The 144,179-nt window shown below is 41.9% G+C and overlaps 1 protein-coding gene across 1 annotated transcript; it reads right to left on the bottom strand.

Annotated features, from left to right (window-relative positions):
• Positions 1 to 45,367: 45,367 nt before the first annotated feature.
• On the bottom strand, positions 45,368 to 136,917 carry LOC126195019 (uncharacterized). Its single transcript, XM_049933451.1, has 8 exons — positions 136,771 to 136,917; positions 129,215 to 129,422; positions 117,664 to 117,949; positions 100,028 to 100,196; positions 82,593 to 82,871; positions 70,352 to 70,549; positions 51,873 to 52,038; positions 45,368 to 45,653 (listed from the first exon to the last, which is right to left on the bottom strand). Exons 1-8 carry the CDS (start codon positions 136,915 to 136,917, stop codon positions 45,514 to 45,516), a joined length of 1,593 nt encoding a protein of 530 aa, XP_049789408.1. The 3' UTR covers positions 45,368 to 45,513.
• Positions 136,918 to 144,179: the final 7,262 nt, after the last annotated feature.

The following is a 144,179-nucleotide window of genomic DNA, read 5'->3' as shown; positions in this document are numbered from 1 at the left end:
GGACTATTAGACATTTGATTCAGTTGCTTGTTTTAATAGTTTCATCATCTGGATGTAAGCATCTGTATTGTACTGTATGAACGGTCAATCAATAATGTATAGCTGCTACGCGATGTGAAAAGGCTGCTTTCGTAATCCATCATATTCCTTGACACGGAATGATGAAGTTGATGTTTCGTCTATGTCCTCTTCCCCTAAATCTTGAGAACATATCTTGCTATGTCTGGACGGTTTGCAATATTTCCTTTTCGTAAGGTGCAACTAGAGCGTTCAGCTAGAACGGGTCCACTTAAAAACGAAATGTAATTCCTTTACAATCTGAACCATAATCAGGATAAGTAGTACACCTACAAATTATTCAAACTGGCATTTCTTTATCAAAACACTTCCAACGGATTCTAGTGTTTGGGACTACTAAAATGGGGGACGGCGGCTTCAGGTTTGTGACTTTATAACAACTACTCTTATTATACCTCCACGGCTTGTAGCCGTTCAAACTACCTCAGAATTTGCGTTTGTTACAATTTAACAAAGTTTGTGTGGATGATGCACGGTAGGGCTATGGCCACCAAGCACCACCTAAGTGTTGTAGGTAGACAGTATAGTAAACCGGTCTCTGCCACGACCCACGTGAGAACCATGACAGACGCTCGGTCAGAGATGTAAATGCGCTGGACAGCAAACGTTACTGACTTCAACTAGAAGTGAGCTCAACTCAGGTGAACAGATTCGTCTTAACTAAAAGAAATACATATGCAACAAAAGGTTCAAGTCCAGAAGGTGACGTAATAGTTGTGTTCCACATTCAGTATTTCTACAGCTTCAGTAATGAACTATGACCTGATGGAGCCAAGAGCCGTGCATGGTACTTATTTATGGTAGACGGCAAACGGCCACGTCGACATGTCGCATTTGCCGTGACAGCTGCACTTGTGGTTCATGGAAGCTGAACCAGGACCCACAGAAATAATGTCACCGTCACTGATTTCTACTCCAAGTCGCTTTATTTGCGGGAATTTAAAAGACTCTTGCTGAAAAGTGCTTGCACCTGAAGATGAAGTCACGGAAACTGAAAATTTATTGTGTATTGGAATATACGTTTGCCTAGAAGCAGTTCATAGGATTTCTTTCATTTGACGTGGTTACGGAAAATTGTCATTGGATGGGTTTACGTTATGATCCAGTATCGCGAGTTTTCATGGAGAATACAGAGTTATTCAGAATGATCTAGGCACTTTCAAGTATTTGTAAAAAATATTTTTACTGATCTAGGCCTCAAGACTTTGTGACTAAAATTCTAAGAAGCCGACTTTGCCTAGGATATAGGACGGGTCACAGGTGGTGGATAGTGAACGTTCCACTAGATATGGCGGACGGCTCCGAATACAGAATAATCAGTCCTGGACGAAACCAAAACAAAACCATATTAACTTTGCGCCCGTCTTGCAGCAAGCGGAAAGGTGGTCAGTGTCTGTTCACCAGTGGTGCGGCTATAATTTATATTTTGAAACTAGCTCTTCGAGTCTTAACACTTAGTGAGTCTACACAACCCCACCTGATTCCAGGTACAACCATCATGAAGCATTTTGATGATCACATATCACCACTGGAGGTCAGTTCACCGCCAGTATTACTGGGGCAACTGGTCTTTCGGAATCTGGTGGTGCCACGTTAAAAGGCAGTGTGATTCAACAGAGGAAGTCGGAGACCTCTGGCCAACTTAAGACCAAAACAAAGACAATTTTTTCAAATACGTAATGTACAATACTTTTGCAACAAGGTGAACTTCATAAGTTACGAGATACATTAAAAGAACAGAAGATTCAAATTTTGTACTTCAAGAAACACAAATGACGGACAGCAATACAATAGATTTCGATAAATATCGTCTTTTTAATAGTAAATCTGCTGAAAGAATACTTAATAATTCACCACATTTGGGAATTGCTTTTGCAGTCCCCTAAAATATTTTAAATTCAATAACGGAGGTAAAACCCATTAATAATAGACTAAGCACAATTTCTCTTATATGCGCAAATAAGCCATACACTTTAATTAATGTCCATATGACAATCAATGAAGATAACCGTAAAAAACCTGAAGAAGTTAATGAAACTTTGGAACCGTTAGATAGCATCATCTCGAAAATTCCCTCAAACCATGATAAAATTTTAATTGGTGATTTTCATGCTCAATTAGGTAAAGAGAAAAAATATAAGAAAACGGTGGGTGAATTTCCTGCGCATAAATGGACAAACCAAAATGGCCAAAGACTGGTCGAAATGTGCAAATATTTTAAACTAAAAATCATGTCAACGCTTTTTTTAAGAAGGAGCCTTCTAAACAAAAGACTTGGCGGGTACCCAATCTATTTATTGGGGATTTTTAAACCGATAACCGATCACGTAGTAATATCATGCTCTAACTACAAAGAAATTTTAACGTCCAAGTTAGGAAAGGGATTAATATAGATTTTGACCGTTATTTAATGTGAATAAAAGTAAAACTTTAACCTAAAAACTACAAAGAAATTTGAACGCCAAAGTTAGGAAAGGGGCTAAATAGATTCTAAGCATTATTTAATGCAAAGAAAAGTAAAATTTCTACCTCAAAAAGTCCTAAAAACAAACAAAATTATCCAGAAATTGGACACTGTTAAAATAACTCCACCTCTAACAAGTGAACTTGACAAAGAACAATCCAACAATTGGCAAAGTCTCAAAGAAAAGATTAGCACAACGGGAAAAAATTCCATCCCGCTTCTAAAGAAACAAAAACACGCTTGGTGGAAAGAGGATTGTGAAATAGCAGTCTATGCATGAGGCATTCAAAAATTGGAATAGCAACAAAACTGAAAATACATACAACACCTTTCTAACTATAAGAAAAGAAGGATGTAAATTAATACGACAGACTGAAAGAAATTACGAAAGTGCCTGACTTTTAGAAGTCGAAAAACTTTTATAAAACATTCAAAATAAAACTAACTGGTTACCAACCTCAAAGTCTGTGCTTTAAAACTGAGAATGGCTGTTTCGCTCTTAACAGTCAGGAAAACTTTACGGTACTTGCTACTTATTTTGAGAAACTATTAAAACTGTCCAGAACCAGCAAATAAATTCCAACCACACCAAACTATTAACACCAAACCTAGCTCTAAATAAACTTGATGAAATCGGAATAATTAAGCAAATTAAGAGAATTAAAAACAATAAAGCATCTGGAAAAGAGGGTATAACTGCAGAACTACTAAAATCAGCTGGCCCTAACACTATAAAAGAGATGACTGAAGTAATAGGACATATCTCGCATACTGAGAAAATACATGAGGACTGGTAAGCTACCCTAATTTATCCAATGCATAAAAGAGGGGATAGAACAGATGTTAGTAATTATCAAGGAATCTCTCTTCTCACGGTCACATATAAGATTCTCTCTCACTGATTACTTGATCGAGATTAAGAACAGTTAGTACCTGAAATTGGTGAATAACAAGCAGGCTTTAGACCAAGCAGATCCGGTCCGGAAAAAAATTCTTGGTTTAAAACTAATCTTTAGCACCAAAGGATTTCTGGTATCAATACTGTATGTACGTTCTTGGATTTTAAGAGGGCCTACGACTTAGTTGATCGTTACTCTCATTTCCAGATTTTAAAGGAGCAACGGCCAGATAACTAAACTAACACTGATTAAGAAAACATTAACTGACACTAGCTCTAAATATTTAAATTCGTGGGAGAAATTTCTGAACAATTACTCTCCCCATTACTGTTTTTAGAAAAGGTGACTATAGAATGACGAGATCAAAATTCGAGTAAAAATTTAGATCAATCCAAGTTAGGCAGAAATAATATTAGAGTAGATTGCCTCAGCTTTGTAGATGATCTGGCATTTTAACTGGGGATATTACCGCAGCTCAGTAACAAATTGAAATTCTTACAGAAGTTGCGGAAAAAGTAGCACTACAAATATCAATCGAAGAAATGGAATATATGACATACAACAAACAAGCACCAAAATTTTTGAAAGGAAGATATGGAAAAATGAAAACGGTTTCTCAGTTTAAATCATACAAGAAATCAGTGTGGAAAGAGCTGCAAACGAAGCTCGCTGTCAAAAAACGGCAACTGCATTCAGATTAACTCAAAATATTTATAACAAAAAAAATCACTTTCTAAATTCAGTAAACTTAGGCATCACAGAACTGTAATCAAACCTCAATGTCTTTATGGAACAGAAACTTTAATTTTAAATCAAAAGAGTCATTTTTAAGATACTGAAAAGAAAGAAAGATAACTATGAAAATAACGTATTACACCCCAAAAGCCGGCCAGAGTGGCTGAGCGGTTCTAGGCGCTACAGTCTGGAAACGCGCGACCGCTACGGTCGCAGGTTCGAATCCTGCCTCGGGCAGGGATGTTTGTGATGTCCCTAGTTTAGTTAGGTTTAAGTAGTTTTGGGTCCTAGGGGACTGATGACCTTAAAAGTTAAGTCCCATACTGCTCAGGGCCACTTGAACCATTTTTGAACGCTCCAAAATTACTGATGAAGAAACTTATAGCCTGAGAAATAATAAATAAATAGAAGAATACATAGACATATATAGTGACATGAGAAAACAGATACTTAAATTTTGTGGGCACATTAAAGGAATGGCACCCATTAAGTTGACAAAACAAATAGTAGAATTCTACGAAATCAGAAGTAAGACCAAAACTGAACCAATTAAGTGGTTCGGCAAGATTAAGGAGAATCTTAAAGTAACGAGTAGAGCTCAGGCAGACGTTGCAGACAGAAAAACATTCAAGCAATAGATATTTGCATGGAAATTTGGTCAGAGGGAAATTAGAAAATGTACTGGAATACCTTGTTCTGAAAAGAAAGTGACTTCATTCTGAATAGATGAAATAAATTTGGACACAAAGGAAGGCCAACCATGAAAAGTGATAATGACGAATTGTACGTCGCATGCTTCTATTGGGCCCATGCGCGAATAATAAAAATAATAATTGTGCTACGTTAGGTACTACGTGAAGTACATATGGAAACCGCTATTTACTATACGCAACACGTATGGAAACCACAACTTAAGAAGTTTGTTGTGCCATGTTAACAAGTGTTTAGTGTGTGAACCGTTAGTCACACGGCCCACCTTCATTCTATAGGCTAGTCCGGCCGATACCCGTCTTGCAGTGCTCGCATCGATGTCAGTGACAGCGTGTCTGACATCTCCGCTGTAAGTCAGCTATGTTGTGGGAAAGTTGAGACGTGAAAACAGTGTCTTTCATGAGCCCTGCATGTAAAAATCAAATGGTGCCAGTTTCAGAGAACGTGGTAGCCATGCCGGCAACTTCAGTTTGCCAGCTCATTCACAGCCATCGTCGTACTAGCTAAGATTCCAATAACTCACAAAAATCGTTGTGCAATTACAGAGGAGCACCATTATGTTGACAAATGGAATTTTCACTGCCGTCTTGCAACTGCGGCACAAACTACACACACTGACCGCTCCGTTGGTCGGGCAACCACGATGCTGAAGGCCATTGTAAGGCAACAGACGTGTTGAGTTGCTGTTTCCAGACAAATAATCGTACAATACTTTATCTCAAAAGAATCATTTTTTTTCAGTTACTTCGAAGTGTCTGTATAATTTTGAAGGCTCATGTATCGCTGTTACTACCAGAAAGCTGATGCAGTTGCATTTGAAAGACAAGTGTTCGTCCAACCATAAAACATTAAGTAATATTATTTCATTCATCTAATTCATATAATTTTCATCGAGATGGGTCAGAAAAAGATACGTTAATGAGATGAATCCCAACCCTTTTACACTGTTGAATGTAACACTATTCCGTAACAAAATCTTAACAACATAAATTGAAAATAACTATGATCAGAAATACGTCTACAGGTTGTAAGCTGAATATCCAGTTTTAAAAACGGATTATCTACGAAAGTAAGTCTGAACTATGCCAGGAACTGAAATGCCCTCTCATATACGAAGTTAAAACCAGGGACTTTATACAGCAATGGGATCTCACTATAACATTTTAGAATGTACTACGTAGAGCAGGAGGGACTTATATTGAGTGCTCTATTATAATGGACAGAGAAAATAGTTAATTGATTAGCATTACCGTGGTTAATGATAGGGAACATCCGAATTTCCATCAAACACGTATGAATAATAGCGCTTATTTCACCTTTGGGTGCAGTGGTCATGATGTACCTACAATGTTGTAGTAGATTACAAGTACATAGCTGCATCCGACAGTGATTCGGAATTTTCGCAGGTATTGGAGATCGATCGTCAGTCGCGGCCATCACCTGTGTAGTGGCGCATTCAACGATACTTCATCGCAAGTGGCACTCTCAGCCTACAGCATACCTCTACACCTAATGTCACATCACGTGGTGTCACTTTGTGATCAATGGCTGTGGTTAACTGAGCACGCGAGCCGGGAGAGACCACTCTCTCTTGGCGTCGCGCTCAGGGAACAGTCACTACATTGGTCTGTAATCTTGCTGCTAACCTTGGCTACAATATTAGACTTTGTTTCAGCCGGCTGTATTCGCTTTGTGTCACGCCGGTCTTATATGCACTTAGATTAACAGAAAGTCTATACTTCGTATGCGTGTTCATGTTAGTAAATTCCGCTCATAATTGCAGACTACATCAGTGGTAACGAGGATCTCTGAAATTATAGTGAATCAGGGAACATGGACGTCGAATATAAGATTTAGTGGCTTCTCGATCAACAGGAACGATGGCTGCCTGGTCGACAACTATTGTAACAACAGCATCAGCAATTAACCTCATTACAGTTTCAACTAACACCATGGCCTGTCAGCAACGAGACATTTTCGCAGTTCCACTGTTTCCATGAAACATAGATTGCTATGACGACTAGGAAACGTATTTATGACGTCTCAACCATTACTTCACTGCTTAGAAGGTAAGATTCAGATCAAAAACGATCACTTCACGGTCACTACATGTGCGTTGCTGTTGCTCCATAAGTTCTTCCACACGAAAATCCTTACGCTTTGTCTTTTGTTGATTTTCATAAAATGTTGTGTGTTTTAGATTAGACTTTTACCGGCGTTGTAAACGGAAGTTTGACTCCCACGAGGACTGAGAGATCGTCAGGGTCGCAAACTGTACGCCCAATTAGAGACTATGTACCCGTTTCCTAGATAATCACCGACTGAGGAAGAGTGCTCACATGTTTCGTGGCATTCCTGCCCTGCTTCAGAAAAAGTGCGTAGTATAGTCAAGACTTTCTAATTTACGTGGGAAACAGAAAGCCTGTGGAAGGTCCAATCGGTCGTATCGCCCATCACCACAGCCACGACGGCAAATACGCCCCGTAACTGCACAGAGAAAACCAAGGTGCGCGCAAACCGTTCTGTGAACAGGCCAGTCCGTGGCAACGTCCTTTTCTAAGTACATACAGCTACAGGCATATTGACAGAGCAACAAATCTTGAAGTGCGTCCAACCGTACGTTCCTTAGTCATCGGTCCTCTTCAGAGAACTTTCAAAGCTCTCCTCCCGTCAGGTCATTAATGATCGTCATTTATTCTCTCCTTCACGGTGTTTACCCCCACCTCCTAACATCTGCTGCCCACTTCAGTCAGCTACCTAGTTTACTTGTGGCATTAAAGGTCACTTTAGTAGTACATGCCAATAACAATCACATGACCCTACAGACACATTCATGGTACGATTTTCAGCTCTGAGCATCTGTGTCATACTAGTTTCCTACGAAGGAGAGGTCCGATGTTCGTCAGCACAGCTTCTGCCTGTTTATCTAGATATGTGTCAAGTCTACTCGCACTTTTACGACATAATCTTTATTTAGACACGTGAAATTCTCGTGATTTCTAGTCTACCCTTTCTTTCATCTCCTTTTCGCTACTCATTATCCTTAATAACGAAGTATTCTACGTCACACGCCGTAAGATAGATTGCAGAGAGCAGATGTAAATGTAGACGTAGAAGTAGAAGTAGAAAACTCTTTCCCATTGTCTGTAAGCCGGTTCTCCATTTTCTCGTGGTTCAATCACACAAGAACTACACTGGATTGTTAGTTATTTGATTGTTCCGTGGATCGTATATGTAACATGGCTATATGGTCTTTTTCAAGACATGCTGACCATTTGGACAGAAAATTACGTAAATTAACGTAAATTACTGAAACTCATCCATGTACTAGACTCTACACCTTACTTATCGTTTCGTTATGTCTGTTTAGGTGGACATGCTTAGGTCATTTTGTAAGGTGTCAGGCAAATCCAACTCCTTCCATGAAAACCCTGACATGATAAGCAAATCCAGTAGTATGTCACATAGCTCCGAATAAATCGTGACATTTAATTAACCAAAGTAATACGAGTAACGAGTGAGCAAATGGAATACCACAGACTAACACAAGAATGCCTAAATGCATGTCATACCTTCCCACCGTGGGACAGACGCAGTTCCGAGGGGAGAAACGAGAACAGAAGCCGAGAGCAGAATCGTGTTAAGCTGGAAGGCCCTACGATAAGGGACGGACGGACACCCACGTCGCCAGCTAACCGCTAGGACCACACCACCCGCAAGTTTTAGCGTGAGACTTTTTCGCGTCTCTGTTACGTCAAGACCACTCCCCAGCCAATGTTAAAAGCTAGAGCCCTCCAGAAGAACAGTATAGATCTTACGATAACACAAAAAGGGCAACACCACCCGCAAGTTTTAGCGTGAGACTTTTTCGCGTCTCTGTTACGTTAGGACCACCCCCCAGACCATGTTAAAAGATAGAGCCCTTCAAAACAACAGTATAGATGTTACGATAACACTATAGGACCACACCAGCTTCAAGTTTTAGCGTGAGAATTTTTCGCGTCTCTGTTACGTTGCAAACCTTAATAACATTGCCCCACCACGAAAAGTATAACGTTTCTCATTGGATAGACAGAATTTTTGTAGGCGGAGCTTAAGGTTAACATTGAGACCCTGATTGGTCAGATGAAAACACAGCCAGATAATTGTTTTAAACCAACTTCGGTAAGTTGTAGTAAGGAGAAGTTGGGAGAGAGTTACTTCCGAGAAGGCGAGGTGAGCGGAGCTGAGCTGCGGCGTCCCCTGACGAACACCGACAAGGTAATGAACGCACGCGATGCCGCATTCTTGAGCGCATAAAGCTTCACTCAGAACTGCAGAAGTCTCATCTGTTACATCCCCTTTTTGCTTAATACTAGTGTCGATCGTCAATTAAAGCTCATGGTGTTCACATTTGCCACTTGAAGTAAAAATCTGAAACGCGATGATTTTTCTGTTATATAGTTATTGAGAAGCCACATCAGCCACTGTAATTTACGAAGGGTTAGATAAGTAATTAAAGATAATTGAGGGTCACTGTAGACCATTTTGATAGTTTTGTCTTTTGTGAAACTTAATTTAAACCTAGATTATAGATGTGATGTGGCATAGGTCATCCTTCGATCAATTGTAGAACTTGGAAACCCATTAAGGGAATATTCGTTCACAATTTATAAACTATGTTTTGTGAGTAGAATAAAATTTCCAATGGTAAACTTAACTGCTTTTTCGACGTTATTTTACCAGCTAACTAAAAATAGGAAATCCTTGAACCCCTTCCACTAAATTTAGTTAGTATTAAGATTCTTTTACAGGGAGTGCGTTGGAGCTGACGCTGAAATCATTAAGTATTTTGTTATATCATCGCTTGTCTCACTGAACTCTTCTGAATTCTACATGTCATGTGTGGTCTGACGTCTCCTTACCAGCAACAGGTCCCAGGTTCAAACTAGTCAATTCCCTAAAAAACACGCTCAGAGCGTCGTTGCGCGAAAGTGGTAGGGAGACACGATATAGAACAAACAGACACCACGCAGAATGTTTAGAATTTCTAGTCTTATTGTAATTAATTTTGTAATATCTTAATTTATGTTCTAAATATGGTTTCCTACTAACCGTATTAACTTCCACATATTTTTGTAGAAATATTTCGTCAGTTAGATCAAATATATAACAAAGATATATAGACCACGGAAAGAGCTTCTCAAATGCAAAGGAGCGAAACGTATATGGCAAAAATCAGTTTTTCTTTTACCTGCGTAGATGAACCACCACCACAGTACATAAAAGCAAGTAAGGAACCAAGGAAAACATATGAATCGACATAAAAGAACTTTATTTGCAAATGGAAGCCAATCAAATGATTGCTGGTAGTTAGTCAAATTATTTACAGTTCCTCGTGATGAAATAAATCCAATTCTACGAACAGCAAAAAAATGTAAGGAAATGTATTGAAACTAAAACGAAAGAGGAATTAAAGAAAGGAAATTAACAAATAAAGCATCTTCATGCAATAGCTTAGAAAAGACTGAATAAGTAGTTGCAAAGTAGGCAAAATAATATAACTGGAGCATTTTTAGAATTTCTTTAATGACTGAAAATACTATAGTATAATGTTTGTACTGCACATTATAAATTTCTACGTTTGCTTTCTCGCCTACCTCAGCTTCTTGTGTATTGTGTAACGTGTAACTTGCGTTGCATGTGTTTTGTATGCTCTTAATTGACATTGAATGTTATTGTTTTAATGATACCATGCAATTTCAGAAAGCTTATGACTGTGAAGGGTGCAATTCTGACACGTTTAAAACAAAAGACAGAATTCCTGTAGCTGGCAGTCGTTGTATTCTCGTTGACCTTTGACCTTTCAAACTTCCATTCGCTGTGAAATGAAATCAGATCAGTTCAGCAGCGCTTACATTCGCACAAAACTTAATATATAATAAATGCCGCAGTAATTGACGAATGATTCATACATTCTGCGTTTTCAAACAAGCTGGGTGAATGAAATAATTGAATGATTAAATGAGTTAAAATAATTTAATTAAAAGCAAATGTGTTTCAAACAACGGGCTGAAAACTTTTGCGTGTCTCTTTAACGAGCTGTGCCATGCAGCTTATATGTGAGCGTTGCACTCTGGAAGGCTTTGTGTATTTAGTTCCTATGTTTACTTAGCTCTGTAGAAGTTTTACAAAGTTTTTTCTGCTTCGCGGGCATGCAGTCACAATATCAGTGTTATCTAATGCTACTGAAAGAAAAAATATTAATTTTCTTCACGAACTCATTATCATGTTAACTGGTTCTTTTGCCAATTAAAAACGTGAAATGTGGTTGTTCTATACAAATAAAATATTTAATGAAGCAGTTTTCATCATAAAGACCATCAACGGAAATGCATATCTATTATTCTTCTTTCTACACACAAATATAGCTATTTTAAGACCGACGTAATTCTTCGACACGTACGCATTTAACATGATTATTTACATCTCATACTTGCTGTAGCTGTCAGACTGAGGAAACACTCCGATTATAGCAGTAATGATTCAGACAAAAAGTAATAAACAGCATTAGTATCATGAAAATGGTTTCTGCTATTCGGTCGGGACCGAGCACTCGCTATCGAAGAGGAAATCCTCAGATCTCTCTCCGGTTCCTTTGCTTCCGTCCTCTTACAAATCACTTACGAGCGGTTACAGGATTGTTGCGTCAACAAAGTACGGTCTATTTGCTTCTCATAGTTGAGTTCTGGTGAGATACTGCCTTAACCCAAACGTTATAGTATAACCTCTTCACTAACCTACTGGGACTACAGCGTTTCGTCTCACGAAATGAGAACAGCACCATTATTACAAAACACGTTTTTACAATGCGGACTGATGCCTCTTGGCGGTGAAATAATTATCTGAACGGTCAACAACAGAAATATAAACCCAGGTAAAGAATTTTCTTTCATCTGCAGTCAGCTGTAGGCCGTAGACTATATGAATATCGAAACTAAAAGTGACGATGACTGAATACATATAACGAGTCCCTATGTCAAAACAGTGTATTGTATGTTTGAGTGCATGCACTATATGATCAAAAGTATCCGGACACGCCACGTTTTTCATATTAGGTGCATTGTGCTGCCACCTACTGCCTGGTACTCCACATCAGCGATCTCAGTAGTCATTAGACATCGGGAGAGAGCAGAATGGGGCGCTCCGCAGGCCTCACGGACTTCGAACGTGTCAGGCGATTGGGCGTCACTTGGTCATACGTCTGTACGCGAGATTTCTGCACTCCTAAACATCCCTAGGTCCACTGTTTTCGATGTAGTAGTGAAGTGGAAACGTGAAGAGACACGTACAGCACAAAAGCGTACAGGCCGACCTCGTCTGTTGACTGGCAGAGACCGCCGACAGTTGAAGAGGGTCGTAATGTGTAATAAGCAGACATGTATCCAGACCATCACACAGGAATTCCAAACTTCATCAGGATCCACTGCAAGTACTATGACAGTTAGGTGGGAGGTGAGAAAACTTGGATTTAATGGTCGAGCGGCTGCTCATTAGCCACACATCACGGAGATAAATGCCAAACGACGCCTCGCTTCGTATAAGGAGCATAAACATTGGACGATTGAACATTGGAAAAATGTTATGTGAAGGACGAATCAGGGTACACAATGTGGCGATAGGATGGCAGGGTGTGGGTACGGCGAATGCCCGGTGAACGTCATCTGCCAGCGTGTATAGTGCCAACAGTAAAATTCGGAAGCGGTGGTGTTATTGTGTGGTCGTGTTTTTCATGGAGGGGGCTTGCTCCCCTTGTTGTTTTGTGTGGCACTATCACAGCACAGGCCTACAATGGTGTTTTAAGAACCTTCTTGCTTCCCACTGTTGAAGAGCAATTTGGGGATGTCGATTGCATCTTTCAACACGATCGAGCACCTGTTCATAGAGCACGACCTGTAGCGGAGTGGTTACACAAGTACCATCCCTGTAATGAACTGGCCTCCACAGAGTCCTGACCTTAATCCTATAGAACACCTTTGGGATGTTTTGGAACGCCGACTTCGTGGCCGGCCTCACCGACCGACATCGATACCTCTTCTCAGTGCAGCACTCCGTGACGAATGGGCTGCCATTCCCCAAGAAACCTTCCAGCACCTAATTAAACATACACCTAAGAGATAGTAACGTGCCATCAAGACTACGAGTTTGCCCACACCATATTGAATTCCAGCATTACCGATGGAGGACGCGAAGAACTTGTAAGTCATTTTCAGCCAGCTGTCCGTATACTTTTGATCACATAGTGTACATGTAAAGACTAGGTATTCCGCTCATTCCATAGCGCTCATTGCATCTACATGTTCTTTTTGAAGCGGTCAGAGACGTCTTGCCACGGCCTGCGCGGCTTCCCCTATCGCAGGTTCGAGTCCTCGCTTGGGCATGGGTGTGTGTGTTGTCCTTAGCATAAGTTAGTTAATGTCCCATATGATCTTACACACAAATTTCCACTTTCTTCTAGAAGGCAGAGAGATTATCTGAGGACCTAGGTTTCGAAAAGCTTCCTCAACATTTCTGAGCTCTTCTGGATTACTCTAGTATCGACGTTGAACCACATGGTACATGATCATCCCCCTTTCCTGGACACATAACATATGGACTTCGGGACGGCCACTTCAGTGCTGATGGAAATTCTGCTATACCATACTCAGTCCTCTAGGCCTCTATAACTTTAAGTAAGGAAGTCGCGCACACCAATAGAAGTATGCTGGACCTCTGTTGTGCTAAAATCAGTTTTCCTCTGTCGTCGAAGTGCGGTATTAACCTCGTTTGCAAAAGTCCCAGTAGGTATCGCGGTGATATCCCATCCAGCATCAAAACATGAAGAGGGCTGCTTTCCAACTCTTATACATAGAGAGGATTTTCTTTTGACTAGAAAATCGCATTCCTCCTGTGTGAATATTGAGATAACACTCTGGAGCGAGACACGACTTTTGGAAGTTGTGCTGAAAAAGCACGGTAGCCTACAATTAGCGGCGCCTTATGACTGCTAAGTTATTATTTCATAAACGACAGACTATTATTTTTTCATTTCCAACTTTTTAAGAAATGAGATCACGCTTTGACATCAGTATTGAAGTTCAGCTGTTTTTCCAGTTTTTCTTTCCGTATACTGCTCGGATTTTCGTTGCCTGAAACAAAAACACGTTTGTCCCATTCAGGTGTTTGATTAGGATATAGTGCCTTGCGAAAGCGATCTCTAAATGTGTTTGTTGACTCTGTCACTGTATGCAACTCTTTGGTCGTTTAAACACCCACACAAACGCTTCTAATCGCTCGTCAACAGCTTATTCTCGTTTGCTCCCATCAATCATGGCTATGCAATTCATCAATGCAGAACGAACAACCATGCTTTCAATCAACTTCAGAGCAGACACATAGGTAAAACACACTTTATTTTTTAGGGCGGAATATTTCAACCATATTGCAACTTAATTTCAGTTGTTGCCTTCCTGAGACACTCATTGAAGTTCTTCTGTATCTCTATATGTAACTAAATAAAAGATAATATGAAAGTGTACAATGATTTTAATTGCTAATAAATGCCTTTAGATTCGTTTAGAATGACGCTATAACCTTGATTATCTTCATGATCATTTCAAATTTTAGTGAACTGACATATACTAATAACATTGAACTCTACAGGAGTTTGGTTAACAGACGATTTCAGTTGTCAAATCAGCATCAGTATGTATGTTGGCGGATCAGTGTCAGTTTCATTATGGGACGTGTGCTATTCACTGCAGGCCAATGGCGTTTGTGCGTGGGAATAGCTTTAAGTCTCGCATTGTACTCTATGGCGTTTTGGTCGCGGTTGTTGGAAGTGAGTGGTTGTGGGTGGCAAAAATTGTAATGCTAACGTAATTAAGACTCGGCAGTGCCAACAAAGGTATAAAATATATAATAATGAAAGGTTGTTACAAACAGGAAAATCGAATTTACGACTTACCGGATTATGATTAGAATACCACTAGGGCATCTGAATTTGCGATATGAATAAACGAAGCTCAGGTTCATGGAGTGGGGGGGGGGGGAGAACAAGAGGAGATGGACAGAAGGATGGGAGGAAAATGAAATACAAAGTGAAAAGGAGGAGCTGAACAGGGAGAGGAGACAGGAGGAGACGAAGGGAAGATGGACAGAGAGTGGGCGAGGAGGTGATGGAGGAAAGGAGGAGGAGATGGACAAAGAGAGGTGGAGGAGTATGAGTTTACCGTACTCTCCTAGCTACCAAAGTCCTCGGACAAACAACCTCGATCGGGCTTTTCGAGCCAGTGATCGTCAACCGATAAACCTAGAGCAACTGATCACACTACTGGCGTGAGCTTGGTGAATGCTGGAACCTGTTTTTTTACCCTCTGCCTGAACCTCCCTCAGTGGCTATTCAGGCTTTTGACAAGAGGTCACATTAAAGTGACTGGACTGTTTAGAGGCCTACGTCCTTTCAGTGCCTGTGGATCACGTGATTCTAATTATTAGGGCTAAGACAATAAACTTGTGTAAATTCTACTGTTTTCTGTAAAGAGCAAATCTAGGTACGAATTAAATAAAATTATTCCATTTTTGTTTGGTAAATTGTTTTTTAACTGGCCGTTTGCACTCCCAGCTCCTACGTCTCTGTCTACCTACAAAATGGAAGGAGAATGTCGTTGCGTGGATGTTGCAACAAAAACCTGTTACGAAAGCTCGATTCTGCGTGTATTGCAAGAAAAAATTAATTTCTTTGGGCTTATTATATGTAGAGTCTACCTCTAAGGTTATATAACAGTTGCCTTTGTCACCAATTATGGAGGTAAGAGGGGTATTGGGGAATTCGAGTGTTGAATGAGAAGAGATCCAGTATGAGTTGAAGATTCGTTACTAGTTGGTGGATATTAGTGTCTTCGAGCTGTGTGGGTGGATTCGTGGCATGTTGCGTTGCCCGCTAGAAGCCACCATGGCCACTGTGAGGAACGAAGAAACCGCTGTGTATGTTTGCCCCATCATAATCACCGGTGAACAGAGAAAAACTGAGCAGTAGCCGTTGTCGAGACCACATTTACTGGTTGCAAGTTCAGATCAACAAATTTTACAATCGAGTCCTTGGCACAAAGTCAGTAAAGACAGATCCGATAAAGTTATGGTAATTGATGAATTACTACATATGTTTAAGCAGCTGCAGGTTTGATGTAAAGTGCTAAAATTATAAGGTATATCGTATGGTAGTAATGATGGATCCTTAGCCGGTGGTAACGTCAGTCATAGGTAGGCTGATGGTTTGTTGATTGTTATTTATACAGAAATGTCTAAACAATTTAATTCAATGCCTAAGCCTATTTTGATCATTATTCAGCGCATTGGTAGTTTATCTATTGAAACGTACCAATAAATTGTTAAAGTCTCGTGGTTCACCATTAGCTTAGTAGACCATTCTAGTATACTTCAAATTTACTATTCATTTATTATTCAGGTAATAGAATACAGCTGTTTCTGAAGTTTTGCACAATGGTCGTACCTTCAAATATTAATGTGAAAAGATAGTTTACGAGAATTTATCCACCTAGTTAGCAGCGAGCTTTCGAACCACTATTTCTTCTTGATACAGAATCATGATGAGACGCTTGCACAACATACCGAACAAACTGTAAGTGCTATCTTCGCCTTGTGCTTAAGCGTCACCGAAGCAGAAGCAGTCAGTAGCCTTTTGTAGCGAATGAGAAGCTAAAAACCACACACACATTCTGTTCACTGATAAACCGGGTACGTCTGCTGATCTCAAAGTGTTGGTGCAGATACAGAGATCATTCGCTTCACTGATGAAAAACATGTCGCCAGTGATCAACTAATTGATTCAGCTATTATAACTCATTTTGTTCGCAAACAAGAGGGAAGCGACACTCGATACAATAGAAAACGTTATCGTTGTAATGAGCCCTGACATTTAGTCCCCAATTGCACAATCCGACGATGGAGGCTTCAACACAGCTGATACGACTGGAACATTGGCCAACGCGGGAAGGAGTTGCCGCTGAAAGAATGTAATATATTTAGAGCTATATTTAAGCAGTCTCTTCTGTCTGTGTGCAGGGTCATTAAACATGAATCCATGTACTCCTTACTGGACTTTGGGGCATTTTGGATTAGCAGTGGTACCTTTTGTATTGGGATATATCCAAATTCTCTTTGTTGCAACAGTTAGTATTTGTCGTACAGTGAATGTACAATTGTGGCCGTCGGTCGGCCATGTATTCAGTAACGTAAACATTCCAGATTTGACACGGCTACTAAATTCTGTTGTTGCAGAATGTTTGTTCAGTAGTGTCTTTATAGGTGGTGGCTATTGTGATTACTATCTTGATGCTTTCTTATTCGTGCAAGAAGTTTCTCTTTTAAATTTCGACCTTATACGATTCATAGATTGTGCAACCATAAGTACTCCAAAGGCTTTGATAACGTTGAAGGAATTCTATTGAATTTAATGTCCCTCATTCGAAAGAAGCGAATGAATTTTAAGGACTCTGAATATATTTTCGGATATATTTACTGATAAGTAGGGGATTACTGCTGAAGCGGAATATCACATCCAGTTGAACGAGATTATACACGTTCACCAAGCACCATAATGTTTGTCACCTCCGAAAATAAACGAGTGACCAGGCGATATGCACGTCGAGACCGTGGGTGACAGAGGCTACCTGGTTACTGGAAATTGGGTACATTTATAAACGTTTATTGTGCACGAAAAATCCGATCGGTCGCATACTGGAAACCATAGTTAAATCAAAAATGTTTCACTTGCAACAATTTGCTACACCTTCCAGAAACTTCTCTAGATAGTCGGCTCTCCGATTTGATATTTGGTGTAGCGTTGCACAGACATTAGAATACCTCTGTCATACAAAGCAATCGCCTGTGCCTGCCGCCACTTCCCTACTCTGCTCTGCAGTTCGTTTTCTTTTCCAACATGCTGTCTTCATAGCCAACCGTTCACGTGAGCAGAGATGAACGTCAGAGTGATCCAAGCCCGTGCTGTATGATGGGTGATCGAACACTTCCCATAAAAAATGCTGTGCAGGCGCCTTCGTTGCTCTTGCAGTGTACGACCGAGAATTGTTTTCAAATGGTTAAAATGGCTCTGAACACTATGGGACAACATCTATGGTCATCGGTCCCCTAGAACTTAGAACTACTTAAACCTAACTAACCTAAGGACATCACACAACACCCAGTCATCACGAGAATTGTTTTGAAGAAGGAAATGCATGACAGGTACTTTATGAAATCATGCGAAACTTCGCAGTGGGCACCCTTACTTGGTGGGAGACACTATTGTTCTGGACATCTTTACGTGGACATTGTGCTCTCAGAGCTGAAAATAGCGTCGTCACGCCATCAACAGGCATACTAAAGACACTTCCCGACGCATCTGTGCAACACTTCATCCAAATTTCACTGTCGTTTCCATTTCACGACCTATCGGACCTAACTTTCCGTTTCGTATCGGATACAAGCTGGTAATAAGATGTCGACAATTCACCTGATTACAAGAAGGTGTTAAACTAGGTCGCATAACGTGTTCACGAACACTGATATTGACCTTGCTATCAATGAAATTATTCACTGGCAATCAGGTGTACAACATTCGAAATCAGCTTTCAGTGCAGTGTACACCAGAAGAGTTTCTGACCTTGTAGTCTAATAGGGATCGTGCCTCGAAAGGGAGGGCCATGATTTCGAATCCCAGCTGGACCACGGAACATTTTTCAGTCTTTTCCCTAATTTTGTCAGAAACGTGGAGACAGGAGCGACACATGATTCAGATTGCTCCCTTAAATCATGCGTCTGCTTTATCCTGCGAGATTACCGTATGTAATAGGACTCCCTCAAATCGACAAGTTGGCATCCAATTGAAACATGACGAAAAGGACGTTATTGTTATTAGTAATGTCACATTAGCAATACAAAATAAAATAAAGGGAATAGAGTTTAACACAGTCGTTGATCTCAATACTTACAATGTTGATGGTATTAACTAAAGATTCAGGAAAGCTGAAGCAATGGAGATTGGAGCAGACAGGTGCAGGTAAATAAAACTATAAACTGGGAAAAATATGGTTGTGAGGAAATGGATATTAGACTACAATAAACTAGAAATATTTGACAGTTGAAAGTGTAATATGCATCTTAATCTAGAAAAGAAGGCAAGAACCTAGCATCGATAAAGACCCGTATGAGCAGGAGATTTGGACGATAAGAAATACAGCTTCGTCATCTGAAACACATGTAAAAGGATGAGAGATTATGAAAGACTGGCTCCACGAATGAGATGCAGTGATGCATATTTCACGTCACGGAGGGCTGGCCGATGGATGTCATGGGCCTTGCGATCCGTTTCTGACCACACATATTTTATCCGTGGGCTTACCGTCGTCAAAGGAAGCCGCTACACTGGTAAGAGTAATAAGGACTCCCTATTACATTTTATCCAAGCTTATGAATATCTATGCACCTAGTGCACAGTCGTATTACTTCATTTTATAATTTCTTCTTCTTAGTTTCTTATTTTGTTAATTTTTCTCTTTTTATTTCTACAGCATTACTACATTTTACTTATTTTGTGAATTATAATTTCTCCTCATTTTTGTAAAGAAGCCAGAGATCTTTAGCAATTTTTAAATCCCAAATCCCTCTAGGTGTTATACATTCCATGCCTAAAACACAACGAAGGAATTATCCAAATTGGACGGTAGTCGGTGAGTGTGGTGTGTATGAACAGACAAGCTAATGATTAAATTTTCAGAGAAATTGGATAATTTATTCAAGAGAAAGAGCTTCACCAATTGAACAAGTCAACAATGCATTGGTCCACCTATGGCTCTTATGCAAGCAGTTACTCGGCTTGGCACTGACTGAAAGAATTGTTGGATATTCTCAAGAGCTATACCGTGCCAAATTGTGTCTAGCTGGAGCGTTAGATCGCTAAAATACTGACATGCACTTAGGGTCACGCCCATAATGCTCCCAACGTACTCCATTTGGGAGGGATCCGGCGACCTTGCTGGCCAAAGTAGGATCTGGCAAACATGAAGACAAGCGGTAGAAACTCTCGCCTTGTACTGGGGGGCACTTGTATTTGAGCTACGCGCCGAGATCGATGGCTCACGCCTGGCAAGTTGTGCACCATCTTTGCCGGTTGAAGCGTCTTTGGTTTTCTCTCTGATGAGTGTGAGGATGTGGCTTGTGTGAAAAGGGAGTAGGACAGCAGGAACTGGACAGAGATGGCAAATGGTGTGCTCAGTGGGGCATACAGCATTTCTGGACAGCATTTGACCAACATTGCCGGCTCATCATTTATCTGGTTTGAGAGTTAGTGGTCGATGTTCTTCATGCAAGGCGGTGCGGTTGTTGACATGCCATGCTGGGGCAGCCTAGTCCTGTGCTGGCTGTGCTTGTTCACGCAGTACCTGTGATGCTCGAAGAATTCGGTGCGCTTTGGCAAAGCCCACCGGTTGTGCACGATCAGAACGTCTTCACCACAGGATTTTGCTGGACACCGAGTCAACGCCTTTTTCGGGTTCCCTGGTCTACAAAGAGCTCAGTTCCGCTACCCTACGTTCATAGTGATTATATTGGTTCTTCATTTAAAATAGTAGTAATTTTCATCTGTGGCAGATAGCAATTCCGGCTTTAAGTGTGTCTCGCCTCAAACTTTTAACTGTAACTAACATCATGAGGCGAGTTAACATACAAGTCATTGGATATCTTTTACAGCCCAGGCAATTGCTTTGGTTTTAGTTAAACTATTCACTTCTCAAGATAACTTTAATCTATATGTTGTAGAGTATTTCGTAACCTCTCTAGGTTTGTTGCGCTGTGGGGCTGGGTAACGACGTCTACATCTAGAGTCTACGTTGTGCCCTGACCTCAGATGGTACCCCTCTGTTACTTCGTTGCAATTTTCTTATTATGATGTGCCTCCACATGTATTTCAATATAAATTATAAAAGTTTAATGTTTTGGTTGATTGTAGTTTTTGGGAAAAATCTTAAAACATCATCCAAATTATACGTCTTTTTTCAAAAGGGTGAAAGCTCAACTTTAATAATTAATAAGGTTTTCTTAGATGAGCCTTGTATTGTTCGTTAATGAACTGTTTTAAAGCGTGTTTGGTAACAAATGATGGTTGGTGTCATCGTAAGATACAAGCTCTTGTTGCCTGTGTCAGTGTTGGTAGCAGAGCGTAGCTAGTTCTTTTGTCGCCCTTCTTTCATGGAGGGTTGCTTGTTTTTCTTCCAATTTTTTTTTATTTCCTGTTTATTCTATTACATTTGGTATTGCTTGGAATGTAAATGTTCAAATGTGTATGAAATCTTATGGGACTTAACTGCTAAGGTCATCAGTCCCTAAGCTTACACACTACTTAACCTAAATTATCCTAAGGACAAACACACACACACATGCCCGAGGAAGGACTCGAACCTCCGCCCGGGCCAGGCGCACAGTCCATGACTGCAGCGCCTAAGACCGCTCGGCTAATCACGCGCGGCGCTTGGAATGTGTTCGCTTCTGATTATTGTTTCATGTAAACTATGCCATGATCAGAGTGGGGACCCTCAAGAAGGAGCATATCAGGTATGATTTGCGACTATGAGGGCCAAAGCTAACGACAGTCAGCTACGCTCTCGATTCCGTGCAGTGATACGCTTTATGTGTTCGTCACGGTGGAGCCTACACTAGTGAGTTACTCCGCTTTTCCGGTAGACTTACACATGAATGTCGAATTCTTATTCGGTACTACTCCCTCTCGTGCACACGTTTATCGCTTGCCAACTATCCTGGAAGAAATACACAAGAGTGTCGAATTCTTGTTCGATATTACTCCCTTTCATTTTCCCTATCATTTGCAAGCGCAAGTTGTGCATTTGTTCAACTGAGAGGATAACTTGTGATCTGTAGTTTTTGATGTTCCCGCTAAGGCTAAATAAGGTAAATGTACATGCAAGGAAAGCTGAGCGCCTTAGAATGGGATGAAAGGTCCCGAGAGAGTACAGCGATTGGCCCAGCCAGAAGTGTCCGCAGGAAATTCACAGCCCCATTGAACAAAATATGCCTAATTAGATGGCGTGTTATGCCAAACTTCACAACCCGTTTATTAACACGATTAATGACTCAGTTTATCTTGCCAGGGATACTGTTAACCAACTGGTGAAACCTTGTGAGCCTCTATAAGCTTAGAGAGGCAAGTCACTGTAGCTGAGGTTACTTGGAATTTGGTGTTTCAAATCATCTACCCCATATGTAAGGGATCATCGCTTGAAGCGGTGATTAGCGCCCTGGCCCGTAAAGGTTATTTGCGTTTCGACAAAGACTTCCCGCTCGGTTCAGGAACGAGTTAATTAATAAATATTTGTTTTACTTACAACTGATTGGGAAACCTCTTCCTTATTACATATGGGAAGTGCGTACTGCCGCCCTTGCTTTCGATGTGCAACTTTCGGAGGCAGAGGTAGTAGCTACCATTGTGCAGGGCATCAGTCCGGTGGATCACGCCCAGGTTTTGTTTCTGAAAAGGCCTGACACACACGAAGTTTTAGAGCGCCTGGTTTCTGATTTCACTGGGTTCGCTCAATCTGATGCTAGACGTGAGCATATTAGGGAAGCTGGGCATCCTCTGGGTCATACGACTACTGTCAGTAATAACACCCACAGTTTCGGGAAGATGTTCCCATAGTGACGGGCCTGGGGATTTTGTCCATTCACGTCACTGAAAATTTTATTCGGCACAAAACTGCTGACACCAGAGGACAGACGGGCGCTGAGACCCAGCTTCTATTTCCTGCGCATGTAACAGCTAAATGCACCTAGTCTGGATCCCCTCCCTTGTACTTGTGTGAATCTTAATCACGACCCTGTGTGTGGGTTTCTTGACACTAGTAGTCTGGTATTTTTATTGAGCTACAGCTGGTACCTCAGATATCAGGCTATTTGTGAATTTACACTGTTCCGACCAGTGATTACCGCATGTTGTACAGTTAGCGGGTAACAGTTCGCCAGCCGTGGCTCATTACACATTTATTCTGGAGTGGGTGATGTTTCTGAACCCTTCAGGTCTTGATAAGTAAAGTTATTGATTTCGTGAAAATTTGAGATTTTATTACTAAGACTGTGTGGTCATCGGGGGTGGAGTCACGCAAACCTTGACATGGCGCCTGGACTTGTCTTGGATTATAGTCAAGGGCACTTTTATTTCAACTCTTCTCCCTCCATAAGATTTGCTTTTTAGTAATGTGCTGACAAGTCAGCTGTTCATTCGGCCGTGGCCCTGTGTGGGAATTCCGATTTGCAGCATATTTCGTTTGAGGAGTCACAGCAAGCGTGAGCGGTGTTGCGACAATTTCCTCAGATACTTATAAACTGGTATGACGAATTGGATCAAATATCACGTCCAATTGATGGATCAAGTTCTCGACAGGCAAGTTCCCTACCTTCTGGAAGCACCGAAAATCGATGTATTGCGCCAGAAAGTACAGAAAATGTTGGCGCAAGGTGTTGTTCGACCATCAACTTCTCCTTACACTTACTTTATTTTTTTTTTGGTGAAAAAGGCTAATGGAGGACGCGTTGTTGATTATCGTCTTATGAATAGCAAAGTGTTACTTGAATCAGTCACTCCATATAATCTGCATCATTGTTTAAAGTGGTTTGCTCCAGCAAAGTATTTCAATGCCCTCGACGTCTACTTATTATGAAAATCTGTCTGGTGGAAAAGTCAAAGGTTGTGACATCATTTGTTACAGAATGGAATCTGTATGAATTTAAAACTATCCCTATCGGGTTTTCCATTGGAGCACCGGTCCTTTCACGTTTTCTTGGTTGTATTTTAGGTATTATCCAGTTCCAATTTGTCTATAATAGCTTGGATAATGCCAAACTTTTCCCTGACATCTGGAGCTCATCCACCGCGGGAAGGCAAGATTGGGGAGGGCGGGCCTAACTGATCAATCCTATAAGGTTAATTTAGTGCTATCCGAGATCTCTTTCTTGGATAATGTAGCTTCGGCTTATGAGACTCCTGTAGACCATTCATGGACTCAAGCTATTGACAATTTTCATCCTCCTAAAACCAGAAGAGGAACAGCTCAGATAATCAGAATGATAAAATTTTTCACAAGTTCATTCCTAGCTTGGCTGAGTTGGGGGCTCCATTGAACTTGTTGCATGGGGAAGAGAAAGAGTTCAAATGGACTAAAAGTTAGCAAGCTGCTTTGACACCCCGAAGAGCACCCTCAGTAACGCCCCTGTATTTTCCGACCCGAATTTTGGTTTATCCTTTATTTAATCAACCGGTTCTTCAATTTCGGGAATAACAACAGTGTTACTACTTGAACAGGACGGAAAGCGGCACCTTATCGCTTATATATCACAGCCTTTAACGACTCCTCACGCCAAGTGTTCGACCTAAGAGCTTGAGACCCTCGTTGTGCTATTCGGTGCTGACAAAATTAAGTTCTACTTTGAGCACCGTCAGTTTAGTTTGGAAACTGTCAACAAGGCTCTTTCAGGGGTCCTGTCACTTTCTCATGCAGGGCATATAGCGAAGTGACCGGCACGCATTTCTGTATTTCAGTTCAAGTAAAGCATATAAAAGCATATAAGGAACAGTGAAAACCACATTACTGATTTGCTGAGACGTATGTTTGAGTCTGACGAGGAGGAAACAGGTTCTGCGGGTGTCCGACCGAGGAGCTGCTATTAGTGCAGTCTTGGTTGAGGTGCCCAAGTTGTTGGTTGATCATGTACAACGACAACATTCTGACCTGCAATATATTAAGCAGTGGCTTCCACCTATGGAGGAAGTGTCCTGTTACCAGCTTAAAACGGGAGTTTTGTATTTGCAGTCCAAAGGCAATGATGGGTGGAAAATTTGTGTCCCTCGGTATCTCTTTCTCTCCATTTTTAAATATTACCATCAGTCTCTTCAGGTGGACACTTACGTACTTATAAAACCGTACGCAAGATTATAGGTTGCATAGCTGAATTCCACCCCTACCAAACGTACCAGGGAATGTATTTTCATTGATTTTGTTTAGTTCCCTTTCCGAGACTCAGGCAGGTTACTGCTATACTTTCGTAGCGGTGGACGCTTCCTCTCTTTTTATATCGTTGATGCCAAGTAGGGGCGTAGCGTCAGGGACTAGCAATAAACATCTTAGTAAAATTATTTCTCTTTTTGGTCCTCCCTTCAGTCTCTCCCAGCGGTAATGCCCTAGGTTTTGTGTCCCAAGAAATTTTCAGGTTTGATTTTGGAATAGCATCCATCCTGTTACCTTCAACCACCTTTTGCAGAAAGGGTTAACGTTAACAGGAACTTGAAAGCACATCTTGTTATTTACTACTCGAAGGCGCCGTTGAAATAGGACAGTCGCCCCCTCCCCCACCATAAAGGTTGAATTTTGCCTTCAATATGGCAAGGCACGAAGCTCATTAAGCTGTACTGGCATGCTTAATGTTCGTCCATCCTGTGTATTCACCACTGTACAACTTGTGAGAGATAGTGGACTTGCTTCCCGATGAGGTATCTACTAAGATTCTAAGGGATAATTGACGGAGAGTGGAAGCAAACATTGTCAGGCAACATCAAAAGGAAACGACATTTTATGACCGTGACACCAGCTTGCTAGGTTTAATGTAGGCTATATCTTCTACGGTGGCAACCTTGGAGGTCGTGACAAAGGAGGCAAGATACCCAGGAAGTTTATGCCACGTATTGAACATCCCTCCCAGGGAGTTCAGTACACATTAGGAAAGCTGAGCCATGGGCCGCTTTCAATAGCTCACGCCCGACGAGTTGAGCACCGTCTTTGTCGGTTAGGGGGTCTTTCGTTTTCTCTCTCCTGGAAATGAGGAAGCGGTTTGTGCGGAAAGGGAGTGAAGAAGCCAGAACCTGGCGGTTACGGTCGGTGGTATGTCTGGTGCAACGTTGAGGAGTCTTGGGGTCAGCGGTAGCAGTCGACCTTTTTCGTGCATGGCGGTGCTGTTGTTGATGTTCCACACTGGAACAGCCTAGTCCTGACTGGTTGTACTTGCTCGTGTGCAGTATCTTGCTTGTTCCCGGATAATTTGGCGCGGTTTAGTGAAGTCCACCGCTTGTGTCCCCTTCTACACTAGACGACCAGGACGCCTTCATCACTGGATTTTGCCGTACATCGAGTCAACTTCTACGATTTTCTTGGTCAAGGAAAGAGCCCCGTTCCGCTTCCTCATGCTTACCACGGGCATCATTTGTCTTTCGTCCAGAGACTTGTTTGTATTGCCTGCTTTTGGTTGCGTCTGAAGCAGCTTTGCCCTGGCGTTCCGCTTGGTTTTTCAGTTTTTGTTTCGCTGCACTCCCCTATTTCCCTTTAATGTGATTTTGAAAGGGCTTTCGGCTCATGCTCAACTCTCTCTTCCATGGCGAAATTGCCTTATGTTTAGAATAAACGTTTTCAAATAATTGTATGTCCCCAGCTTTTAGTTTGTTTACGGTAAGATCCTATGGGACCAAACCGGTAAGGTCATCGGTCCCTACGCTTACACACTACTTAACCTAACTTAAAATAACTTACGCTAAGGACAACGCACACATCCATGCCAGAGGGAGGACTCGAATTTCTTAAGGGCCGAGCCGCTCAAACCGTGTTCAGGCGCCTCAGATCGCGCGGCCAGCTTTTAGTGAAGTGGAGACTGTTGTTTTGGAGATTTAGTTTTAAGGCTTGGATGCCTGAACCTAACTCTAAGTCACATCTTGCCACGTTATCCATCACAAAAGAAATTCGCTACATTTAGTGGCACTAACATTTTGTTGCGATTTTCTTTCTGTTCTCTCAGATACTACAACAACCATTAAAAAAATAAGTGTAATGTTTTATGTGACGCTTAAGTTATGCTTGCATCTGTTAAATAATGTGTAATCTGTGCTATAGACTGTTCCATGTGGACCATTGAATTTGTCAAGAACCTCTGATTTGATCATTAAGCTAGTAATTGGCCATTATGTATCTTGGGTTGTGGATGCTAGTTTGAGGACTGATTCTCCGTTTATTGAGATTGTGATGATATTGGTTCTACATTTAATACGTTAGTAATTTTGATTCTTGGCCGATGGCAATTCCGGCTTTAAGTGTGTGTCTCACTCGAACCTGTTAACATTCGCTGGCGTCACTATGCGAGTTAACATTCAGTGGCCATTTAATCTTAATTTTAGTTATTGGTTTTCTTTTAGGACCGGAGGAAAGCTGTTGGTTTTATTCAAACCCGTTCACTGCTAAAGAGAGCGTTGGTGTTGTGTGTAGTGCAACATTCATCCTCTCTTTGTTCATTGACGCCAGGGGTACGGGCCACGGCGTATACGTCTACAGAGGTTGAAATCTCTAATGTGTTCTTTTCAGGTAATCCTTGAATTATTTGTTAATAAATTGTTTCAAAGAGTACTTTGTAAATAATTATGTTAAATAGTTTCCCCAACCCTCCCTTAGCACCATTTGGTTAGTTTCACCCTACAATATAAGTTGTTTTACCTGTTATTAAAGGCTATATCGGCCATATATTTCCGCAAGACATGCCCCCCGCACACGGTGAGAGTGTCTACTGCTTGCCTTCGGGCTTGCCAAGCACTGTCTTGTTCACCTATGTCACAGGATGTCTCTAAAAATTGATAATGTTTGGAGCATTACATGCAGGGCCTTCCAATCATCTCGGGTATTTTAACTGTCTAACGCGCCACGCCAATTGGACAGAATAAGGCCCAATATACTTCATGAGGACGTCCAACAACTATGATAATCAGTGATGCGTCGAGTAAGTGCTTTCATGGGGGCCAGAAGTGTACCAACGTTTGGTTAACTTGCTCGATTTTTATGCTGTCTCTCTTGAATAAATTATCGAATTCGTCTGAATTGTAATCATTTGTTTATCTGTACATATACATTACTTCTACCGGTTTCCGTGCCACTGAGATAATTCCATCCTGTTTTATGTTCAAAATGGTTCAAATGGCTCTGAGCACTATGGGACTTAACATCTGAGGTCATCAGTCCCCTAGGACTTAGAACTACTTAAACCTAACTAACCTAAGGACATCACACAGCCGGCCGAAGTGGCCGTGCGGTTAAAGGCGCTGCAGTCTGGAACCGCAAGACCGCTACGGTCGCAGGTTCGAATCCTGCCTCGGGCATGGATGTTTGTGATGTCCTTAGGTTAGTTAGGTTTAACTAGTTCTAAGTTCTAGGGGACTAATGACCTCGGCAGTTGAGTCCCATAGTGCTCAGAGCTATTTTGACATCACACACATCCATGCCCGAGGCAGGATTCGAACCTGCGACCGTAGCAGTCGCGCGGTTCCGGACTGAAGCGCCTAGAACCGCTCGGCCACCGCGGCCGGCCCTGTTTTATGTCTTTTAATTTTCCGTATTCTCTACTTCTTTTTTGAAGAAGCAGAGTGTTGCAATCTTTAATAATTACAAATATAGCAGTGAGTATACATTCGCATCATTTCGATTTATCGAAGAGTTTGGTTTCGTATGTCAACACGGACAGCAATCGTAGTCCCGTTCCGCTGGTTAAAGGGATTCCATCATTTCAGTAGGTATATCAGGAATTTTCACCCATTGATTAACCATATAGTTGGGAACTTCAAAATGTTTTCTGCACTGGTCATTTGCTCTCTAATACCACGAACGTTGCATCAACGGTGTTTGGTGGAAGATGTGCCACTGCAGTACATATGTGGCAAAACAGTCGGACTTCTTCTCCGTATTTTTATTCCTCCATTAATCCAGATTTCGTATTTTCATCCACGAACACTAATTGAGGTGAAAACTCCAGCCGGAAAGGGATGTTTCGGGGAGTTGTTTTCATAGCTTTAATTATGGCTGTTTCGTAGCGTAGCACTGTACTTTCCGGTGACCACTCTGATCTTATATTTCAATCCAGAAAAAAATCCTTTAATAAGTATGAGTTTTGTTAGGAAGAAAAGCAAATAAAGCAGAAAATACCTTCGTTTCTTCTTCTGTGTTTCCAATGTCGAGGTGTATGGTATTCAGTTGTTTGAACTGTTTCAAACAACTATCAAATGTCCTGACAAAAAGAACACTTCTAGCGTCACAAAACTTTTTCTTCGCTACTTCACAATTAATGAGGAAGAGGTTCATCGTTTGCTTTCTAAAAAACCTTCAGTCAGTTTTAAAACATATTCGTCTAGCCCAATTTTCGAGATAATGCTAGGTCTCTGGGCCGTAGCTTCATGTCTTGCTTTACACAACTGTATTTGAGTTCACACAATTTAGAGTATTTACGACGAAATATAAACATGCATCTATCAAATATTAAAATTCCTCTTTAAAAATTTGAAATACAAGCGATGAATTTTCTTCGTGAACTCTTTTTGCTGCAGTCATGCATTCGTCTTTTAATGTGCACGTTTGCTTCATCAGGCATACCAGAATGTCACAAGCTCTATCATCTGAAATTTTTAAACGTCATCAATAATTAATGCTTTTGGAATTCATGCGCAACCAGTTCGTATATTCATCAATTTTCTGTGAGCTCTGTAGCGATGATCAACTTTGAGAACACACGGTTTTCCTTTCGTTCTTGTAATAATTTCCTTTACTCAAAACGCATGGAACTGAAATGGCTTAGGACTGTCAAGTTATAAGAAAATGAAGGGTGACGCCAACTTCACTGCATGACATACGGTCACAACACATTCGTTGCGGGTGAACAATAACTTAATGAACAATGGGGAAGGCTCTGGTCGGACACACACGGTGATTAACTGGTTTGTCGGAAGCTCGAGAATACGTGCGGAATCTAAAAGAGGATCGGAAACATCTTGGTCAGAGAGCTCACGTAGTCGACTTATGTGGAAGGTTGCAGGAAGGTTGCAGTCGAGGCAGAAGAGTGAGTCTAGGGCAGGGTTGGATAGTGCAAGGTGCAACCATGCAAGTGGCAGATGGCCATTAAATTAAAGCGTATTTACTACGTGGTGGGTATTACAAGCGTAGCGGTGGAATGAAGTCACATGCCCATCATTCTGAACAATAAAATCCCTTTATCTGTCAAACGCATAATAGAGAAGAACTGTAATTTTCTCAAATCAGAATCCTTCGACATACCGACACAGAACAGGGAACTGGATATACCATGTTGTCTAGACCCAGCATGAATAGCGAAAGTACTAGCAGCCCCAAAGGTATCATCGCGAAGAGTCCTTACACACGAAGATAATTTTCAGATAAAAAGAACTTCAGTAACAACGATTACAATAAAACCATAAATAATATTTGTACAAGAGAATGTACTGGTATGATCACTAAAACCACAAGCAGCAACTACCAGAATCATTTACATTTTTTTTCAGTTAATGTTATTGGCACGTCACAATGTAGCATCTGTTTAATATGCGTTATACGCCAAAAATGTAAATTGTGAAATTGTGATAATATATATAAATGACACTTTTGTTTTAAGTATAATTTAAAGGTTTTTATTACAATTTACATTTTTGGCGTGTAATATATATATATATATATATATATATATATATATATATATATATATATATATATATATATATATATAATTATTGAGTACAATATACAATACAGTGGATCACATATCCCAAAAGATACAGTGTTAGGACCAAATGATTAAGATTTGTATTATCAGTTATTACTGAGAAGCTACATCATTATGGATGTAAGGAAAAACTAATGAGATTTAAACAATACAAGATACACAGTGGTAAAACGCAACAGCTTTAATAAAGTGTACCTTAATGATATTATGCAGAAAATCAGTCAATGAAAGCTCTATTCCATGTCCGTACGATCAAAATAATGTAGCACATGATATCTAATTTAAGGTCAGGAGAGATCTATATACCATGTCAAAATATGTTAGATCAATATGGAACACTGTAGAAATAGCAAATGAGCTTATAATAGTTATATAAAAATAAGGGAGAATCAGGGTCATGCGATGAACATTGGGCAGAATGGGACGAAGCGTGTGACGAACAACTGGTTAACGTAAATAGTTTCCTGAAACATATATTCACGGCCTGAAGAACACATCTGAATAAATTTTAACTCTCTTACACTCAAGATCCGCCAGAATACTTACATTCGATATTACTGACTCTAGCAGATATCAGATGAAATTCAAAATTTGCACCGGCGTTTCTGTACAAGTTTTTGAGGTTCTGTACCCACGAGCTGAGCTGGGTCCACATGGAGCTCTTGTGCCGCTGTTTGTGATCGCGGAGAAACCCTCACCACGGGTCTGGCATCTACTTCCGCTTGTGAATGCGCCTCCCCCTCTCCAACCGCTGACACGCACATTAATTCTCTCATTATGTGTGACTGAAGGCCTGCTCCGGCGCCATCGAGATTTATTAAGCTCGAGGTTTCAGCAAAGACCGGGGAGCAATCAGGCGGGCCCTGAATCAGTACGTGGCTGTGAGTGATTCATGACGCCACCCGGAAGCTGGCTGTCCACGGCGCAGCGTTACGCATAGTCACTACCTATTGGCATAGCGCCCTGGTGGTCTTCAGAATACTTTACGGATTTAACCTCCATTTTACAAAATGTTTTATCTAGCATAAAAATGAAATAGATTACATTCTCCTAGGGAATAGTAATCAATAAAACTGTCCAACGTATTACGTATTTCTAAGTGTACAATGCGTTACGGGGTGGTAAATATTCGTGCCAGTGAATCGGAAGCACAAAATTATACATAGTAATTTCATTGGTAAGTTTGAAAACATAACGGGAAAATATCAACGTCAACATCCCTTAGTAAATACACTCCTGGAAATTGAAATAAGAACACCGTGAATTCATTGTCCCAGGAAGGGGAAACTTTATTGACACATTCCTGGTGTCAGATACATCACATGATCACACTGACAGAACCACAGGCACATAGACACAGGCAACAGAGCAAGCACAATGTCGACACTAGTACAGTGTATATCCACCTTTCGCAGCAATGCAGGCTCCTATTCTCCCATGGAGACGATCGTAGAGATGCTGGATGTAGTCCTGTGGAACGGCTTGCCATGCCATTTCCACCTGGCGCCTCAGTTGGACCAGCGTTCGTGCTGGATGTGCAGACCGCGTGAGACGACGCTTCATCCAGTCCCAAACATGCTCAATGGGGGACAGATCCGGAGATCTTGCTGACCAGGGTAGTTGACTTACACCTTCTAGAGCACGTTGGGTGGCACGGGATACATGCGGAAGTGCATTGTCCTGTTGGAACAGCAAGTTCCCTTGCCGGTTTAGGAATGGTAGAACGATGGGTTCGATGACGGTTTGGATGTACCGTGCACTATTCAGTGTCCTCTCGACGATCACCAGTGGTGTACTACCAGTGTAGGAGATCGCTCACCACACCATGATGCCGGGTGTTGGCCCTGTGTGCCTCGGTCGTATGCAGTCCTGATTGTGGCGCTCACCTGCACGGCGCCAAACACGCATACGACCATCATTGGCACCAAGGCAGAAGCGACTCTCATCGCTGAAGAAGACACGTCTCCATTCGTCCCTCCATTCACGCCTGTCGCGACACCACTGGAGGCGGGCTGCACGATGTTGGGGCGTGAGCGGAAGACGGCCTAACGGTGTGCGGGACCGTAGCCCAGCTTCATGGAGATGGTTGCGAATGGTCCTCGCCGATACCCCAGGAGCAACAGTGTCCCCAATTTGCTGGGAAGTGGCGGTGCGGTCCCCTACGGCACTGCGTAGGATCCTACGGTCTTGGCATGCATCCGTGCGTCGCTGCGGTCCGGTCCCAGGTCGACGGGCACGTGCACCTTCCGCCGACCACTGGCGACAACATCGATGTACTGTGGAGACCACACGCCCCACGTGTTGAGCAATTCGGCGGTACGTCCACCCGGCCTCCCGCATGCCCACTATACGCCCTCGCTCAAAGTCCGTCAACTGCACATACGGTTCACGTCCACGCTGTCGCGGCATGCTACCAGTGTTAAAGACTGCGATGGAGGTCCGTATGCCACGGAAAACTGGCTGACACTGACGGCGGCGGTGCACAAATGCTGCGCAGCTAGCGCCATTCGACGGCCAACACCGCGGTTCCTGGTGTGTCCGCTGTGCCGTGCGTTTGATCATTGCTTGTACAGCCCTCTCGCAGTGTCCGGAGCAAGTATGGTGGGTCTGACACACCGGTGTCAATGTGTTCTTTTTTCCATTTCCAGGAGTGTATATGCCTTAATGAGGAAGACTTTCTCAAACGGACTAGGGTTCACAACCAACTTTATCCATGCACATAAATTCACATCTGCAGCTACTTCAATTTTACGATTTCCATGCTGTGATTCTTGAAACATAGAAAAACAGTCCACCCTAACTGTTGTATCTGTACTAGACATTTCACCCAGAGGCCCTCTTGATACTTTGTTTCCCTGACACCACTGGACACTGTAGAAATAACTACATCACCTGCATTGGAGTCTCCAAATTCTGAATCTTTTGCATGCTATTCTGTAGCCTCTTCTCTCCAGCTGTCTCAATAATGTCGTTCTTGCAACCCTAAAAGAAATATTCACCAGCGACAGTATGATACCTTTAGCTATAAAACTGAACCTATGATGTGTGAATAACTTGCCTATTACTATCAAGTCCGTCGTAAATTGGTTGCACCACACGGAATTTTTCAGTATTCATTATAAATGTGCATGTCAGTGCAAACAATTTGTATTCTCTCATTGCTTAACATTTGCGAGATACTCTGTGAAACAGCATTTCACAGCGTATACTAAGTAAAATGGGATATAACCAGGACACTCTACATACTCACATATATGGCGCGGAATAATACTTACTGTAAAAATGCTTTGAAACGACTCTTGTACTGATGTTATGTTTCAGAGTGTGTAAATGTCACTGTTATTTGAAATTACTTTTGTTTATGTCCTCAGGAGAGTAAGGCCATTGGTGACAAATGCTAGCTGAACAAAAAACCAGTTCTGAAGACTAGTGCCGCAAAACCATCAGTAAATATTCATACCATTATTCACTTGTTCGCTGTTTCTTTAAGTCTACGAACATTTTGTTGCTGTTGCTGTTGTTGTTATGGTCTTCAGTTCAGAGAGTGGTTTGATGCAACTCTCCATGTTACTATATCCTGTGCAAGCTTCTTCATCTCTAAGTGCCTACTGCAACCTACATCCTTCTGTATCTGCTCAGTGTATTCATCTCTTGGTCTCCCTCTACATTTTTGCCCTTCACGCTGCACTCCAATACTAAATTGGTGGTCCCTTGGTGCCTCGTAACGTGTCCCATCAAACGATCCCTTCTTCTAGTCACATTGTGTTACAAATTCCTGTTCTCCCGAATTCTATGCAATAACTCCTCATTAGTTACGTGATCAACCCATCTAATCTTCAGCATTCCTTTGTAGCACCACATTTCGAAAGCTTCTATTCTTTTCTGGGATACACTATTTACTGTCCATGTTTCACTTCCATACATGGCTACTCTCATACAAATACTTTCAGAAAAGACTTCCTAACACTTATATCTATACTCGATGTTAACAAATTTCTCTTCTTCAGATACGCTTTCCTTGCAATAGCCAGTCTACATTTTATATCTCCTCTACTTCGACCATCATCAGTTATTTTTATCCCCAAATAGCAAAACTTCACTACTACTTGAAGTGTATCATCTCCTTATCTGATCCCCTCGGCAAAACATGACTTCATTCGACTACATTCCGTTATCCTCGTTTTGCTTTTCTTGATGTTCATCTTATATCCTCCTTTCAAGACACTGCCCATTCCGTTCAACTGCTCTTCCACGTCCTTTGCTGTCTCTGCCAGAATTACAATGTCGTCAGCAAACGTCAAAATTTTTATTTCTTCTCTATCGATTTTAATTCCTACTCCAAATTTTTCTTTTGTTTCCTTTACTGCGTGCTCAATATATAGATTAAGTTACATCGGGAATGGGCTACAACCCTGTCACTCCCTTCCCAACCACTGCTTCCCTTTCATACCTTTCATAACTGCCATCTGGTTTCTGTACAAATTGAAAACAGCCTTTTCGTCTCTGTATTTGACCCCTGCCACCTTCAGAGTTTGAAAGAGAGTATTCCAGTGAACATTGTCAAAAGCTTTCTCTAAGTCTACAAGTGTTAGAAACGTAAGTTTGCCTTTCCTTAATCTGTCTTCTAAGATAAGTCGTAGCGTCAGTATTGCCTCACGTATTCCAACATTTCTACGGAGTCAAAACTGATCTTCCTTGAGGTCAGCTTCTACCAGGTTTTCTATTAGTCTGTTAAGAATTTCTGTTAGTATTTTACAGTCGTGACTTATTAAAGTGATAGTACAGTATTTTTCACACCAATCAACACCTGCTTTCTTTGGGATTGGAATTATTATATTTTTTAGAAGTCTGAGGGTATTTCACGTGTCTCATACATCTTGCTCACCAGGTGATAGAGTTTAGTCAGGGCTGGTTCTCGCAAGGCTATCAGTAGTTCCAATACAATGATGTCTACTCCCGGGGCCTTGTGTCAACTTAGATCTGTCTGTGCGCTATCAAACTCTTCACGCAGTATCATTTCTCCCATTTCATCTTCATCTACATCCTCTTTCATCTCCATAAAATTACCTTCAAGTAAATCGCCCTTGTATAGACCCTCTATATACTCCTTCTACCTTTCTGTCATCCCTTCTTTGCTTAGAATTACTTTTCCTACGATCTTAGAAACAAGAAAAGGTAACACTACGCATTGTCAGAGAACAGAAACTCGTAAAAAATATATTAATACGACTACTGTACTGCAAGCTTTACGTGATTTTTGTATCGATGACGTATCTATCAGTTACGGTAAAGAACCTTTTGCAGAAATCTCCTCCTTAATTTTCGTCTTTCATAATCACCAATAAAAAATTGATTGGATATTCTCACGTTGAGAAATGGGAAGGAGCGAGCTGTTTTAGTTGGTTAATCAAATGGAATGAATACTTCTTCATTTTCTATATCAGGTTTCGACAAACTCTAGTGTGACACAGGGCGTATAGATGGAATATTTCTTTGTATCATGACATGGCGTAATTTTGGACAAAAAGTTTTTGGTTTGACTCTGCAAGAAACGGAAATGGAAACATTACCTTATAACATTAGAAGGGATGTGAATGTGCAGTTTCCATTTCCGTTTCTTGTAATGTCAAACAAAAAACTTTTTTTCTCAAATATTATATCATGGATCATGATAGGAGATATGTTTCACGTACAAGCACAGAGTTACAAAATAGAGGATGATAGCGAAGTCTGACGAACCCGTTTGTCGAAAATATAAAAAATATTTATGCGAACTGGGCTATAAGAAGGTTTTACAATAACAATCTTTTATTAGATCATATTGGAGGGCTGTCACTGGATACATGATTGAAGAATAGTTTCACTACTCATCTTAATTATTAGAGGACACTCCGGAAACTGTAATTATACTGGCAGTATTGGAATGTTGACTCTGTCATTTCAATTAGCAATTCGGACATTTATCTCGCCATTTAGTTCCAGCGCTTCTACAGTTATAGCATAAATGATTTTCGACGAGCGTGCTCTTGCCGTTTTGAAAGTCAAAAGTGTTCTTTAACATTAACGTATCTGAGCTTTTATGTAAGAGCTACCAGTTTACATTAACTGCATAAAAAACATTGTTTTTTCCCTAGAATAGATTATAAAATGCATTTTACTTTCATGTTCCATTTGTAATTACTCCCGTTGCATTGTTCCGAATAACACTACCATTTAGAGAAACAATGTCAAATGTGCGCTAGTTAATTAACACTAACACAGCCAACGGTATCTGATATGGGATAAAGTACTACGGGAACAATATTTCTCAGCCGAAAGTAATGTGTTTTAGTGATGACACATGCCCTTAATTTAGTGGTACACATACGCTTCTGTGTCATTTTCAATTAAGGCTCTTCTGTTCATCTGCTTCAAATGAAATGTAAATAAGAGTTAAAATGTTAATGATGACGCACTAAATGTGATGGATATCTACTACATTAGTTCTCTGCATATAAATCAGTTTTAGCAGCTGCTTCAATCAACGGAATAGGGCCGTGAAATTAATTACTCATGACGAAGATTGAATGAAACCCACCTGCATTATTCAATTTTACAGTAATCGGTTCGCAGAAACAAAATCGTAGACCGGTTCTGTGTCTATCACGCCGGGTACCTGCATGTGTGGTTTCCTTGACGGGCATAGTTTGCTCTTTTACTTGGGCGTCATCAGTTTTGTAAAGGGGTTTATTGAAATTTGAATCTTACGTTAATAATATTACGACTGTAGAATAATTGACGGTAATCCGGTCAACAACTCACTTGTGTTTGCTATTAACTTTGATCAGTTTATTTCGTCGAAGCACTAAAGTCATAAACTCAAATTATCCACCACTGGTCTTAGGGTAGAGTCCTTGATTAGTAATTAAAACATGCTCGGGGCAGAATTCGATACTCGCCATAGTTTAAATTTGGATTAATAATCAGCATTGCCGGCCGAAGCCTTCCCGTATAAGAAGTCACCCCCGTTCTGCCAACAGACTTGCTAATTAGAGCGGAGGTGTGGACAGAGGTTCAGGGCACTCTCTTGTTCCTGGGGTCATAAACTGCTCCTTAAGGCCGAATAATCAGAAAAACCGCTGCATAAAGACACATAACGTTTATCCACAGGACATTTGGCCCGTAACTGTAAAAGTGTCATGATGATCTCTCCGTTGGCCAAAGATTTCGGATCAGTTCCCCATTTTCATCTCCGTGAGCGGACCGCTACAGGGGAGGTGCTCGTGAGAAAAAGATTGAATAACCAACGAAAGGATAATATTCTACAAGAAGCTTTAATGTGAAAGGGAATTGCAAAGGCTGAATCTAGATATAGATGTGGTCAGTGAAGTTAAATGGAAAGAAGACAAGGATCTCTGGTCACATAAGTATAGGGTAATTTCAACAGCAGCAGAAAATGTTGTAACTGGAGTAGGATTAGTTATGAATAAGAAGGTAAGACAGAGAGCGTCTTACTGTGAACAGTTCAGTAATACGGTTGTTCTTATCAGAATCGACAACAAACCACCACCGTCAACGATAGTTCAGGAATATATGCCAATTTCGCAAGCTGAAGATGAAGAGATAGAGAAAGGATCTGAGGATATAGCAAGGGTTATGCAGCACGCGAAGGGAGATGAAAATCAAATCTTCATGGGGGACTGGAATGCAATTGTAGGCTTACAGTAGAATATGGGCTTGGGACAAGGAATAGGAGAGGAGAAAGAACAATTGAGTTTTGTAGCAAATTGACTGGAATACTCTCTTTCAAATTCTAAAGGTGGCAGGGGTAAAATACAGGGAGCCATGGGCTATTTACAATTTGCACAGAAACCGGATGGCAGTTATAAGAATCGAGGGGCATGATAGGGAAGCAGCGGTTGGGAAGGGAGTGAGACAGCGTTGTAGCCTCTCCCCGATGTTATTCAATCTGTATATTGAGCAAGCAGTAAAGGAAACAAAAGAAATATTCGGAGTAGGTATTAAAGTCCATGGAGAAGAAATAAAAATGTTGAGGTTCACCGATGACATTGTAATTCTGTCAGAGACAGCAAAGGACTCGGAAGAGCTGTTGAACGGAATGGACAGTGTGTTGAAAGGAGGATATAAGATGGACATCAACAAAAGCAAAACGAGGATAATGGAATGTTGTCGAATTAAGTCGGGTGATGCTGAGGGAATTAGATTAGGAAATGAGACACTTAATGTAGTAAAGAAGTTTTGCTATTTGGGGAGCAAAATAACTGATGGTCGAAGTACAGAGGATATAAAATGTAGAATGGCAATGGCAAGAAAAGCGTTTCTGAAGAAGAGAAATTTGTTAATATCTAGTATAGATTTAAGTGTGAGGAAGTCGTTTCTGAAAGTATTTGTATGGAGTGTAGCCATGTATGGAAGTGAAACGTGGACGATAAATAGCTTAGACAAAAAGAGAATAGAAGCTTTCGAAATGTGGTGCTACAGAAGAATGCTGAAGATTAGATGGGTAGATCACATAACTAATGAGGAAGTATTGAATAGGATTGGGGAGAAGAGGAGTTTGTGGCACAACTTGACAAGAAGAAGGGACCGGTTGGTAGGACATGTTCTGAGGCATCAAGAGATCACAAATTTAGCATTGGAGGGCAGCTTGGAGGGTAAAAATCGTAGAGGGAGACCAAGAGATGAATACACTAAGCAAATTCAGAAGGATGTAGGTTGCAGTAAGTACTAGGAGATGAAGAAGCTTGCACAGGAAAGAGTAGTATGGAGAGCTGCATCAAACCAGTCTCAGGACTGAAGACAACGACAACAACAGCAAATTTCAGCTGCTAGTAGCTAATACTCTATTCAAGAATCACAAGAAGAGGTGGTACTCTTGGAAAAGACCGGGTTATAGGAGAAGAGTTTGGTTAGATTACATCATGGTCACAAAGAGACTCCGAAATCAGATGCTGGGTTGTAAGACGTACCCATGAGCAGATACAGATGACATTCGCTTGAAGTTCTCTAAGTCTATAGATACAGCAGTAAAGAATAGCTCAGTAGGCAGTAAAGTTAAAGAGGAATGGCCATCTCTAGAATGACCAATCACAGAGGATGAAATAAAACATAGGTACCAAGAAGGTAACTGCTAAGGAACCTTTGGTAACAGAAGAAATACTTCAGTAGATCGATGAAAGAAACAGTACAAAAACATTCCGGGAAATTCAGGACTACAGAAGTCGCTGAGGAAAGAAATTAACAGGAAGTACAAGGAAGCTAAGACGAAATGGCAGCATGGAAAGTGTGAAGAAAACGAAAAAGAAATGATTGTTTAAACGGCTGACTCTGCTTAAAGGAAAATCTAACCACCCTTTGGTGACAAAAACAAGGGTGGTAACATTAATAATACAACGGTACTTACGATCAAATACGGCAGAAGGGATAGATAACATTCCATCAGAAATTCTTAATCTTTCGGGGAAGTTGCAAAAAAAAAAAAAAACGACTATTTATGTTGGTGTGCAGAATGCATGAGTCCAGCGACACACCGTCTGACTTTCGGAAAAATATCATCCATGCAATTTTGAAGACTGCAAGAACTGACAATTACGAGAATTATTGTACAATCAGTTTAACAGCTCATTCAGCGAAGCTGCTGGAAACAATAATGTACAGAAGAATAGAAAAATGGAAAAACAAACTGAGGATCTGTTAGATGACGATCAGTTTGGCTTTACGAAAGGCAAAGACACCAGTGTCGCAATTCTGATGAAGCCGTTGATTATGAAAGGAAGACTAAGGAAAATTCAAGGGACATTCATAGGATCTGTTCACCTGGAAAAAGCGTTTGGCAATCTAAAATCATGCAAGATGTTCGAAATTATGAGAATAGTACGGGTGAGATATAAGGATAGGAAGGTAATATACGATACAATACAATATAATAAGTACTAAGAAGGAATAATAAGAGTGGACGATCTAGAAAGAAGTGCTCGGATTAAAAACTGTGTAAAACTGCTATGTAGTCTTTCGTCCTACTGTTCAATATGTACATTGAAACAGCAATGATAGAAATAAAAGAATGTTTCAGAAGTGGAATTAAAATTCTAGGTGAAACGATGTCAACAATATGATCCGCTGAGGGCATTGCTATCCTGAGTTAATATGAAGAAGGACTGCATGATCAGTTAAATGGAATGAATAAACTAAAAGGCACAGAATATGGACTGAGGGCAAATGGAAGGAATACGAAAGTAATGAGAAGTAGTTGGTATGAGAACAGCGTCAGGACTGACGATCATGAAGTAGATGAAGTCAATGAGTGCTGCATATCGTAGCACAGACTGTAGCTTTTGGAGAATACAGTTTTTCTTCAAACAAATGTTGATTTTCGAAACTTGAAAACTACCAGTCTTACTAGACACGGTTCCACTAAGATGGAAGTCAGCTTCTTTATTGAAGCAGATGCATCTAACAAAATATACTTCATTATCATTCATTGTGACCGTCTGGTTCGCGAAGTCAGCCCTCTGTTATGCTCCTAGTATAGGTAACTCAATTCTGAATGGGAATGTGTATTGGCTCTATCTCAGTACCTCTACTAAGCTGGAATGCTTCAAACCAGTCTCTGCTGCTATTCCTCGGACGAATTCCTTTAGAGTTTGCTGAAAACTTACAAAAACAGTGGTGGCTTGTTCATGAGTACATACATTATGCTTGTGGTCAACAGTCACCGTCGGATCATCACGCACGCTGCCAGCCCTTTGAATTTGGCGAAGAGCTTTCGAAGGGCTTTAGCATCGGGTCATTTAGGAACATCACATCGTGTTCTCAAACTACGCCTTGTTGCCGTAGAATCGTGTTATAACTTGTGGTATTCCAGTACCAGAAAAACAAGTGGTTCAGTGGAATACGTGATCTCAATCCCTTTCTTCCGGACGCTAACATCCTTTCACATTTCAACGTTGGAACTGGTCGCTCCATTGCTGACACTACTTGTATCGATTACAGCACCACATCCGAGCAGCTTTTCGAACTGTTTAGAATTTTCTGTTTAACATTTTTACAGCTTTCATAACAACATTTGTATGTTGCACTCGCCCATCGATCTTTGTTTTCGAGACACGATACTTAATTTTGGTATCAGATCCTCCTTCGGCGGACACTCTGTACGTTCCCACGAGAAAGTTTGATATTAGCACACACAGCGACGCAGAATAAAAATTTGATTCTGGAAACATCCTCCCCAGTTTGTAGCTAAGCCATGTCTACGCACTATCATTTCTTCTAGGAGTCGTTGCATTAGACGTTTCACAAGAGAGCTGCTGTGAAGTTTGTAAGGTAGGAGATGAGGTACTGGGAGAGATAATGCTGAGGACGGGTTGTGACGCCGGCACGGTAGCTCAGCGTGTTCGGTCAGAGGGTTAGCTGCCCTCTGTAATAAAAAAAACTGAGTGACTGGATCAATAATGAACTTCAACGGCCGTCAGGGGACGTCCGCCACGAACAATTGAAACGAACTATAACGAACAAAATGAGATTAAAAAAAAAAAAAAAGGTTGTTAGATGTGCCGGGGTAGTTCTGTCCGCAGAGCACTTGCCAGGGGAAGGCAAAGGTCCCGTGTTCCAATGTAGGGTCGGCACACAGCTTCAGTGTGCCAGGAAGTTCCACACAATATGTTTATGCAGACTACTATATTCAGACTCCTGCCACTTCCACAGTAAATTGTCGAAATAAGTTTTCTTGAAGTTAAAAAAAGACACTACAGTTCGTTTTCTGGGAAGTCGCACCACCTACATGAAAACGACAAACGTCTTACGGTACACTTGCTGACCATTATGTATCACTTTCACTGTATGGGCCTCAGTAAACATCAGAGGATGCAGACGGCAAGAAAATGAACCATGGTTGAATTTCTACACAACATGTAATCTCCGCAAGCCATTTCACTCTATGTTACGGAGGGTAGTTTTGTTTGTTTGTTTCATTCTTTTATTTGGCATCTAAAGTTTTTCCTCTCTTTAGCCATATAGCTCACATGTTTACACAGAATACATATTTGCATAAAAAACATAAATGCGTATTTTCAGAATTGAAAGCTCAGACTGTCAATTTTTTTTCACAACAAGAGTTTAACAAACACAATGGTAAGCAAACGTCAGCTACTACTATCGTTTCTCCACTTAATGTTCTGTTCACCAGTATTTCGTGGAAACAATGTTGGTCGGAGAACCTCTGTATTATACCTCTAATGTCCCTGATTTTATCGTTGTGATCGTTTCGCGACACGTTTTTGAGAGAAAGTGATTGGTTTCCCGACTATTCTTGGAAAGTGTGCCGTCAGTATTTCAACAGTAAGCCTCTCCGCGATGCACAACTCATCTGTTGTAAGATCTGGCACTGGAATGTTTTGAACATTTCGTAAGGCTTTCACGCCAGTTAAACGATACCATCAAGGGATGTGCCACTCTTCGTTAAATCTTCTCTGCATTTTGTATATCCAAAAAAATTTCGAAGTTTATAAGCCTTTTCCTTGAAATTCTGCTTAAGAATCTCAATGTGACGTCTGCTGTAAGCATAGTTTCTTTTAAGCCGTCATTCCACTTTTGTGCCACTCCGGACGATTACTTCTACCTATTCTAAGGTACCGTGTCCAGAGATATGTCGTAAATAGTGTTACCTAACTGTAACAAACTTATTAAAAGGTGGATTCAGTGTTTTTTATGGTGGGTTACCTCTTAAGGAGTAACTTCTGGTGCTCCGTTTACTACCGACGATTCTCTGCAAAGTAATAGTAAAAAATGCAAGTTTTACTGACTGCTGTGGATAAAGTTCAGATTTTCCATTTTTTTTCTTTCCATCTATCGTCTGCTAATGCGCCATTTAAGAGCAAAACAAATTGATGACTGCTACCGAGATTCTCAATATCATCTTGTGTAGATTATCACATGCCTACATTATACAGGGTTTAAGCGATTTCGTTGGATTATACAGGCTGTATCCTGCAAAGTCTTACACAGGAATCTCATGGTGCTCAGATTTGTTGACGAACGCCTACTCACAATATGTCATGACGTATGTCGTTTTGATCACGTTTCGCCATGCTGTTCTGGCTTCCTGCAAACAATCGTAGACAGTTCCGTACACTCCTTCGCCGTCTCATCAACATATTCAGTCTCATATACCTCTTGAACTCAACGCTCTAACACTGTAGTCCAAACAGCACAGCTGAAACATTCGTGCCCAAAAGAACAAAACTCTTTCTGTTCCTATCTGTCTTGCACCTGCCCTCCTTAAATCCGTTTCGATGACAGGAATCCAATTTTTAAATGATCTCCTCTATCATATTACAGAGCTGAACCACAATAACTCCAACTTAAAAAGACAAAAATAACTGTTCAAATGGCTCTGACCACTATGGGACTTAACATCTCAGGTCATCAGTCCCCTAGAACTTAGAACTACTTAAACCTAACTAACGTAAGCACATCACACACATCCATGCCCGACGCAGAATTCGAACCTGCGACCGTAGCAGACACGCGGTTCCGGACTGAAGCGCCTACAACCCCACGGCCACCGCGGCCGGCTTAAAAAGACAGCTTAAGATTGTCTCCTAAAGCAAAGCGTATGTTCTTATTTTTGAAATGTTGTGTTACAGAGCAATCATGAAGACTAAATGGTAGAACCGACATTTACTGAGTAGGTACAGCATCGAATTCCTCAGAAAAAAGAATTTTACATCAAACTTTGACTAAGAGAAGACTCACTAGACTGGATACATCAGAAATCACCAAAGGATATTTAACTAGGTAATGGAATGGGTGTGGTACAGCTAATCTGTCAATTGTAGCTGAGACCATTTACGTTAAGACACCTATAGGGCCACCTTTTCGTAAAATTCTTGTTAAATATTTTTTGTTCTTTTACGTTCCCCCCGAGACAATAATATGCTGTTAAATTTTGATGTAATTCTGAGCAGTCGTTCTCTTTCAACAGCGTTTTGAAAGTAGAACTTTTATTATTGACGTCCTGTATGTGCACTATAAGCAAAATTTCGTTATTTGAGTTCCTCCTGGTGCTGCAATTGTAGTGGCCTCCAGAGTATTGGTGACACACATAAACACAGCATACATGCAATCTCTCATCCAAGATGGGCTATACCTTTATACTCACATACCCTCGCACCCTTCCATACAGTGTGTTGTGTTTGAACTGTTGACCACTTGTCACAAACGGTGTACGACAGTGTGAGATCCATCTTCTAACTGCCGAGAGTTCTTCCGGGTTGTATGACCGTGGTCCATGGAACTCTTCTATCCCTGACGTTTCGTCCAAAGCTACGTTGGACAACTTCGCAAGTGCTCCTGGTTGTGCTGAGTGTTGTTGGCTAGAATCAGCACTACCAGGAGCACCTCCGAAGATGTCCAACGTAGCTTTGGACGAAACGTCAGGGACAGAAGAGTTCCATTCACCACGGCCATACAACCCGGAAGAATTCTCAGCAGCCGAAACATCTGGTCGTAAAAGCATTCACTGTATCATCTTCTAACTGTTGACAATAACCTAGCCACCTGCACAGATTAAAATACTGTGGTTAGAAGATGGCTCTCAGCTGAAGAGAAATGAAAAAAAGATAAGTCACAAGTAAGCTGCGACATGTCTTGTGATGGTATAGTTCCAGAATCCACATAGTCTAAAACACAATATTCTGCTTGGGACCTTTCTTAGCTTATCCCCTAATTGTTACGAAAAAAAATGCGTAACTAACAAATTAATATGCAATTTCTCCCTATGTCCAATTAGAATATTTTAGAAAGTATTTTCTTATACAGTTTTGATACATTTCTTATTAACAAAGGCATTTTGAGTTTATTTGGGATATAGGGTTTACCACCATACAAAGAACGCTGTAAATGATACAGGTAAATAGGTATTAACATAGTAATGTAACGTAGTGTGTGGATTGCAGTAAACACTAGGAGAAGGCAGTTGCTAAGCTTTAAAAGTGGCTACACCTCCTTTGTGATTCTCTCCTCAAGACTGCTTCGCAGCTGACCTCTGCTCACTTTGCCCGTAGGCAGGCGAGGGATGGAATCCACTACGAACACGCCCCCACGCAGTAGCTTCTCCTCACTGCCACACGCTTTCTCTGAAATGAAAAACATACCAGAGTCTCTTCTTCACTGCGATGGCTACTGTGGTTTAGCTTACACTAGACACATTACAATGCTCTTGTAAAATAAGCATCCCTTCTTGTGGCAGTGATGAAAACCTGTTGTATGTTGAGTTAAATCAGCATAAGAGTAGATAGCAGTAGTGAAATCAATACAACTAAAATTCAAAGTACTAACCCGCCCTGAGTATTTTTTCTTCATTGGTCTGCTCATTGGTTTCATGCATCCCGCCACGAATCACTCCGTTGTACCAACCACATTAGAGCAGAGTAACACTGACACACTTATTCTTCAGTTACCTGTAGGATATAATGATTCAAATGGCTCTGAGCACTATGGTTCTTAATATCTGAGGTCATCAGTCCCCTAGAACTCAAAACTACTTAAAAATATCTAACCTAAGAACATCACACACATCCATGCCCGAGGCAGGATTCGAACCCGCGACCATATCGGTCGCGCGGTTCCAGACTAAAGCGCCTAGAACCGCTCGTCCACAGCGGCCGGCTGTAGGATACATTTAAATCTGTTTTTCTCTACTCTTTTTGCCGTATTTTGCTGCTTCAAGTACAATGGAAGATTTTTCCTTGACATCTTAACACAATCGTTATAATCTTGTTCCTAAAAATGGTTCAAATGGCTCTGAGCACTATGGGACTCAACTACTGAGGTCATTAGTCCCCTAGAACTTAGAACTAGTTAAACCTAACTAACCTAAGGACATCACAAACATCCATGCCCGAGGCAGGATTCGAACCTGCGACCGTAGCGGTCTTGCGGAATCTTGTTCCTCTTCCTGGTTAATGCTTTCCACATTTTGCTCTCATCAACGATAATAAGGATAATCTCCCCATTTCTTAAAAACCCACCTAAATTTAACATTAATACCACCCTATTGCAAACGACTAAATTCTCTTCTTTCCCGGTTTTCTCACAGTCTAACACACTCTCATGCAAAACTGTGATCCAAAGGTACGGTCTCAGAAATTTCCTTTTCAGCTTAATGCTGATATTTGATAAGTTTTTAGTAGAGTCTTTTTGATCAGGAATACCCTCTTTGCCTCTGCACCGTCCATCGTATGTTATTTTGCTTCTGAGTTATCAGAAAGCTTTAATTTCGTGTATTCCGTAGTCTCCAAGTTTGATGTGAATTTTGCCGAGCGGTCTAAGGCGCTACAGTCGTGGACTGTGCGGCTGGTCCCGGCGGAGGTTCGAGTCCTCCCTCGGACATGGGTGTGTGTGTTTGTCCTTAGGGTAATTTAGGTTAAGTAGTGTGTAAGCTTAGGGACTGATGACCTTAGCAGTTAAGTCCCATAAGATTTCACACATATTTGAATATTTTTTTGGTGTGAATTTTACCGCTAATCCGTTCCTGCTGCTATTCATTTGTGTCATCATTCTGCTGTTTGCTCGCAGTCTGTAAAGTATGTACATTAGACTATTCGTACCATTCAACAGAATCTCCAATTCCTCCATATTTTCCTGAGGATAGCAATGTCATCAGCAAAACACATTGTTGATATCATTTCACCATGAATTTAACTCCCACCCAAGGATATTTCTTTTATTTCCTTCATTACCTCCTCGATGTATACATTGATAGACAGGAACTTCCCTGTCTTACACCCTTTTTAATCCGGGCACGTCTTGCATCTATTTTCCTGAGAACTTCAGCATTTAGCAGCGCATTACGTTGTCGAACGTTTTTTATAGTTCGGCAGCTCCCATGAGAGTATTCTGATTTTTCTAAAGTCTTGCTTCCAATATCAAGTGCAGGATCAGGACTGCCCCTCTGGTGCCTTTAGCGTTTCTAAACCCAAACGTATCGTCTAAAAAATTTTCTATTATCTTTCCATTCTTCTGAATATTATTTTTGTTAGACATGCGGATGCATTAACTGTTAGCTGATTATGCAGTAGTTTCGGCACTTATTTGCCCCTATTACCTTTCCACTATGTGGAGATATTTTCCCCAAAGTCTTATTCTGTACCTACACACCCAGAGACGTTAAAACTAAATTGAATATTCGTTTGGTTGTCACTCCTCCCAATGATTTCATATATAAGATTTAATATATATAATTTAACACTATACATAGTATCAGCTAATCACAATGGCAACTACTGGTTCGTATTTTGGTTTCTCTTTGCTAGAAATCAGAGCCAGCATCCTTCTATAACGAGTGAGGTGTTGATCCAAGAAAAAATATAATACGTTAGTATTGTACATTGCCTATCTGTGGGATTCAGATTTATCAAAAACAAATAAATAAATAAACTGAAATAAAACAAAATGAAGTAAAATAAAATTGTGAGACTATTACGTGAAATAACTGGTGCCTTACTACCGTTATTAATTTTACTTATTTTTGTTAAATTTTTTTGCCAAACTCATTCTCTGTGTTACCTAAGTAATCCTTCATTTTATAGAATGTATTCCTTAACACTAACTTTTAACTACCTTTTTAAATACGTGCCTTTCACTAATCTGTTTAATATTCTTGTTTAATTTATTTGAGTTTTAATTTTTCGGGTACAAAACGATGTTCTGAATTCTATGTTTATTCTTTCGTCGTAAATGTAAGAGCAGTCCAGATTTTGTTCAGTGATTGTGGAGAGCTATTTGTGCAGTAGATATTAATTGTTTTTCTTGAATTTGTCCTTGGTCTTGTTTTCACTGAAGATTGTTCTGATTTTTCTAAATAATTAATCAGTCTTTCCCACTACCATTTCTTTTTCTACGCCTTTACACTTCTCCTGCAGCCATTTCATCTTGGCTTTCGTGATATTTCTATTTAAAATGTGTAATACGGGGATTATTCTGAGCGTAAGGTCCAATACGTCGCCTAACGGAAACGACAGTGAAAATCGGATGAAGCTTTGCACAGATCTGTCGGGCAGTGACTCCAGTATTTCTAACCAGCACGTCACGTCGCTCTTTTCAATTCTGAGCGCAGCACAGTGAGAACGTAAAGACGAGTAGGGAAATCCTGTCTTCCGCCAATTATGAATGCCCGCTGCGAGGTTTCGCCTGATTTCATGCGTGTCATGCATTTCCTTCTTCATGACAGTTCTCAGCAGCACTGAGAAAAGGTAATGAGGACTCCACTGCAACGTCTTTGATGGGGAGAGTTCGACCCTACAACATACAGCCCACATTTGGCTCCCTCTGACGTTAGTAGACTGTGAAGCCGGATTTTGGCACAGACAACGAACTGCAGACCAGCGTAGAGAAGTGACGGAATGTTGGTACAACCCTATGATAAATTTCCAAGTCGGAGCGTCGACTATATAGTGAAGTATCTGGAGGTGTGGCAAACTTTTGCAAATGAGACGTTTTCGATTTTCACAGTGGTTTTCATTTCGCGACCGATTGGATGTTATTTTCCGAATATTTCTTTTTTAAGTCCAACGTAAGATGAAGTACGTAAGACACAATGAGTGCGCAGACAAACATGCTGATATATACAGTATATTTTCATAAATTTCTTCTGGATTGTACATCATGTTACGATATAAATTGATCAACCAGAGTGTAGTGCTACTACAAAAATGACCAAACTGTCTGTTCAACATTATGCGGTATCACACGGACCACGACAGAAAAGAATTCTATGGAAGCCTACTCCAGTCACAAGAACTTACGGACATGCAGGTGTCACGTAGTTTCAAAAGCAGTCGGCCATAAAATATTTCCCTCTGCGAACAGTCAGCTGTACTGACTGTGGAGGCTCGAGTAATAGAGCGATGTAGCAGTGTATAGAATTCATATTTTGGTATAAACGTCCAGGAGTAGTTCATAAATCATTAAATTCTAACTCAAACAATCAGTATTAACTCACAACACCCATCAAGCATGGCAGACAGAGGCGCCGATACAAAATTTGCGAGATGTGATATCAGACAAACTAAGGGGATTTTCCAGGGCAGGGCCAACTTCAGCGTTTACAACGATTTGAGTAGATGGAAGTCCCGTTTCCTGCTTCAGTTAGGCATATTAACTGACGAGGAGAAGGCTTTATATGCGAGAATTGCCGAATATTTCGCTAACGTGTATCACAGACTCTTAACACACATGAAATAAGACCACTGGCTGCTAATTCGATCTCTTGTATGGCGGGCAGTTACTGTCATTGAAGGCGTGGCAATGTGCACTATATTTATTCAAACTTTCAAATACATATGACATCAATTCTTGGGTCTGTTCCTAATAGACTGTTAATTTTCTCCACCAATTTTTCTAATGTGTCCTAAAGTTTATAGTTTCTAAAGGAGTTTGTTTTGAGTAAAGATGTTACGTTCGCGCATTATTTTTGTAAATTTTTTCATACCACGTACTATCTTGTACGTACTTTATGTACGGAGACTGATCATCAAAGACAGAGAATGACTCTTTCCTGTAGCTTCCTCGATAGTTTCCTATCTGTATTATAACTATTTGAAAAAAGGCGGTGTTTATGCATGATGTCCATAGGCGGATGCACTCTCGTATCAGTAGGTTGGTAGTAATGCTTTATTTTGTAGACGCTCTTCGTATTTCGCATAGCAAACAATGAGGATGACGCGACAGGTGCTGCGTGTCTTTGCTGATGGAGAGGATGAGTTTCTACTAGCAATAATGAGTCATGGCTAAATCATTATGCTCCTGAAGGTAAACGAGCCAGCACAGTGCGTAAATCACCAGTATTTGCACTAGCAAACAAGGCGAAAGTTGTTCCGCATGCAAGTGATAATGGTAACATTTTTTTTACTATCATGGAATGTTACGCACTGTCTTGTGTACCGGACAACGGCTGCCACAATTATACAACTAGAATAGTAGCCACTTGGCTGCTCATGTACACAATTTATTTGACGACCAGTTTTATAGAATTTAGTCTTAGACAAGGCACGTTCGGTCCCGTCGATTTTGAATTTTATTGTCATGATGCGCCATATGAAACCCGATGATGTGGCTTCTAGGTTTCTAAACAAGTCATTCAATGAATTATTTGCAAAAACAGCCAAGCGGTTATTATTGACTATGTCACAGAATGATTTACCAGCATACAGTTCTTCCTCACACTACTATCACCGTAGTATGACACATTTCAGTACTGGGTAAAATGTGGAAGCATACTGCAAGGAAATGACCAGAACTTCCTCAGACTGGGTGGCGGCTTCATCATCAAAATGCGCGGCCTCATGTAGAAGATCATTTTATACAATTTGTGGCTCAATGCAACGTTACCTGCCCACCGCTTGCGCCTTGTGGCTCGATCTTGCAGCCTATAATTCTTTTATTTATTTGACATGAATAAATAAGTGTGGGACAAGGTATAAAATTAAACTCATGTTATTTCCAGTTTTAACCACCTACAGGTGAACCTGAATTGTTCTGACAAACTTCTAGCGGTTGTAGTGAGTGTCTTGCGGAACAGACTGAGGATAAGAAACCGTGACCGGAAACGTAATCCAAGGACGCTACAGAGCGTCGAAGTTATACACGCTGGCGCCTGCCACTAGGCTATCCGTTCGGCAGCAAATGTGACTTTGTATAGTGACGAACATCTCGCAATGTCATTCACTATTCAGAGATCGGGACTGATTGCCGTGATCACCAGTGGAGCTAGATGCTGTGTATAAAGGCCTTGTCTCCTATATGCCATGCTCTGTTGCCTCGGTGGGTGACAGTTTAAGACAAAGGTTTCCATCTGCAGTTTATTTTTCTCCTGGGATCCTGTAAAATCACAGTAGTTTTTAGTTATACAGGAGAAAAATGAATTGCGGATGGAAACCATGTCTGAAACAGTCATCCACCAAGGTAACAGAGCGTGGCATGCGTAGGAGACAAGGCTTTCTACGCAGCAGCTAGCACCACCTTCTTAACCGGCGAAGGTGGCAATCTGTGGCGGTCAGTGTTAACAAACAGCACATCGAGATGTTCCATCTACATTCCGTCAGCGTACGAAGTCACGTTTGCTGTCGAAGGGGTGGCCTAGTGGCAGGTTCTGGCGCCTGTAACTTCGACACTCTGTACCATCGTCAATGACGCTACTGGACACGGCTTCCTATCCTCGGTTTGTTCTTCAGGACACCATCTACGACCCCTCGAAGTCTGTCAAAACATTTCTGCGACATCATGTATAGTACTGTTTCTAAGAACTATTATTCTGCAGTATCGGGCGCATATTTGATCCAGAGGGATGGCCTCACCTTGGACCAGTTGCTTCAGTTCGTCGGGTGTGACGGTGGCACCCTGGGCCAGTACGACGAAAGCCGCTGGGTGCTCCTGGTCTTCGTCATGCGGCAGGCCCAGCACCACCGCCTCCGTCACCTGCGGATGTCCAAGCAGCCACGCCTCCAGCTCAGACGGCGACACCTGCCGGAGTAGTCACTCGTCTGTATATTACCGAAAACAGCATACTCTACCTGAACTAAAGTATTCGGGCACTCCTACCTTATGCAGACTTTAGTGATAAATCTCAATAGAGGCGAAGTCACCAGCACAAAAGTAGATGCAGGGTACAGTGTTTTCAGTACACTAATGGCCATTAAAACTGCTACACCACGAAGATGACGTGCTGCAGACGCGAAATTACCCGACAGGGAGAAGATGCTGTGATATGCAAATGATTAGCTTCTCAGAGCATTCACACATGATCGGCGCCGGTGGTGACACCTACTACGTGCTGACATGGGGAAAGTTTCCAACCTATTTCTCTTACACAAACAGCAGTTGACCGGCGTTGCCTGGTGAAACGTTGTTGTGATGCCTCGTGTTAGGAGGAGAAATGCGTACCATTACGTTTCCGACTTTGATAACGGACGGATTGTAGCATATCGCGATTGCGGTTTATCGTATCGCGACATTGCTGCTAGCGTTAGTCGAAATCCAATGACTGTTAGCAGAATATGGAATCGGTGGGTTCAGGAGTTTAATACGGAACGCCGTGCTGGATCCCAACGGCCTCGTATCACTAGCAGTCGAGATGACAGGCATCTTATCCGCATGGCTGTAACGGATCGTGCAGCCACGTCTCGATCCCTGAGTCAAAAGATGGGGACGTTTGCAAGACAACAACCATCTGCACGAACAGTTCGACGACGTTTGCATCAGCATGGACTATCAGCTCGGAAACCATGGCTGCGGTTACCCTTCACGCTGCATCACAGACAGGAGCACCTGCGACGGTGTTCTCAACGTCGAACCTGGGTGCATGAATGGCAAAATGAAATTTTTTCGGATGAATCCAGGTTCTGTTTACAGCATCATGATGGGCGCATCCGTGATTGGCGACATCGCGGTGAACGCACATTGGAAGCGTGTATTCGTCATCGCCATACTGGCGTATCAACCGGAGTGATGGTATGGGGTGCCACTGGTTACACGTCTCAGACACCTCTTGTTCGCACTGACGGCACTTTGAACATTGGACGTTACATTTCAGATGTGTTACGACCCGTAGCTCTACCCTTTATTCGATCCATGCGAAACCCTACATTTCAGCAGGATAATGCACGACCGCATGTTGCAGGTCCTGTACGGACCTTTCTGGATACAGAAAATGTTCGACTGCTGCCCTGGCCAGCACATTCTCCAGATCCCTCACCAACTAAAAACGTCTGGTCAATGGTGGCCAAGCAACTGGCTCGTCGCAACACGCCATTCACTACTCTTGATAAACTGTGGTATCGTGTTGAAGCTGCATGGGCAGCTGTACCCGTGTACGCCATCCAAGCTCTGTTTGACTCAATGCCCAGGCGTATCATGGGCGCTATTACGACCAGATGTGGATGTTCTGGGTACTGATTTATCAGGATCTATCTAACCAAACTGCGTGAAAATGTAATCACATCTAGGTTCTTGTAAAATATATTTGTCGAATGAATCCCCTTCTATCATCTGCATTTCCTCTTGGTGTAGGAATTTTAATGGCCAGTAGTGTAGATAGAGAGGCTTTATTATTATTATTATTACTATTGTTACTTCTAGTAAAAGCAGCAGCAATACTACAGCTACTGGCAGAATTAACCCTATTAGTTCATAGCCAGTATCATTTACTCCTGTTACCGTTATAGACACCCATGCTATTTGTCATACGAAAATAGGTATTTCTTAAGTAGTTCTGATACCAAGAAAAGTACTGTGTGGGTGAAATGCTGGTCCGCTAATTAGATTATGTTAAATAAACAAATAACAGCAGAACGCGATAGTCAGGAGAGCCCCGTGGTATCGAATATGGGGTGGTCGTTGCATGTCAGCTGAGTAACAAATTCATCAGACACATTTCAACTGTTCTAAAGCTGCCCAGGCTGACTTTTGGTAACGTGAATGAGAATTGGAATCGCAAATTAACAGCCACTGCATTACCAAGACCAGGCACGGCTTGGTAACTGGTTGAAAGACACCGCTTAGCCATGCGGAAGGTGACTGTAACTACTCGCTTATAATCAGCGGAAAGAAAGTGCTACCGGAGTTCAGACAGCACAATGGCTATGCGTGCGTAGATGAATAGAATATGGTAAAATGATCGAAGAGCTTCTCGTAACCGCATATGTCTGTAGTCAAGCGACGCTTGAAATGATGTAAATAGCGATGCCATTGGCCAGTGGATGACGAAATGAGCGAAATGGGATGATGAATCATGCTGCATCCTGTTGTAATCAGGTGGAAAGGTTTAGAATCGTCGAAGGCCTGGAGTCCGTAACCTACTTCGACGTCTGTTGTTAGCGGTAAAGTAATGATAAAATGGCGTTATGGGTGTTTTGTGTGGTAAGAGTGAGATCCCCTTGTTGCGCTTAAGGCAACACTAAACGCGGAAGGTTACGAACATATTTAAGAGCATTCTCCAGTACGTAAAAGTACGTGCTACGTACTTAAAGTACGTACGTAAAGTACGTAAAAGTGGAGGAAAATTTCACGTTGACGAAGACTACTAGGAGTCTGAATACTTTTGATCCGATAGTGTAATCTAAAACAATCGCTGTGGCATTCAAATCGTATCAGATGCAGTCAGACTAGGAAAGTTTCATTATCGGGATAACATATAAAGTGGCTCCAGAGATTAAAGTGTTCCTGTGCAAATGCAAGAGAGTACGACAAGCTGTTGACTAAAACATTATTATAGTCGGAAACGTAAGCCACATGAAGATGGGCGTGATACGTCGAAACTATTTATGGCACTGACATAAGTATTTTTAGAAAGTGGATGCAATGGTTCCGTTTTTCGTCACAAAGTTGTGAAAAATTTTAAGTATAGGGTATTGGAAGATGTTTTGGGCGAAAATATGACGAATGTACTTTTATTGAAAACAAATGACCCATTTATGAATGAGAATATCGTGTATAAGTATTAGGGTAATAAAAGAGGGCCTCAAAGTAGACAGAAATGAAGGTGGCAGAAAAGGAAGTGGAATTGTTTTTGCTCGTAGCAACAGGTATCAGGGGCGTTGATTCAGGAAGTCGATCTTGTTGTGATGAATTTAGCTGCTCACCACGCTCTGAAGTTAAATGTTGATTACATTTATTAGTTACAATATAATCGGAGTATGAAAGTATGTTAATAATTTAAGGGGATTATGTGAACCAGCAGCCTGAATGTAAATGAAATACATTGCAATCGTTTTACATGCAAAAATATTCTGATTCTGGCACCAGTTATTCAATACAGTTTCTGTTTATAAGCGACACTTTCACCGGTGTGAAAAACGTATGGACGAAGGTAACTTTCGAATGATGTGCCCCTGGCAAGTAGCGTAGCTCGATGGAACGTAAATCACACATAGAAAGAATTGCTACAATATAGTACAAAAGATGGTGGAAAGAAATACACAATGACATGAACTGAAATGACTCCTTTATTCAATGACAATAATCACACTGAAGTCACCGCGATTTAGGATGATCCCCTGGACGTTACAAAAGACGGTACAAAAGACGGTGATCACCACAGATGGCATTGCATGCTCTGGAATACGTTACAACGCCGGCCATACGGCTGGTAAGGAGTTCTGTTGGTAGGGCGAACCATTCCTCTACCAGCACCGTTGACAAGTGCAGCACGGCCGTTCCTGCGTGTGGACGCGCTACATTACGCCTCCCCAACACAACACGCCTGCTCCGTGGGAACTACGTTTACAGAACCGTCAGGCCACTCCAATCGCCGAAATCCTCTCGTTAAAAGACCTCCTGCATCAGCACAGTTCTACGCGGTCGCGCATTGTCATCAATAAAAATGAAGTCAGTGCCGAATGCACCACTGAAAAAGACACACCCGCGTTCAAGGATTTGAAGGTGAGTATACCCTTGCAACATTACACCTCCCCACAACATATTACCTGGACTATCAAGACGATCATGTTCTACAACGCTCTGTACGTAACCTCATATAGCGAGAGGTGGTAACACATAATGCAGACAGGAACATTCTCGAACGTGATCGTTCCGGGATTGGTCTTATGATGTCAGGAACCCTAATGTTCTAGTAGCGTACTGACTTCCAACTCTTTGAACAGAGTACGCTCATTCGTTAACATTACTGTGGCACTATTGCATGAAACTGCGCAGGTGGAGGAGCTGTTGGAACTGGAGAATTTCGGCCTCTGCCCATTCCGCCGACTTAAATACCATCATAGAGCACAAGTGCTATGCGTAGTGGAATTACACTCCTGGAAATGGAAAAAAGAACACATTGACACCGGTGTGTCAGACCCACCATACTTGCTCCGGACACTGCGAGAGGGCTGTACAAGCAATGATCACACGCATGGCACAGCGGACACACCAGGAACCGCGGTGTTGGCCGCCGAATGGCGCTAGCTGCGCAGCATTTGTGCACCGCCGCCGTCAGTGTCAGCCAGTTTGCCGTGGCATACGGAGCTCCATCGCAGTCTTTAACACTGGTAGCACGCCGCGACAGCGTGGACGTGAACCGTATGTGCAGTTGACGGACTTTGAGCGAGGGCGTATAGTGGGCATGCGGGAGGCCGGGTGGAAGTACCGCCGAATTGCTCAACACGTGGGGCGTGAGGTCTCCACAGTACATCGATGTTGTCGCCAGTGGTCGGCGGAAGGTGCACGTGCCCGTCGACCTGGGACCGGAACGCAGCGACGCACGGATGCACGCCAAGACCGTAGGATCCTACGCAGTGCCGTAGGGGACCGCACCGCCACTTCCCTGCAAATTAGGGATACCTGGGGTATCGGCGAGGACCGTTCGCAACCGTCTCCATGAAGCTGGGCTACGGTCCCGCACACCGTTAGGCCGTCTTCCGCTCACGCCCCAACATCGTGCAGCCCGCCTCCAGTGGTGTCGCGACAGGCGTGAATGGAGGGACGAATGGAGACGTGTCGTCTTCAGCGGTGAGAGTCGCTTCTGCCTTGGTGCCAATGATGGTCGTATGCGTGTTTGGCGCCGTGCAGGTGAGCGCCACAATCAGGACTGCATACGACCGAGGCACACAGGGCCAACACCCGGCATCGTGGTGTGGGGAGCGATCTCCTACACTGGCCGTACACCACTGGTGATCGTCGAGGGGACACTGAATAGTGCACGGTACATCCAAACCGTCATCGAACCCTTCGTTCTACCATTCCTAGACCGGCAAGGGAACTTGCTGTTCCAACAGGACAATGCACGTCCGCATGTATCCCGTGCCACCCAACGTGCTCTAGAAGGTGTAAGTCAACTACCCTGGCCAGCAAGATCTCCGGATCTGTCCCCCATTGAGCATGTTTGGGACTGGATGAAGCGTCGTCTCACGCGGTCTGCACGTCCAGCACGAACGCTGGTCCAACTGAGGCGCCAGGTGGAAATGGCAAGGCAAGCCGTTCCACAGGACTACATCCAGCATCTCTACGATCGTCTCCATGGGAGAATAGCAGCCTGCATTGCTGCGAAAGATGGATATACACTGTACTAATGCCGACATTGTGCATGCTCTGTTGCCTGTGTCTATGTGCCTGTGGTTCTGTTAGTGTGATCATGTGATGTATCTGACCCCAGGAATGTGTCAATAAAGTTTCCCCTTCCTGGGACAATGAATTCACGGTGTTCTTATTTCAATTTCCAGGAGTGTATATTACAACACGTCCAGATGCAGCAATGATCATCCAGGAGCTGTTAGTCACGCCTTGTGAGGAATTATTGGCGGCAGTTGAATCGTTCGGTAGTCTAAATTAGTTCACTAGTATTCCTCGAAAAGAACGTCGCCTTCCCTCCAGGGATTCCCATTTGATTCCCGAAGCATCTCCGTGGTGTTCGAACCTACCGGTAACAGCTCTAGCAGCCGAGCGGTCTAAGGCGATGCAGTCATGGACTGTGCGGCTGGTCCCGGCGGAGGTTCGGGTCCTCCCTGGGGCATGGGTGTGTGTATTTATCCTTACGTTAACTTAGGTTAGGTAGTGTGTAAGCTTAGGGACTGATGACCTTAGCAGTTAAGTCCCATAAGATTTCACATACATTTGAACATCTTTTGAACAGCTCTAGCAGCCAGTCTCTGACCTACTTCGATGTCTTCCTTCAATCCGACCTGGAACGGGTCCCAAACAATCTTGCACTGCTGAAGAATAGGTCGCATCAGCGTCTTACAGGCGATCTCCTTTACAGGTAAACGACAGCTTCCTAAAACTCTGCCAATGACGCGATGTCGACCATTCGCCATCCCTACTTCAGTTTTCACATGATCGTTCCATTTCATATAGCTTTGCAACGTTACGTCCATATATTTAAAGGACTTGAATGTGTCAAACAGTATTAATACTGTACCCGAGCATTATACGTATCCGAAATAACTTACATTTTCTCATACCTAGAGTTAGCAGCCAATTATCATACCTATTAGAAATTTTGTATAAGTCGTCTTGTATCTTCCTACAGTTACTCAACTTTGACGTCTTATCGTAGAGCAGAGCATCATCGGCAAACAAAACCGCAGATTGCTGCCCACTCTGTTCACCAAGTCATTATGTACATACAGAACAACAGCGGTTCTATCACACATCTCTTTTAACACTTTTTGAACACTTGTAGCAGCCACTTTCCGTACAAGCACTGATTTCCCTTATTTTAACGTGGTGATCGTTCCTCCCTATGTAGGTCGGTGTCAACAAAATAGTTTCGAATTCGGAGGAGAAAGTTGGATATTGGAATTTCTTGAGAAGACTGCGTCGCAACGAACAACGCCTTTCTTTTAATGATGTCCTGCCAAAATCCTGTATCATTTCTGTGACACTCTCTCCAATATTTCCCTATAACACAAAACGTGCTGCACTTCTTTGATCTTTTTCGATGTACTCCGTCAGTCCTATCTGGTAGGAATCCCATACGGCGCAGCAGAGGACGGCAAGCTTAGCGTAGGCAGTCTGCTTACAAGGGAACCTCCCCATCTCACCCCCCTCAGATTTAGTTATAAGTTGACACAGTGGATAGGCCTTGAAAAACTGAACACAGATCAATTGAGAAAACAGGAAGAAGTTGTGTGGGACTGTGAAAAAATAAGCAAAATATACAAACTGAGTAGTTCATGGGAAGATAGGCAACGTCAAGGACAGTGGGAACGCAGGAGCGCCGCGGTCTCGTGGTAATGTGAGCAGCTGCGGAACGAAAGGTCCTTGGTTCAATTCTTCCATCGAGTGAAAAGTTTAATTTTTTATTTTCAGTTTATGTGAAAAACTCTTATGTTTTCATCACTTTTTTGGGAGTGATTATCACATCCACAAGAAAACCTAAATCGGGCAAGGTAGAAGAATGTTTTTACCCATTCGCCAAGTGTACACGTTAGGTGGGTCGACAATATATTCCTGTCATGTGACGCACATGCCGTCACCAGTGTCGTATAGAATATATCAGACTTGTTTTCCTGTGGAGGAATCGGTTGACCTATGACCTTGCGATCAAATGTTTTCGGTTCCCATTGGAGAGGCACGTCCTTTCGTCTACTAATCGCACGGTTTTGCGATGCGGTAGCAAAACACAGACACTAAACTTATTACAGTGAACAGAGCCGTCAATGAACGAACGGACGGATAATAACTACGCAAAAATAAAGAAAGTAAAATTTTCACTCGAGGGAAGACTTAAACCAAGGACCTCTCATTCTGCAGCTGCTCACGCTACCACGGGACCACGGCGCTCCTGAGCTCATATTCTCCATGATGTTGCCTATGTTGTCCATGGACTACTCAGTTTGTAACACCATAGCTCTAATGCTGTACTGATTTATTTTGCTTTTGTTTCATTTAATGTTACATTGCTGTGCTTCTGTAAATATGTTTGTTTGAATCGATAACATAAAATTGTATACTCCTTTCTTTGTAAGAACTTTGATATCATGATTTGATTGTATGCTGTGTAGCATATCTCTCGTTTAAATGCTTTGACCCATTTGGAGGGAACAAAGCTTACTGTATAAGATTGTAATTTTGTGTGAATAATTTTTTTTGTAGACATGTTAATATGTGCAAATGTTCTGTGTTATTCAATGCGTTTGTTTGCTGTTATGTAAACTGCTGATCCTCACTTAGGAATCTTAGTGATTTGGTGTATAAGAGGTAGTGTGGTTCCCCTCGGGAACGGAACTGTGTAGCGCGTGCAAATTGTGGTTGGCCTATGTAGAAAAGGTGGAACTGATAGTCAGTCGGGGACGAGCAACCAGTCGGGGACGAGCAACGAGTCGGGGACGAGCTACGAGTCCGGGCACTGCCATGTAAAAGATGCATATTGTGCTGGTTTCTAGAGCGACTTTTCCTGTTACTTTCCAATGCCTCGGATGGATGGATAAATAGCTGGAACAATTCTGGAATTTGTATCTGTCGTCGACACCAAGAAATGACAGAGTCCAGCAGTTTAGTCTGCAATTCCACCTATCAACATGCAGTTGCCACCACATTGCGCAATCACTGTAACGTAATACTGTAATGATGTACAGTGAAGGATCAGTTTACTGGATGTGTTAGTGTGCTGACATATAAGGTAATTTATATCTGAATTTATGTACCTACCTTGTCTTTTCTCCTCATCATAACACCTCTCAGGGTCCTCTCCGTTTGAACTAAAGTGATTACCGAGTGTCCTTACTGAAAGTACGTTAAAACCCAGTTTTCTAATTAATGCCTCTTGAACTTAGTAAAAAGAAAGTTAAAGTTAATGTGGCAAGAGAGTGAGCTAAAGTAAATGTTGTTTGCTGAAAATAATTTTCCTATTAAAACAGCTTATTAAAGTGCTGTTGCCAACTGCAAAATTGAAAGTTGTTAAGGTTGAGGCTTCTAAAGTTTTGCTTAGCTAATGATCACCTTGATATCTGTAGTAAATTCAAAAAGGTGAGTCAGTTTCTTGCAATTTTGTTAACATTGTGTTTCGAGGTAGTAAAAGTGGAAAACTGCATAGTAGGAAACTATATGTTCATAATTACTAAGTGTTTGTCTCTCTTGAATGCATATTAACTGTATAAAGACCACTCAGTTTGTGTAAGCCCTGAAAGTGATAGTGTTTTTCTGTATCTGTTATAATGTTGAAAATAGTTTGTGTTGCTCCAACTGTTAACTTCACTCTTACCGTAAACATATGAGTGTGTCAGAGTTCATTGCACTCGCTTGTGGTCAAGTATAGGTTGTGTTTACCCATTAGAGTTACTAATAACTATTTTCTTGAATGAGAATGTTAATCATTCTCTTGCCTAGTTAGGCTGGCGACCGTTTTCTTTATCAATTAAACAGTGCAGATAAGCAAAATAATGTTTGTTACTTTTCGAATATTTACGTAATTCTGACTTTCACTTCCGATAAGCCACCTCCGTTAGGTACAACACGGTCAAACAACAAAATTCCTCTCAGAGGGTAACACTGCTCTGCTGCTTTATACCGTAATTGCTATAACAAAATAATTCTGTTTTGCAAACTGACTCCTACATTAAGGTTATGGTGTAGCAGTAGCAGACAGGAGTGTTATACGTGGCTTTTCCGTGACAGGACTATTTGTTCTGTTGCGGCATACTACGTAATAAACCAAACTTGGTATTTCATAGTATAAGCTACGTAAATACGCAGTTGCAGTGTTATAAGTTTGTATATTTTGCTTATTTCTTCACAGTTCCACACAACTTCTTCCTGTTTTCTCAATTGATCTGTGTTCAGTTTATCAAGGCCTATCCACTGTGCCAACTTATAACTAAATCTGAGGGCGGTGCGATGGGGAGGTTCCCTTGTTAGTAGATCTGTTACATTTTCCAAGTGTCCCGCCAATAAATCGCAGTCTTTGTTTAGCCTTCTTCACAACTTTTTCTATGTGTTCTTTCCAATTTAAGTTGTTCGTAATTGTAATACCTAGGCTTTTAGTCGAATTTACGGCTTTTATATTAGACAGATTTATCGTGTAACCGAAGATTAACGAGTTCCTTTTAGCACTCACGTGGATGACCTCGCACTTTCCGTTATTTAGGGTCGACCGCCACTTTTCGCATCACTCAGATATTTCTTCTAAATCGTTTTGCAGTATGTTTTGATCTTCTGATTACTTTATTAGTCGATAAATGACAGCATCATCTGTTAACAACTGAAGACGGCTGCTCATATTGTCTCCCAAATCGTTTAAATAGATAAAGAAAAGTAAAGGGCCTATATCACTACCTTTGGGAACGCCAGATATCACTTTTGTTTTACTCGATGACTTTCCGTCAATTACTACGCACTGTGACCTCTTTGACAGGAAGTTGCAAATCCAGTCACATAACTGAGACGACATTCCATTAGCATGCAATTTCACTACGAGTCGCTTATGTCGTGCAGTGTCAAAAGCCTTCCGGAAATCCAGGAATACGGAATCGATCTGAAATTCCTTGTCAGTAGCACTCAGCACTGCATGTTAATAAAGAGCTAGTTGTGTTTCACAGGAACGATGTTTTCTAAACCCATGTTCACTGTGTACCAAACGACCGTTGCCTTCGATTTAATTCATAATGTTGGAACACAATATATGTTCTAAAATCCTGCTGCATATCGACGTTAACGATACGGGCCTGTAATTTAGTGGATTACTCCTATTACTTTTCTGGAATATTGGTGTGACCTGTGCAACTTTCCAGTCTTTGGGTACGGATCTTTTGTCGAGCGAACGGTTGTATATGATTGTTGAGTATGGAGCTAATGCATCAGCATACTCCGAAAGGAACCTAATTGGTATACAGTCTGGACCAGAAGACTTGCTTTTATTGAGTGATTTGAGTTGCTTCACTAGTCCGAAGATATTTACTTCTACGTTACTCATGTTGGCAGCTGTTCTCGATTCGGATTCTGGAATGTTTACTTCGTCTTCTTTTGTGAAGGCATTTCGGAAGGCTGTGTTTAGTAACTCTGCTTTGGCAGCACTATCTTCGATAGTATCTCCATTGCTATCGCACAGAGAAGACATTGATTCTTTCTTGCCGCTAACATGCTTGACATACGACCAGAATCTCTTTGGATTTTCTGCCAGGTTTCGAGACAAAGTTTCGTTGTGGAGTTTACCCCGTTTTCCTGTCGGTTGGAACTTTGTTCTGCGCGAGAGATTCACGATAAATGCAAGCTAGGTATGCGGCCAATGCAGTCGAATATTCCTTGTAAAACTTTCTTGTGATTCCATCCGGACCTTCTAATTTATTTCCGGCCGGGATGACGAGCGGTTCTAGGCGCTACAATCTGGAACCGCGCGACCGCTATGGTCGCAGGTTCGAATCCTGCCTCGGACATGGATGTGTGTGATGTCCTTAGGTTAGTTAGGTTTAAGTAGTTGTAAGTTCTAGGGGACTGATGACATCAGAAGTTAAGTCCCGTAGTGCTCAGAGCTATTTGAATTTTGCTAATTTATTTGCCTTCAAATCTTTCAGTTGTTTGTCTACGCCAGGGATGCTTATTGCCATGTCGTCTATACGAGAGTCTGTCCCATGGTCAAATGACGGTATGCTTGTAAGATTCTCCTGCGTGAACGATTTCCTGTACATCAAATTTAAAACTTGGGCTTTCATTTTGCTGTCTTGAACTGCCAAATCAGGATAGCCAACAAGGGACTGATTGGAAACCTTAGAGCCTCTTAGTGATTTTACATACGATCATAATTTTCTCGGGATCTCTGCCAGATCTTTTGCTTACGTGTGATGGTGATAGTTGTTGTATGATTTGCGCATAGATCATTTCACAGACGCACGAAGATCTATTAACCTTTTCTTGTCGTCATTTGCGAGTTCTCTTTTGAACCGTGAGTGCAACTGCCTCTGCTTTCTGAGCATCTTCCGAAATTCGTTATTAAACCACAATGGGTCTTTTCTGTTCAAGGCAGGTTTAGAAAATGTGTTCAGCAGTATACTGCACGAGTGTCTGTCTGCACTCACCTCAATGAGTCCATAGACATCCCAGACTATACTCTGTATGTTCAAAAATGGCTCAAATCGCTCTGAACACTGTGGGATTTAATTTCTGAGGTCATCAGTTCCCTAGAACTTAGAACTACTAAAACCTAACTAACCTAAGGACATCACAAACATCTATGCCCGAAGCAGGATTGTAACCTGCGATCGTAGCGGTCGCGCGGTTCCGGACTGTAGCGTCTAGAACCGCCCGGCAACTCTGGCCGGCTCTGTAGGTTCAAGTCGCCTCCAAGTAGTATTGGATGATCTGGTTATTTAACTGATACTGCCCGTAGATAATATTTGAATGACTGTAACTGGAACTACAGAATCTTTTTGCCGGTAAAACCATCCAACAATGAACTGTGTTTCACATACACCTGCTGTAACCGACCAGACAACTTCACTGTCACGCTCAATTTCGACCTCAGTACAGACAATATCATTGTCAACTATAATCAACAGTCTCCTTCTACGACCTCTACTATGTCTTTCCGATATACATTACATGACTCGCTAAATGTCTCAGAGCTTTCTACTTCGGTGTTCAACCAGCTCTCGGTGCCAAGAACAATTAAAGCACGAGATCTTACTTGGAAGGCAGTAAATTCGGGAATTTTATGACGAATGCTTCGACAGTTTACTGATAAAATTTTTGCCGTCGAAGGGTCTTTACTCTCAACGTGATCTGACTTCCCTTGCTAAGTATCGACTGGCGAGTATTCATCAGAGCACCTTCAAGTACGTCTGGCCTTGAGATCCTCATATATACTCCACAAGTACTTTGTTACCCTGAGCAGCTGCTTCCTCCGTGTAGTGGACCACTGACCTATCAATGGGAGTCCTACAAATCCCCAGCCAAGACCGTCACAGTGTCGACGAAGCCGTTGATCATGACCTCCACTCGGCTCCAAAGGACTTCAGTCAACCCTGGGAATAATGCTGCAAACTGCGAGCTCTGTTGCACACCGTGCTCGAGGCCAACAGTGTTCACCATCTCCGCCAGCAGCCTGTATGAACTGAACATGGCCTCATAAACCATGCGACAGCCATCACTGATGCCGACATGAGCCATAACTTCTAGACAACTGCGCCCTGCACGTTCGATAGCCCCAGGTAAGGCCGTCTCCACATCTCGGATGATGCTCCCTGGCTGGAGTACCGGGCACACATTGTGTTTTCTTTGCATCTATGACTGCTGTCTGCCTAAGAAGCTCCATAACGCCCTAACGTTGGGAATCCCGATAACAAGTAAACCCCCTTCCCTAGTGTGCCTCCTCGAATCCTGCTAAAGGAACGCCACTTGTTACTTCACAGGGTGAATGGGCAAGGCCAGGTGACCTGTCGCACTGGCCCTCCGTCTCGAGTGAGGCTAATGGGTGACCACCTGCCACTTACCCTGTGTGAGGCCGGATGCACTGTGTCGGGTGCACTAGGGAGTGCCTCGGAAGCAGAGCCAATGGGACCAACAAACGACACCTGACTTATCCCATGCTACGTTCCAAATTCACCGCCACCGCCACACCCCGAGCAGCAGCCTGAAAGTGATTGACTGAAGCCAAAAACACGTTCAGATGTTCGCGAACTGCAGCCAGCTCCTCCTGCGTCCATACACATCCTAACTTTCCTAGTGAGACTAACAGAAGAAGTAAACTATAAAGGCAGACAGAATCCTAGTTATGCGACTTGTTACCTCCCTGATGTGTTACCGATGGACGCTGATATGGTAATGAGCTATGGAGCTTGCTCTTCAGTGAGGTGCTACTGCGCTACTGACTGAGTGAGTTTACCCTTACAAAAAGGCGAGATGGAACCTCTTAAACAGAAAAATATGCACGAAATTTGATAAATGTACTTTGTGGAAAACACGGGACAAGATGAAAAAGCCAAAAAAAAAAAATAATAAATGAATGTGCATAAGGCGGTTACCAAGAGGAAATGAACTTTCCATTCATGTACTGAAGAAATAAAGTCCTAGCAATTACTTTCTTAGGCTCCAAAACAACGATCTACAAGGTACCCACCATGCCGTAGGATCAGGTGCCAAAACTAAAGTCCTATTCACAATGAATACTATTTACAAACAAGATTTCAAACGCCAATTGTATGTAATTTTGCTAATTATAATACACGCCATTATTTTATAATGATTCTTGTGTGATAAGGGACAGACTAAGGACCACGTGCTTGGCTCAAGGAGATTTGAAATTGCAAGATTTTACACGGAAATGACATATCGTTATGTTTATTATAACACACGCAGTTTTATGATCGTTCTACAGTGACCACATTCTTGGCTAAGGGACATGACAGTAAAGATGTGGTTCAGACGGAAAACTAGTTAAAATTACGAAAATTCACATGGAAGTTGTATATCATCATGCTTATTATAATCCACAAAAGTACGCTGCAGATCCAAAGAAACTGGTACACATGCCTAATATCGTGTAACGCCCCCGCGAGCACACAGAATTGCCGCAACACGGGGGGGGGGGGGGGGGTGGGGTGGGGGGGGCATGGCCTCGACTAAAGTCTGAAGTAGTGCTGGAAGGAACTGACACGATGCATCCTGCACAGCTTTCCTAAAATCCGTAAGAGTACGAGAGGGTGGAGATCTCTTCCGAACAGCATTTTGCAAGACATCCCTGATATTCTTACTAATGTTCATGTCTGGGAGATTTGTGGCCAGCGGAAGACTTTAAACTCGGAAGAGTGTTCGTGGAGCCACTCTATAGCAATTCCTGACGTGTGGGGTGTTGTATCGCATTGTCCTGTGGAATTTCCCAGGTCCGTCGAAATAGAAAATGGAAATGAATGGATGCAGGTGACCAGACACAATGATTATGTATGTGTGACTTGTCAGAGTCGTATCTAGACTTATCAGGAGTCCCATATAACTCCAACTGTACACGCTCCACACCATTACAGAGCCTCGAACAGTCCACTGCTGACATGCCGGGTCCATGGATTCATGATGTTGCCTCCATACCCATATATGTCCATTCGCTCGATACGATATGAAACAACACTCGTCTGACAAGGCAATATGTTTCCAGCCATCAGCAGTCCAGTGTCGGTGTTGACGTCCCCAGGTGAGGCTTGAAGCTCTGTGTCTTGCACTCATCAAGGGTTACGATGTTTTTTTCTTTCAATGGCCCAGCTCTGATGTCTGCAGCAATCTGTGGAAGGGTGGCACTGCTGTCATGTTTAACGATTCACTTCAGTCGTCGTTGGTCCCGTTCTTGTAGGATCTTTTTCCGGCCACTCTGATGTCTGAGATTTTATGTTTTACCAGATTCCTGAAATTCACTGTACACTCGTGAAATGGTCGTACGGGAAAATCCCCACTCCATCGCCACCTCGGTGATGCTGTGTCCCGTCGCTAGTGCCCCGACTATAACAGAACGTACAAACTCACTTAAACCTTGATAAAATACCATTGTAGCAGCAGTGACCGATGTAACAACTGCGTCAGACACTTGTTATCTGACAGAGATGATGCAGATCGCAGCGCCGTTTTCTGCCTTTTTGCATATCTCTGTATTTGAATACGCGTGCCTGTAACAGTTTCTGTGGTGCTTCAGTGTACAATAGGTTTTTTTTTTAGCAGCGCTGTTACCAGTGGAGGTATAGAATAGCGTGATGTTCGAGCATAGAGAACGAACAGAGATTTCGATACAGAACATAGGCTAATCATCTTAACAATTCGTGGTAGAAGACAGAGTTCTTGATGGTCCTCTGAAGGGAACCTATGTCACTTCATCACACTTCTTGATAGAGGCAAGACTACACTTCGGTTCTCAAAGCAGATCACTTCTCTTAGAGATTTCAGGTGATTTATCGCAGCCTGTGGCATGTTACGTCGCCCACCAGTTTCACAAGTCAGAGAGCGGGGTGTGGCGAGAGATCGCATTGTTGGCGAGCAGTGTGTGAGTATACCCGATCATTTATCAGATTGCTGATAGGGCTAGGGGTGTTTCTGAATCTAATGCTTTGGGGAGCATGTGCAGACGCATCAACCGGAAATGTTTCTTCCTCTTGGTGGATACTGGCAAACACTAACAAGGGAACCTCCCCATCGCACCCACCTAAGATTTAGTTATAAGTTGGTACAGTGGATAGGCCTTGAAGAACGGAACACAGATCAATCGAGTAAACAGGGAGAAGTTTGTGGAACTATGAAAAAAATATGCAAAATATACAAACTGAGTAGTCCATAAGCAAGATAGGCAACATCAAGGAGAGTGTGAGCTAAGGAGCGCCGTGGTCCCGTGGTTAGCGTAAGCGGCTGCGGAACGAGAGGTCCGTGGTTCACGCCTTCCCTTGAGTGAAAAGTTTAATTTTTTATTTTCAGACAATTATTATCTGTCCGTCCGTTATGTTTTCATCACTTTTTTGGGAGTGATTATCACATCCACAAGAAAATCTAAATCGGGCAAGGTAGAAGAATCTTTTTACCCATTCGCTAAGTGTACAAGGTAGGTGGGTCAACAACATATTCCTATCATGTGACGCACATGCCGTCACCAGTGTCGTATAGAATATATCAGACGTGTTTTCCTGTGGAGGACTCGGTTGACCTATGACTTTGCGATCAAATGTTTTCAGTTTCCATTGGAGAGGCACGTCTTTTCGTCGACTAATCGCACGTTTTTGCGGTGCCGTCGCAAAACACAGACACTAAACTTATTACAGTGAATAGAGACGTCAATAAACGAACGGACAGATCATAACTTTGCGAAGATAAAAAATGTTAACTTTTCACTGGATGGAGGGCTTGAGCCAAGGACCTCTCGTTCCGCCGCTGCTCACGCTAACCACGGGACCACGGCTCTCCTTAGCTCAGGCTCTCCTAGATGTTGCCTATCTTGCGCATGGACTACTCAGTTTGTATATTTTGCTTAATTTTTTCATAGTTGCACACAACTTCTTCCTGTTTTCTCGATTGATCTTTGTTCCGTTTTACAGACCTATCCACTATGCCAACTTATAACTAAATCTGAGGGGGGTGCGATGGGTAGGTTCCCTTGTAAGTAATCAGCGTGGATTTAACTATTGATAAATCACATATACACTCCAGCTTTATCCCATCCACTTGAATTATCCAGCCTTTGCCAAGGTATTCAAGTGTTAGTTGAAGTGACCCATGTTAACAGTTAGTAGTTTTCCCATTCTTTGCACTACCTTTAATCGAACTGATCCAACAGTATATTTTTATTCATATATGTCAGCAGAGGACATTGCAATAAATAGGGATAAATGTAGACAACTCTTTCACTTTGTATATTGTGTAATTTACAGCACCCATGTTTAATGTTTTCTAGGACCGCCACTGTCTCATTAATTATCTGTTACAAGGCACTTTTCTCATTAAATTCATGTGATTCCATAGGCAGCAATAGGACTATTGTCTAGGTCAACCGATGCGGATCATTCTGACACCCACACAGTTGTGTCGAATGCCACGCTGTAACTCATAAGCCGGCCGGTGTGGCCAAGCAGTTCTAGGTGCTTCAGTCTGGAACAACGCGACGGCTACGGTCGCATGTTCGAATCCTGCCTCGGGTATGGATGTGTGTGATGTCCTTACGTTAGTTAGGTTTAAGTAGTTCTAAGTTCTAGGGGACTGATGACCACAGCTGTTATGTCCCATAGTGCTTAGAGCCATTTGAACCAGTTTTCTAACTTCATCCGTGTCAAGATGGGGAGCCGAATGTCCAGATGGATATTTTGGAGGACTGTAGAGATGAATCTGATAACACTATTATTGATGGACGCAAGGTGTATCCAATAACTGCCTTTGATGTTCCCTTCTGTCTTCTGTCTGCAGACACGTCCATCATTTTCAATTCATCAGTGGTCATGTGTTTTGCTACTAATGTACTCTACAGGTTTTTATTGCCACTATGCGTCACCGAAAAGTGATTCTGAGAATTGTCGTGAACACTTGCACGAAAAGCATTTCGTTATTTGTTCTCTTGCTTGTATGTAACCGGAACTAAGAAATGTGTGTGCGTGTTAACGAATGCAACAATATACTGTGCTCGGCGTCAGAGAAGATTTGATGCAGTTGTTTTTAGATGTACTGAAAACGGAAAATAATATCACGTTCAAACAATTTAGAGCTGGAAGAAAGAATACAATGGAATATAACAAGGAGCTGAAGCAATTCCGCAGCCCACCGTTTTCTTAGGTGGAGTACTCGGTTGCTTTATGGCAGCAACGTTGTAACTCATTCTCACTATGTTTAGCGTGCTCACCAAAGAAATGGGAACAGTTTAATTTTCGAGGATACTGATGTAACTTCTAAAACTCACATGGACTCCGCGGTATTTGACGAGTTCCTTTATTCTGTCGACGACGTAAAAGTTGCCATCGGCGTCGTAGTGGCCCACGTCTCCACTGTGGATCCAGCCCTCCTCGTCCGCGAAGTCTTTGACGACGGTCCACCCTTTGAAGCACAGCTCGCCGTCGACTCCTGGACCCAGACATTTCCCGGTCCCTAAGTCCACCACCTGCAAGCAGAGCAGTCACTTACAAACGTAATCGGCAAACAGAGGTTCTCATACACGTTGTGTAAGCGAGAAGGCACTGCATTGGGACAACGATACCTCAAATAGTGGCTTGTCCCGATAAAAATGGCAAGCTCTAACACCACTCGTATAATCTAACCATTAGGCCCAAAAGGTATGAAGGAGAAAAATGTAATTAATGCACTTGAAATTTGTAGAAATAAAAATCACTCCCAAGTCCTCTGCTAAACGGAAAGATAGATAAAGAGGACAAAAGAAAGGAAGCTTAGCTTTTAACGTCCCGTTGAGAGAGAGGTCATTAGAGTCGGAGGACATGCTCGAATTACGGAACGCTGAGAAAAGAAATCGGCCATGCCCTCTTTAAGGAACGACCCGAGAATTCGCCTTCATTGATTTGGAGAAATAGTAAATCGCCGCAACGGGATTTGAAACCCCGTCCTTCCGAATGCGAGTTCTGTGTGATAACCACTTCGTCATCTCGCTCTGTGACGACAGATAATCCACAAATAACCATGTTTCTCCATGTAATAAGGATATGTGTTTCTGTCTTGATCAAATACAAGTTCTCTTCTATTAGCTTCGAAAAAGTTTCTCCATTATTTTTAATGAGATTCACTTCATTGTCTGTTGAACAACATAGAAAGAATATTCGCCTTATTATATACAACTATTTTTGATATGAGAGTACTTACATTAAGAAAAGTACTGACAGATTTATTAAAACTAAATGTACTTGTAAACCTTTGTATTACCTATTGGTGTTCACAATCTGTATGGTATTTGTAGCAGAGCAGTAATTATTGCCTTCCATACTGTCATCTGCAAATCATAAGCATTTACCAACGTTTCGTTAGGTAATTTTGCACATTTTAGGCCTAATATAACATTATCGTTTTTTCTTCATTTTTCTACTTCGCTTTTATAGCACTACTGTCACTATATCATGTGGTTTTTTAAGCATAGTTCACTATTTTACTCTCTGACTACCACTTTTTAAGTTGCCGTACTACTTTTCCAAAAAAGTTGCTGATTGTGATTAGGCTTTGTAAATTGGTGAGTGGGAAAGGGGGACGTCGGACAATTTATGTAAATGTATTGACTTACATTTTATAGATCGTGCGTTTTCGTGTTCCTACAGTGTGTTTGAGAGGAGCACCTTAATACTCACTGTTTTACTGTTTATGTGATATTTACTTGTTCCACCATGTTGTTCTAGGTGTTCTGGCCGGGATATTTGAATGTTGTGGTGCCGTTGGGTATGGGAGTGTGTGGTTTTGTTTGTTTGTTTACCTCCCTCCTCCCCCCTCTCTCTCTTTGTGTGTGTGTGTGTGTGTGTGTGTGTGTGTGTGTGTGTGTGTGTGACTATTCTGTTAAACACTACGTGTCAGATTACGTTTCCAGTTTAAATGTGGACAATGAAGTATCGTTGTAAACGTACAGCTCAGAAGTTCAGGGCTTTTCTGTTCACTGCACTTGGGAGTAATTAACTTTTTGCAACAACACACGACTTAAAACATGCTGTCTGTATTAACCACCATCATAACTTCATCAATGCTAGCAATGTGGAGAGACTACGCATGATAGTTGCATTAAGGCTAGTCTTGACATGATTACCGCAACTGTTTTTAAGGAGGATGCACGCTACCCACTTTACACAATACGCTTACTATTTTGACCTCAGCAGGTCGCAAAAACTACTCAGGCCACCTATATTGAAGAAGAGGCCGGGTGTATCCTCCCTAGCAGTGTACAGGGACAGTACATATCAACTACAGTAATAGCTACGATTCTCACATTCACTCTATCTGTGCATGAACACCTTACATGCCCTCTGCATGAAAGGCTGATGAGAACCAATGTGACGAATCTCATCCGGCAACTACTAGGGAAGATATTTCACTTTCCGTATCCTGTAACCTTCTCCTGATCACATCCTTTATCAGTCCATTAAGCCCCACTTTCTCAGAACCCTGAAACATCATCATCTTTCCTAGCTCTCTGTAAAGTTGAGTTCCAGCAGTGTACTGTATCCCCCATCCTTGAGAACAGTGTTGCGTTGCCACGCCTTTCTTGAATCTTCATTCCACATCCTTTCTCAGTACCGCTGAGATGCACCGTTCCTACCAGCGATTACCTACAGCAGCCCTCCTACTTCAAATGACAGCTCTGTCCCATCATTTTTCTGCCTTCTGAAAATCTACTCATCTCCTAACCCCTCAAACCAATAACCAGAGCCACGCGGGATTAGCAGAGCGGTCTGAGGCGCTGCAGTCATGGACTATGCGGCTGACCCAGCAGAGGTTCGAGTCCTCTCTCGGGCATGGGTGTGTGTGTTTGTCTTTATGATAATTTAGGTTACGTAGTGTGTAAGCTTAGGGACTGATGACCTTAGCAGTTAAGTCCCATAAGATTTCACACACATTTGAACATTTTTGAACACTGACCAGAACTTTTCCTGATACACCTCGCACGCCGTTTTTCATAACACATTCTCTTCGATATCTTCCACATTACAACCCCTCACTTACAGTTACCAACAGCCCACACCAGCACTATAGGCCAATAACAGAGGCATGTAGTCTTCTAGCATATTTTCACAAGTTTCTCATTGGCATATCATCTTATATTTTATTTTTGCATTTGCTTCGTGTGCTGAAATTCAAAGATGGAAGAACGAAAACTTGGCCATTGTCAGACTACTCGCAATTAGGGGAATGCAGAAGGTTAACCAGAACTTCGTCTAGAAAAGTTTCAAGATTGGCTGCCGATGGATGAATGTGTGACGCTGCAGTGCAGTTTCAACGCACTGGTGGCAAGCGTGGTAAACAGGGGTCATGTCGACACCGGGGCATAAGGTCTTTGTTAATTTAATTCCGTGTACTCAGCTGAACAATAACTTTCTCTCGCAGACAGGCGTGTGAACAATGTACACATATGTCAGGATTTGAGAGACGCCGTGTAGTTTGGCTGAAAGGAGCCAGTCCGAGTAATCGGGTGATCGCTCGACATTTGAATAGGAGCGATGCTTCTAATCGACGAGTTTTGGCAGGAATAAGTGGCAGCGACCACAACAGTCTTTGATAGGGGACTCGCAGAAAGGGGGCTGAGAATACCGCACCCCATGCGCCGGTTACTATTGACCTCTGAACACCAACAAACCTGTTTGCAGCAGCGTGGGCACATTCGACGGGGTAACTCATTGACTGAAGTAAAACTGATAACAGTGATAAGCCCCGCTTCGAACTGAGTCCCGATGGCCACGGAAGACGTGTCTGGAGACATTCTGGACATTGGTGGGATACAATCCTCACTGTCGCCCGCCATACTGCCCGACAACCAGGAGTGATGATTTAGGCTGGCAATTCATTTTATAGTGGGACCGCTTTGGTTGTCATCTGTGGCACTCTTACGGCGCAGCGGCACGTCGGCGATATTCAACGTCCCGGTTCGTTGCGAAAGCGTTACGGAGATGATAGATAAACTCCAGTGCAAGACTCTGCAGGAGAGACGCTCATTAGCTCGGTACGGGCTTTTGTCAAAGTTTGGAGAACATACCTTCACCGAAGAGTCAAGCAGTATATTGCTCCCTCCTACGTATATCTCGTGAAGAGACCATGAGGATAAAATCAGAGAGATTAGAGCCCACACAGAGGCATACCGACTATCCTTCTCTCCACGAACAATACGAGACTGGAATAGAAGTGAGAACTGATAGAGGTACTCAAGGTACCCTCCGCCACACACCGTCAGGTGGCTTGCGGAGTATGGATGTAGATGTAGATGTAGATATCCCTCAGGTAGAGTTCGACAATCCTATCCATCAATGCCAAGCCGAATAACTGCTTGCATAAGGGCCAGAGCTCAATTTTTCAAGGTCCTTTCCTTGAATATATCGTCCGATTTTTCTGAAATTGTAAGCAGTTTCTTATCTGTACCCCTATAGTACAAAGCTCTGTACTCACTCTGCGCTCAGGACAGAATGCATTTCTGCGAAGAGATTGTTTACAATAGACACAAAGCGTGCATGACCGACTTTAATATGTTGTCGAGATATTTTCAGCGTACTAAAGATGGAAAGAAAAATGATGTGCCTTGCGAGGTAGGATATTTGTACCTCCTAACGCTGGTGACTATATTTCTGGCGGTTCGTGGAGGCCCTCATCGTGAGAGGGCAGCCGAGCGGGAATAGCGCTGCAGTCATGGACTGTGCTGCTGGTCAGGGCAGAGGTTCGAGTCTTCCCTCGGGCATGCGTGTGTGTGTTTGTCCTTAGCATAATTTAGGTTAAGTAGTGTGTAAGCTTAGGGACTGATGAACTTAGCAGTTAAGTCCCATAAGATTTCTCACACATTTGAACTCATCGTGAGAGGGCAGTTGATGTGCTTGAGCATCGATGCAACGACCCTCTCTCCGATCTCGGTCATCGTGGTGGAGTGACAGTTTGTTGACTGGCAGCAAGCGAGGAAGAGGGAGACTGCAACGGTGAGCGTCGCGGAACCGGACAGCATGTATGCAGAGCCGCAACGGTCTATGAGGACGTGAAATGGGCGCTGTCTTTTGCTGCAGTCCATAAGAAGAAAGCAGCCTAAAGCCAGAGACGACGAACGGAGGACCGTCACCTACTGCAGAATAGTGCAGAGCACCAAGTATTATGCTCTTGTGGCACACATCTATTAGTGGGCAGCTGATATGAGAGCGTTCTGAAAAGTAATGTTTCCGAATTTTTTATTCTGTTTTCAATAGGGGTTGTCACATGTCACCCTCCCTGCTTCGTTGATGCAAATTGCAAGCCTCTGGTACCAGAGGGCTCCTAATTGTAGTGGGTAGCATGACTGTGTGTGGACGAAAAAACTGAAAGCACGAATTCGAAGAATTCGTCGACACATGCAGCATCCTCTCCGTCAGCGTGAAAATGACAGACCATACACGAGAGTTTAGACATCTACAACAAAATATTCGGAGGAATTACTTTTCAGCACGCCCTCGTAGTTTTTGCCAGAGTAAAGTATTACACATCAGGTACCAAACGTGGTGAAGTCTGTATCTGCATGTTATGTTGTTTTCAAACATGCTGAAGCTGACACGATTGTTTGAACTGAAATTCTTTATTGCCTCATGCGTCATTCTATAGAAGAGGGTAATATTTCATTGAATTTTGATAACTGTACTAACGCAGAGATTGTGATTTGATCATTACAGACTGATATAAGTTTTATCTGTGTTGTGATGATTTCCCTAGTATTTGTATTGTCCTTTGGTAAGCGCCCTTAAACTACGAGCGTACACATAAAAAAACACACACGCGCGCGCGCGCGCGCGCGCGCGAGCGCGCTAGGCACACGCTCACACACATTGTCCGTTAGCAACCAGTTGAGTAGTTGGTGGATGTTATTTCTGACAGAGTGTACATATTTCCGTCACAAATGCTACTCTTAAAGAGCACGGATCTGTAAGCCTACTTTTAAAGCTATTACAATCCGATATTGTGATATTTGTTTCTCGATTCATGCCCACTTTTAATGTCGTCTGGTTCGAATAACATTATTATTTGGTAACATTTGGATCTCTTTAGATTAAATTCTTTTATTGTCAATTATTCTGTGCTCCTTTTAAGTAAGAATTATTCACAGACAGAATACTGTTTAGACCTGATCTTAACTGATGGAGGCATCTGTGTTGTCTTTTCAGCTTCTGTGTTGTAATATATGAGGTTAAGTCAAAAAGTAAAGCCTCCAACTCCTTTTTCCTTAAATAAAGTTTGTTAAGTGAAAAATCTGAATTTCGTGTTATTACGCAAAACGTCTTCTCCAGTACACTGCAGAGGTCACATTCTGCAACAACAAATGCTAGTACCGTGGTTGCAACAAAATAGTCGAAATCACTGTTCGTATTAGACAGCTTTCTGTGATACAATTCTTGAATGGAAAAGGCGAAACGATTGTTCCCACATGGAATAATGAAAAATGTGCACAGTGGTGCAGCAGTGGATATCAACACTGTTAGACGGTAGGTTCGTCGACGCAACGAAACTAAAGGGGAAACACCATTTTTTTTTTAAATTCATTATTCAAAAGAACAATTTGATATATAATAATCCCACTACCTTACTCATTCTACATATACATATACATTACGGTTACTGCAGCTACATTATTTTACTACAGGTTGTGTATTTTGTTATGTTATTACTACACTATGCTATGCTATTACTTATGCTATCAACCAGGTTTTAAATTGTAAGACATTTCCTGGGGCAGATGTGGATTCTGACCACAATCTATTGGTTATGAACTGCAGATTGAAACTGAAGAAACTGCAAAAAGGTGGGAATTTAAGGAGATGGGACCTGGATAAACTGAAAGAACCAGAGGTTGTAGAGAGTTTCAGGGAGAGCATAAGGGAACAATTGACAGGAATGGGGGAAAGAAATACAGTAGAAGAAGAATGGGTAGCTCTGAGGGATGAAGTGGTGAAGGCAGCAGACGATCAAGTGGGTAAAAAGACGAGGGCTAATAGAAATCCTTGGGTAACTGAAGAAATATTGAATTTAATTGATGAAAGGAGAAAATATAAAAATGCAGTAAATGAAGCAGGCAAAAAGGAATACAAACGTCTCAAAAATGAAATCGACAGGAAGTGCAAAATGGCTAAGCAGGGATGGCTACAGGACAAATGTAAGGATGTAGAGGCTTGTCTCACTAGGGGTAAGATAGATACTGCCTACAGGAAAATTAAAGAGACCTTTGGAGAGAAGAGAACCACTTGTATGAATATCAAGAGCTCAGATGGAAACCCAGTTCTAAGCAAAGAAGGGAAGGCAGAAAGGTGGAAGGAGTATATAGAGGGTTTATACAAGGGAGATGTACTTGAGGACAATATTATGGAAATGGAAGAGGATGTAGATGAAGACGAAATGGAAGATAAGATACTGCGTGAAGAGTTTGACAGAGCACTGAAAGACCTGAGTCGAAACAAGGCCCCGGGAGTAGACAACATTCCACTAGAACTACTGATGGCCTCGGGAGAGCCAGTCATGACAAAACTCTACCATCTGGTGAGCAAGATGTATGAGACAGGCGAAATACCCACAGACTTCAAGAAGAATATAATAATTCCAATCCCAAAGAAAGCAGGTGTTGACAGATGTGAAAATTACCGAACTATCAGTTTAATAAGTCACAGCTGCAAAATACTAACGCGAATTCTTTACAGACGAATGGAAAAACTGGTAGAAGCGGACCTGGGGGAAGATCAGTTTGGATTCCGTAGAAATGTTGGAACACGTGAGGCAATACTGACCTTACGACTTATCTTGGAAGAAAGATTAAGAAAAGGCAAACCTACGTTTCTAGCATTTGTAGACTTAGAGAAAGCTTTTGACAATGTTGACTGGAATACTCTCTTTCAAATTCTGAAGGTGGCAGGGGTAAAGTACAGGGAGCGAAAGGCTATTTACAATTTGTACAGAAACCAGATGGCAGTTTTAAGAGTCGAGGGGCATGAAAGGGAAGCAGTGGTTGGGAAAGGAGTGAGACAGGGTTGTAGCCTCTCCCCGATGTTATTCAATCTGTATATTGAGCAAGCAGTAAAGGAAACAAAAGAAAAATTCGGAGTAGGTATTAAAATTCATGGAGAAGAAGTAAAAACTTTGAGGTTCGCCGATGACATTGTAATTCTGTCAGAGACAGCAAAGGACTTGGAAGAGCAGTTGAACGGAATGGACAGTGTCTTGAAAGGAGGATATAAGATGAACATCAACAAAAGCAAAACGAGGATAATGGAATGTAGTCAAATTAAGTCGGGTGATGCTGAGGGAATTAGATTAGGAAATGAGACACTTAAAGTAGTAAAGGAGTTTTGCTATTTAGGGAGTAAAATAACCGATGATGGTCGAAGTAGAGAGGATATAAAATGTAGACTGGCAATGGCAAGGAAAGCGTTTCTCAAGAAGAGAAATTTGTTAACATCGAGTATAGATTTAGGTGTCAGGAAGTCATTTCTGAAAGTATTTGTATGGAGTGTAGCCATGTATGGAAGTGAGACATGGACGATAACTAGTTTGGACAAGAAGAGAATAGAAGCTTTCGAAATGTGGTGCTACAGAAGAATGCTGAAGATAAGGTGGGTAGATCACGTAACTAATGAGGAGGTATTGAATAGGATTGGGGAGAAGAGAAGTTTGTGGCACAACTTGACTAGAAGAAGGGATCGGTTGGTAGGACATGCTTTGAGGCATCAAGGGATCACAAATTTAGCATTGGAGGGCAGCGTGGAGGGTAAAAATCGTAGAGGGAGACCAAGAGATCAATACACTAAGCAGATTCAGAAGGATGTAGGTTGTAGTAGGTACTGGGAGATGAAGAAGCTTGCACAGGATAGAGTAGCATGGAGAGCTGCATCAAACCAGTCTCAGGACTGAAGACCACAACAACAACAACATGTTACCTTAACTACTGAACTATCTCCATGATTAATACGCTAGTGTCTGTTTTCTAAATATATACTACATTGCACAAATGATTAAAAGTAGCTTGCACTACCTGCTGTGTTCCAGGTATGCCAGTGTGATACATAAACCTACGGTGTCGGCCGTGCCCACCGAGATAATCCCAGTGGGCATGCCCCTGGCACCGGGCTGCAGTTTCATACTAACAGTTTACCCTATCTTAACCTACATCTAACCCAAAATTTTTATTACTACGGTCGTACTTAATGCTTTGTTGTAATCGGTGATACATGCACCCTCCCCCTAAATCCGAGTCGTGGCGGATCCCAGCTGTGAGGCGGCTCGCCAAGTCCACGCTCTGGAGGAACAGGTCAGGTGCGTAGGGTCTTGATTGGTGTGTTATTATAATTATGATTGTTTCCTTGAAACTCACTTAAGATGTTATTTGATGTTTCATTTTCAAGTTCACTAAGAGAATGGAATGTGTCCTGTTGCCTGAACAGATGGTGCCTAAGTTCTGATGCAACGTCTTCAAAATGGGGGCACTCGTACACCACCTGGTCTGGAGTGCCCTACATGGCTCCAGTAAGACGATGGTGTATGGTAAGAATATGCAGCAGTACTCTGGTTGGTTTGAAGTACCTAAGCTGCAGGCGCTCCCTGTCTCTCTTCTTTTCTATCTTACCCCAGTACCATACTGCCTGCTCCCTGATCTTGATATCAAGCGGACCAAGTCCCATTGACACTAATAGGGCCACCCCCCCCCACCCCCACCACCACGCCAGACCTCAGAGACCAGGGGGATTGTGTCAGACGCTGATCGTCCCGACCGAAGGCCCAACAACTATGACTCATCCTGTGCAGCACACTGTGTGCTGTCTGTCTGCCAGCAGCTTCTCAAAAAGGTTCACCAGCAGGTCCAGCAAACAGATAGGCCTATACTATTTTACCTCCCTTGCGTCTCTGGACCTTCCTTCATTATCACCACATTTGCCTTTTTCCATGTAGAGGGGAATTACTGGAACCTCAAAGCCTCCACTTAGTGAGAGGCGCCACCAACTGGGGGATGAGGAATTTCACTACTTCCACTAAAGAACCATCTGGGCCCGGAACCTTGCCACTCTTTATGGTTTTGATTTGGGCAGAAACTTCTTCTTCTGATAAGAGATACACCAGACTGTTGCTCTCATACTCTTGTCGATCCTCCAGCCTGATTCGGCGTTGGTCATTTCAGTCATCCTCCCCGTTGTCATCAGGCAACGGGACTCGGAGGAAGACGTCGGCGGTCCCCCTCCGAGATTCCGTCATTTAGTCCCAGTCTCTGCCGATGGACAACACCATAGGCACCCTTATTTTCTCGTGTACCACCTTGTGCGAGACGACCTGTGGGCTTGTAGCGAGTAGGTATGTCTCCCAGCTCCTTAGCCACACTTCCCTTAGCTCCTGCTTCCCAATATAGATGCAACCAACATTGCTTTTCCTCCAAAATGGTTCAAATGGCTCTGAGCACTATGGGACTTAACATCTATGGCCATCAGTCCCCTAGAACTTATAACTACTTAAATCTAACTAATCTAAGGACATCACACACATCCATGCCCGAGGCAGGATTCGAACCTGCGACCGAAGCAGTCGCGCAGCTCCGGACTGAGCGCCTAGAACCGCTAGACCACCGCGGCCGGCGCTTTTCCTCCCAGATGACACTTCGCTGGTAGTGCCTCCTTGGCCTCCTTACAGACTCACGCGTCTGCCATAGTTCAGCTGACCATGGTGATGGAGAAGCAGTATAGCTCTCCTCCTGGTTGGAATGAGTAAAGGCAGTGTGATGACGATTATTCAGCAACGTATGTTCAATGATTTGTCCAAATTGCGTAGCGAAATGTCAGCTGACCAGAATATGTAGACAAGAAAAATAATTGCCTCCGAACAGTTGCAGCGCTTTTGTTTGGAGGGAGAGGAAGTTAAGGAAAATACTGCGACTGAACACGAAATGTGTTTTCATTTTCTTGAAGGTAAACAATGAGACAATCACCAAATAAGGAGTAGTTCAAAACAATGCAATCGTCAGGGAAAATTATGGCTATAGTATTCTTATACGCAGAGGATGTGATAACAGTTGATTTTTTGGAGCAAGGATGCACAGTATATTCTGTATAGCATGTCAGAATTCTTGAACAGCTTAAAGTTCGTCTTCAGAGATGCAGCTCTTTTTGCATGAAAGCGTAAGATCACACACCTGTCGTCACGCCACTGAAGAGATTGTGAAAACCAAATTGGAAGTCTTGCCTGATCCTCCATACAGCCATGGCCTGGCACCGTCAGACTTCTATCAGTTCGGGCCCCTGAAGGAAGATCATCATGGAATTCACTTCGAAAATGAGCAGGTCATGAAATCTCTGTGTGTCAATGGCTTCGGAAACAGGACCGTGTCTTTTACCAGACTGGATTATATGTCTTCGTTAAAAGACGGAGTGGAACTGCGGAAATGGACAGACATTGTACTGAAAAGTCAAAAATTCATTATCAGTGTTCTGGTTTCGAACTTTCACAGTTGCATTTGAAATTGGTGACATGTAAAGAAAGGAGACAATACCTTTTGTATGACCTCCTATGGTGGCAAATAAAAATTGCTAGCTGCGGAACCTGGCACAGCCCAGTCATTATTTATGGTTGTGCATCAGCACCAATACTGTGCAGTGTCTGGCTGTGTGCTTATTGCATATGACATACATTCAGAACTATGTGATGTTCCATGAAATAATTTTGTAGGTACATTCAGCAGCATATGTGGATGCTGTCTGCGAAATTTATTTAAACGTCGTGCAGTGGCAGTAGTTTTTCACACATCTTATTATTTATGATCACGTATATACTGAACGGTGGGCAGAATAATGGTATAATTTTGCATTTACGTTCAATGGTATATGCAGATAACGCCAGTAAATTGGGTCCTGACTGCCATTCGTAGTAAAGACGCAATAAATTATAACGTCATGCCGAGCGTGGTACTTTGATTGCATGAACAGTGGAAAAGTAAACATTTCTCCTTTCATGATTTCGTTTGAATTGGCAGTGAGGAAGAATTTCGTAAAGGTTTGAAACAACGTGTAAAGTTTGTTGTAATTCGGTAAGCACTCTGTCTCAAACACTGGACGTTCACACCCCCCCCGCCCCCCATACCCCCTCAGCAACGATCCTTAACAATAACGTATAGGTGTACCAAGTTTGGTTGAAATCGGTTCAGAGGTTTAGGAGGATATGTGCTACACACACATCCATTTTTGTAATATGTAATTTGTAATATGTAAAAATGTAACAGTAACAATCATCTTTTGCACAGCACCAGCCCAAACCCCACTACAGCCAAATCCTCTGCTAAAATGACGAAAAGAAATCAAAAGAAATTTAGTCATCCTGTAAGAAGCCACTGGACTCTTCAGGTCGCTTATACCGAATCACGCAGAAAATAACCCGAACGAAGTCTGAGATTTTCTCGGTTGAGTTCGTATCAACACTATGGATAAGAAGTAAGTGAAAGAAAGGAGACAACGCAGCTAGTCCCTGAGCATGGTGTGCTGTACCTTGGCCTGTACCCCTGGATCGAGGCGACCCACAGAGCCGGGTGGCGGACAGGAGTGGCTGAGGAGGACGTTGCAGGCGGGGAAGGCCTCCGTCTGGCCGTACCACTGCTTCAGCGGCCGCCCCGTACGTCCCTCAATCCAACGTTGGGCCTTAGCGTTGAGAGCGGCGCCTCCCGTGATGCACACGCGCACCTGAGATAGAGCCGACCGCAACCGACCTTCTGGACAATGGCGAACCAGCAGCACCCAGTGGTTGGGCGGCATTCCTACACACGTGGGCTGCGAAAAGACTCAGTTACATACACACACATACACATCTTTGGACACAGCATCGAACGAAAGCTATCAACACTTTACTCATAAATAAAAATCTTGAAGGCTTGGTGCTCTGCAGCTTTCAGATACTTATTAAAGGACATCTCCTTTACACCATGAGCTGCTGTAGTAATGTTTTGTTTGACAAAATCAGTTATCATGCCTGTGACCCACCACAAATGCCATATGATACAGAGGAACAAACAAGTGTATGATTATCGACGCTGACAAAATGATAACTGTACTTACGGTATCACTAATATCAGTCCTCTGTCAGTAAGTACCTCAACAGCAATGACATGTATGTCTGTTAAAATGACAGTTTCTGAAATCTGTCTTGTACCATTGCACACAGATTGTGATGTATATAACCGCTGACAAATGTTAGGCAGTGACAATATGATATTGTTTGACATAACTGTCATAAAGTGTAAACATGGAACTGACAGGTCAAAAGTCTGCATTACGTGCCTTTTGATGAATCTAATACCGCATTTATATATATGTGACATACATTCACATATATAAATTACACTTTGTTTGACAATAGGTAGGCCTACATGAAGAGATGATACATAAAAATTACGAAACTGGCAAATAATAATTTTATTTAGAGTTTATTTCCTGGATCTAAAATTGTCTAATTTGATGTGATATGTTAGACTATTTTGGAATTTTATACTTTTTTTGTATGTTCTAAATTCATGTACCAACAGTCAACAAAAATTTGCTTCTCACAGATATACATAAATGCTGCCTTAGAAATAACCAAAGTCAGGTAACGTAGACTGTTTACACAATATGACAGTTATGGAATCATATATTATCAAGAATTATCACTCTCTAAGATATGTCAGCAATAGCATACATGACGTCCTGTATACTTTGTGAGCCGTGTCGGCTCATATCGATTGCGGTCTATAGATCGAATCCCTGTTTCGTTTTCCCTCTGGTCGCCAGGCGGCCCTCTTGTACTGGTCTCCTGGTATGAAACTTTGAAATGTTTTCGTGGTGAGCGAGTGTGGGACGAACAGTCACCGAGTGCAAGGAGGAAGGAAGTCGGTTGGAGAAATGTGTGTTGCCACTCGCCGGTGGTCGGTGTCTTGACTGAATAGGTCTGAGGGAACCATTACAACGGAATGACTTCCGTTATGATTAGCTGCTTCCGGTGTTGTCGAGCCGTTTTGTGTGATCAAGTTGGGCGGAATTAGTCAGCTCTGTTGTTACCGCCCTGCTCTACGTGATTTTACCGTGAGTCGTGAATTTGTGCTTTCCGAGAAGTTTGGATCCATCATCGGTGTGGTATGTTTGGGCCTGCCTGTCTCGGCGTTCGCGAGGGCCGTGTGTAACTTACTTGTGATCCTTGGTCGTGTAGATTGTGGTGATAATCTTTTAGTGGTTGGTTTGTCCGCGTGCTTAGCTGAGTGGTAACGTGCTCGACTCTCAGGCAGCGGGCCCAGGTTTATTCCCGGCCGGTTTGGAGATTTTATCAGCTCGTGGACTGGGTGTTGTATTGTCTTCATCATCATTTCATTCTCTTCATCGGCACGCAAGTTTAGGCAGCTATTTGCTAAAAATGTGCTATCGTAACAACTGACCTTTTGTTGCTGCTAGGCATCTCCTGGTGAGCCAGCTACTATTTCTGCAGTCTATGCGTGCAGATGGTTCGGCGCACCGGCGGCACGATATTATTGACCTGCATTTGGGATTCGCTGCTTGTGTGAAGCTGTTCTTCTGCACGGCGACTGTGGCTTAAGTTGTATTTTCTTAATAGGTTTGCGTGGGCCAATATCTTTTAAGAGTACACGTATTTTTGCCATTTGCCTTGGATACTTCTTTGAGCCGTGACCTTTCTGAATAAAGCTCCCCCTAGGTAGCCAGGCCATTTGCTGACACTCGTATTTCCTTAAATTTTTCTGCTGTCGCAAAGGACCAGTTTAAACTTTGGTTTATAATTTGAAATCATTCTGTTAGCTTCGGACATTTAAAACCGTTTAAACATTTTTACTAAATTTGTTCTAGTCGTTGTTACATTTGAGATACAAAAATTTTGGTCTAAGTGTGTCAAGTCTTTTAAAATACCGTGTTAAATCTTGGGTTCTGTAATTTAAAACCATTTTATTAGCATGGGACATTACCATATTTGTTGAATCACTTTCCTGTGGTTGTTAAATTGGTTAAGCCATTGTACTCCGTTGTATTTAAAGCAATCCACTCACAGTTTTAAGAACACCTGATTTCTAAAAGATTATTTAACTGTGTTTTACTATTGTTGCTTTAAACAAATTGTTTAACAAATGCGAGTCACTTGGAAAATCATAAATGACGTCATAACCTGGGGCCTAGCCCTTCCAAGAATTCCTGTCAACCTGTCTGAAGCTGACTGTGTTACACGACAGATTTCAGATGCTATCGTATTAACTGATATGCATGCCATTGCTACAGTAGTACTTTAGTAACTGCTGCTACAAACACAGATGTCAGTCTTTGGAAATCGATGAACATACAGCTGTTTTGCTCTGTATTAGATGTTATAAAGACGAAAACAGGTTTTGGGAAACAAAGTATTTCTATGTGATTTGAGACTTTCTCGGCGTATTCCATTCGTGAAATCTTCTCGGGTGATCAGCCGAGTAAAGGCGTCGTCTTCTCGCAACGTTTCGAAGGGTTTCGTACCCATCATCTTCAAGCGAAGTGTCGAGATGCTGTGTTGCGCGGTCCTATAAAGGCTCCTGGACCAGTGACTGATTCCGGGCGCCGACCAATCAGGTACCTGCGGAATCGGCCGCCGCGCCAGTGGTGGGGGGTTCGCGGCGCGGACCGGGCGTCGAGTCCCTGCCGGTTCCTAATACGTCTGTGGCCGCTACCGTCTTCGTGCCGGAGCGTTCTCTTCTAATTTTAGTTATTGCGGGATTCCACGCTGTACTAAGTTGGAAACCAGTGTCTCGATTGATCAGGTTGCTGTTCAACCGAATTTCTACAGCCTCTTTGAAAACTGAATCCTAAAATCCTTTAGCGTTACACAGCTTCTTCGTACCCTCAAAGAGGAAGGTGTGTCCTTCGTTAAGGCTATGTTCCGCTACCACCGATTTTTCTGTCTGACCAAGGCGTACATTTCTAATGTGTTCCGAGCGCCTCTGCGTGATGCAGCGCTGCGTTTGTCCGATGTATTTCGTACCACATTCACATTCAATACTGTATACACCCGGAGTCTGCAGTCCTAGGTGGTCTTTGACTGAGCCAAGTATGTCCTTAATTTTACTTGGGGCATGAAAAATTGTCTTGATGTTGTGTTTCTCCCGAATGCGGGCAATCTTGGCTGTTGGCGGTCCCGCGTATGGTAGAAATGCCAGGCATCTGGTCTCATCTTCTTCTTGTGGTGTGTCTACCTTCCTGCTCTTGTGTAGGGCGCGCGAGATTTGCGTCTCATTATAACCGTTGCTGCGGAAGGTCTTCCTTAGGTGTTGTAACTCTGCAGGTAGGCTGTCATCATCACAGATGGACTTGGCCCTATGCACAAGTATGTTAAGCACTGAGTTGCGTTGTGCTGGGTGGTGGCAACTCTGTGCATGAAGGTATAAATCCGTATGTGTCTTCTTCCTATACACAGCGTGACCCAAGGTGCCATCAGGGTGCCTCTTGATTAGAATGTCAAGGAAGGGCAAGCTTCCGTTTTCTTCCACCTCCATGGTGAATTGTATGTTGCTGTGTATGCTGTTGAGATGTCGCAGGAAGTCTTGCAGGTTCTCTCTGCCATGTGGCCACACGACAAAAGTGTCATCCACATATCTGTAAAAGGCTTTAGGTTTCAATGGGGCGGTGTCCGGGGCTATGTCTTCAAAGTGCTCCATGTAAAGATTAGCGATGCCTGGAGCTAAGGGGGAACATAGCCTTAACGAAGGACACACCTTCCTCTTTGAGGGTACGAAGAAGCTGTGTGACGCTAAAGGATTTTGGGATTCAGTTTTCAAAGAGGCTGTAGAAATTCGGTTGAACAGCAACCTGATCAATCGAGACACTAGTTTCCAAATTAGTACAGCGTGGAATCCCGCAATAACTAAAATTAGAAGAGAACGCTCCGGCACGAAGACGGTAGCGGCCACAGACGTATTAGGAACCGGCAGGGACTCGACGCCCGGTCCGCGCCGCGAACCCCCCACCACTGGCGCGGCGGCCGATTCCGCAGGTACCTGATTGGTCGGCGCCCGGAATCAGTCACTGGTCCAGGAGCCTTTATAGGACCGCGCAACACAGCATCTCGACACTTCGCTTGAAGATGATGGGTACGAAACCCTTCGAAACGTTGCGAGAAGATGACGCCTTTACTCGGCTGATCACCCGAGAAGATTTCAGGAAAGTATTTCTAGTTTAGCTCATGGTGTATGGAAGATGTTGCTCATAAACAACATCATTAGAAAGTTATCGTATTCATAAAAGTATCGCTATGTTCATGTATCGGTATTTAGGCTTGATGAAAGGGTTAGGTATTCTATCTGCTCTAATTTCTCCATTTCTACTTATTTTTTAATGTATCTGCGATAGAGCGCAAACTATTTTCACAAGTTTTAAGTGGAATAATACAAGCTTTAGATAAAGCAACTTTTTAATTTCATTACAGATTATTCTTTTGAAAATAGGAAGACGAAATTTTAAATTACAGAACAGATTATCAAAAGACAACTGGACACCACCAAAAGCAAAATAAATTAAATCTTACTTAAACCTTCATTTATTCCTCTGTGTACCGTAGTCACTAAAAAACAATATTAGATATGTTCAGTCGTTTCGCTGACAATCATTAGCTTAGCTCTGACAACGCATTGCTTAATTATGTAAATAAACTATTGGAGATTACTAGTGTTGTTGGAATCTTCAGATACTCGTTGCAAGCTTACAGAATTGTGGGAATAAAATGATATGTCTTCTCACTGCTCTAAAAGTTTATCCAACAGTAATGCCACAAGTATCACAAACTACTTCACTGGATCATTTTGATCAGCCAAAGCAGGTTCGAAAGAGGGAACTGCTTTATTTATTTTTCTTTCGTTTACTTGTGAAGATCCCGGAAGTCGTATACCGTTTGAAAAAGGGATCACAGCCTGCGTCGCTGCTAATGGTGCAGCGGTTGTAGCAACATTTCTGGTAGATTTTGCTCTAATGCAAGCTCTGGAATACTGAAAATAATTTTAAATCTTGGGTGAAACAGACAGAGTATTGTTGCCAAATGATCATCTTCAGTTTTTCCAAAACTGCGTTCTACTTGCTTATTAAGCTCGTCTTTAATGTGTCTACTGCAGTGTCATCAGGGTGACCGTTGGGCTTACTTAAGTCATTTTGTTGTGCTTTTATCAGTAACAATAACAATTCGTGTGCCTCAGGGACCTGGTGCAATTGTTTCAATTGGACGCCACTTCGGCGAAATGCGTGTCCATGACATAACCCACCCATCCAACAGGAAAAGTGGACCACCAACTTAACATGTAGCTCGAACCACGTATCGTTTCTGTTGCCGCCTTACATCGTTGTGAAGCCCAAGCTAGGTTAAAACGCAGACTGAAAAATCTTCGGTCCGATCGCGGCTTGATCCTGCTAGCACTCGGTTTCTCTGCAAGCGCTTTGGCGTACGATTTCCTTCAAGCATGTGACAACTGATATAATTCTGCTTATGGCAACGCACTCCTTAATTGTTGGTCTGTTGGTGCTCGTGCGTTCAATTGTTTATACTGTTTGAACTGAATCGTGTGACCGACATTTTAGTTTAGTAGTGAAAATGTAATAAACTATTTCTAGGATCATGACGTACACGCTTACTTATCTAGCTGCCACTGGTCCTATAGACAAACTGCAGTGTCAACAATCAGTTAACACTGCATTCTGTCCGTTGCTGTTTCCCCACAACTGACTACATTCAAAGCTTCCGCATCTTTCTATACGTCATCTTCTATCTGTTTCTTCTCCTACCCAAGGACCTTTTTGTCGTAAAGTGGACAGTGAATGCTTGCTTAGGGATCAGATCTGTGGCCTACGGATTACGTGATCTGGCCATTGGAGACTTCTGATCTGTTGATATTGTTGCTCTCGTTGAAGATCTCACCAATTTCGTTATCATTTCCTGCTCTCCAAGTATCTCCACCTCCCAGCGGGTCCCTAATTCTTCCCATCGCATTTCTTTGATGTCTTTGGACTTATTCCTCTCCGTTTTTGTCGTTGTCCCGCTTTCTGAACAGTAGAGGACAATGAGGCGTTCTCATTTTCGCAGAATATGGTATAGCTTTAGAACTGGATATATCTCTGAGGGCATGTAGAGATCTCTTGCCAGCAGAAATTCTTTCTGATATATCAGTTGGTATTTGCGTATAACAACTTGGATGGATGGATTATGTTATGGACACGCATTTCGCCGAAGTGGCGTCCAATTGAAACAATTGCACCAGGTCCCTGAGGCACACGAATTGCCAACTTGCACACATTTTAAGTGATCAACAGACTTGAGGTCCTCTTCGTCAACTGTGAAATACTTCTGTGCATTTTTAGTTCTGCCTACTTGAATAGCCCTACCTACTTGCATGTCTCCTTTTGTTTATTTATTCAGTGTTGTACCTGCTTAAAGTACTGGTATCAATAAGAATATCTATTGAAAAGTATGGAGTAAAAAGAAGATATTGATATGGAAGTACTCGATACCAAGCATTATCATACTTTTTCCGCATTTCTACACACATCATCATCACTACAATAATTTCCAAAATTCTTAAATTAAAAACAAAACTTAACCTAATTTCAAAAATTTAAATTTTGGTCTGCACTGTAAAATAGCTAGTATTGGAATGGTTATCGTCACTGTCATACACGGTATGCAGTGACATACTTTGCTCTGTGTAACTTTATGAAGAGATTCAACATCATTACTGTCAGTCGACTGTGTCCCCGAGAAAGATCTGTGTAGGGGATTTCATCTTGGTAGTTGACATGCTTAAATTATCCTCCCTAGTGGAGCAATTACAATAGGAATCAAATTTTATTACCTCTCCGGCTACAACAGATGCGTAAATACCACTAAGACGTAACGTTGGTTTGATGGCAAGATTGTCATCAGCTTTGACTCTATTAACATTTTCTACGATCCGTCTATCCGTTTCATTATAATCTGAAGCTTATTGCAGTATCAGATCATGTTCAACATCTCTCATCTCTTATACCAATGTATCATATTTACAGATCTTTTGTCACATTCCTAAAATGAGGAATTTCTTTACAAAGTATTTCTACACGATAATCAGTTTATACGAGTATAGCTGCTCAAGACATATCTGTCATCTCCTTGGTGCGTGGTAACACTATCAATTGCCCCACCTTCTGTTGTACTTCCGTGCTTTTTATTCTTCCATTCATGTCCAAATTCGTTTGATTCTCTCAGTATTCTGGTGGTCTTTCTTCTTGGTACAGTTTGTTTCATGGGCTGCCTAACGCATCGTCTCCTAGTCATCTCCACAGGGTATAAAGACACCGATAGCAGATTCAGACTTAGACAAGCTGAACAACCCGAACTTTTTATAAGTACCCCTGCAATGATCACGTTTAAGCCAGTATCAGGAGGAGAACTCCAGATGATAACAGAAAGCACTGAAGCATAAATCGTTATAAGTACTAATGCTGGCTAAAGTTTCTGGTAAGTTCAGCTGAAATTTTTACTCGGACCTAGCGGTGATCAGAGAGGATATATTAAATGCTTAATCGTAACTAACACTTGGTTCAAGAACATGAAAGAACATTGTATATATGGAAGAAGCCTGGATGTAGATTATATAATGGTAAGACAGAGATTCAGGAACAAGGTTTTATATTACCAGGGGCAGATGTGGACTCTGACCACAATCTATTGTTTATGAACTGTAGATGAAGACATAAGAAACTGCAAAAAGGTGGGAATTTTAGGAGATGGGTGCTAGATAAACTGAAAGAACCAGAGGTTGTAGAGAGCTTCAGGGAGAGCATTAGGGAACAATTGACAAGAATGGGGGAAAGAAATACAGTAGAACAGGAATGGGTAGCTTTGACAGATGAAATAGTTAAGGTAGTAGACGATCAAGTAGGTAAAAAGACGAGGGATAATAGAAATCCTTGGGTAACACAAGAGATATTGAATTTAATTGATGAAAGGAGGAAATACAAAAATGCAATAAATGAAGTAGGCAAAGAGGAAAACAAACGTCTCAAAAATGAGATCGACAGGAAGTGCAAAATGGCTAAGCAGGGATGCCTAGAGAACAAATGTAAGGATGTAGAGGCACATATCACAAGGTATAAGATAGATACTACCTACAGGAAAATTAAAGAGACCTTTGAAGAAAAGAGAACCACTTACATGAATATCAAGAGATCAGATGGAAACCCAGTTCTAAGCAAAGAAGGGAAAGCAGAAAAATGGAAGGATTATATGGAGTGTCTGTACAAGGGCGATGTTCTTGAGGAGAAATGGAAGAGAATGTAGATGAAGATGGAATAGGAGATATGATAATGTGTGAAGAGTTTGACAGAGCACTGAAAGACCTAAGTCGAAACAAGGCCCCAGGAGTAGACAACATTCCATTAGAACTACTGATAGCCTTGGGAGAGCCAGGCCTAACAAAACACTACCATCTAGTGAGAAACATGTGTGAGACAGGCGAAATACCCTCAGACTTCAAGAAGAATATAATTATTCAAATACCAAAGAAAGCAGGGGTTGACAAATGTGAAAATTACCGAACAATCAGTTTAATAAGTCACGGTTGCAAAATAGTAACACGAATCCTTTACAGACGAATGGAAAAATTGTTAGAAGCCGACCTCGGGGAGGATCAGTTTGATTCCGTAGAAATGTTGGAACACGTGAGGCAATACTGACCCTAAAACTTATCTTAGATCAAGAAAAGGAAACCTACGTTTCTAGCATTTGTAGACTTAGAGAAAGCTTTTGACAATGTTGACTGGAACACTCTCTTTCAAATTCTAAAGGTGGCAGGGGTAAAATACAGGGAGCGAAAGGCTATTTACAATTTGTACAGAAACCAGATGGCAGTAATAAGAGTCGAGGGCCATGAAAGGGAAGCAGTGGCTGGGAGGGAGTAAGACAGGGTTGTAACCTCTGCCCGATGTTATTCAATCTGTATATTGAGCAAGCAGTAATGGAAACAAAAGAAAAATTTGGAGTAGGTTTTAAAATCCAGGGAGAAGAAATAAAATCTTTGAGGTTCGCCGATGACATTGTACATCTGTCAGAGACAGCAAAGGACTTGGAAGAGCAGTTTAACGGAATGGACAGTGCCTTGAAAGGAGGATATAAGATGAACATCAACAAAAGCAAAACGAGAATAGTGGAATGTAGTCGAATTAAGTCGGGTGATGCTGATGGAATTAGATTAGGGAATGAGGCACTTAAAGTAGTAGAAGAGTTTTGCTATTTGGGGAGCAAAATAACTGATGATGGCCGAAGTAGAGAGGATATAAAATGTGGACTGAGAATGGCAAGGAAAGCGCTTCTAAAGTATAGATTTAAGTGTGAGGAAGTCGTTTCTGAAAATATTTGTATGGAGTGTAGCCATGTATGGAAGTGAAACATGGACAATAAATAGTTTGGACAAGAAGAGAATAGAAGCTTTCGAAATGTGATGCTACAGAAGAATGTTGAAGATTAGATGGGTAGATCACATAACTAACGAAAGGTATTGAATAGAATTGGGGAGAAGAGAAATTTGTGGCACAACTTGACTAGAAGAAGGGATCGGTTGGTAGAGCATATTCTGAGGCATGAAGGGTTAGCCAATTTAGTATCGGAGAGCAGCGTGGCGGACAAAAATCGTAGAGGGAGACCAAGAGATGAATACACTATACAGATTCAGAAGGATGTAGGTTGCAGTAGGTACTGGGAGATGAAGAACCTTGTAGAGGACAGAGTAGCATGAAGAGCTGCAACAAACCAGTCTCAGGACTGAAGACCACAACAACAATATTAAATACAGTGGTGGCACCGTGTTTGTTGCTCTTTGAAGTAGTCTGTCTTGTGGCGAAAATGAGGTAGAGACTTTTTCTTACTTTGGATGGTGAAGTCTATACTTAACAACTGGAATTAATTACAGAATGCTTACTTTCACCGACTTCTCGACTCAGATGAAGACTTAAGTCTCATCTCATACGTTTACTCCACTCATGCAGCTACACATGATTTGTGACCTAAATTTACACTCGATATGTTGGGGCAATTACTTGCTTAAAGTCGGTGGTAGGCACAGAACATCGTCTCAATCAGTACTAAATGTGTTTTCCTGAATTTCTTATGGATAGTTACTTCAGAATCCCTCTCGAAGCGTAAATAGTTGCGAAAACATACTCGGCCTCTATGCAACAATTAATCCCTAGCAAATAGATAGCATTTTGACAGAGAAAGTAATCGCAAGGTCGTTGCACCGACACTGAATACCGCAACAACAAAATCAACTAACAATAGACACAAAATTTAACTCTATAAAAGCCGATCAAAATACGCTTGACGCCTTCCTGAGAGACAGCTTTCCTTCCCTCCGGACTAACTATGTAAGTGCAGACCAAATGTGACTTAAATTGATAGAAATAGTACCGCAGGCAGTGGAGAGGTTTGTGCGAAACTAATTAATACGAGACGGAACTGACCCAGCATGCTACAAAAAACAGGTCAGAAAACGTTTGTAGGAACCACGTAATTAGTACGCCAAATTTAAAAGAGCGTAAAACACCAAGAATGGCCAAGTTATACAGAAGCTCTAAATTTGTCGCAAACTACAATGCGAGACGCTTTTAATAGTTTCTACAACGAAACTGTCTTGAAATCTGGACGAAAACCTAAGGAGATTTTGGTCTCGTCAAGCATACCAGCGGCAATACACTATCCATACTTCACGTCATAGCTATGGTAATGTTACCCCTTAAAGTGGCACTAAAGCTGAGTTACTAATTACGGTTTTACGAAGTTTCTTCACCAAAGAAGACGACTAAATTATAAGTAGATATTCTCGGTGTAGCGCGGCATCTGAAATCACTTAATAAAGACAAGTCTTCCGGTTCACTAGCTTCATACATAACATATACAACCGCTCGCAGGACGAAAGATCCGTACCTAGAGACTTGAGAGTTGCGCATGTTATACCAGTACACAAGAAAGGAAGTAAGAGTAGTCCGATGAATTGCAGAACCATTCCGCAGACGGCGATTTGCCGCAGGATTTTGGAACGTATACTTTGCCCGCACATTGTGAAATGCCTCTGAGACAACTATCCGTCAACACACATTCACCACACGTTCAAAATTTATCGTTCTTCAGTAACGCAAGTACCTCTTTATTCTCACGAGCGAATGAGTGTCATCCACGGAAACGTTCACATTCATTCCTTATTTTTACAGTTCCAGAGAGCTATTGATACTGTTACTCACTAGCAGCTTCTAATCATATTGCGTGCCAATGGCGTATTGTCTCAGTAATGAGACTGGATTCGCCACTTCCTGTCAGAAAGGTAACAGTTCGTTGTAGTTGACGGAAAGATATCAAGTAAAACAAAAGTGATATCTGAATATCCAACGATCTTCCCAAATACGAAAATATTGTTTCCATACCGAAGATCATGGAAAGAAATGATTGTCGTAATAAAATAGGAGAAATCAGATTCCGCAAAAAAATATTTAGGTGTCCGCTTTTCCTGCGGCGCTGTTCAAGAGTGGAACGGTAGAGAAATAGAATCAGCCGCTTAAGCGTACTGCAGAGTGGTAACCTAGATATACATCTGTACTGCGCAAACCACCTTACGGTGTGTGGCGGTGGGTGCTTCTGTTACCACTTTCTTTATCCGCATTTCCAATTCCATTCAAGAATTACGAGTGGGAAGAAAAACTTCAAGTAAAGCAGGTAATGTAGTCAGACCACTATCTAAGATCACAGAGTCGGCTGACTTCTGTTGTCGAGCTTGTCCTGGGAAGAATTGGTGCTGTTGGCTTTATTTAGCCTTAAGACCAATACGGTATCTAACTTAACTCCTTCCTGTTTTCCCTGAAAAGTGTTTTTCAATTCGTATTGCCTAATATATTAATAAGTGTATCATGATAAAACCATAATGTCGGAGAAACGAATTTGGTGCTTCACTAATCCTTGTGCATAATCTTCTACTTCTGATTTATCCCTGTTTGGAAGATGACACTTGCTCTTGTGTTCCTTATACCAGGTGTTAATGTCTCTTTTTTGGTTGTATGTACTCTAGATCGCGTTAACAAGGGTCTCTGAGAACTCTTGTTGAGATTTGTTTTAACAATGCCTCACATCATCTTACTGTGAACAGTACAACAAGTTACATGAGAGTTAGATTGCGTGAGTATAGATAACCCACCGAGCACAGTTGTAGCGTTTTCTATACTGTAAGAAGTTGAATAAACAGTCCCACAGATGGTCATGAAGAAAAGCCCTCTTCTTTGGTTTCAGTATATTGATGATACTTCCCTTGTATGACCTCACTGAGAAAAAAATTATCAGCTTTTCTTGAACGATATTTGTCGTGATATAAAGCTCACTATGGAAAAAGAGAAAAATATCACATTCCATGCAAGTACTTAGGAAACGTGACGGAGCCTTAGGGTACGAACTCCGTAGTAAATCCAGCCACGTAAATTCGTGTCACCATCCCAAACAGAGAACAGGAATGTTTAAAGTACTGGTGGGCTGCGCTAAAAGATTCTATAAGCAACAGCAAGAGCTCGATCATTTACGATAAATAGGGCACTAGAGCCTAAAGGTCTTGAGAATATACTGACAAAGAACCAACGAAACGCAAAGTTTTCTCCTATTGCTAGACGCAGTTATAGCACCGTCAGGATTCTAAATAGTCGTAGTATTGACACTGTTTAAACTAACAAGAAAGATGTGTAAAAATTTCCCCACTGAAAAGGACATACGCCCTTCGCTTACCACAGCGATCTATATAAAATCTCTTGCATATGGAGTCAAGTGTACATAGGATTTACAAAAACAGCTAGTAACATCTGACTTAAGCAACACGAGGGCAATAACTGTCTGGGAAATACGAATATCTCTGTTGAAGCAAAGCATGTGCTGTACTGGTACCGGGGAACCAGCAAATTCGTTTCTTCGATACTGTTATTTAATCACGATCCAGTAAATACTACACCAGAATGAAGAGAGAGGCCTTAGAAAATAAAAAGAACAAATAGAACCCGCAAAGAAAAAAAATTATTGAAATTAACCGTTTGTGGGCCTCAGCGGTCAATAAAACAAACAGTGCCAATACTGCCCCATTACGTGCCCCATAAGACATGGCGGTATAGCTCCGCCATCTTAGGGTGCAATTCCAGTATGACGGTTGAGGCGACACAAGCCACGTGCCAGCAGCTGTGCGCCTGTCCAGCATCTCTCCTTTTCGCATAACTAAACGAAACACTTTCCTATTCCACATCTGCAGTCGCACTACAGCAGACACAACGAACGGCGCGGAACATAGTTGCACTGCAGTCGCACTACTTCAGACATGCCACTTCAAAGAATGCCGTTCAGTTAAATTAAATACTAATTGTAAAGTTGATTAGAAAAAAAATACTTTTCTGTAAATAGCTCACGGTCGTAGCCAGTTACCAAGATTAATTCTTAATTTAATTAAAGGAGTGCGACTGGCGACTGGGTATTCGAATGGCTACTCCCGTGCGGTTTGTCCCTACTGACGCCGTCTGCCTGGGATCTTCACTCAGAGGAAGTGGTTTGATGACGTCACGACGCGACTACAGCATGGATACGTACAAACAGTCCGGTTTACTGCGATTCTTAAGTCTTAAATTGCTCTTTGAGTCCTTATGGCGACAGATGATGTACCCTGGATTGGGAGACGAAACAGCAAGCACCGAATTATGCCTTGGACCACTGCCTAACGCAAATAAAATAAAATTCCCCTTGGGCACTGATACAGGCGGTGAAACCCTACCTCCTTGATGTCTTTGAAAACGTGCTTTCTATATTAAAATCTTCTTTGGGCATCTTCCTATGTAAAACAGTTTCACTCGTCCAATCTATGTATGTTCTAACATTTTAATTTAATGTAGTACTTATTTATCTGGCTTTACGCTTCATTTCATTTTCTTATTCATCATTTCCAATTCCTCCACAAAAATGAATTAATGTTATATTTGTTATGTGACTTTTGGTTTACCTGTTTAGTGAATCGAGAAGTGTGTCTAGTATCAATATGTGATGTTCTCTGCTGTTTCACCCATCAGTGTTCTGTTTTTGACACAGACGTGGAGAGTAATACAACTTCAAATCGAAAACATTATTATTATTATTGTTACTTTTCAGATAAATCGCCAAATTGAATTATGACTAGAAAGACATGGAAATAAAAGAATTTAAGACTCTGACAAAATTTTGTGTCCTATAGAGCAAGAATTCCAAAATTTTGTTGGTATCACGAGCAATTCAGTATATTTGTAATTTATTAATTAAGGCGTATGTCACACTCCCACGTAATATTTTAATTAGTGACTATTTTCGGATATTTTCGTTCATTTTCAAACTATTATCTACATTGTAAGGTAAGATGATAAAAGAATGTATCCTAAAGTGGACTCCCTAACCCCCCCACCCCCCCAAAAAAAATGGAGTTACTGATTCTAGGATCTGCATTATTCTGAACTCTGGAGGAACCGAGTGTAAGTTATAATTTAGACTTATACCATTCTACAGCTGAATGCACATACAGCCGCTTCTCTTGTTACTAATCACTTGATTACATTTTTTCTACTACAGAAAAACTTTTTATATTGTCCTCCAGTTTTTGATATTTTTCCTACATATTGACAGGTAAGCATTTCAACATTCATGCTTTCTAGAATAGTAAAGATTCATTTTAACATTTAAGGTTACGCGTTATCTTTGAGGTGTTTTGGTAAAAAATTACTGGTTAACAAAATATGGGTGGTAGTTACGTAAACTGGACCCTTTTCAGTTTCTTAAACCAGGCTCCTGACATTTACATGCTTAAAGTCTGAATTAATACGCACTCTTATTCTCTTCAAATTCTATTGCAGATGTGAAGAAGATTATAGGGAAGGTTCGTGAAAGGGCCGTCCTTCTAAAATTACTAAAGCCATTGACAATGTTCAGGGAAACCAAAGGGTTGGAATGGCGCCGGTAAATAGCTTAATGTTCCAAAAACACCACGTATTAGGGTTTTCAAGTAGCACTACGGTATATCTCAGAAGGCAGCAAAAGCAAAATTGGCACACATCCAATTCTGGGTAAGATCTTGAAAAAGATCTGGTTTCGTGTTTTTTTGCTATGGAATCGTCTTTCTTTTGGGTTACTCATAGTTCCTTGTGAAAAATGACTGTACATTTGGCAGAGGGAGGTAAGACTGAACACACTTTGAAAGATGCAGTTGCTGGGGGAAAGTGGGTTAGTCTTTTACTTTAACGTCACAAAACGAAACTCTCAGAAAGAAAGTCTATAGGAACGTCCTACAGCAGCACTGTTGGGTTCAGCAAAAGAAATACTGAGGAATTTGATAACCTTCTGAAAGATGTTATATTACGTCTACATTCAAATAATATTATGTTTTCTCCAATTTCATACCTTCTTCCAGCTTTGATTATTGCTATTTTGCTTATTTTTAGAAGGAATCCAATTTTGGAACGGCTTGAGTGAAAGGTTTCTGAAAATGTTCTTTCGTATTATTTCTTAATGATTTTTTCCCAAGAGTAAAATGTAAATGGTATATAACATAACAGTAAATATTAGATGCCTTTAAAAAACCATGTTTGACAACTTTCAGTTCATTAAAATCATAAACCAAGTAAGTATCAAGTTTTGGGCACTTTCTACCACGCGTAAAGCGTGAAATACAATACGTTTATTTATATATATAATTTTAAAACATTTTTTGTGCTCTAGGAGTGCAATAAATCTTTTATGACGTACCTGAATTTTTATGTTTGACTGTACATAACAGACTTGTTTTCACATCAGATCAGATTAGAATAGATTAGATTAATACTTGTTCCATAGATCATGAATATGACACTTCGTAATGATGTGGAACGTGTCAGGTTAATAAAAGATGTCTATACAAGATACTACATTACACAAAATTTTGCATGACACTAATGTTAATCAATATAAAAAACGTTATTTCGCTATACTACGATTGTCTTGGTACATTCAAATCTGAATGAATTACGAACACATAACAAACAACTGACGACGTCTGTCAAATTTTCGTGTAACAGAAATAATAATGACAGCGGAATTTTTAATGTACCAAGGGAATGACACTGTGGTTAATCAGCATTTGTTGTAATGACCCGGTGTAAAACCAAATCTGTTATTTGGAGTAAAAATTTCAAATCCAAATATGTCTTAAAAATATATTGTGTTACTGTAAACAGTGCACACAAAATGATTGAAAATTATTTATGTAACTAAACATTTTGTATTTTGTGTTTTGTTAATGACATTGTATCTTCTAAAGTATGTAATCGATTGAGAATGAACGAAAATTTTCGAAATCAGTCGGTAATAAAAATATTATATGTCACTCTGATGGAAACCTAAACTAATAGAAGATGCCCGTCATGTAACAGGGGCCTCATCAACAGATTTGTCTGAACTGTGCCACGAACTGACCAAATTGTTCAAGTAAATGGCGGATTACCCATCTTTGGACCTGAGCCTGGTGCAGACTCCACAAGCACTGTATTTTGCAAATCACAGAGCTACATATGACGTGGACACTCTGTAAACGATAACATAGTAAGGGGGAGACAAACCATGATTCAACCAAGGTTCGATAATAGCTGTCGTCACTGAATCTGAAATTTCCTTGATTACCACATTATGGGCAGTGTCTAAGTGTTTAAATTATAATACTTATACAAAGTATTCCCAACTGAGGATGGACAAGACAAGCCTGAAACTTGATGCGAGGAAAGGAAAGGCGGGTCCTTAACCGTAGTAAGTACCCATAACAGATTCCTTGGTTCCCCGTTTTGTTCTGACTATACTCTGTTACGAATAGGTAATAGTATTTGAACTACTGGTACTTAACTCAGTTTGGTCTAACCTTGTATCTCTCTATGTCTTCCAGGACAGCTTGAGGACTGAACTCCGACGTTACAATGCATTTCATCCCGGTGCCCACACACCACACTGTGAACGCTATTCCGCTTATCCAGTAGAAGCCAATCGTGAGTAACACGACGTCCTCTCCTCCGTAAGGGGCATCGCTGCGACTGAAACAGTAACACCTCATTACGAAGTGAACAGGATTGCTACATCAACACCTTTTCTACGAGCTAGGACCTATGAGAAAAATATAGAAAAGAAATCATCATTTCATTATTGTAAAAGGTGCCATTAACAGCTGTCATTCAGGTATATTTCACTAACTGCTCGCTTTGAAATCAAGACAGGGCAGCAGGGTTTGTCGACCTTCAAAAAGCGTTTGAAATATAATACTCGGCAAGATGTTCGACATTGTGAGGAAAGTAGGAATAAGCTACTGGGAAAGACGAACGATACACAGTACGTACAAAGTCAAAGAGGTAACAGTAAGAGTTGAAGACAACGAACGAAGTGCTCATTATGATAGGACATGGTGTTTCGCCTGTGCTATTCAATGCACACATCGAAAATGCAATTCTGGAATAAGAGTGGCTCAAGAGCGCAATTACAAGCCAGAGTGAAAGCATATCAATGGTAAGAGACTCTGATGACGTTGCTAACTTCAGTCACACTAAAGAAGAGTTACAAGATATTTTGAACGGATTGAACAGTCTACTGTGTACAGAACTAGAGTTAAGAGTAAATCGAAGAGAGACGAACGTAATGGGAGGTGGAAGAAGTGAGAACAGGGAGAAAATTGGTGATAACCAAGTTGACGACGTTAAGGGATTCTGCTACAATGGAAGCAAAATACCCATGACTGAGGAAGTAAGATGGACATGAATATCAGGCAAGCACAGGCAAAGAGGACATTCTAGGCCAAAAGAAGTCTACTGGTATCAAACGAAAGCTTTAATTTGAGGAAGAAATGTATGAGAATATGCGTCTGGAGCACAGAATTGTATGCTGCTCAATGATGGATAGCTGGACACCCAGAGAGGAAGAGAATCTAAGCGTTTGATATATGGGTCTAAAGAAAAATGTTGAAAATCAAGTAAAATTGATATGATAAGGATTGAGGAGGCTCTCCACGAGATCGGCGAAGAAATGTACTTAAATCAAACAGTGACAATAGGGAGAACTTTCTGATAGGGCAATTGGTGAAGGATCAAAAAATAACCTACTTCGTACTAGAGGGAACTGTGTAGAATTAAACGGTAGGAGAAGACGGAGTAGATCAATCAAGTACTTGAGGACATAGAGTGAGCGTGCACTCTACAATGAAGGGGTTGGTGCAGGTGGAGATTTCATGTCGAGTGGCATGAAACCATTGAGAAGACTGATGACTCAAAAAGAAACGATACCTAAACGTTTGGAGTGATTCATAAAAGACCTCATTTCACTGAAAAAAACTAGAACCAGGAGACCAATTAGGTACACAATGCAGAGAGGGCGAAATATTTTTTCCTGCCTGTTGGAATTTATGATGCAGAGACTCCATGTGAAGATGAACTCTGGTACTACTGAAGAAAATATGTCAACTTCATAAGGAACAACACTAAAACAAAAAAAATACTGAAAAATGTTAAATGTATTTTTCTATTTGTTACTGCAAGTCACATTAAGTGAGTATAGTTTACAAGAAACATTGAACATTTACGTTGTCGAATCAAGAAACGTTCTGGAAGAGACATTACACATGTTGTTTTAAAAGTGGAAATATCGTTTCACATTAGGAAGATCACTTCCACGATGCCCTTTGGATATGTATTCAGTTCTGATTACACATGATGGGCAGACCATATTTCTAACCACCAATCTGGACATTCTGATGAAGACTTATGTAACACATCTTGGCCTCATTAAACAGCTGTACTACTTTCAAGTTCTATTATGTACTCTTAGATACAGCCACCTTCCTTTGAATCTCACAAATCACCTATGCTTGTACATCACATTAACTGCCATGTTATGAAAGCATGGTTCAAAAGCGAATATAATTAACATACCTAAGCAAAGAAGTCTTTAATGAAATCCTAATTTGTTTTATATTTAATTTCGATCACTCTAGTATGTATGGCAAATGTAATAAAAATATAAACATCCATTTACTTGTGTCTTCAGTATGGCTTTGGTGTATATGCATTCTCATGCCCTGCAACAGGTAGGTCTAATTACATATTTGCGTTTTATTACTGTTGCAGCACTCCTCATTTTATTGAATTCATTAGTTCAAAACAGACAGGACTGACAGTATTTTAAATATAATTTCCCGTGACAAATGTCACAGAATAAATGTTTCACAACTTTTCTCCCAAAAAGGTTATTAAATGTATTATATACTTATAAATAGTATACAGTTTTCGAAATGTGGTGCTTCAGAAGAATGTTGAAGGTTAGATGGGTAGATCACATAACTAATGAGGTGGTACTGAATAGGATTTGGGAGAAAAGTTTGTGGCACAACTTGACTAGAAGAAGGGATCGGTTGGTAGGACATGTTATGAGGCATCAAGGGATCACCCATTTAGTATTGGAGGGCAGCGTGGAGGGTAAAAATCGTAGAGGGAGACCAAGAGATGACCGAGCGAGGTGGCGCATTGGTTAGACACTGGACTCGCATTCGGGAGGACGACGGCTCAATCCCGCGTCCGGCCCTCCTGATTTAGGTTTTCCGTGATTTCCCTAAATCGCTCCAGGCAAATGCCGGAATGGTTCCTTTCAAAGGGCATGGCCGACTTCCTTCCCCGTCCTTCCCTAATCCGATGAGACCGATGACCTCGCTGTCTGGTCTCCTTCCCCAAAACACCCAACCAACCAAGAGATGAATACACTAATCAGATTCAGAAGGATGTGGGCTGCAGTAGGTACTGGGAGATGAAGCAGCTTGCACAGGTTAGAGTAGCACGGAGAGCTGCATCAAACCAGTTTCAGGACTGAAGACCACAACAACAACAACATGTATGGGTATCCAGTATCTCCACTTATACGTCTGGATCGAGTTCATTCTCATTTGGCACACAAAGGCAAATTTCGCGAGCGTCAACACTGTGATTATAATCTCCTAGCTCCAGTAGGAGTGAAGATATGGGAAAAATGCGATTTCTTCAGTTCCTGCCACGTAGGTAGCCCTGTACAATAGGCATGTTGCGCTGGAATCTGACCACCTTACAGACTTGCTTTGCAGAGTAGTCTACACATCAGTGGCAACAAAGTGTTTTCCAGCCCCTGACCAATAGGCTACATTTCAAGCCAGAGGTGTTGTGTTTTAGTGGTATTGGAAGAGAAACAAATCATTTGGAATGTGTTGCTACTGAGGCATGCTGAATATTCGGTGGACTGATAAGGCTCTCTGTAGAATCGACAAGGAAATGCATACATGGAAAACACTGACAAGTCCAAGAAACATTACGATTGCACGTACGTTATGTTGACAGGGAATAGCTTCAATGGTATTAGAGGAAACCGTATACAGCAAAAACTATAAGGAAAACAGTGGTTCAACTACATGGAGCAAATAATGGTGGACATCAGCAGCAGGTGCTACTCTGAGATGAAAAGTTTGGTACAGGAGAGGAAATCGTGGTGAGCTGCATCAAAATATTCGGGTGTCTGATGAATCAGAATAAAAAAAGAAAAGGTTTTGGCCTGCCTTATCGACCGGCATTACTGCGTAGTCTACACAAGAGGGGCAAGAAATGATTTCTAGCACTGACATGTAGGATTCTTTGCATGACAGGCTCATTTTGGGATTAGCGTCAGGCTGCTTTATTAACTTCTTTGATGAGCCTACATGTCGTGTGTCCTTTCATGTCAGCTACACAGCGTGAGAGGTGTGTTTTAGTAATATACAGTTGTCTTATCAACATGCATTGCAGGATAGTCTACACATCAGGTGATAAGTATGGTTTTACGTCTTCTGATAGTATTCTTCCTTGCACAACAACAGGTGCGTTTTCGGAGTAGTATCAGGCTGCTTTATCAAACCTCTTTCCTTGGGCAAAAAACTGGTCTTAACCCCACTTAGGCTGCTCTTGATTATAGGTCTGTTGCCAGAGTAGGGTTGAATCGCTTCATTAATCTGTTTTGCAAGAACTATGTATATATGCAAATGGGAATGGTGTGGGCAAGATTGGGATTGATAGTGTAAACACATAGAGTAGGAGGCAATAAAGAAGAACAGCAGTCAAGAAGATGTAGAGAGAGAGAGACGGCGAGTTGAGATGGAAACACTAACGGGGCAGGACGACATAGGCAGAGGAGATGGACAGAGATTTAGGGATAGGAGGAGATGGACACAGAGAGAGTGGAAGAGGAGACGAAGAAGCAGAGAAGAGGAGTATGCGGGTTAGTAGAGAAGAGAGGAGAAGATAGACCAATGGGTGGGAGGGGTTGGTCAGAGAGAGATGGAGAAGAAAGAGATGGTCAGAAAGATAAGTGATGAGGATATGGGCATAGACAGAGGGAGGACAAGACAGATAGATTTTGGTGAGGAGTAGATGGACAGAAGGGGAGGAGAAATGGTCACTGAATAGTGCCGCAGGAGATGGACACAGACAGAGATCAGGCAAAAGTGAAGAGAGAGGGGAAGATATGCAGAGAGGAGGAGGCTGAAATATGGGGAGATTTGGAAAGAGAGATGCACCAAGAGAGGGTAGAGAAGTTATGTATACATTATATGCGACATACATATATTTGTCATACAAACAGGAAACAGGAATGAGTATCAGCACATTGGGGTTCATAATACATAGCTCCAATAGGAATGGATATACGGAAAAACATTTTTCAGTGCCTGCTGTAAAGGGTATTATGCACTACATGCTTGTGGGAGCAATTTCGAAATGTTTTACTGGCCTGTTTCGCAGGGATTGCACATGTGGATAGGTATGACTGGTTAGCCAGAGTATGGGATATTGAGAGGTGGAAATGGATAGGGAGAGGCAGGGAGGAGGAGATGGATAAGGTGATAGGAGTCAAGAGGATATGGACAGAGAGAGAGGACTAGGAGCAGACGGATGGAAATAGTGGTTGCTGAGATGGAAAAGAAAGAGAGTGGGGAAGGAGATGGAAACAGATAGAGGGGAGAAGAAGGAGAAGAGAAGGAGAAGGAGTAGATTGTCAGAAAGGGAAAAGAAGAGGAGGGGACAAAGCGGGGGAAGAGGAGATGGACAGAAAGAGAGTGAGAGGAAGTGACAGAGCAAAAGTGGGGTGGAAGGGATGGGAAGGACTAGTGAACAGGGTGAAGGAGATGGACAAATGGAGAGGGTTTGATGCATGTTCCCATGTAGTACTGACATGCCATGCAGTGAGTACATGTGTGGATGGACATTGCTGAGCATAGAAATCGGGTGTAGATCGACAGTGAGAGAGCAGGGAGAAAGAGGCAGACATAGATAGAGGGAGGAGAACATGGACAGACTAAGAATGAGATGAGGTATTGGACTTAGAGATGGGTAGGACATGATAGATGGAGAGAGATATGGAGTACGAGATTGACAGAAAGAACAGGGGGTGGTGATGCACAGTGAGGGAGAGGGAAGGACGAGATAGACAAAATGGGAGGGTGAGGAGACGGAAAGAGGTGTCCTGAGGACGCTGATAGAAGGCAGTGTGAGATGTACAGAGAGGTCAGAAGAAGGTGATTAGCAGATGGGGGAGGGGGAGGGGGGTGCAGGAGACTAGTCATAGAGATGAAGAGGGAGACAGAGACAGAGATAGGGAGAGGGGATGAAGAGATGGATTGAAATGGGAGCATGAGGTGAATTGAGATAGGGGAGGAAGAGGTGGATGCAGAGTGTCGCAAGGAAGAGATGTGTGCAATGTGTGTGTCAAACAAGTAAGTGGGTGAAACTGCAGGGAAAGGCTACTTAAATGTAAATTGTGAATAGATCAAAGGAAGAGAATCCTCTACTTATCATTAAGCAACAACAGAAATTATGACAAGCTGATATTTTATTGTAATTTGTACTGTGCCGTTTTAAGCTAAATTCCCATTGTATCAATTGAAAAAGTGAATTTCCTCAGCACCAAGAATACAGTAAATAAAATGAGGCAAAAAATGAATCAATTAAATGGTTTAATTTCTTTAAAAGTGAATAATTAACTGAAGAAAGTTTCCATCAGTTCAGATAACATTACATGCCTTACGTTTTTGAGAAAAGTATCGCAGTATAGTTTGATAGAACTTAAACACATCATAATATCAACACTTTCAAAAATAAATTTATAAATTTTTGTAGTAGTATTTTGATGCATAGTCTCATTATTGCAACAATTTTTCTATAAACGTGAGGTAGATCACGTGCAACTGACTTTGTAACCACCTAATACTGAAAGACATACCCAGTACCAAACATTTAGGACTTAAAAAATGACAATTAAGTGATAAGGCTATATTTATCTTTACAGATGGCACCACAATACTGGTATCAATAAACATGAAATGATCATCGTTTAGTATGTTTTGCAACGTCGCTAAGATTTTTATGTGAAATATGAGATTCTCGCGCTAAGGTTAAAGCACTGCGGAAGTTTAAATACAAGTTCATGATTTTTAACTTACTTACATGATAGAAATCAAAGTGTACCATTTCGTCGCCAACTGAAGAAATCAGTTGTGGCCTAATAGTGAGTTTTAGTTGAGTTCTCAATTTATTATATATATGTAAATGATAGTCTAGTTTGAATTGTCAGAAGAAACTTTTGTGTCCTTTCATCATGTAACACGATTATACAAATGTCAATGATATGCAAGCGCCAAATGTAGGATTACCATAGAATACTAAGTGAAATTCAGTTTGTAGCTTAGAATTCCACCTGCTACAAGAAAGAGTCTCTTGAGAAATAAAGTATATGATGTACAAAGCGTTAATTCCTTGTGACTGCCGATGTGATAGTTCTTTGCCTAGAATAACCAGGCACCTTCGCTGAACTACATTTGTAATATGCATGTTTATTGGTAGAGATGATTTAAATATATAGAAGCTAGTTAACTCTGCCGATTTCAATTCACAAATTCTATATGGAATAATTGTTTTGGGTATAAACTTAGAGGGACAGTGTTTTCACAGTACAGAAGCGTGTAGAAAGTGTTATATCTGGAGTTAGTACTAGAACATTCTGTAGTAATTTCTTTGTCTAAGTCCTTATACACTGAAGAACGAAAGAAACTGGTACACCTGCCTAATATCCTGTAGGGCCTCCGCGAGCACCCAGAAGTGCCGTAGGACGACGTGGCATGGACTCGACTAATGTCTAAAGCAGTGCTGGAGGGAACTGACACTATGAATCCTGCAGAGCTGTCCGTAACTCCGTTAGAGAACGACCGGGGGGAGGGGGAGACATCTCTTCTGGACAGCACGATGCAAGGCATTCCACATATGCTCTATAACGTTCATGTCTGGGGATTATGGTGGACAAAGGTAGTGTTTAAACTCAGAAGAGTGTTCGTGGAGCCACTGTGTAGCAATTCAGGACGTGTGGGGTGTCGCGTTGTCCTGCTGGAATTGCCCAAGTCCATAGGAATGCGCAATGGACATGACTGGATGCAGGTGATCAGATAGGATCCCTACGTACGTGTCACCGGTCAGATTCGTATCTAGACGTACCACAGGTCCCATATCACTCCAACTGCACACGCCCCACACCATTACAGAGCCTCGATCAGCTTGAACAATCCCCTGCTGACATGCAGGCTCTATGGATTCATGAGGTTGCCTCCATACCCGTACACGTCCATCCGCTCATTACTATTTGAAACGCGACTCGTCAGACCAGGCAAATGTTTCCAGTCACCATCAGTCCAACGTTGACGGGCAAAGGCGAGGCATAAAGCTTTGTGTCGTACAATCGTTAAGAGCGCATGAGTGGGCCTTCGGTTCCGAAAGTCTATATCGATAATATTTCGTTGAATGGTTCGCACACTGACACTTTCTGATGGCCCAGCATTGAAATCTGTAGCAGTTTGCGGATGGGTTGCACTTTTGTAACGTTCAACGATTTTCTTGCGTTACCATTGGTCCCGTTCTTGCAGGATCTTTTTCCGGCCTCAGCGATGTCGGAGATTTGATGTTTTACCGGGTACCTGATACTCACGGTACACTCGCGAAATGGTCGTACGGGAAAATTCCCACTTCATCGCTACCTCGGAGAATCGCTCGTGCGCTGACAATAATTCCACGTTCAAACGTACTTAAATTTTGATAACCTGCCATTGTAGCAGCAGTAACTCATCTAATAAATTGGGCCAGGCAGTTGTTATCTCATATAGGGGTAGGCGCTGCCGACCGCAGCGCCGTATTCTGCCTGTTTACATTTCTCTGTATTTAAATACGCATGCCTATACCAGTTTCTTTGGCGCTTCAGTGTAAAGTGTGTATTTGCACAAAATATACACTTCCTAAATATTTTTACAGTCTGTTGTTTGACTAACAATACCAACCAGTGACTGCAAGCCATTCTGTGAAAACCACATATTACTAGCATTATCGGTTTCAAGTTTCAGATGATTCACCCTCTAAATACAATTTTGCCCAATATATATATCGTTGTGGGAACTATTCAAAATACGATATTATGTAAACGACTCGCTCTTGCATCTTGAAATAGAAAACAGTAACACTCTAATGTACACTTCTTTTATTTGTTAATCTCATTTGGCATTTTTCCGTTTAGAATTGTGTACGTTTCAGCAAAAATTCACTTTACACCTTTTATTACGATCTGTTTATTGGCTAACAATACGAGCATCTGACTACCAATCCAAAAGCGCACGTCAATAGTACTTTCTATTTCTGCAATGTTTACGGTGAAAGTTATATATATATATATAATACCACTGTCATTACAAGTAGTTCTCGTTTCTCAAGAAATTGTGAGAAACCTTAATAGGACCAAAGCATTCTGTAGATAGATAACAATGCGCTACCATTTGCACAGAAACGAATCGGGAATCTTGCTGTACATGTATTCAACAAGTACTTCAAAGATTTTACTTCAGAGGAAGGCCGTAGAAGGAGAAGAAAATTTTACTTAATCCTGCCAAACAAGTTGTTAGTTGGCTGGCAAGTAATTTCCCAATGACATATATTTTTGTATTTTACATTTTCAGAACTGTAGTAATTGACGTTGCCTGCCACATTACATTCTTTAACCCTTTTTTGTTTAATAAGATTTCCAGGCAAAGAATCGGAAGGATATGGGTTGAGCTCCTGAGCCGCCTTCAGAGGGAACCATAATTATTAAGTCGCAGTGTCACAGCATACGAAATTTTCGAATATGATCCCTAGAGAAAACGCCGAAATCGGCGAGGAATGGCAAATTCCAAATTAAGTGGATGTTAGTTTCTCCACGGATAGTACAGAAGAATTTGTGGCCCCGTTCAACTAGTGGCCTACCGTCATTTTTGTAGGCATTTGACTGACAGACTCAGGAAAACCGGTGGCACATGTGCGACAAGTCACTGCACCACAACAGTGAGAATTACAAGAAGTGGATTTTCTGTGGTTCCACGATTCCGTTCTTCTCTGGATATTCGTTTCTGTCACTTCTTTATATTCCGCACAGCATAGAAACCACTTGAAATGACGCCACTTCGATACTTTCAATGATATCCAGAAGAGCATATTCAACGAGCTGAAATATACTGCACGGTTACATGAGTAATTACAGTTTGTTTACAGTAGCTTTACCTTTAGCTTCTCATGACAGAAAAGAAAAGAAATCGATCATCTTAAATCAATAGTTCGTCGTTAACAAATCATTATAACAGTAACTGTTGGCAAAATTAGGCTGTCACTGAAATATCGTACGGTGTGTGTAAAATTGTTTCAATAAATATAAAATCTTACTCGCATGCTGATTAGTAAAGCCATATATGGTAACTATTTCTAAAACTTAGTTTCCGTGTCTCTCAAACAGTAAACAAATATGTAGTGAAATTAATAAGCTTACGCTTTCGAAATTTAATTGAAATATATGTTTGAGGAAATAACTAATAAAGTGAAAATATGCAAATATTTTAGTCTTGCATGTTATAATAGTACAGATACAGCTGCAACGACTCAATTTTCATTACTTGTGCGTTACTGAACAAATTATGGGATATTAGAGGACTTCTTGGCGGTATAACTACGACAGATTACACAAAGAATTGTGCAATTAACTATTTTGTAGGAATAAATGACTTAATTACAACTGGTTTAATATGAGTGTGTAGAGGTACATGTCCGTCAACGATGGGCTTCAACAATTTTTTGATAGCATTGATTAAGAGGGAATGGCATTTAACAAATTGTTTTCCATTCATTGCTTACTGCATCAAGAAAGTTTGACATTTCACTTTTCAAATAACAGTTTGAAGGATGTTATGAAAATCACTATAAGTGGCATAAAATTCATTCGTGCATGTGAACATAATCACCGTAAATTTTAAAGAACTGCTGAAGGAATTTTGAGTTTGGTACAGTGATGTCCTACATACTGCTGTCAGATTCCAAAGAAAAGGAAAAGTGATGGAATGGCTTGTCAATTTCGGATTTGAAATTATTTTATTCTTACAACACAGCAATAAAAACTATGCTGAACTTAATAATGATGAATGGAGGCACTTATAGATTTCTGACCAGTACTACACAAAAATTCGGCAAACGTAATTTGGAATTCCAAGGACGAAACAAGATAATCGAACACATGACAAACAAAATATTTGCATATGAAGTCAAACTTAAATTTTATATTAATGAACTTTAAGAAATATTCTCGTCTAACTTTCCAACTGCTGCTGTTCTGCAGTCTGACATAACTGTCACCAAAGAATTTACCAAGATATGGCGCTCAAAGAATATGTGAATGAAAAAACCATATTGGCAACAGGAAGAAATATTCGAGGCTGTTTAATTCTCGTAAAACACCCAAAGCCTGTTGAAGATGATGATCTCAAATTATTCTGCCAACTTGGGTTTTATATAACTTGTTTTATAAACGAACATCAATACGACAACTAACTTAAAGCTCTAAGTATACAATATCTTTAAAAGCAAGAGTAAATTGAATTTTGGAGAAGAGTGACTACCCAATAAAATTTTTAGATCCTGTACATATTTTATTTTAACAGTGTTTCCTTCATTCTATCTCTTTGAAGATTCGTTTACGAAAATTAAAATACATTACTTGAAAATAAATGCCTTAGTCGGTTGTTCAGACATTTAAGGATTGCATGGAGTCCAAATTACGAATATTTAGACGAAATAGCCGAAAAGTAAAATACAGATATAATAAACAATATTTTTATGTTTGTACTTAAATTTGTTCTGCAGTTAGAATAAAGAAAAATTCAGTTGAAGGAACTACGGCTTTTTTCCCACCAGTCAAGCTTTTAGTTTATTGAAAATTCGTCATGAACACTTTATGTTAATCTCTACACTCTCCTACTTGGTGGCAGTCATTTTGTGTAATTCTGTCATTTCTAATTCTCGAACTTTGCTCATGCTACAATAACGATCATTCCAGTCAACGCCAACATTTTTTCTGGTGAAAACATCATATTTAATTGTGAAAACGGCGAGTGGCAATTTAAAATTCTTATTGCCTATGTTGGAGAATTTTAATATCACGAACATGGTTAATCATTGTCATTAACTGCTCAACAATTCCACTCGACGAAGAAGAGAGGCTCAGCCATTATTTGCCAATGATATGTACTTACTCTTTAGCGGTTTCAAAGATAGATTTCCATTTGTAGCTGTTGTTAACCTTTAATAGCTCCTGAAGAAGGATAGGACCGAAGACTATGCAGTTTGGTTCCTTTAAAAAAAATTTAAAAACCATAAGTTATGTATATCCGAAACCAGTGAAGAAAACATTCTTACTATTCGCAACTGTTTGCTGTATCTCTCTGGTCGTCGAATGGAATATATGTTTGAGGAATTATAGTAAGCGTGCGAAAAATTGTCTGGTTACCTCAGGAGCGAGGCAGGTTGCAGGGTCTGATGGATTTGTCATTATTTGATAAGGGGACGTGATAGGCGGAATGTTTCATCGTTTGTCTTCAAGTGGTGAGCATGTGAGCCTCGTACCGATCAACAGCCATGACATATTTTTTTAAAACTGTAGTAACATAGATTCGTGTACGTGCATTATAGTCATAGTCATCTTCATGTGCAGTACGTATTCCCAACGTGGAATATGAAACTAAATAGAGGCTATTGTAAGACAACGCAATGAGCACAATAAAAATAACGTTTACTGAATTTTAGATAGCGTCTCATATTTCCTAATCTACTTGGATATAAGTTGAGTTACTGTTATTACTCAAATAATTAATCCATCAGGGACACATATAACATGGGGGACTGATGACTTCCGCTCTTTAGTCCCCCTTAAACATCCCAACAACCACCACCACCACACACACAACACGACACTTCGTGAGGTAATAACAATTGTGGGGTCGCTGATGCTGGCCCTGATGTGGACGAGAACAGTCGACACGTCGCGTTACGAGTGGTGCTGACTGTCAATGCTCAGTTCTTGCTGGCCGGAGGTGTATTTATCACGAACGTACTATAGCTAGTCTATTAAGAGCTCATAACATACTAATTTGTGTAACTTGCCAACTTTGGCTCTAGAGCACTTATCTAGAAGGCATATGGTCGTGTGCATTTAGCCTAAGTCTTCTAGTGACACTGGATAATCATTTATGTTGACGACAACATTTACTTCCACTTTCGTAGGCGCTTGACGTTTGCTGGTTGAGGAAAGCCAGTGTGCTCCACTGCCTTCATTTCTGTTCAGTAAGACTGGCTTTTAAGATGCGCTGTAGGAGCTGCTGATTATTTACCTATACAGTCTTCTGCCAGAGAAATGACAGAATAATCCTCGGAGACTCATAAAAAATGCTGTCAAAACAATGCCTTGATTGGGATCAATATTGACCGTTCGAATTGAACACACTTTGAAATTACTGGTTGTATTAACTTCGTCTGTTTCCGTCCTAGATTCCTACGAGAAGAAAACATTATGGATGCACACGAAGAGGCGTATCGAGAGCCGAAACACCATCAAGCCCACGAATGAAACAAATTCTGTTTCACATCAAGTGGATTCGCAATTGCAAATAAGGAATACCATCAGCCGTAGGACGGCCGTGAATCGTGCACAGATATTCAAATGCTAAGGCGACCGCTCTCGATAAGCGGGAAATCCGGGTTCGTTTCCCGATGCGGCACAAATTTTAACTTTCTTCATTCCGTTCTACAGGTGATGGTAGTTCTTATTGGAAGTTGCGCATTAATTTGATGTGCTTGGCAACAGCTGTGGTCGCGGCAGTGCCTGTTCCTTTGGACATGCATACATGTCTGAAGGAATTTTGCATCGTAACCATAATAACACAAGCACTGCAATATCTAAATTCTGTTTCTGCGATCACTCGAATGCAGTGTGTTCTAACACCCACATATAACCTTTTTGTGTAATAGGACAAGACATTGGTACCCAGCTTTCACTCGACTTACGAAAAACTTCGCAGAAAAGTAAGTGAAGTCATTTGATGTGTATGGAAGAAAATCTGTTGACTAATGTAGTCTACGGCTTACTCCAGCAAGCAAGAATGTCAATTTCCTCATACAGCTGTATTATAAAATTTACTTTGAGTTATGTTGGAACACGGGAGGCAATACTAGCCCTACGACTTATCATAGAAAATAGATTAAGGAAAAGCGAAACTACGTTTCTAGCATTTGTAGACTTAGAAAAACCTTTTGACAATGTTGACTGGAATACCCTCTTTCAAATTGTGAAGGTGGCAGGGTTAAATACAGGGAGCGAAAGGCTGTTTGCAATTTGTACTGAAACCAGAGGGCAGTTATAAGAGTCGAGGGGCATGAAAGGGAAGCAGTGGTTGGGAAGGGAGTGAGACAGAGTTGTAGCCTATCCCCGGTGTTATTCGATCTGTATATTGAGCAAGCAGTAAAGGAAACAAAAGAAATATTCGTAGCAGGAATTAAAATCCATGGAGAAGAAATAATAACTTTGAGGTTCGCCGATGACATTGTAGTTCTGTCAGAGACAGCAAAGGACCTGGAAGAGCACCTGAACGCAATAGACAATGACTTGAAGGTAGGATATAAGATGAGCATCAACAAAAGCAAAACGAGGTTAATGGAATGTAGTCCAATTAAATCAGGGGTGACACTGAATGATATAGGTTAGGAATTGAGACGCTTAAAGTAGTAAATTTCGCTATTTGGGGAGCAAAATAACTGATGATGATCGAAGTAGAGAGGATATAAAATGTAGACTGGCAATGGTAAGGAGAGCATTTTTGAAAAAAAAATGGTTCAAATGGCTCTGAGCACTATGCGACTCAACTGCTTAGGTCATCAATCGCCTACAATTTAGAACTAATTAAACCTAACTAACCTAAGGACATCACACACATCCATGCCCGAGGCAGGATTCGAACCTGCGACCGTTTCGGTCGCTCGGTTCCAGACTGTAGCGCCTTTAACCGCACGGCCACTCCGGCCGGCTAGCATTTTTGAAGAAGAGAAATTTGTTAACATCGATTATACATTTAAGTGTCAGGAAGCCGTTTCTGAAAGCATTTGTATATAGTGTAGGGATGTATGGAAATGAAAAGTGGGCGATAAATAGTTTAGACAAGAAGAGAACAGCAGCTTTCGAAATGTAACGCTACAGTAGAATGCTGAAGATTAGATGGGTAGATCACATAACTTATGGGGAGGTATTGAATAGAATTGGGGAGAAGAGAAATTTGTGGCACAACTTGACTAGAATAAGGGATCTGTTGGTAGGACATATTCTGAGGCCTCAAGGGATCACCAACTTAGTACTGGAGGGCAGCGTGAAGGGTAAAAATCGTAGAGGGAGACCAAGAGATGAATACACTAAACAGATTCAGAAGGATGTTGGTTGCAGTAGGTACTAGGAGATGAAGAAGCTTGTTGAGGATAGAGTAGCATGTAGAGTTGTATCAAACCAGTCTATGAAGACCACAACAGCAACAACAACTACAAGTAACATCGATTTAGAGACTACACTCTCCCTTCTCACGGTAGCAAAAGGGTCTAGTCACCAGATAAAAAAAAAGAGTATCATAAGTACTACAATCGTCGTCTAGAACAGGAATGCACCATCATTAAGTCAGCCAAAGTATCAGATTCAACGTCCAACACAGTAATTTGCAACAGCGGGAAGATGACTAATCTATCTCTTCAAATGGTTCAAATGGCTCTGAGCACTATGAGACTTAACATCTGAGGTCATCAGTGCCGTAGAACTTTGAACTACTTAAACCTAACTAACCTAAGGATATCACACACATTCATGCCTGAGGCAGGATTCGAACCTGCGACCGTAGCGGTCGCGCGGTTCCAGACTGTAGCGCCAAGAACCACTCGGCGACTCCGGCTGGTAATCTATCTGTCACAAAGGTATGGGTAAGTGAAAGAACTGTCACGAATTGGTACTGCAAAATTTAGTGACGATCACAAGAGAACACAGACTGTATCTGGTGGTGCTTTAATTTATATGTATATCAGAAATGGATCTTACTTGCAAACAGCCATCACAGGATACGAGAAAAGATACAACAAATCCGTACAGCAGTAGGGAGAGTAAATGCCATAGCCCCGCTGCACAGCTGTTGCCTCAAATTCTAAGCGATATCGAAACAAAAGTAACATCGAAACTTTCAATGAATTTGGGAGCCGTCAACGATGACAGTTTCAGTCATATTTTTCAATGCTTGCAGTTGTGTATTACACCCAACAGACTAATTTGAAGGAAAATCAAGGTTTTTGTTTGTATCTTCTTGTTTAATGCTATGGTTTAACGACAGTCTTAGACGCGTTTGGTTCAAAATGGTTCAAATGGCTCTGAGCACTATGGGACTCAACTGCTGTGGTCATTAGTCCTACACCATGAAGATGACGTGCTACCGACGTGAAATTTAACCGACAGAAAGAAGATGCTGTGATATGCAAATGATTAGCTTTTCAGAGCATTCACACAAGGTTTGCGACGGTGGCACCACAGCAGTTAACAGGCTTTGCCTGGTGAAACATTGTTGTGATGCCTCGTGTAAGGAGGAGAAATGCGTACCATCACGTTTCTGACTTTGATAAAGGTCGGATTGTAGCCTATCGCTATTGCGGTTTATCGTATCGCGACATCGCTGCTCGCGTTGCTCGAGATCCAATGACAGAATATGGAATCGGTGGGTTCAGGAGGGTAATACGGAACGCTGTGCAGGATCCCAACGCCCTCGTATCACTAGTAGCCGAGATGACAGGCATCTTATCCGCATGGCTGTAACGGATCGTGCAGCCACGTCTCGATCCCTGAGTCAACAGATGGGGACATTTGCAAGACAACAACCATCTGCACGAACAGTTGAACGATGTTTGCAGCAATGGGCTATCAGCTCGGAGACCATGGCTGCCGTTACCCTTGACGCTGCATCACAGACAGGAGCGCCTGCGATGGTGTACTCAATGACGGAACTGGGCACACGAGTGGCAAAACGTCATTTTTTCAAATGAATCCAGGTTCTGTTTACAGCATCATGATGGTCGCATCCGTGTTTGGCGTCATCGCGTTGAACGCGCATTGGAAGCGTGTATTCGTCATCGCCATACTGGTGTACCACCCGGCGTGATGGTATGGGGTGCTATTGGTTACACGACTCGGTCACCTCTTGTTGGCATTGACGGCACTTTGAACAGTGGACGTTACATTTCAGATGTGTTACGACCCGTGGTTCTATCCTTCATTCGATCCCAGCGAATCCCTACATTTCAGCAGGATAATGCACGACCGCATATTGCAGGTCCTGTACTAGCGTTTCTGGATACAGAAAATGTTCTACTGCTGCCCTGACCAGCATATTCTCCAGATCTCTCACCAATGGATAAGGTGTGGTCAATGGTGGCCGAGCAACTGGCTCGTAACAATACGCCAGTCACTAGTCTTGATGAACTGTGGAATCGTGTTGAAGCTGCATGGGCATCTGTACCTGTACACGCCATCCAAACTCTGTTTGACTCAATGCCCAGGCGTATCAAGGCCGTTATGACGGCCAGAGGTGGTTGTTCTGGGTACTGATTTCTCAGTATCTATGCACCCAAATTGCTTGAAAATGCAATCACATATCAGTTCTAGTATAATACATTTGTCCAATGAATACCCGTTTATCATCTGCATTGGCAGTAGTGTAGTTCTAAGTCTAGGAGGCTGATGACATCAGACGTTAAGTCACATAGTGTTTCGAGCCATTTGCACCATTTGAACTAAAACAGAATCAAGCCTACATAGATGCGTCTGACAATTTAAATACTTTGTAGGCGGAAATGAAATGCTCCAGTTTTGCAATCAAGATTGTTTTTGCTTTCATACTGGTGATCAGGTACTTAATGCCACCACCAATGTAGCAACCTCGAGTGCAGAGGTGAGTTGTCTTTCCTAGTACTTTAGTTGTCGAGATCCATACAGCATTTATAACACAACATGTGTAGTTTACTGGCATGAGTACCAACAATCAAAGCTGCTAAAGTGTATGGTTCATCGCCTTACTTGAGAATGTGGATTAGTAGAGCAATATTGCGACGAGGTATCCGGATGACCTTTGGGTGTCCCGTGGTCCCAGACGTGAGGAGGGCGACCGCTGGGCTCATGCCGTCTCCCTGCAGTCCCTGGGCACTCCTCAGCAGCCGCTGTTCAGCATCAGGTACGGCCTTGGCAGTCCCCAACACCAGGAGTGGGCAACCAGTTGGCCTGGCGGCTGAAGCGGACTTCGTAGTCGGTTGTTCGCACATCACTGCTGTTGGGTTCAGCTCCTGTAGCACTCGACGCAGGCTCTCTACCATAAAAAGGAGACTCTTACACCGCGGATTTCCATGGTCATGTCAAGTTGCATGAGAAATCTACTAGACTGAGTAAACAAAATTGCCCTTAATTTAGAAAAAGGTTGATGTTTAGCTATCTATAGAAATGTGAAATATGAACACCACTAATCTGGTGCATTAGCATGCATGGTATGACAAAGATTTTGATGTTATCAATCTTAGGAAAATGGCTTTCATTCGAACGCGTGGACCAGAAGGGGGAAAGGGACGAATATTAGGGTTTATGTTCCATCGGCGATGTGGTCATTAAAACAATATAGCTCGAGAATGGCAAGGAGCACAGTATGCCATTCTGGGCCCAAAGAAGCCTAGGCATCCCTGTGAAACTTGAAAGGGCTATTAGACATTTGTTTAGTTTCAGTGGAGATGAATATTAATTGTTTTGTTTGTTTCTTTGGTCTTTGGTTGTATGCAGTAGTGTGTGCGATGACATTTTCTAAGAACCCATCCAAGTAATGACTACAATGGCATATATAACCATTTCAGAAGGTACACGAAGTACAATAATTGGTTCAGCAGATGTATGCGTGACACAGGAATTTGGAAACTTGGATGTCATTGCACTGGTCACTTGCACTACACTGCGCAATGTCATTTCAGTAGACTGATAGTAGTGAACTGAAAAGGAGCAAACAACAAAATTGTTAAAAAAGTGTACATTAGTCATGGCTCTACCCACTACATCATTTAAAATATGCTGCGATGTCACAGATCTTCTCCAAGCCGGATACACATCAAGTTACCCCTGAAATAAAAGGACATAATTTGGAGTATCATTAGGATGTCTGTGAAAACAAGTCCAACATTATAAGACTAAAGACGATGATTTGAAAAACTGTCACATGGGATTTTTTCTGGTATGCAGTACTTCCAGTCGAAGATCAAAGAAAGGTTAGTAGCAAAAGGAGTACTTGGAATCTTGAAAAGGTTTGGAGTCTTGTGAAAGAGAAAGAAGTGGTCCATAAGTCGTTATGCAATCAGCCTGAAAATTTTACTTAAGTTTGGAAACCAGTAGTCGAACCTTGGCACGCTAACTTTGATCACATACGACACAGCTCCAATGCAAAACCTGATCACTTTCAAAGCCTCACTTCAATTAGAGAATACCCAATAGCATGGAAAATGTCTTTAGTTGTGGCTGTTTAGTTATATATTCCACCTTTGCTTAACATTCGTTTAGTGTTCGTTCTTGTTTATCGCTATCATTGTATTCCATAAAATTCCTATTTTCAGTTATTTCTATAGTTTTATACTGAATCAGTTTTTAGTGTTACCTCTACGAATGCACTCGCTTTCTGGAGTTTAAATTTTTAATAAGCAATGGCTATGTGAATCTCAAAAACGACAAAAGTATCCAAAAGCGCAGTTTTATTTTTGCATAGGAAAGCAAATAAAAATGTTTGATTTCACCTTATTGGTAACCTCATGATTGATGGCTGACACATTCAGTGTTTTTAGCCATATAAGTGTTAGTGAAGTGAACTCAGCCACTGCATAGTGTAATCTGCTAATAACTATTCTCAATATTAAATAATAACACCCAGTATTTAATGGTCCATTTCTACGAAAATAGCAGTGCTCTATGGGCGAAATTTTTTGATATACATTATATTAATTCATTCCTAGTACTTTCGCGTCAAGCTGTCTGTATATACAAACATCAAAAACTCCTTTGCACCACCCCTGTTTCTAGAACTCCCGAAGACAGACGTTGACTGTGGATATTGTTTCAAAGACACAGTCCCTTTGACTGTTCAGAGGTGTCACTAAACCCGCCGAAAGATATATACAACCACGCATGAGCAGCGCCTATTAGACGGAGGTTATCCTACAGCCGATCAGTTCCAGTCATTCCTACAGGAAGGAGGTACACGACTCGTGTTGTCTGTAGTTGAACCATGGATAGACGCTCAATACTGCGGTTAGATCGCGTCCGCATTGTTACTTTGTGCCAGGAAGGGCTCTCAGCAAGGGAAGTGTCTAGGCGTCTCGGAGTGAACCAAAGCGATGTTGTTCGGACTTGGAGGAAATACAGAGAAACAGGAACTGTCATGAAATACCTCGCTCAAGCCGCCCAAGGGCTACTACTGCAGTGGATGACAGCTAACTACGGATTGTGGCCTGGAAGAACCCTGACAGCAACGCCACCACGTTGAATAACGCTATTCGTGCAGCCACTGGACGTTGTGTTACGGCTTTAACTGTGCGCATTAGGCTGCATGATGCGTAGCTTCACTCCCGACGTCCATGGCGTGGTCCATCTTTGCAACCACGACACCATGCAGTGCGGTACGGATGGGCCCAACAATACGCCGAATGGACCGTTCCGGATTGGCGTCACGTTCTCTTCACCTATGAGTTTCGTATATGCTTACAACCAGGCAATCGTCGGAGAAGTGTTTGGAAGAAACCCGGTCAGGCTGAACGCATTAGATACACTTACAGCGAGTGCAGCAAGGTTCCCCATGTTTTGGGGTGGCATTATGTTGACCCGACGTACACCGCTGGTGGTCATGGGAGACGTCGTAACGGCTGTACAATAAGTGAATGCCAACCCCGACCGATAGTGCAACCATGTCGGCAGCATATTGGCGAGGCATTCTGCTTCATGGACGACAATTCGCCCCCCCCCCCCCCCCCCCCCATGGCGCACATATTGTGAATGACTTCCTTCAGGATAATGACATTTCCCGAATAGAGTGGTCAGGATGTTCTCCAGACATGAACCTTATTGAACATGCTTGGGATGTATTGAAAAGGGCCGTTTATGGACTACGTGACCCACCGACCACTCAGAGGGATCTACGCCGAATCGCCGTGGAGGAGCGGGACATTCGGCACCAACAGTACCTTGATGAACTTGTGGATAGAATGCCACGACAAATACAGGCATGCATCAATTTAAGAGGATGTGCTACTGGGTATTAGAGGTACCGGTGTGTGCAGCAATCTGGACCACCACCTCTGGTGGTCCCGCTGTATGGTGGTACAACATGCAATGTGTGGTTTTCATGAGCAATAAAAAGGGCGGAAATGATGTTTATGTTGATCTCTGTCACAATTTTCTGTGCAGGTTCGGAACTCCCGGAACCGAGGTGATGCAAAACTTTGTTTGATGTGTGTACAATACCAGGAGCTCTGGAGCTGGAAATCTTATTGAGCCCAAACTGAGCAGAGGCCAATCAGCATCTCACCATTAGAGTGAGCGGCAGACCTTTCTAAGGACAAACTGCGCAAGGGAAAGAAGGAAAGCAGGTAGAAGTCGGGAATGATAGATTTCATGTGGGTTGAACTCTGCGAAAGAGGCGCCATCTCTTTTGTGTTCCAAATGACGGAAAACCATTGTATAGCGAGTTTAAAGTGGGAAGTCTGCTGGCGCTGTAAGGATACAATGGGAAGATGCATGTTTCGCAGTGCCTCCCGTATGCAGGAAGCCCGTATGCTCGGAAATGTTAGGAGCAAAGCAGTGCAATGATATGAAAGTGGTGGAGTGAGATGGGAGGCCAGCCGGATCGGTTTTTGTTTTAGAAGGGAGAATGTTTCACTATTAGAAAGGGCCTGATTGCTCAGTACTCAGAACAATCGCTGCCATTGGTGCTCACAACCATACAATAAGCTCACACGCATCCTCCAGCCCTCTATTTCCTGCACACATCTTGAATAATGCCGTTCTTGGGAAGTTTCCTACCAGGAGAGACAACTTGCCTCTATAGCCGAGGTCGCTAACGCACGCATGTCTGATCGACCTCGGAGATAAGCAGTGAACCAGCACACGCAAAAATTCGGAGTAAAAATTCTGTTTCTTGTGGAGAACTCTGTCCAAGTCTTGTCAGGGGACTTTCAGCTGAGAGAAGAATTTAAGCACTGACCTCTAAGGGAGAGTATCCTTAAGTGTGTATCAGACGACATGGAATGTTCAGGCATCACCGCTGCCACTCGCAGGAAACAGCAACGCTAAGTACGGCGAGCAATTGCAACGTTCGTAAACAATATGATAGGAGCTGCAAGTAGTTTTCAGATTGACATTAAAGCATCCATGTTTCTGATTGAAGGACGTTTGTTATCTGAAACTCAGTGTGTGCTCAATCAAGATAGTGAGTGCATGCCTGATTCTTTCTGTAGTTCTTTCTTCCCTCACTGGTAAATATCCGTCAATCGCTGAGCCATTTTATCTTGATCCCATATGTTATGCTGACTTTAACGTATTTACGTCATCTTATTACCCAACCATTGCCAAGGCGCTGGCATTTTAATTTCGCTTTGGACTTGCATTAAAACTGAGTCAACGTAACAGTCTCATTTTGTTGGTATTGGTGTAAGTTGTGGTTTCGTAGTATTAATAAAAGTGGTTGCTTTCTAAGTAGAGAGAGAATATCGAGACCACTATTGTTAGTTCTATAAATAGTTCTACTGGTGTAACTGAACTTAGATAACGTAGACGTTTAATTTTTTTCAGTAACTGTAAAATTTTACCATTAGTGATAAGTGGGGGCTCTGTCGTAGGTTTGTGAGTAGTGGCTTACGGTGTATTTTCATTGTGGGAAGGGGAATGCAGTGGGGAAGGCAATGAGTATTTTAGGGAGATACTCTCCTGGGAATGCCTAATCTGTAGTAGAAATAAGTTGAAATAGGAGCAGGAGCGTAAGATCTGTGCCCTTCAGTTGCAGTTACAATACGAAAATGAGGAACTAGATAGGTTGAGGAGGGTGAAGGGTGCTGAGCAATGGGAACTGGGAGTTGGAAACAAGGCAGCTAAGAGGGGGAGGTATTCAGTCAGTTGCACTTTGCGTATATGCAATAGATTTGATCAACTGTCAGAGTTTAGTGGAGAGGATCCTCTTTTAGGTGTAGGAAACATGCAGCAGCCCTCAGTATTTAGAAAGCCTAGGTCAGCTGCAAAGTTTAACAGAAAGAAGAAGGTTCTGCTGCTAGGTAGTTCACTTGCTACAAGCGTGGCCCAGCAGATGCAGGAAGGGTTGGGAGGGGGGGGGGGGGGGGTGAGTACCAGGTCACCAGCATTTTGAAGCCTAGTACAGGGTTGGCTCAGGTGACTGACAGCTTAGGGGAGTTATGTAGGAATTTTACGAAAGTGGGTCAGGTAATGATAGTGGGAGGAGAAGGGAATATTCTTGTTAGGGACGGAGAATATGATGGAGGTGGTGACCTGGTGAAGATAGATGCTCAAACTGGTAGCACTGACGTGCATTTCGTGCAACTATTTCAGTGTCATGATCGGCCTCATCTTAATGTGGCTGGTGAGGTCGTTGACGTAGGGCTGGAGAGGGCACTGATGGCGGAGGGCATGGGTTATATTTTAGTGGTTCCAGTTGAGTCTATTAGTAGATCGGGTTTCGCTAGGCATGGCCTGCACGTCAATAGGTATGGGAAGGAGAGGGTGGCAAAGCTTATAGGTGACAGTGTAGCGGTTGGTGGTGGGATCACTCATGGAAATTTTCCTGTAGTAGTTGGTGTTAGAGCTGCACTCTTTTAGATTGAAGTCATATGATAGGTGTACCTGCTTAAACGAAGCCCCTCTAACTAAGAGATCACCTTCAGAGGACGTCATGTTTCCTGGTAGAGAAGGAATTAGCTTACTTCATCAAAATATAAGTGGTAATTGACATAAAGTTAGTGAACTGTTTATAGATGTTGACTCTCAAATTGTTGGTATATCCGAGCATCACTTAAACGCTTTGACAATTCAGAGGCTTCTTTTACCAGGATACAGAATAGGTGGCCGTTTTTCAAGGAGTTCCTTGCAGAGTGGGGGAGGGGCCATGTATGTAAAAAACAGTTTTCCATTTGAGCCCATAGACGTATCACAACATGGCACTGAACAGGTATTTGAATGTTGTGCAGGGGCAGTTGAATTTAGTGAAACTAAACTTGTAATTTTTTTAGTTTACAGGTCCTATAACTCCGACTTCAGAGCATTTTTGATCAGGCTAGATGGGGTTCTTGATTCACTTTATAGAATGTACGAGAAATTAGTTATATGTGGTGACTTCAGTATTAATTTTGTAAATCATGGTGCAAGGAAAAGGATGATGGTTGATCTCCTACATTCATAAGATCTGATGCAGACTGTGTTTTTTTTCAACTAGGGTGAAGGGGAACAGTAGCACAGCCACAGACAATACTTTTATCCATTCTTCATTACTAGATGGGCATTCTGTTAGTAAAAGGGTTATTGGCTTTTCAGACCATGACGCACAAATTGTAACACTAAAAGGCTTTTGTACTCATACAAATGTCACATATAATTACAAACTATGTAGGAAAGTTAATCCAATGGCAATAGCTAGTTTTTTAAGCCTCTTCAAGGAACAAGAGTGGCAGGATGTTTATATTGATGATAATATAAATGACAAACATGATACTTTCCTTAACATATTCTCTTTCAGAGTTGTTTTCATTAGAAGGGTATTAGCAGTATAAGGCAGCCTGTGTGGCTGACTAGTGTGATAAGAATATCGTGTAGAACAAAGCAGGCATTGTATCAAAATGTAAGATGTAGTAACAATCAAGCTAAAGTAGCCCATTACAAACAGTACTGTAAGGTGCTTAAAAATGTTATTACGAAGGCAAAGAGTATGTTGTACGCAAATAGAATAGCTAATTCACAGGATAAAATTAAAACCATACGGTAAGGTTTGAAGCGAGTGTCTGGTCAGCAGCACTAGGTTGACGATATAAAATAAGTTTGTAGTAAAAATATTTCTGTTACTGAAAAATCAGATATATTTACAGTATTTAACAATCTTTTGCTGAACATCGCTGGTGAATTAAATAAAAATTTAGTCTGTACAGTGAATCATACAACTGTCTTGGCAAATGCCTTTCGGAGATTGATGTCTGAGATATTCTTCTGTGATAGTGATAAGGATGAGACTTAGTCAAAAATTAAATCACTGAAGACTAAGGACTCTCATGGATATAATGGAGTGCCTAGCGAAATATGAAAGTATTGCACTGCACATGTGAGACCTATATGTAGCCATATTTGTAGTTTTTTCTTTAGGAATGGTGAGTTTTCTGAACGATTAAAGTAGTGAGTAGTAAAGCCGCTTTATAAAAAGGGAGGAAAGGATAAAGTAGACATTTTTAGATATATTTCTATGCCATCAGTGTTTGTTAAAGTTAATGAAAAGGTTGTGTATGAATGGATAATTCATCGTTTTATATCACACAATTTGCTATCAAATGTACCAATCGGCCTTAGAAGTTATTTAACAATAGAAAATGCTACAGTCTCTTTTCTCTGTGAGGTACTGGATGGGTCAAGCAAAAGGTTTCGAGCGCTAGGCATATTTTTACATTTAACTGAGGTGTTTTGCTCCAGAAGCTGGACTATTACGGAATACGAGGAGTAGCTAACAATTGCTTCACCTCTTACTTTAGCAACAGACAGCAAAAGGTCATTATTCACAGTGTTGAGAATGGCTGTTACGTGGGGTATGAGTAGGGTACAGTGAAATTTGGGGTGCCCCAGGGATCAGTGTTGGGGCCACACCTATTCCTTATTTACATAAATTATACGCATTTTCTTACTATGGGTAACTCTAAAATATTTCTCTTTGATGATGGTACTATCTTGGTAGTGAAGGATGTTGTGTGCAACATCGGCTCGGTTTCAAATAGTGCAATTCATGACATAATTTCATGGCTTTTAGAAAGTAAACTAACTCTAACTCACAGTACGATTACGTTTTTACAGTTTCTAAAACACAGTTCAACAAAACCCGACTCCTTAATTTCACAGAATGGATATATGATTAGAGAAACCTGACAGTTCAAAATACTAGGTGTTCACACAGTAAACTGTCATGGAAAGCCCACATACAAGATATTGTTCAAAGTTTTAATGCTTCCATTCTTAGTATTGTAACGGTATCCGAGTGATCGCTCGACACTAAATTTAGTATACTTTGCTTATTTTCATTCGCTTATGTCGTATGATATTATATTTTGGGGTATCTCTTCCCATTCTAAAAGTATATTTTTGGCTCTGAAACGGGAGGTTCGGGCAATAAATGGTGTAAGTTCGTGAACCTCTTGTCAACCACTGTTCACTAGTCTGGTTATTTTGACATTGGCCTCTCAATACATATATTCCTTTCTGTCATTTCTTGTTGACAATATCAGCTTAATCCCCAGAATAAGCAGCTTTCACTCAACTAATACTTAGCAGAAATCCAACCTGCATTTGGATCGGACTTCCTCAAGTCTTGTGCAGAAAATTGTGCAGTATACTGCTGCATCCATTTTCAATAACTACCACAAGAATTCAATAATCATAGCCTTAATCCACGCGCTTTCAAATCGAAACTGAACAGTTTCCTCATGGGTTACTGTTTCCATTCTGTCGAGGAGTTCCTTGAAAAATTAAGCTGATTCTTCCTGTATTTTTGCTTGCGTTTACTTTAACTTATGGCGTGACTTTTTTCGGGATCAGAGACATTTTATTTTTATCTGTTGTTACTTTTACGTTGTAATTTCATGTACTGACACTTTCCATCACCTTGGCGGTTTTCTCCTCAAGTTGGTTCTACGGAACTTCACGTTTAAATAAATAGCTAAATGCACCAGTCCATACCATTGCTGCCACTGTTGGTGTATCGTTCGGCAATCCTCCTGCTGACCCAGGAGCAGAGGGAACGGAAGTCTGCCAAGAACTCCGTCAGTGTGCTGTGGATGCCAGGGCTTTAATCTCGAGGATCATTGCCTGTGACTAAACGTAAGTGTTCAGGTACGCCCCTGAGACAAAGCAACAAACCGTTTTCACAATTGAGGGGTCGATCATCTCCACGACCGAATACTCGAAGCAGGTTCGCAGTGCGGCCAAATGAATGCTCATCGTTTTTTTTTTTTTTTTTTTTTTTGGTCATTCGCAGTGTTGTGGATCAGGAAGTCGTAGCCACGGGCCAAACCATCACTACCGAGTTCTGCTACCACCTTTTAAGGTGTCTGAGGGAGGACTTTTGGCGAAAGCGCCTGGAACTTTGGCACGCGAAGAATTGGTTGATCTATGGTGCCAATGCGCCCGTTCTCTGCATTCTTTCCAAACTTGTGTTTCTCACCAGAAATCAGATTATCGCACTTCCGCATGCACCCTACTCGCCAGATTATGCTCCTGCGGACTTCACCATCTCCAGCCCGATGGTAGCCGTTTCGCCGCCATTCAGGAGATCCACCACGAATCGCACAGTTGCTTAACACACAGCGGAAAAAAAATTTCGAGGACGCGTCTCAGCAGTGGGTAAAACACTGGGAGCGGTGAAGTGCTTTACGAGGTGACTATTTCGAAGGTTACGGTGTGTTAAAGTGGAAACATAAACCATGTTCATTCCCGTTAACAGAACTATTTTGCAGGTCCTTCACATGTGTCCGTTGTGCTCTAGTAATAGCTGTCAGCTGACCTCTATGGCTCCGCTCCACAGCGTAACCCTCAGCCTCAAATGACAGACTGCTCCAGTCCACGGCTTATCGTGGAACATCCATAAAATTCCTTTTCATGTCCATATAAAAACTTCGTTTCCCCTTCCATTCCTCACGTAAGATCAGGGCTATGTTTAGAATCATTGCAAATTGACGGGGTTCAATACACCGTCCAAAAAATATCTTGAACCATTAATCGTGTTTTTTTTTTACTGATGCCTAATGTTTTTGATCTGGAGATTTAAGGTCTGAAATTACTTTCGCTTTTAATGCTCTGGTTTCCGTGCAATTTTGCGGTTAGATTAATTACTTACAAAGACGATGGGACAAATAAATGATATCAGATTGTTGCCGAAATATTAAATGAGATTTTCCAGAAGTAGTGCACAAACGAAACAGCGTGAAACGAATTTAGGTCTCTTTCCAAAATTGCTGGTGAAAGCCTCCAGATTGCGAGAAAAGCGTGCGATGAATCATAGTGTAATAGTGTCATATTACCGAAAGCCGGAAGAAGTCTTTCTCGATATTTTACAGAAGGAAATAAGTATATTTAATTCTATGATGTTTCAGGTCTTCTCTAGAAAACAGGCGTTTTATCGTACAGGCAAAATCACTGGCGCTTATATGTAGGCAGTTCAAAACGCAGTCCAAAGTGTGCCCTATTACATAATGAAAATGTCCATGCACCGGGATCCAGATTGTCATAATGCGTATTTATGAGAGGAGCATAATGACATTAAGTCTGTCGTTAAAACACTAAAACACCAGAAGCTGAATGGTAATATGAGTAGATCCCAAAATGTTTAACTTTCTGTTAGTCAACAGAGAAGATTTACAACTTATCCCTGGTTCATGTGCATATGGGGCAGCCGAGCAGGAGATAGGCACTGGGACAGGAAGGAATAGCCCATACGTGAGACTCTTGAAGCCGGTATGACAAATGTTGTCAGTGAACCAAGTTCCAGCCGAAGGAAAATATATTTACCTTTACTCCATGTCAAACTGGGTTTGACTATTTGACTATACTGTTTGACAAACATTACATAAAGATGGTGAATGCTTCCAACATATAATCAATGCTCTTCCTGCTTTGCCCCTTTACAATATCAAGGCAGCAGTAAGTGATAAACAATTTGTCACAAATATGTACATCAAGCAAAGGGCTGAATGTGAGTCTTTCGTGGTGGTAATCTGAAATCAGCACCCTTAAAACAGGTAAGAACAGTTTCTAATAACGATGCAACAAATCCCCGCCACTTCTAACATGAGCTTCTGTCCGTCTGTTTCTTTTATAGATTTCCCCTTATGGCTTTTGTCGTCAATTTGGCGAGAGAGCGTCCCAAATTTCGTGTACGTCAAAACTACAATTCTTCCTCAAATCCCTGTCGCAACGTAACGAATTCAGTAGGAATCATATCAGCTCTTTCTATATGCCACACAGTACTGTTTGCCTGAAACTGCACTCGAATACATTCCATTGTGGTTGAGGAGAGCTCCACGCCTTCCCGTAGTGTGTCACTTGAACTCGTGAGTCGCCAGATGCGTAAAGAATTGTTTCAGGTGGCCTTCCTGAAATAGTGCCCCAGCCAGCAGGGGGGCTGGCGGCACTTTGGAATTCTGGGGACTCAGAAGAAGGCTTGTGTTCATCTCTTACAAAACAAAGGATGAATGAAAAGGGATTTGTTCCTATTCCTGTATGTGTGGCACACGTATGTAGCGCGTAATAGGCGATTGTGTGAGATCGAGTTGGCTGAGAGAAGCAGTTGAGGTGTCGTGCTCACCGAGAGGGAGGTCGGCGTTGACGACTGCACAGACGGCTCCCGAGCACAGTGTGGCCACCATGGCGGGCAGGAAGAGCGCCGACCTCCTGGAGCAGATGGCGACCGTGTGGCCCTCCCTTAGGCCGGGAACAGCCTTCTGCAGTGCCGAAAGCTCTGCCGCCGCCTGCCGCAGCACCCAGTCTGCCCGCGACTCCTGGCCCACCACCACCTGCACCAGAACACGCACACAAACGCAGTCACAGCTCTCCCATCCACTACAGAAGTAAACTCACTAGAATAATTTGTAAATTGATGAGTGAGAAGCGCTTGTGGTGCGAGAAACGGGTTTGCCAGGATGAACGTTACAGCTGGCGATAAGGATGGCAAGGAATCAGCAAAAGAATTTAGCAGTGTTATCCAGCGAGCGGACTGTGTTTTAGTGTGTTCCTCCCATTTGTTATATAATACGTCGTCGAACATATTATGAAGTTACAGTCTCTCCTCCGAGATTCCTATCCACATGCGCAGACAAATCTCAGAATCTCCTTTAGGGATTTTATACAGTTTTCACTAATGAACAAAATTATTCATGAGCAATGTTTGTGTATATACAATATAAAAACAGGAAAAAAATTGGAATTATCCGAATAGAACAGAGATTGGTAGGTGTGATATAAATGTACAAACTAATGATCATAATTTCAGATAAATTACATAATTTCTTATGATTTATAACAGAGAAAGAGCTCAAAAATTTAGTTACTCAGTAACGCAATGGTCCACTTCTCTTATATAATTTATTACGGCAAGGCCAGACAAGAACACTTATTCCCACCCTTGAGAAGCTGACGCAGTTAGTTAATAGTGCTGTATTACATATCATGATAAAACGTTCAATGGAAAGTACTCACTCTCTAGGAGACACAGATCCTAGGGAGGAACATGGGTGTCATGGCCCTTTTTCAGGAAATTTTTAACGGAAAGCGTTTCAAATTTTGTATATATTAGTAACCAAATTTCTCAGCCAAGGCAGAAAAGGCAGTTCACTTTATCCATTATGGATGAAGAACTGCAACTGTGATTTCAATCGGCGATTTATTGGGGAAAAATACCTAATGAGTTGCTTATTTCGATTTTTTCATACGATTTATTTTCTGTACCATCAACTAGTTTTCGAGCCACTGGAGGCTCCGTCATTTGATCCAGAGCCACGACCAAGGAGTCGTGCTGCATGTGATGCACATGAAGTTCTGGCAACACACACCTCATACGGTGAGCTTGCTGTGTCTTTAAAAATAGTTAATAACAAAAAACCAAAAGAAAACGAGATGGTAGAGTATTTATACCCTAATATACAGTTGTTCGGAAATTTCCGTTACAGACTTCTAGGACATGTAGAAGGGGGTGAGTGAACAATATTTTGAGTAGGAACCCGTGTCCGGAAACATCACTCAACGACGCTACAGAGTCTCAAATTTATAGGCGCCTGCGCCTGTAAATATATGTATATACAAGATGACTCGGTGACCATGTTTCAGACCTTCTAGCATGGTGGAGAAGGATAACTGTATCAATATGAGGTAAGTGTACCTCTTCGGGAAACGAAGGAGTCGAATGTTATAAGCGAAAACCGTTCTGATACCTCCCACAGTGGTTTACATGTACTGGTGCTGTTGTTGCTAAGACTGTAGGGGTAGTCCACCATTAGAAGTGATAGTATATACTTAAATAAGGAAAAGCTATGAGCAGTTGTTCAATGTGTTTCACAACAGCGAAGACGAACAAGTGCTCATAGCTTTCAAGGTATGCATTTTAGAGCCCATATTTACTAGGCTTTTTTCTGTCTTTGTTCATGCTACCACCCGTGGAATTTGCATACCCTACTTTCTTAGCAACAAGAGAATTGGTACATGTATTTCAAATGTCAGAGGTAGCAGAATGATTTTGCTTGTAACTTTCGATGCGTTTGTTTCAAAAACCAAGAATCCTTACCTCATTTATCCGTCTCCATCTTTCTTGAAAGTTTGTAACATCATCGAGGAATAACTCTGCATATGCATACATTTATAGGCCCTGGCGCGTATAACTTGTCACTCTGAAGCATTGTTGGATAACGTTTCCAGAGGTGGGTTCTTATTCAAAATATTATGCACTCACTACCCTCTACAAGTCGTAGGTATTTCAAATGGGAATTTATGAATAACCTGTATAGCTAAAAAAAGAAAAATGAAAACAAAAAATAAGAAATCGGGGCATGGGGCTTACGTGGAGTATGGTTCCCACTGGGGTTGCAGCAGACATGGAGTTCAGTTTTACAATAGTCCTATTCAACATCTACAGAATAAAAATTGCACTTCCAGTAAACGAAATGTTCTGTAGCCTTGAAAGAACTTTAAGCAGGGCTCCACGCAATCAGTACTACCAAATTTCTTCAATTAATCTGAAAAATTTGTAGTAAAATATTTGCTCTAACTCACATAACAGGGAAACAACATCAGCTGTTTACAGTGCTTGATTCTTGGTAAAAATAAGTTAAAATATCTGGGACACCTTCAGTAGTAAAATATGCGGTGGCGAACAACTGTTAACTTGGATCGTAACACACAACACGCTTTGATATACTATTACAACTGTTAGCAGATAGCTATCAACACAAGCTACACACAATTCTCTACCAAACTACTTAGGCATATGCTTAATAATTCTTATGTAATACCACGAACATGAGATTCCTCACAGAAAGTAAATAACAAGATCAATTTACAGCAGAATGTCTCAGTAACTGAGTTCAATCACAGGGTATTTTAAGCAAAACGCTTTAGGATTCACTCAGTGGTGCTCACAGTCGTAGTTATCTAATCTGAGTTGGTATCGTTCACCTCGCGGACATTCTCCTCCTCGATTGAAATCGCTGTCCACCCCACTGCACTCCTCTTTTAATGGGAACTGCATTTTACCACCAGTCAATTTTTCAAACCTGTGTCTTTTGTAAGACAGCTTTGGCACTGGTTTTGCTTACTTCTGCGGAATCCACTATCTTGGGATATGCTTAACCTACCGACGGAAACCAGCATCTTCACTGCCGAAGCTCTTGCGTTTGAAGAAGGCCTCCCATATGCGGCAAATCAATTCGACGACATCCTTGTCGTCACGGATCCGTGGAGTACACCGGAAAACCGACAATGGGTCCGCAACACTAACCACTTTGTACTCGATGCAACTAAGTTAATCTATCAGTATGAAAATCGACATAAACGTGTTCAGTTAATAAGGATCAAGGGACACTCTGGTACCTATGTCACGAGGTGGCGGACCATAAGGCCAAACAAAGTGTTATTAATGGCCAACCTTATTAAATGTGCCTTCATACACAGATTTTGTTCCTGAAGTAAAGAAGAAGATCCATCACACAGACATGGGAGGTCATAAGAATGTCTAAAGGAAGACACTACGCCTCAGTACAGCCGAGTATTCCGCGAAGAACCTTGTTCTCCCTCATCAAGTTATCCAGACTATATACCACTAATATAACGCACATCCGGTTGAGTCATGGTTGTTCACATCTTTATGGGATGAAAGTTCAGCCGTCTCCATACTACGAAGGTCAGCGAACTGAGAATGCAGACCTCAACCATGCGATACTAGAGTGTCCACTCTATGACAAAAGTGCAAGTTTCCTAAGGCCTTGATCAAAGCAGGATTTCGTCAGTCTACAACTGCGACGGTCCTGATTCGACGGCTGACAACAGTGACTACCTCAGCGTGGCCCATTTTCGGTAAGATGCTGATATTCTATTATAATTTCTACGCAAAGTTTCTAGCATTAGAAGTTTTGATATATGGGCTGTGCTGTGTATGTGTGAGCTTATAGAGGGTATCATGAAGTTTACCTGGAATTAATGTAATTTGCAATCTCTACCCCGTATATGTTATATTTTGTACCAAATCTGTGGTTACTCACTGCTCTGGCTAAATGGTTAATGCCGAAAGTCAATAAATTATACTAACAGCATGAATTTCGACGCTTCCGACAACCTTCGCCTTACGATGTATATTTCCCATTTTAGCCTTTCAATGATTATCCATTTAAGAGGTTACGCATTTAATCAAATGGCTCTGAGCACTGTGGGACTTAACATCTGAGGTCATCACTCCCCTAGAACTTAGAATTACTTAAACGTAACTAACCCAAGGACATTACACACATCCATGCCCGAGGCAGGATTCGAACCTGCGACCATAGCGGTCGCACGGTTCCAGACTGTGGCGCCTAGAACCGCTCGGCCATTGCAGCCGGCACGCAACTAATCGGTTTACTACTTGTATGTTGGGACATCTTAGATTCTCTCTACCCCTTTAAAGTGAACAGTTAGTGTCACCTGAAGATGCACATATAACAGTGTGCAATGGTTGGTGTGCCTAACAAAGGAACCTCTAAACATCTAATGCGAAGTTGATGAATTTTCATTCGCTTCAAAGAAATATTTTGAACAATTTTTCTTAAAGGTTTTGGTGAATTTTTGGAAATTTCTTTACAGATCAATGTCTCTTCTTTAACCGTATTATAAAGCAGCAAATTATTTAGAAAATTAAGATCTGTAAACCACATACATGATACTTAATCTTTCTTCTGCGTATTTGTGATTACTTTATCTATAAAAAAAGTGACATTACGATGTTACCTTCTTCCCTTTTTGACAACATCACAATAAAAATATAAGTGCATTCGCTGCTCCGTTTCCCCAGAGGCAGTTGGGCCATTTTATTTTAATCTTTCTTTTATTTTGCAAAATGACCAATTCCATTTTCTTGTTTTAATTATGTGACGCAAGTCATTTGTGGCAGTTTAAATTAAGTTGGAAATGACTTGCTTAGAAACGCAACGGTCGATCGCCATCAGCGCACTATCGTTAGTTTATGGAGCTAGCATCTAAATTCGAAGTCCAGCTAGCGCATTACAACGGGGTATCACTTACATGAACATCAGCTATGTATGCAGTTATTCATCACCAAGCACGTTATTGACCAACAGTGACCATTTCGGGCCGAATTTAATTTTGATTGAAGCTAGTAAAGCCAATTAAGTTGGTTTTATTCAAACTGAAAACTAAAGAGTATTTAAAGCAACTTGAGTTGAAAATGATAATAACAGCACCGTTTTTTCTCCTTTGAATGGGGCCATTTTCTTTGAGACTTTATGATACACTATAGCACGGTACTTATTAAACTGATAGCTGATACGAAAAGAACCACTTCAGGCACCGTAAAAGCAAGATAAGAGAAGTTAGATCTCGTACAGAGGCTTGTAGATAGTCGTTTTTCCCTCCATCCATTTGGGAGTGGAACAGCAAAGCAAATATTGGCAATGGTAAGCACAACTATCATGATGTATTACTGTGTCAATTTTATTAAATATTTCTTGTAAGAACTGTAAATAAAGAGATTAGGCGCTGAGCGCGTGCACTAAGATCCCGATACTCTGTTAACTGCCAGACAAACATTTTCAATTGCAAGAAAGAAGCTCTCTACATCTACACTTATATTCCACAAGCCACCGAACGGTGTGTGGCGGAGGGCACTTTATTTGCCACTGTCATTACCTCCTTTTCTGTTCCAGTCGCGTATGGTTTGAGGGAAGAACGACTGCCGGAAAGCCTCCGTGCGCGCTCGAATCTCTCTAATTTTTCATTCGTGATCTCCTCGGGAGGTATAAGTAAGGGGAAGCAATATATTCGATACCTCATCCAGAAACGCACACTCTTGAAACATGGACAGCAAGCTACATCGCGATGCAGAGCGCCTCTCTTGCAGAGTCTGCCACTTGAGTTTGCTAAACATCTCCGTAACGCTATCACGCTTACCAAATAACCCTGTGACGAAACGCGCCGCTCTTCTTTGGATCTTCTCTATCCTCTGTCATCCCGACCTGGTACGGATCCCACACTGATGAGCAATACTCCAGTATAGGTCGAACGAGTGTTTTGTAAGCCACCTCCTTTGTTGATGGACTACATGTTCTAAGGCCTTTCCCAATGAATCTCAACCTGGCACCCGCCTTACCAACAATTAATTGTATATGATCATTCCACTTCAAATCGTTTTGTTGGCATACTCCCAGATATTTTACAGAATGCAATGTGGAGTATTGTGAAATGTTGTTAGAACGCGAAGAAGTGTAACGGAGATTGTAACTATTGTCTTCAGCTGATGCCGTGAACAGACGTGGAGAATTACGCGGAAATTTTCCGTTTAGTTTTTAAAGACAGACGTTTATTTAAGCGCTAGGGCGTATAAAAATCAGCTTAACTGCATTTGAATGTTAGTGAACACTACAAGAAGATTAATAAATAAAAGTTTGTGAAAAGGTGAGCTATTTCTCATTTGCAACGAACTTTACTGGAATGTGTAATTGTTGACTTGTACTACCACAGACAGTCGTCTCCCTTGATGAATGTGTGCCGGTTGTGTGCCGGTTAGAAGTTGCCCGCGGTCTAGTTCCGTAGGAACAGGCCTTCTTTCATACGAACTGTTTTCATTTTATCAGTAATTTTCCCCCATTCCGTCTGGAGCATTAAAGAATCATCGGAGTGTATTACTGCACCTACCCTGTAGTCAGGTCTGTCTATTGTTGTTGCTGTTGTCTTCAGTCCTGAGACAGGTTTGATGCAGCTCATCATGCTACTCTATCCTGTGCAAGCTTCTTCATCTCCCAGTACTTACTGCAACCTACATCCTTCTGAATCTGCTTACTGTATTCATCTCTTGGTCTCCCTCTACGATTTTTACCCTCCACGCTGTCCTCCAATGCTAAATTTGTGATCCTCTCTTGCCTCAGAACATGTCCTACGAACCGGTCCCTTCTTCTTGTCAAGTTGTGCCACAATCTCCTCTTCTCCCCAATTCTACTCAATACCTCCTCATTAGTTATGTCATCTACCAATCTAATCTTCAGCATTCTTCTGTAGCACCACATTTAATGCGTTCACTATATAGTGAAAGAGAACGACGGAGTCTAGCAGCATCAACGGCGGAGTGCAGAAGAGAGCTGAAACGTTCCAGCACATTTCTCTTTCAGATTACAGTGAATGTGAAGATTCAATTAATGTAGAAATACTTCGAACATTTTCTAGGTAAGCTCTGTCCCGATGTAGGATACTTCGGCACTGAAGAAGCTTTTTACTATTACTCAATCCATACAACAAAACTGTTTAAAACTTCATTAATTTATGAACAGTATGTAAATGTACAACTATTAAAGTGCCCCCCACCAAAACACCAAACGATGGATTGCAGAGTATATCTGTGCATGTAGATGTACCTATAGATGAAGGTCCACCTGGAGTGTTCAAACTGGCTCATGGAGTCGTATCTGAACCGACTGCTTCCCGAGAACGAATGGGGTACCTCAACCATTGATAAGACTCCGGTTTATTTTAATATTCATAGCCATGGTGCTCATGTTCTGATAGAAACGTTGGATGCTTCTGAAGCTTTTGTATTGTAGTTAGAAGTCCCCTGTACTCGCGCACTGTAAATGCATAATAAGCAAGTGCTCGTCTAATCACCCGTGCACCGACCTGAAGAAGGCGGTCTCCGTAGGCGGCCAACTTCTGGACGAGGGATGGCGCCAGGGGCAGCTCCGCCACCGCCTCCTCCTCCTTCGTCAGCGGGGGACCTCTCAGGAGCTGCAGGCTCTCCTGTGAGCCGCTACCGACCGTGGCCATGCTGCACTACTAGCGATAGCGAGACTCTCCGGCCGCTTCAGCTGTGTTCTTATCTCGTGGACTTCGCACTTATTTGGATAACGCAACAGCCCCCCACTAGTGGGAGTCGCGCATCCGCTAATTGCAGTACAGCAGTTATTACCTTGAAAGTCCTGTACAGCTAAAAAGACATCGGCGAGGAAAGATGTTACGTGAAGCGTCATTCCGCCACCCCGATACCGGTAATTTTCTCTTTAGTGCAGGTGTGTTGACAGTTATGTTGTTGTTGTAGTACAGGATGTTTATAATTAAACTTTAGCTACTCGAGCTAGTGTTGAATGAAAACTACACTCTCAGTCAAAAAAACAGACACACCACGAAGCAATGACTCGAATGTCACGAAAATCGGTACACGTGTTGTACATGTACAGGCAAACAAATGACTACAATTTCGGATAGAAATGGATGAGTTATTCCAAGGGATGACCTTAACAAGTCGAGCAAGTCAATAACGCGGTGGCCTATACCTGGCCCTTACACAAGCAGTTATTCCGATTGGCATTGATTAATAGAGTTGCAGGATGTCGTCGTGAGGGATAGCGTAGCAAATTTAGTCCCATTAGCACATTAGATCGTCAAAATGCCGAGTTAGTTGGAGATCCCTGCCCGTAATGCTCCATACGTTCTCGATTGGGGAGAGATCCGGCGAGCTTGTTGCCCAAGGTATGGTTTGGCAAGTATGCAGACAATCACTTGAAACTCTCTCCATGTGCGAGCGAGCATTGTACTGCTAAAATGTAAGACCGAAATGGCCTTCCGTGAAGGGCAGCAGAAAGGGGAGTAGAATATCGTCGACGTACCACTGTCCTGTAAGGATGCAGCGAATGACAACTACAGGGGTGCTCCTATGAAACGGAATGGCACCCCTGAACATCACTTGTGCTCGTCGGGCTGTTATACCATCGCTGTCCGAGGCGTCTCCAAACATGTCTTCTCTGGTCATCGGGGCTCAGTTCGAAGCAGGGACTCATCAAAAAGGCCATTCTCTCCTGTCAGTGAGGTTCCAGGTCGAAGACGTGTCCGAAGACGCCCCGTACAGCGGTGGGGTACCTATCTCACTGTTTCCCGCCGCGCAGCCCGACAACTAGGAGTCTGGGGTGCCGTTTCTTTTCATAGAAAGACCACTTTGGTTGTCATCCACGTCACTCTTAGGAAATAGCGGAATGTCGATGATACTATCGCCCTGTTTCGTTGCCCTTCGTGGAAAGACATACAAGACTTACATTTCAGCAAGATAATGCTCGCCCACGGCAATTGTTTCGTTTTCGTGCTTTTCAAATCCCACCTTGGCCAGCAAGTTTGCCAGACCTCTCCCCAATTGAGAATGCTTGGAGCGTTAAGGGGATTTATAACGATGTGACGCGCTAATAGGACAGAATTTGGCATTGTATCTTTCGGGAGCACAAACAACTACGCCATCAGTCAAAACTAACTGCTCGCTTAAGAGCCAGAGGTTGACTAACACGTTATAGACTTGCTTAATTTGGAAACCCTTTCCTTTGAATAAATCATCCAATTCTTCTGAAACTGCAATCACTTGTATGCCTGTACATAAACATCACGGTTGCTGATTTCCGTATCATTCGGAGAATTCCGTTGTGGTGCGTCATCTACTTTCCTTAGAGTGTGTCTTTGACATTACGTAATATAAAATGTAAATGTTCAGCCTTTGATTCACCTTCGAAGGAGAATCAGATTACCTTAGTCTACCTTTCTTGTACATATTTGGAAAAAAATTTCACATACAGTGGAGAGCTTGCTGTAATTTGTGTTTGAGCACATCGGCACATTAATCAACGTTCAACGCATTCTTGTCTACTGGCACCAGTTACTCTCACAAAAATATGGCTCTGAACACTATGGGACTTAACTACTCAGGTCATCACTCCCCCAGAACTTACAACTACTTTAACCTAACTATCCTAAGGACATCACACACATCCATGCCCGAGGCAGGATTAGGATCTGCGACCGTAGCAGTCGCGTGGTTCCGGACTGAAGCGCCTAGAGCCGCTAGGCCACCGCGGCCGGCTTACTCTCACAGCTAGATAAAGTTTTGTTATTTCATTATATACAACAACTGTTTACACTTAGGGCAACGCAGTAGAATAGTATTAGTAGATTAGTAACCACTTCGTGATTTTCTTCTGAAATTCAGGTGCTGTAACCTTATTCCCACAGTTTCTAAAGGATATATCAGTTTAGGGCAGATACCTTTCCCAAATGAAGAAACGCTGCTAATGGCCATCTTCTCGTTCTTCTGAAAACGCTGTAACAGTTCCAGAACTGATCAGAAGTGTCTTAATCTCACTTTATATGAATTTAATAAATTGCATATTCTGGTTTTTTCTTGCAAATTCTATAACTTTATGGATCTTTCCTTCTTTATGCATCAAGGATGTAAATACATTAGATTGCAATTTAGCAGTAACCTATGACGCCACTATTACAAGTTTTAAAAAACTGCACATGCTTCAAGAGGCTGTGCTTTGTTTCTTGGGCGGCCGCGGTGGCCGAGCGGTTCTAGGCGCTACAGTCTGGAACCGCGCGACCGCTACGGTCGCAGGTTCGAATCCTGCCTCGGGCATGGATGTGTGTGATAACCTTAGGTTAGTTAGGTCTAAGTAGTTCTAAGTTCCGGGGCACTGATGACCTCAGCAGTTAAGTCCCATAGTGCTCAGAGCCAATTGAACCATTTTTTGTTTCTTGAACAAAAATTGTGAGGAAATATCTGGTTTGATACACCGAAATATTCCGTCAAGTGTCAAACGTTCTTCCAGTACAATTCTAGCAAATGACACGCTGGTACACCAGTTGTCAGTAGTATCATTTTTGACACTACTGGCTAAAGGGATGGCAAGATGTTGCATTATTTCTCAAGGGCTGTTTGGTGAGTTGACAGAACCATCCAGCTGTATGCCTGCATATGTTTGAAAGTTCATATAAGAAAATTTTGTGCTGCCTACCAAAGCAATAATCATTATATTGTATTTCTTGGGTTCATTGGCGGATATTTTAGTAAGGAAGATGGTCTACGAAAACGAATGACCTACTCGTAAATTGACACTTATTCAGCAGGAGTATACAACCTAAAAAATTTATGTTGCTATGGTGAAATACGATCACCCCCAGCTGCTCTAGCACTGAACAGGGCAGCGTAGTGGATAGCACACTGGACTCGCATTTAGGAGGACGACGGTTGAAACCTCCGTCGGGTCATCGTGATTTAGGTTTTGCGTGATTTCCTTAAACCGCAAACTCCGGGATGGTTTCTTTGAAAGGGCACGACCGTTTTCCTTCTTCACCCTCCCCTAATCCGAGCTTGCGCTTCGTCTCTAATGACCTCGCTGTCGACGGGCCCTCGTTGTCGACGAGACGTTAAACAGTAACCTCGTCCACCTCGTCTCTAGCGCTTTTATGGTCCTGGGAAACTTCGTAAGTTCATGCGCATAACAAGAGACACAAAATAGCATTAATCTTCACAGGGTCTGTATCTTGTATGTAGTAAGATCGAACTGTCCACAAACGCTCATGATGCGTATGAAGCGTTCATACGAAAGCCATCCATCAGTTTGTTATGAAAGTAAAGAAAAAATCACGTTGGAGTCATTGCAGCTGTAGCGAGCTCTAAGGTGACAGACTTATCAGACGTGGGGTTACGCCTTTTGCTTCTTCTCCAAGGACTAAGGTTTATCTGCCATTAACACTACCTACCAAAAAACTGAAGCACCCAGAAGTCGGATGACATTGTAATTCGTACGCATACACACCATCGGCGAGTAGGTAAATTTTTAAAATTACGTCACATAAGATTTCACACACATTTGAACATTTTGAGTTATTATAGCTGCAGATCTCTGTGACAGGTACAACGGCCGCTAGAATACGTTAGTGTTGTTCGTGTGTAGTGTTGGTCCCATGGCTGATAGGGTAATAAGCGGTGTGAATAGCGTCAGATGTTGAGTGATCACTGTGCAGCTCATGGAGGTGTTTTGTAGGCGCGTAAGCGTTATCGGCATCTGACATAGGCTGAAAGGCGCCCCATTGTGGTTACCATTAGTTCGGCTGGTCTAATCGTTCTGCATCCATATCTGTAGGAAATTCACTTATTTTAGTGGCTGGTGGACTGCATGGGAACTTGATGGGAGTCATACTCGTCGTGGAGGTTCCAGTCAACCACGTCCTGGCCAACACGAGGGAGGATAATCATACTGTGCACCAAGCACATGTTCACCCATTCGCATCTGCGACTGACATCCAAGAAAACGTAATGGATCCCAGCTGCATCGTAGTGTGTAATCCAGAACCCTTACTCGGAAGCAAGCAGCAGCTGTATTGGAGTATTACTGTTCCAAGCGTAGACTGCCGTTAAAACAACAACACTGGGCTGCGATTGGAATGGTAAAGTGACGTTGAAGCATGGACTTCTAATGGGTGGGATTGTGTTGTGCTCGGTGATGAACTGGGGTTCGGCTCTACCTCGAATCACCATTGTATGGGAGACCTCCAATTCTTCCAAAGTTTTTATGATGACCGTCGATGTTACCCCGGCCTTATGGTGCAGGGAGCCATTAGGTATGATTTCAGGTCCACATATTTATTATTGAGGGAACTATGATGGCATACAATTACGTCTCAGATACACTGTCTCCCTCTTGCGTTACCTCTCAAGCTTCAGACTCGTTGTGCTATTTCACAACAGGACCCTGCTCGTCCAGGCGTGGCACGAATCTCTATGAACTTACTGCGTGATATTAAGCATCTTCCAGCGCTAGCAAGATTCCTTGATCTGTCACCAGTAGAATACCTGTAGGACCAGCTAGCACGCTAGTATCATTATCCAGGATCTCAAACACCAGTTACATCAGCAGTGGTCCAGCTAGCCTCAGGGAGAATACAGTGGCTTTAAAACACACTTCACAAATGAATCAGTGCGCCCATAAAGATGCATACTGGTAAGAAGGTTCATACTGTCAAATTCTTTGTAGTTTTGACTCGATTTGGTAGTCACTGAAATAACAACACGTAGATTTTCGGTTAGTGAAGCTATATTTCGTTTCCTCCTTCCCTTCTGAGATTTTCAGTTTTTTGTCAGGCAACGTAGTTGGCCCGGGTCAACACGTACTGCACTCTTTAGTAACAAATGAACTGAAAGAATCATCACTTGAAGAGACAACCATATCTCATTCAGTATCGTGCTCACTTACTTCAGTACTATCCTCTACATCTTCTGAAGTTTGCCGGCCGGAGTGGCCGAGCGGTTCTATGCGCTACAGTCTCGAACCGCGCGACCGCTACGGTCGCAGGTTCGAATCCTGCCTCGGGCATGGATGTGTGTGATGTCCTTAGGTTAGTTAGGTTTAAGTAGTTCTAAGTTCTATGGGACTGATGACCTATGAAGTTAAGTCTCATAGTGCTCAGAGCCATTTGAACCATTTGAACCATTTTCTGAAATTTCGTGAGGCCGAGACTGATCTGACAACAATATGCCACGTATGTACTAGTATCAAGAGAACATCAGCTTGGATGTAACACAGATGAAGACAAATTTAGTGAAAATCAGTCCCACAGCTACATGACGGCTCGAACTAGCGATCATTTCCTTAACGGGATTCACCTTGACGAGCATAATTTAGAGCAACACAGTATTTGTCGTGTCCGTTCTGTGATATATGAAATGCGCCTAGTAATGTAGTGCAAAAGAATTGATCGTCGATGTTGACACCGTTGAAGTTTAGAGCAGATATCTAGTTTGTATAATAAGACTGAAACAGTATATCCAAACGAGATATGTTCCATGACAGTCTTCATTACGTGGTGTTGTCGTGACTACTACACGGAATTCTTCGACAACTAAGGCTCGCAGCACACTTGCGCTATATGTGTAATGAGAAGAAAACTATCTTTCGGTTCTATAATTTGCAGTTAGCGACGTCTGCAGCCGTTAAGGTGTTGCATCTCAACCAACAATATTTACTAATTGGTTGAGAGGACAGCAGTTTAAGCCGGTCATTGTGACAGTTGGAAACAAACGTAAGTGAATTTAACCTTAGCTACACCTCTGTGTCACAAAGAGCCAATTTAGAGGCCTTGTTTACGCTGCCACTTACCTGTCATGTGAAGATTAATAACCGGAGCCTTCATCAAACACGTGTATACAATCTAGGATAGCGCACGAGAAAAGCACCATAGTTGCATAAATATGTGCATTACCGAGGTCATAGAAGAATTATTGTGCAGTGACTTTCGATTCTAAGGATGCTATTTCGACTCCTCATTTGTGAAGAAAACATAATCAACATGATTTTGCCTTGGAAAGGAGAAGACTTGTGATCTACAAATTTTAATTGGATACATGAAAAGCGTTGAAAGTTGCAAATACGAGCAACCACCAGGTGTGTAGGTGAATGACGACAGTGAAAATTTGTGCATAATCGTGACTCGAACCTGAATTTTCCGTTTTAAGCGAGCAGTCGGCTTAACTCCTCTGGTTGTTCATGCGCGACTCACGGCCTGACCCAAACATCCATATGTCATTGACCCTGCGCCACAACCTGGGCCCATACACACATTACACAATTGTAATTGGAAGTGGCTGCCTAGTACTGACAGACAAATACGATACTGAGGTGCCTCTGCTGTTTCAACAATGTATGAAAAGGAGCCATGTAATATTCCTTCGGACATGTAGCAGCGCGGAGTAGCCGAGCGGTTTAAGGCGCCATGCCACGGACTGCGTGGTCCCTCCCGCCGGAGTTTCGAATCCTCCCTCGGGCATGGGTGTATGTCTTGTTCCTAGCATAAGTTAGTTTAAGTAGTGTGTAAGACTAGCGACCGGTGACCTCAGCAGTTTGGTCCAATAGGACTTCACACACATCTGAACATTTGAACATTCGGACATGCATCTATGTCCGAAGGAACATTGAATCGTTCTTTTTAACAACACAGGTTCCGCAACATCGTATTTAACTACATAATGTGCGCCAGAGTCCTGAGATGTTTAAATAGTTATGTTGACCCTTGTCCCCTTCGGTGTTGCTATTTAAGAGGAACAGTGACATGCTGATACCAAGAATCAAGTTCGATCTTTCGATACCCGCTGAGCCATACAGTACAACAGTACTAATCAGTTTGATACACCCTTCAAAGACAGATCAGACGGAATGGCTTACTGTCTCCGCTGAGAAGTTGCTCAGAATAGTAAAAAATGATTTTTATAATGT

This window comes from Schistocerca nitens, chromosome 7 (genome assembly GCF_023898315.1).
Source record: "Schistocerca nitens isolate TAMUIC-IGC-003100 chromosome 7, iqSchNite1.1, whole genome shotgun sequence".
NCBI classification, from domain to species: domain Eukaryota; kingdom Metazoa; phylum Arthropoda; class Insecta; order Orthoptera; family Acrididae; genus Schistocerca; species Schistocerca nitens.
Note: the sequence above shows the minus strand (reverse complement) of the source record. Positions and strands in the feature narration are given on the sequence as shown.

Coding starts and splice junctions, on each gene's coding strand:
- LOC126195019 (XM_049933451.1), bottom strand. CDS start 136,917: ATGGCCACGGTCGGTAGCGGCTCACAGGAGAGCCTGCAGCTCCTGAGA. Junction 100,197..117,663: donor CTACTAATCCACATTCTCAA/GTAAGGCGATGA, acceptor TTACTGTTTCAG/TCGCAGCGATGCCCCTTACG. Junction 52,039..70,351: donor TCAAATACCGCGGAGTCCAT/GTGAGTTTTAGA, acceptor CTACTCCGGCAG/GTGTCGCCGTCTGAGCTGGA.